This window comes from Nansenia antarctica (assembly GCF_963989245.1).
Source record: "Nansenia antarctica genome assembly, chromosome: 3".
Taxonomy (NCBI): domain Eukaryota; kingdom Metazoa; phylum Chordata; class Actinopteri; order Argentiniformes; family Microstomatidae; genus Nansenia; species Nansenia antarctica.
The window spans coordinates 49449306-49590907 of NC_137688.1; the positions used below are offsets into that span (position 1 = coordinate 49449306).

Here is a 141602-nt window from a genome sequence, read left to right on the forward strand (position 1 = left end):
GGCTACTTGATTTTGAGGTTATAGAAAGTTTAGGCTGTAAATTGTCAATCCCATCTGGCAACCCTGTGCGCTTTCAGCCTCGTCAAACTGCGTCATACAAACTTGTCATACAGCTTTTGTTTACATTGTCCGATAGCCTGGGGACCGAAAGCTTGCAATAAACATCGTTTTTTGCACATATTTGAGTGTGCAGATGCTGCTTTTTTGCACTCTATTTGATACTCTTCAGCTGCAGCACCCCAGCTAAGTCTGATCACGGATGAGCGATGGTATTTTCACTATACTGGGAATTAACATGTATTAACAATAATTAACCTTAACATGGTGACATGCATTCTTAGACATGACTACATCGTCATGATTACAAATATGCCACTTGAAATGCATGAAATCCAAGTTTATTTGTGTCTTACACACATGTTCACCTAGTATCCCTGTCCCCAAAAAGTCGAGGATCACAGGCCTGAATGACTACAGACCCGTTGCCCTGACCTCTGTAGTCATGAAGGTCTTTGAACGCCTCGTCCTTGCCCACCTGAAGTCCATCACAGACCCTCTCCTAGACCCCCTGCAGTTCGCGTATAGAGCCAACAGGTCCGTGGAGGACGCGGTCAACATGGCTCTACACCATGTCCTGGAACATCTGGACACGGCCGGGACCTACGCCAGAATCCTGTTTGTTGACTTCAGTTCGGCGTTCAACACTATCTTGCCACCCATACTGGAGTGTGGGCTCTCTGCACTGCAGGTGCCTGACTACACCTGCAGGTGGATCACAAACTTTCTGTCCAACAGGACCCAGCGGGTGAAGCTCGGGAAGTCCATCTCTGAGCTGAGGACCATCAGCACCGGTTCCCCGCAGGGCTGCATTCTGTCTCCCCTCCTGTTTTCCCTCTACACCAACTGCTGTACCTCCAGCCACCAGTCGGTCAAGCTCCTCAAGTTCGCGGACGATACCACCCTGGTAGGGCTCATCTCCAGGGGGGATGAATCTGCTTACAGGAGCGAGATTGACTTGGTGGTCTCCTGGTGCACCCGGAACAACCTAGAGCTGAATGCTCTTAAGACAGTGGAGCTGATAGGGGACTTCAGGAGGAACCCACCCCCTCCCTCTCCAATCATACTGGGAGGCACTCCAGTCACCACAGTAGAGTCATGCCGCTTCCTTGGGGTGACAGTCTCTCGGGACTTGAAGTGGGGGCCCAACATCGACGCCCTCACAAAAAAGGCCCAGAAGAGACTGTTTTTCCTGAGGCAGCTCAGGAAATTCCACCTTCCAAAGACCACGCTGGTGAACTTCTACACGGCCATCATTGAGTCCATCGTCACCTCCGCCATCATCATCTGGTTCCCCGCTGCAGCGGCCAAGGACAAGGCCAAGCTGCAGCGGGTGATACGCTCGGCGGAGAGGGTGATTGGCTGCCCTTTGCCCCCCCTTGAGGCCCTGTTTAAAAGTAGGGCTTTGGGGAGGGCCAGGAAGATCATGGCTGACCCCGCACACCCAGGACACGGTCTCTTCGCCCCGCTCCCCTCAGGCAGGAGGGTGCGGTCCCTAAAAACTGTGAAGGCCCGACATCCCCACAGCCATCCGGCTCCTAAATGCCGCTGCCCCCCCCCCCCCCCCCCCTGACCTGACCCCTATCTACCCTCCCTCCACCCCCACCCAGAGAGCTTTGGACTGTCTGGATATGAACACTTGATCTCTGCACTTTATATTTATATTAATTATGACTCTTGCACTTTGATGTTGGTTTGCACTGTCTTGTCCTGTCTTGCACCTGTCCTGCTGTAAACCGTGCTCCATTGTCCCAAACCAAATTCCTAACATGTTTACATGTCATGGCAATAAAGTCTTCTGATTCTGATTCTGATTCTATTTGACTGCTTGTAGCCCAATCACGAATGATCCCAGTATTGTAGCTTCAGACGGACAAGTTGGTTGTAGTGCTTGCCCACGATATGTTATTGCTCATATATATTTATTTTAATCATGTTATTTTACCAACTGTTAAGACAACAATATAGTAAGCTAGTTACTTGAGCTAGCTAAAGATGTTGGCCCCCCAAATCATTTTACAACGTGTTGTAATTATGTTACGATATTTCAGTCGAGTGAGTGAAGGTAAGCAACGTAGGGTGCGTTCGTAAAATCGCTCTGAGAGCGCTGGAGCGCACACTGGGTGCAACGTCATAAAGGGACCAGGTAATTTGATTGGACAAGAGGCATTCCATGAGTGCTGATCATATTTCCAGGGCGAATGTACGAACGCGGCTAGCGAACAGAAGACGCAAGACAGGCCCGGGGTGGCTAATCGGGAGGATCTGGAGTTTTCCCGGTGGGCCGGTCTGGGCCGGTGTTCAGTCATGGTAGTACTTGCAAGCCGATACCGTTCTGGGCGGCTGGGCCGGTACCATTCTGGGCCGATACCATAATAGGGTGACCAGATGTCCCGCTTTGCGCGGACACGGGGCCAGTGTCCATCTAAAAAAAGCAACAAAGCGCCGCAACCAAGCGCCTACATGTTCAGTTGCAGCAGAACGGCCAGATTCTATGGAACGTCTTCAGCCTATCAGGAAACAGCATTCATGTTTCCATGGCAACGGCCCCACGTGGATATAGGGAGCTGGCTGAATGTGCAAACCACCCACTGACTCAAAGGGCTCGTAAAGTGAAACTGTGTCAACAATATCTAGTTTTCGTATTTTTTCATAACACCAACTTGAAGTTTTAAAGTACCCACTCGATATAATAAACAACAGTTTAACGATCACTAAATACTTATAATTTCTGGATTGGATTCACTGTTTCGTTTGCCGTAGGCTACTGAACATACTGGTAAGGGACCACTTTACTTGTAAACATACTTTTGTTTTAGGACGTGTTCAAAATCAAGGACTGTGTGTTCATCTATTTATGTGTTTTTAGCATGTGCATGTTGTGTGATGTTCTAAAAACGTAGTTAGACGTTTGTAGCGATGTACCACTGTTAGCCGCTAGCTGTTAACAGCATTTGTTGCTGCACCAGAGTGATTTTTCTCCCAGTCTCTGTCTGAGGTGCACCAACATTCAAATACCCCAGTGAGCAATTTTACGTTGATTAGACGTCTAAGCAACGTCTAAGTAGACGTCTAGGCCAAATCGAGGTTAAATATCGGCCATTTTGGATATTTAAAAAACGTCTATGTTTAGACGTTGAAATGCCGAAACATAGACGTTGTTTCCCATTCTATGTTTCAACGGCATTTCAACGTCTAAACATAGACGTTGTTTCAATTTCCAATTTAGCCTAAATTTAGCTTAATTATAACCTAGACATTGAAACACCGGTGTTTAAACCTCTAGGCTAAAACAAAGCATAATGGAGGTGAAATTGAAACAACTGTTTCTATAGGCATTTCAACGGCAGACTATATAGCTGTTGAAATGCAGTTTAAACAGACGTTTCAATTTCCAATTTCACATCAATTTAGCTTTGTTATAGCCTAGACGTTTAAACACTTAGTATAAGTAGACAAATACAATTTTCATGAGTAATAAGTAAATTATGACAAGGAAATATGAATAGGAACATGTATTTATTTAGGGAAATAGTCAATACGAAATATAAATAAGGAAATAAGAATATTAAATATTAAATATTAACAATGAAATAGGAACATTACATACAACATAATAGTATTTATTAACAGTTAGGGAGACAACATTTAGGTTGGGTTATTCTTTCTGTAGCCAGCACTCCCGTTCTGCCGTCGGCCCGTTCTGCCTTGTCTAGCGTGTGCGGAGAACATAAACACAAGTCAGTTGCACAAAAACGTATCTAACAAACGAGCGCTTGCTATAAACAGTTAGTCTACCACGTAGGTAGATAGTCAGCGCTGGATAATCACATTTTCACCACCTACCTTGAAGAAGACTCCTCAATGTCTGTTTATAATATTTATTTGGACAAAGATGTCAACACCCTGTGGGTGAGAATACAGTGTATGAGTAAATACAATTACTATAACAAGACATACATAACAAGATATAAACAAACAAGAACGATTACTGTTCACCAAAATCGGATAACAAGATACATATAACTAATAACAGACTTACGTATAACAGGCAAACACGTCCTAACGAGAGAGGAGAAACAGCGTGTATCCTCGGACCACCTGGCATCCACAATGGCAGCCAACTTCTTCTCCTAACTCTAACCTCTTAACAGAGAGTACTAAACACATAACCCGATACTATCGCCCCCTAGCGGTCGGGAGTACACTCCACCCTGCATCCCCCCCAGACCGGGGAGCCACGAATCCACGTGGGTCCACGGGCTCAAACCCATCGGCCAGACTCAGCTTCATATCGCTTAGGTGGCCTCCTAGCACGGGCCGGCCGGGCGGGCCGCAGTGGCGACGGCGCAGGAAGAGGTGTAGCGGGAGCCACACCAGCGGGAACTAGGGGCGCGGGGAGAGACGACGCCCCGCCTGAAGGCCCTAGCAGAGAGGGGCCCAGAACAGCAACACGGGGCTCATCCGTCCCCAGCCGGGCGTCACCCTGGGGCACCACTGGACCAGAGGGGGTAGCTAGGGGCAGATAGTCCAGGGAGGGAGGAGGCAGGGGAGGCGGCGACGGCAGCCGCTGGGTACATGGGGCGACTGGCGTGTAGCCACGGAGGAACCGCCGGTTGCGCAGCGTCAGGCGTCCTGAGCCATCAACTCTCACCCGATACTGATCGTGGCCAAGCGACTCCACCACCACCCCAGACCTGTCCCACTTATTGGGGCTCGGGCCCTGCTGATTCTGGATAAACACCCTCTCACCGAGTGCCAGAGGGCGAAGTGGTCTTGAATGAACCCCCAGAGACTCGGTGGTACGGGACATCCGCGTACGAAGGGCATCCTCCTTCACAGCCCATGCCTGACGCCAGAGAGGACGGATATGCGGGTTCGAAAACTTCTCCAGCCTGTTAACGAAGGAGAGCGAACCTCGAAGGGGGTGACCGAAAATGATCTGTGCTGGTGAGAGGTTGCAGTCTGGGTCGGGTGTATTACGCAACTGTATCATCGCGCGCAAGAAGCGATCCTGGTCGAGACTGCCCGCCGGGCCACTGTTGGACATCAGAAGCCGCTTCGCAGTCTTAACAGCGACCTCCGCTCTCCCGTTAGACTGTGGGAAACTGACGGAGGACACACGATGCCTGATCTGCCATAGGCGGAGGAAGTCCTGAGTGTGGCTTGCCATAAATTCCGGGCCGCCATCGCTTGAAAGCTCCTCAGGCACCCCAAAGGTCCAAAAGAATGAGCGGAGGTGGCGAACAAGGCCAGCTGCGCCTCCAGCATCAGTCCCGGCCGCAGCGCCCAGGACCTCCACCCAGCCTGAGAGCCGATCCCCGACGACCAGGTAGTGGCGGCCCCCGTAATCAAAGAAGTCAGCAAACACTGCCTCGAACGGGGTGGACGGTGGCGGAGATGACAGAGGGGGCGTAGCTGCCTGTGATGGAGCATTGCGGTTGCAGTCCGCGCACCCGGTCCTGACAGTGCGGATATCCCCAGACATCCCAGGCCAGTAGACTATGGCCCGGGCGTGCTGCTCCATCGCCGAAACCCCCTGGTGGGCAGCATGAAGGTGTCGAAGGACTCTCTCGCGGAGGGATAGGGGAATCACGACGCGATCCTGATACAGCAAGACCCCGTCCTGCGCATAGATGGAGTCACAGACCGGCGACAAACTCACCACGGCAGGGTCATGCGCGTCCACTCCGTCCCCGTGCTCAATCATGTCCAGCAGGCGGCCGAGGCATGCGTCAGCCGCTGTCTCTTGCGCGAGGAGGGGCCAGGAGACGGCGCCGAGCTCCTGAGCATCGATGCAGATGGAAGCCATGAGTGCCAACTCGACAGTGTCAGGCACGCCTGGCGGTTCCAGGGAGAGGCCGCTAGCCGAGCCCGAGGGGGAAGGGTGCCTTGAGGCAGCGTCAGCGGCATGGTTGCTCACGCCAGGGAGGTAAACAGTCTCGAAACGCCATGGGAGGGTACGCTGTTTGAGCCTGAACAAGCGTGAGTTTGTGATCTCGTCGAGTGTGCGGTCCCCGAAGATCTTCACCAGGGGCTTGTGGTCGGTGACCACGACGAGATCGTCGCATCCCTGCGTGAAGTATCGTGCCTGCTCCAGACCCCAGGCCACGGCCAGGGCCTCCCCTTCGATAGCCGCATAACGCTGCTCCGCGGAGGACAGGAAGCGAGACCCAGCGAGTGTGATTCTCCAACCTCCCGGGCAGCAGTCCGGCACGCCCGAGGCACAGCTGCAATGCTGTTGGAGAAGGAAGTAGCCAATGCCTCGCCTGGACCAGTCGGGGCGGAGGCAGGTGCGCTTCTGCATGTCAAAGATCTCTACACCTTCGCGAATGGCCCCAATTATGGCATGCTTAGACGCCTGGAAGGCCTCCTCCAGCTCGGTTGACCATGCGAACTTGCAGCGTGGGCTGAGGAAGGGCTTGAAAGGAGCCATAGTATCGCGCAACTGGGCGTAGTTAGTCACTTGATTGACAAGGCCGAACCAGCTTCTGATATCTGTCGTGGAGACCGGGCTGGGGAAGTCCCGGATGGCGTCCAGGTATTTGGGAAGTGGCTCGATGGTAGCGTCCGACACCCTGAAGCCAGCGAAGTCCACGCTCCTCTGCGCAAACTGAAACTTGCCCGGGTTCAACACGACGCCTGACCGCCCGACACGTGTCAGGAAATCGATGGTCCTCCACCAGTGCTGCTCCAAGTCGGTGTCGTAGTGGACCGTGTCATCCACACACCGTTCCTTGCGTTCAAAGTCTGAGAGGATGGCGTCAAAACGGCGGTTGTAGCCATCACCCGACGAGAGGAAACCCTGTGGTGCCCTGGTGTAACACCACCGGCCAAAGGGAGTGATGAAAGTTGTCAGATGACGGTCAGACTCGCGCAGTGGCACACTGTGATAACCATTCCAAGCGTCCGTGACTGTCTTCCAGGTGCCCTTCGGGACACGACGTGCGAGGTGGAATGGGGACTCAGTGGCGAACGTCTCACGCTGGCAGAACTTATTGAGAGGGGAAAGGTCCACGGTCCTGCGGGGGGACCCGTCGTGCTTCCGGGTAACCACCATCCGGTGGCACCATGTAACCGGTTCGCCGTACGGCACACGCTCGATGACACCAAGGGCCTCGTCCCGGAGAAGGTCGTCGTGGACCTTCTGCTGCCAGTGGAGAGGCACACCGGCTGCGGTGTGGCACGCTTTCGGCGCGGCAGCAGGGTCCACATGCATCTCGACGGGCGGCCCCTCCATGCAAGGCAATGCCCGATGGGGGCACGTGTTAAATGTAGATGAGGCATACCTCTCAATTAGAGATGCTCCGATCAGGGGTTTTGGTGCCGATCACCGATCACCGATCACTGGAACCAGTGATCTGCCGATCCGATATCACCGATCACCGATCACAGCGTCGAAAATGGCAATTGAAGCTTTTTTGTTTTGTTTTCTTCTTTCCTAGCACCAGGGGAGCCACCCCTCCTAAATTTCGTTGTTTGGTACCTGTACTATAGCAATGACAATAAAGACAATTCATTCATTCATTCATTCTATTTATTGTGTAGCATTAATTATGTTTTTAATTATTCTTAACACCATTGATATTGTATATTAAGTATTCAAATGAAATTAGGAGATGAGAAAGTATCATGAATTGACAACCATCTGTTTTATTGAATTCACAACCACCTGTAGCTTACTTCAGGAACATACAAATCATAATAAATAAAATGTGAAAATAAAAATCATAATAAATAAAATGTACACTGTCACATCAAATGTGCACCATTCCACTCGAATGAGAGGAACTAGGGGCTCTTAGAGAACTTGGAGCTTATACTGTAGCTTTCCTGAGGAACAATAAACAATAAACATTTCCTGAGGAACAATAAACATACCCAAACTAAAGTGCAACATAAACAGGCTATAGCCAAATATAAAATAAATACTGTTTCCAGTCAGTTCCCGATGTATGTGTAGACAGCCAGTCAGTTCCCGATGTATGTGTAGACAGTGTTATATAATTCCGGCAGGCAAACATCAGTGAAATATTTTCGCCCCGGCAGCGTATAGCGTGGATCCAGGCAGGAAACAAGGCGTTTGAACCCGGCGTCTTCCACAACAGACAGGGGCTGCTGATCAAGGCATATGAATTCTATTACTTTCGCATTTATTTCCTTTCGTTTCTTGTGGTCGTTGCCGTATGGTTGCTGTCGTTGCAATGTCTCGGTAACAGTAAGCTGAGTGAGTGGTGTCGAACGTTCTTTCGACGACTCTTTCTCTCTGGCCTTAGTGCTCGCCATATTCCTTACTCGTACTCGTTATATTCCTTCGTGTGACAAGCCTTCAAATGCCGTATTATATTTGTTGTATTGAAAGACCTTGCGTGCGTTCCTCCCCGAGGTATTTCTTTTGAACAGGCATTACAAACGGCATATTTGTTGTCTCTTTCCGACACGGTGTAATATTTCCAGACTGGCGACGCCATTTTATAAACTGATCGGCCGGGTTTGATCGGCCGTTTGGAGAACTCCGATCAAAACCGATCAAGGCCATATCGGCCGATACCGATCAGCGCCGATCAGATCGGAGCATCACTACTCTCAATCAACCACCCCTTCATCCGGCTATTGTTCTCAGGCTTGCAAGAGAATGGCAGTGCCGCGGGGCGTGACGGAGGGACTGCACGCTGTGGACACGAGCACCTGGCGTCATGGGGGTCGCTCGGGCCGTTGCAGCCGCCGTTGGCGGACTTCAATGCATTAACAGACAAGGGCCGATCCGGCGAGGAAGGGGGGGCAGGATCGTGCGTGTCCCTGGGTCGCCCCGCACCACCTGTTGGGAAGTCCTTAGGCAGGAGGCTGAGGTTGAGCAGCGACTCATAGGAGAGGTACATTCCCCGGACCGAGCTGCTCACATACACCATTGAGCGGCAGGACGACACCTCGCCGCCGTTGGAGACCGCCGAGAGTGTAGCAAAGAATGCGCCATCAATGGCTATGGGGGAGCGATTTGCAGCCGAGAGGCTGAGGCTAACAGGGCGCAGGTCGTCACGCGAGAATCCGCAGGACAGGTACTCCTCTAACGACCAAATGTCCGACTGCGCACCTGTGTCTGCGATGGTGGACACCTCCACCATGTTCCCCGAGGGCCGACAGCTGGCGCCGCCCCCCTGACCCACCGGATTGTCAATCGAGACGGAGATCAGTGCCCGGGGGTGTTCCCTCAGCCTGGCCCGCCTCCATTCGCCCTTGGAGAAGATATGGTGCTCGAGTCTGAGTGGTGCCGTTGTGCGGCGCCGACGATGGTTCCCGTAGTGTCGATCTGGGCGCGCCTCAGACTGAATGACCGAGAGCTGGGAGATTGGCTCCGACTCCAGGGCGGCCTGCTGACCGTTAGACGGCGTCCGCAACCACACCTCGGATCCCATGGTAGCCTGCTGACCGTCAAATGGTGGCAGCCGCCGCTTGCGTCGACGGGCCTTGAAGCAGTCGACACAGAGCTGGTGAGGCCTGATGTTCCATCCGCGAGACCCCTCTGTAAAGACATGGAACGTATTCTGACACCCTGGGCACACGGCTCGTTTTGCCACATCAGCTGGACTCGGGGCCAAGGAGGGGCTCCGCTGTGGGCTTGGCTGTGGGTCCTTCCTCAAGCGCTGGAATGAGGAGACAGCCGACAGGGCGGATGATGGAAGGGCGTTACGAGCCATCTCCTTGCCCTCGACGAGCGCGACCACATCATTAACGGGCCTCAGAAGAATGTCAGGCGTCCCTAACGCCTCGCGGCGTATGTCCGGGTCGTAGATCCCATTAACAAGGACATCGCGGATGATGTGATCAGTGTAGCTCACACTCTTGCCACACTCGCAGACAGCCACGTAAGAGCACGTCTCCGCCTTTCCACGCACTCTGGCAGTAAAGGCGCGGAATGTCTCATCGCGTTCCTGGCGCAGCTGAAGCAGCTCTGTGCGCAGGACGCATGTGGCGACCGGGACAACGGCCAGCAAGCGCATAGCAGCAAGTAGTTCCTCTAGAGTCCCAGAGGCGACGTCCGGGTCCGCTTTCAACAGGCTGTCTCCAAGTTCGATCCCCGCGCACTGAAACAGCTGGAACGGGGCCTGGGCCGCTCCAATGCCCGACCCCGCCCGGAAGACCTCCCACCGCCGGACGAACACGTTCCACTCCTCCGTTGAGATGCCGGTGTCAACCCTAGGCCGCTCCATCCTCGGGCCTCGGGGAGCTGGGGTCTGAACCGCCGCACCTCGATGGAAATGTCCATGGTTTGTCAGCAAGACGATGGCGAGTGCTTCGGACACGTCTCTGGTCTCGAAGTCGCAGCCGGGGAAGGGGCATTCTACCTTCATGGTGTTGACATGAAGAAGACTCCTCAATGTCTGTTTATAATATTTATTTGGACAAAGATGTCAACACCCTGTGGGTGAGAATACAGTGTATGAGTAAATACAATTACTATAACAAGACATACATAACAAGATATAAACAAACAAGAACGATTACTGTTCACCAAAATCGGATAACAAGATACATATAACTAATAACAGACTTACGTATAACAGGCAAACACGTCCTAACGAGAGAGGAGAAACAGCGTGTATCCTCGGACCACCTGGCATCCACAATGGCAGCCAACTTCTTCTCCTAACTCTAACCTCTTAACAGAGAGTACTAAACACATAACCCGATACTATCGCCCCCTAGCGGTCGGGAGTACACTCCACCCTGCATACCTGAAATTCAACTGTCGAGTCTATATAATTATTTCTCTTTCGGTAACCAGGTAACCAACTCCTAGCGCACTTCACTTCTTCAAACTGTCTGCCCTTGTCTCTCTGCTCAACTCGACCGGTCGATTTTTGAATTTAAACGTCTCGCCGAACAACCAATGAAATAGACAGAACATCTGAAATGGGTGGGACTTCCATATGAAACAGCCAATCGTGTTGCATACACTTGTCATGTTTACTCGACGTCATATGACAGGGGGGACATTTATTTAATTTAATTTTACGATTTCAATGTATCTACCGGTATATATATATGACACTCTTATAAATTGAAAGTGACCAATTACAAACATTGAAATTAACAATATTGTATTCATTACATTGGCAACACTTCATGACTTCATGACTTCACTTCAGCGTCTTTGAGCCTCGGAAAAGCGCTATACAAATGTAATGAATTATTATTATTATTATTATTATTATTATTATGACCAATATGTGTCATGACAAGCACAGCCTTATTCAGTAAAGTCAGTAGGCTATTGTTGGACAAAATATTTGAAACAGACACTCAACTAAACATAATAAACCAACAAAGATAAGAAGGCTTTCTTAAGATATTATTTGAGGATATGATTTACTACTAACTGGGCGGTATTCCAGTCACTTTAGGTAAAAAGTTAGTTTATGTGCAGTTGTGTAGTTCAAACTCCTCTTCAACTTGAACGGAACTCTCCACATCATAGTCAAGTCTGCAGGAAGGGCCCTCAGATTTCGAGATACCCCTACCCGAGGTAGAACAAATGACAACAATGATTTTTCTTATCTTTAGGGTCTCCCATTAATGAAATTGATTGTTGTCACGTTTTATTTTGGGGGGAAATATGTTTTTTTGGTTGTTCTTTAGTTTTGTATTGGTCTAGTTGTTTTGACCTGTTATAGCCTCCTGAATTTTAATGCATTTAAGATAAGTAGAAAATATGTTTAGACACAGACCGCATTTAGCTGGGTTAAAGGACAGCGATGTATAGACGCAATTTAAACCACCTCTTCTGCATGAATAACTATGCTAGACTACATGGAATCTCAGACTAAATGACGGTCTGGTACATATTTTGACAATCTACAGGCGTTTAGGATATTAATTTAAACTCAACGTGCTGCTAGACTAAAACAGGTTTAGACACAGACCGCATTTATCTGTGTTAAAGGACAGCGACGTATAGACGCAATTTAAACCACCACTTCCGCATGAATAACTATGCTAGACTACATGGAATCTCAGACTAAATGACGGTCTGGTACATATTTTGACAATCTACAGGCGTTTAGGGTATTAATTTAAACTCAACGTGCTGCTAGACTAAAACAGGTTTAGACACAGACCGCATTTATCTGGGTTAAAGGACAGCGACGTATAGACGCAATTTAAACCACCACTTCCGCATGAATAACTATGCTAGACTACATGGAATCTCATACTACATGACGTCTGGGACGTATTCTGACAGTTTAGAGGGGTTTAATAACGGTTTTCATGCATTTAAGATAAGTAGAAAATATAGCCGCAATATAGCTGGTTTATATTGGTTTATATTGTAGACACGAGGTTGAAAAGACGTCTATTGCTCACTGGGACTTGTGTCGTCTTCAATTCGAATTTTCCAATTTCAATGTATGACACATCATTTGAAAGCTTACAATCTGTAGTTTCACTACAATATATAGAACACTGAAAAATTACTTGGGCAATTGGTTTATCCTTTGACCAGCTGGTATCACTGTCATTGTCTGAATGAGTGTAGAGTTAGACAGCTATGTCAATGCATTTGTGTTGCAAATGGGAGGCAAGTTAGCTAGCTAGATAGCCTACATACTCAATCATCTACAGGCCTAACACTGTCAGGCTACTTTTCTTTATTAATATACTAAATTGATACTGCACTTTGACTTCACTTTCTGCCCCTACAGATACTTTATTGTGAGGTTCACATTCAAATAAAAATATATTTGTTATAGAATTGTTACGTTTTTATCTGCATAGTCTATTATTGGATGCTACTGAATAAACCAAACAGAATAGGAAACAGAATGGAAATGCATAGCCTATATATTTTTTAAATTGGAGAGACATAGCTCTCAACTCGGCCATGGGGGGCGAATGCTACCAGGGGCACCTAAAGTTCGGCCCGGGCCCACATTGTCCCACACAAACATATAGTCAGGTTTGTTATATAATTTCGTGGGAATTTTTTGGGGATTTGCTAATCTATACATTTTTGGAAAGGGCATTGTATGAGGAATCAGAAAATATATGTTTCCATTTGCACAGATGTCTGAAAGGCGGCCATCTTGGCATTTAAGAAATGGCCGCCATAATACACACGTTTTGTAATATCTTGGCTTCTAAATAAGCTAGAACATTTTAACTGCTAAACCTACATTTTCAGGGTCAAGGAATCCAATGGTTGTAGTTACAAAGCTATTTTTTGTATTCTTTTTTTTTTTTATATCATCACATAAAAATGTGTAACTTATACTTTAAGAAATTGTCGTTTTTCTATTACTTCCATACGTGAGTCCACAGACCACAGTATGATCACGACAACCTCCTGCATTAGATAGTCTCGATGTTATGATTTAAACTTTTGTTGGCTTTTTGGGGGGATTTGCTAATCTATACATTGTTGGATGTTATGGCAACAGCCAGCAACCAGTAAGGCAATACAGAGGCAGGTAAATCTTTAGCCTAATGGCATATTTAATGATCTTCTTTCGGCGTATGGGTAGTTGTTTTCCTCTCCACTCCACCATGCTCAGGGCCGAGGGGCTACCCTTTTACCACCCCGAGACCTGGTTGAGGGGCTCACCCGGGCTATATTTCTGGACACCCCTCCAGAAGCCACGTCATCGTCTCGTCATCTAGTACCGACAGAACATGCATCCCGTTGGGTGGGTGGTACACCAGGCAATCCAGGATAACATGGTCTGCGGTTTGGTCCTCTGCGCCACACTCACACGACGCATTTGGGGCCAAGCCCCATCTGTGCATTGATGAGCGGAAACGCCCGATGCCGGTCCGGAGACGATTGAGCCTCACCCAGGATAGCCTTGGCAAGTCCATCCCGAGGGGCTCAGGGCCGGCGACTGGGATATGGTCGCGGAGTTTGGAGGTGTTTGCCTCCCACTCCGCGCGCCACATATAATCCGCCCATCCTGCCGCACTGATGTTAAGATCTCTGCATTGCTGCCTGAGATCCTGTGCGGCAGGCACAAATGGGTGTCTCGACTTGAGACGCCGGGAGGGCTCCGCTGTTATAGTGAGCCTATCGTGGAGCAGATGGTTATTAAGCTCCACGGCCCGGCAGGCGAGACGTGCTGTGGCTCCCATGCGGCAGAGGCCTGCGGGCTGGATGCCTGCTAGGGTGGGAAGGTTGTCCACGGGGGTAGGACGCAGGCATCCTGTCACAAACCGCAAGGCTTCGTTTATAGGCGAGTCGATGAGGCGGGTGTGGGCACTGCGACACCATACTGGGGCGCAGTATTCACTAGTTGAATAAAGGAGGGCTAGGGCTGCCGTGTGCAAGGTCTTTGCGCCGGCGCCCCAGCCTGAGCCAACCAGTCGCCTCATCAACGCCACACGAGCTGTTAACTTCTTGCGCAGTGACTCAAGGTGCCGGCGAAACGTGAGCGTCCTGTCCAATGTCACGCCGAGATAGATTGGCTCAGCGGAACATGGCAGGGGAGTTCCATCTAGGTATACTCTAAGCTCACATTTAGCCTCCCTGTTGTTAAGGTGGAAGGCAGCCGACACCGTCTTTGCCTCGCTAAGCTTCAATCTCCATTTCCGGAAGTATGCCACTAGTGTCTGCATGTCCTGGCTCAGAATCCCCTCCACAGACTGCCAATTTCCAGCAGAGTACACCACTGCGAGGTCGTCTGCGTAGGCGTACTTCCGCGAGAGTGTGTTGGGCAGGTCATAGGTGTAGATATTATAGAGGAGGGGGGCCAGGACCGATCCCTGAGGGACGCCGTTCTTAAGGCGTCGAAGCCTGCTTAGCTGTCCGCAACCGGTGGTAAGGGTAAAGCTGCGGTTACGGATGAGCTCCATGATCATTCTGACCATGTGCCTGTCCGGCAGCAGGCGGAGCAGCTTGCAGGTGAGGCCGCGATGCCATACGGTATCGTAGGCAGCCGTCAGGTCTATAAAGACGGCCCCGTCTCGAGGATCTTGAAGGGGATGCATAACAGAGAGATGGGACGGTAACTCTTAGGGTCCCCTTCAGGCTTATTCGGTTTAGGGATCGCAACAACTAGGGCTCTTCGCCAGATTTTGGGGATCTTGAGTTGGCGCAAACAGGAAGTGAGGAACGCTCTCAGGCAGGACTTCAAGGCGGGTGCGGCATGGAGAATAAGCTCCGTATATCATATTTAATGATAAAAATAGGGAATGAAACAAAATAAATGAATGGGAGGAATGTGGGGAGTGTATGGTGTGCTGGTTGTTCTGTTTGTGGGATGTGTATTTACTCTATGTGTAATGACAGGCGGGTTGTGTCTCTTGACTATGTATAAGCGTTTATGCTATGTGTGATGTGATATGTGAATGGCGAGTCCAATGCGTGCCAATGTGAGCTGGGCTGTTAGATTAGTTCATCATCATCACTTTCGTGCGTCACAGCTTGGGAATCGTCATCGTTCTGGCACTGGCTGCTGCACATGTCGGTACAGGCTAAGTTCTTAGCTCTGCATGAACATCTGCCAGAAGAACAGTCAGTTTTGCATTTGCATTGTACCATCTCAATGATGGACTTTGGGGCTGGGAGGACGTCTGTGGTTGTTGGTTTAAGCATGCCATCCTCATGTTTGGAGTACCAATTTTGCAGGGGATCCAATTAGCCTATGGATCCTGCAGAGCAATGGCTGCCTGTGCCCATATACTTTTTTTTTTTTTTTAAGAAGAAGAATACAAAAAATTGCTTTGTAACTCCAACCATTGGATTCATTGACCCTGAAAATGTAGGTTTAGCAGTTAAAATCAATGTTCTAGCTTATTTAGAAGCCAAGATATTACAAAACGTGTGTATTATGGCGGCCATTTTGTAAATGCCAAGATGGCCGCCTTTCAGACATCTGTGCAAATGGAAACATATATTTTCTGATTCCTCATACAATGCCCTTTCCAAAAATGTATAGATTAGCAAATCCCCAAAAAATTCCCACGAAAGTTTAAATTGAAACATAGTGAACCTGACTAATACTCCTTTTCCCACATTTGGTTTGTTGGGACCTGGTCCCCCTAGTGGTGGCCCATTGCTGCTATCACAGTAGAAGGCACAGGTGAGCTGTTGTACCAGTGTGGGAACAATGAAGCAAACCCATGACATAGCATCCTGTAAATGTAGAGAAGACTGTAGAGAACAGTGAGTCCGCTATTACAGACTAAAATACCAAGGTTGTAATTACATGATTGTAATATACTGTAATCGGTTGTGAACTAAAGTGGGCCGGTCTGAGGCATGAAACTCCAGAGTTGAAATGAGTCCCACTCCGGCCCTGGTCAGATGATCTGATATATAAACGGGTTCTTTTGGTAAACTGGACACATTTTGGGAATATATGTGGTTACTTTCTCGCCTGAAAACATATTAAAACTTCATAAAATGACATGTTAACACTTGTAAAGCCAAAATTACATATTTTAGCTAATGGAGGTTTGAAATGGAGGTTTAAATTCACAGCTCCCGGCGAAATGCATTCTGGGAGGTAGTATGCGTACTGTGTAAATGGTCGGCTGGTTTTCACATACTTATTATGAATTTAGTAGGCAGTATGCATGCAGTATATACTCATTGAGTATGCTAGTATGCAGTATGCTAGTATACAATTCCGAACACAGCCACAGACTTTTTGTGGAGAGAAATCGCCATTGAAATTCAATGGCGGAACTTTGAGAACAGAGTGAGCAGAAAACGTTTTTGAACTTTTTGTACACATTTTGCAAACTGCTCCCATGGCTACAATTGTATGTCTATATTCAGGGGTGCACATAACTTTTTGGGGCCAGTGCTCAGAGGAGCACCTAGGGATGCTGCTTGGTGCTCCCCGAGCTCGCGAGTCACGACCCGTCCCACAGGATGGATAAAAAAGGGATACATGGATATATTATTAGCAAAACGACATTTATTCATAAATAAAGATGAACGACCAAATTATTGTGTGCAAAACAAAAGAAACAAATGCAAAATCAAATGACTGCTCTTTAAGAATGAAAGTCTGTCCGACTCCTTTAAACACAATGAAATCAACTGACATCTCTTTAAGCACTAACTGAATGTCTGTTCTTTAAACACACTGAAATAAACTGACATCTCTTTAAGCACTAACTGAATGTCTGTTCTTTAAACACACTGATATAAACGGACATCTCTTTAAGCACTGCTCTGTTCTGTAAACACTGAAATCAACTTTCCCCCCCCCCCAAAAAAAAAAAAAACTGTTGGTGCGCAAGAGCGCCTTCATGCGGCTGATCTGCCGCGCAGCATGCATTTTGGCGACGCATGCGCACTGGCGCACCAGTTATGTGCACGGTGCACCACTGTCTATATTCACAATTTGTACATGGAAACGTAGAGCAACTCTTACTGTCACTTCAAATATCAACATATAAGCCCAAACATGAATCGTTTTTACGTTTCAGACGTTTGTTTGAGAGCTGGCCAAAGACAAAAGCAGGTCTGGTCAGAGCACGTTGCCGTAGCAACCACCAACTGTCACTTAACTCTTACAGGTGTCCCTCTGATCGACAGCAGCAGGTAGGGTAAGAACGAGAGAGGCGCACACGCACACGCACACACACACACACACACACACACACAACAACTTGGCCTCTGGGTCAGCTAGAGGAACGCGGTCTTCGCCGGGGGGTGCAGGGGAGTTAGCTAGCACTAGTTAGCTCGGCCCCTGGGTGAGCTAGAGAAACATGGTCTTCGCCGCGGGGGGGGGGGGCAAGCACACTTCACAATTTCCACAGGAATTGTCCCTGTCTAGTTATTATTATTATTATTATTATTATTATTATTATTATTATTATTATTATTATAATAAAAAAGATACTGTTTGTAAAACAGTGTAAACCAGTGGAGGCCTGGCCTCCCCAATAATTTGAGAGAAGAGAGAGAGATTTAAAAAAGCAATAATTATATTTATTTTATTTATTTATTTATTTAAAGCACCTACAGGCCAGAAACCCTATCCGTTTGTATTGAGGCCTCCCCCAGGAAAGTGGTTTCTCATAGAAGTCAATGTAATGCAATTTTTTTCATGGCAATATGTGATTGGCCAAATCACTGAAAATGGGTGGGCAAGGGAGGCCTGGCCTCACCATGCATTGAGTCCAGGACTGAAAGATTTACATTTTGTTCGTCCAATCACATGAAGCCATTTTGAGAATTCGCCAGTCACTTCAGTCAAAGAAACACTCGCCATAGTGGCTACGAGTGCTATCAACTTGTCCTTTGTAGAACACCCATGGCTATTATCCCTGAAAATAATAGCTCATTTGGCCAAATACTTTTGCTTAAAATGACCTCGGAAGTCGGCGAGATTCTGGCGCGATTTATACATCGAATAGGTAGACAACATTTAGGATTTATTGAACAGTTTTATTTATTTATTTTTAAATTTGTTTTTCAGATTTTATCCCTTTTTCACCCAATTTGGTATCCAATTGAACCCAACCTAGCATCCAATTATCCCCTGCCTATTGCGTAGGATCCGCCGCACGACCCCGTGGCCGGCAGCCCCAGAGGAGACCGCCAGGCAGACTAGCTGTCTGGCTCCTCGAGCCCAGCACCGTTATTCCGGCACCCCGGGGGCGCTGTTGCGCGACGGATCCTTGTCCGGAAATAGTCCTATTCATAGCTTTCATGTGACGTCACAGCATAGTGGAAACGCCCACCTGACGGGCAAAAGGCACTTTTTGCGGGCAAAACCCACGGGCAAAACCCACTTTTTGCGGGTTAATAACTTTGATTTCCCGTGGGTTAGGAAAATAATTCCAACGTGTCCGGATAGAGTAGAAGACAGGGAATCCAACACTATTTGAATGGAGTCGATCCTCCACTCCTATCACCGTGGACACAGCAAGGAGCGAATTCCCGGATATAAATATTCCCTCGCCTCGCTGACAGCGGGAGTTGGGAGTTTCGTCCAGTAGCCGGTGAACGCCCGGTTGATCGAGTTTCATATTAAAAGTATATCTTCTCGGGGTGTCAGCGCGGTGGTTAAGGGATCAAAATGACCGTATACTGATGGTGAATTTAGCAATAAAAGTCTTATGTTTGTACCACCTCCATAACCGGTGTTATTCACGGGAAAAGCCGGTCAAGGAGGCACCCTTTGCAGGTCAATAACTTTGATTCTCCGGGGGTTAGGAAAATAATTCCAACGTGTCCGGATAGAGTAGAAGACAGGGAATCCAACACTATTTGAATGGAGTCGATCCTCCACTCCTATCACCGTGGACACAGCAAGGAGCGAATTCCCGGATATAAATATTCCCTCGCCTCGCTGACAGCGGGAGTTGGGAGTTTCGTCCAGCAGCCGGTGAATGCCCGGTTGATCGAGTTTCATATTAAAAGTATATCTTCTCGGGGTGTCAGCGCGGTGGTTAAGGGCTCAAAATGACCGTATACTGATGGTGAATTTAGCAATAATAGTCTTATGTTTGTACCACCTCCATAACCGGTGTTATTCACGGGAAAAGCCGGTCAAGGAGGCACCCTTTGCAGGTCAATAACTTTGATTCTCCGGGGGTTATGATAATAATTCCAACGTGTCCGGATAGAGTAGAAGACAGGGAATCCAACACTATTTGAATGGTGTCAATCCTCCACTCCTATCACCGTCGTGTATCTTGATAGTTCTTCATGGGTGAGGTGGTCTAAATAGTAGGCAGCCATGTTGAGCGATGTTGCTATGATACTTTTTGCCCGTCAGGTTGGTGGTTGCTAGGGAAGAAACCACGTGACTGAAAGCTATGAATACCGCCCTCTGGAGCGGCCGCTCAATATGCCGCTCCCTGTGTGCCTCGGCCATAGGACACTAGTGGCTAGTGCTTAGACCGCTACGCCACCGCGGGGCGCTACGCCACCGCGGGGCGCCAACAGTTTTATTTTTAATGTAGTCGATTTCGTTTTATTACTAGTCAATTTAATATTCTTCAATTTTTTCCAAGCGGAAAAAAATTGGCCTCCTCAATTCTGGAAGTCACCAGTCTCCACTGGTGTAAACATGGTAAAAAGCTTGCAAGAACAACCCATATTATGTCTTGTGTGGTAGTAGGGCATATGAAGTACTCATTCAGAACATGACAAGTCTCTTGCATTTCTCGGCTGTGATTAAATCAAGAAGTCGTTACAAGCATAAACCTCTGCCTCTCTAATGAAGTATGAGATGGATAATTGAGGAGCAGAGCTCAACAAAGGCCGGTGGAGTCCCTTTAACAGAGCTGTCATCACCTTAGCTTCTGCTCCTCTGTTCAACCTCTCCTGTGATTGCTCCAATCACTCTCACCCTGTATTTCACCTGTCGCTTTTGTCTCTTTTGTGTCTCACATTTCTCAGCTGTGATTAAATCCGGATGTCATTACAAGCGTAAACGTTCCTCTGCCTCACTAATGAAGTATGAGATGGATAATTGAGGAGCAGAGCTCAACAAAGGCCTGTGGAGTTCATCCTCTCCGCCTTTAACAGAGCTGTCATCACCTTAGCTTCTGGACCTCTGTCCAACCTCTCCTGTGATTGCTCTACTCACTCTCACCTCGTATTTCACCTTCACTCCCTCCGGCCCCAGAATTACTGTCTGTCGCCAATTTTCTCACCTAGACTTGCCCCCCCCCCCCCCCCACACACACACACACACACACACACACACACACACACACACACACACACACACACAAACACCATTTTCATCCCTTCACAATCAATTATCACACATTTCCATCCCTTTTCTCACTTTCTTTCACTCTTTTTTCTCCTCCTTTCTTCTTCCCCCGCGGCCGGCTGTAAGTGCACTCTTTGCTATATTTATATCGCTATTGAATAATTAAAGCCCTGAGACAGAAGATAATTTTCAGTTTTCTCTCTCTCTTACTGCTACAGTCCCATGCATGTACAATATGATCAGATGTGTCTCATACTCTGTGTGTGTGTGTGTGTGTGTGCGCGTGCGTGTCTGCGTCCAATCGCCACCCTCACACTATATCTGGTACTTCCCATGAAATGGAAATTAGTATCTATTGTTCTCCGCGACTCTCTACCTCATCTCATTGATATTCATTATATACAGAGCAGACCCACCACATAGATTGCTTCATGTGTCATAATTTCAATTCTGTGTGTTCGCTCAGCATATTACAATAAAATCCCACCTGCATATAAAGCCTTGGCACATAAAACCCAAGCACCCAGGGACTGTTGTAAAAGTCGATCATACCATTATATCAATGCTATAAGACTTTTCAGGGTGAACTGGAAAACCAATATTTGTATGAGTGTTACGCAACAGTAAAGTCAGCTTGTGTACAAAGACCTGGGAGAGGACATGATCTGTAATTTAAAAGTCATGGCAAATATACCTTCTGCTTCAGAGGCACACACACACGTACATGCAAGCACACTGAACTTGTACTGTATTTACAGTACAAAGCAAATAAACTGAACATATTAAATAAAAGTTTAATCGTTTTAACAGCATCATATTCCATAAATTACCATTTACATGATTAATAAGTTATCACATGATCAGAATTATTACACATCAACTGCACTTAACACACATCCCATATGAACAGGAAAAAAAACTTGCACTGTTGAGCTGTAAAATGAAAATGATTTTTTTTCCCCCATAAAGACTCCACACACTGATACAGTAGCTGATCAGTGCACTCAGTGTGGTTCTGAGGTCATTGGCAAAGTCACAATTTGACCATTGATCCCAATTCAGCATCTCCCAGGGGGTGGAGGGGTGGGGTGGGGGAATGTGGGAGGGAACAAAAGTGTTATTGAAAAGGTAAAGAGGGGGTCAGGCCGATAAAACAGAGGACCAAGTGAAAGGGGCAAGGAAAGGGTGAAATACAGTAAATTCAACAGAAAAACAGCCAGGCAACTTCAGAAGAACAGCCTTGTGCAAACACACTTAAGTACAGTTTTTGGCACACGTTAATATAAACAAAAACATTATTTAAAGTATGTACAGTGAACACCATTGCTTTACTCTCTCCTCCTCCACTATGTCCCCATCCATCCCTGTCTCCCCCACACCGTGGTGCCGTGGCCACCTGTCAGTGTCATGTGGTGAGAATAAGATATCTTTCAACAGTAACAAAATCAAAAAGACTACGAAATAAATTCCTATATTCCCATTAAGTAAAAATAATCTTGCCCTCTTAAGATGAACAGGTGTTGCACTTGGTGACGAAAATAATTTAGAAATGTTAAATACATTAAAAAGGCAAGTTAGGGATTAAACAAATACTGTCAGATAGTGTCTGTTAAAACTGGCAAAGCATTTCAATCTAAAACAATTAAAAAGAACTTCACTTGAGAGCTCAAAATAAGCACAAATAATAAATAAACCCTCCCCAAACAAAAACATGACTAATGAAAATACAGTTTCAGGATTCACAATGTCAACCGTTGAAATACACCCCCTTGATTTTATGAAGAATGTGACTCAGTGAATCTTACATTTTGGGAGCCAAAGGCACTTAAAAAGAAAAAAAGAAAAAAAGGAAATATCTTATGACCAAAAGTCTTTATGACTTCTGCAATACTAGTAGAGTTAGACCATTTCATTTACGTGTAACAGATTCAGATGAAAAAATACATATGTTAATTGTTCTTTTTAAAATGTCAAACACAAACATTTAATGGAAGTGCGAGGTGTTAGGGTTCAATGTGAGCGTGTCACAGAGGACAGCTTTTTCTGACGCCTGAGGGTTGTTAGCCTTCCGATGTGCGAACACTTCTAGAACATTCTTTAACAAACATGAAAAAGGTCTAGCTTCTCATCTTACGGTAATACTTACGGTAATAAAAGCATATTTCAATATTACAATTCTGTGTAGAATTTCTTCTCTAGAGAACACTAATGCCTGCATTAACGTTTCTGGTTTATTCTGTAGACAAGTGCAAACCAACATTCTATGAGTCCATTGCATTGGTCAATAAAACACAAAGCATTCAAAAAAAGATGTTCAGGGACATCAGACTAAACTAGCATTAATAAAATAAAGCTTTGCTTCTTGACCTTCACCCGCATAAATAACATTAAATGGTCAGTAGTGTAAGCGATCATCTTTTGTTATGCCTCCGTTTCTGGTAACAGCGATTAACAGCGATTAGAATTGTTTATCTGTCTCTCTTACCGTGCTGAACTATAAACGGGATCAGAGCATGAAAGAACTACAAGTCCCAGGGGAAGCCAGCGAATCCCCTTATGTTTCCTCTCTCGGTATTCATTCATGTACATGGTGTGCCAGCCACCCTCCCCCCTCCTATTCTCAACTGCAGTGTCACAATGATACAATGTCAATCAGTGCCAGTGTTGTACATTAGAAAACCTCTAACAGCTCCCCCCCTACAATCTCCATGCTTAATGCCCTCCTCTCTCTCTCTCTCTCTCTCTCTCTCTCTCTCTCTCTCTCTCTCTCTCTCTCTCTCTCTCTCTCTCTCTCTCTCTCTCTCTCTCTCTCTCTCTCTCTCTCTCTCTCTCTCTCTCTCTCTCTCTCTCTCTCTCTCTCTCTCTCTCTCTCTCTCTCTCTCTCTCTCTCTCTCTCTCTCTCTCTCTCTCTCTCTCTCAGCCTCCCATCACTCAACACACACACACACACACACACACACACACACACACGCGCACACGCGCACACCGGCACACCCAGGCCATTTTCTCTCTGCATGGTCTCACAAACTCACACTCCTGTGGTGCTGCTTGACAAAGCTCTCCTGTCTCTCCTTCCCCACCGCCCCCCTCTCCCCGTCCGTCCTATCCTGCCTGGGGGCCTTGCCCAGCTCCCTGACCGCCGCCCCCCTCTCCTCTGCTCTGGCAGCCTTGTCCCCCCTGTTCTCGGCTCTCAGGGCCCGCTCCCTCTCCCACTCCTCCCCGACCAGGCTGCTCACGTCACTCAGGTCCCTGAGGTGCTCCACCGAGTCGCACTTCTCCAGGTCCGAGGCGATGGTCTGCAGGCTAATGACGGACAGGGAGTCTGACCCCGCCTGCTCGGCGTCCGCCCCCTCCCTGTGGCCCCAGCCCGACTCCCTATGCCTCTCCACCCACCTCCTGGTCTTCTCCCCCTCCGCCCAGTCCTTCTCCAGACCCGCTTCTCCACCTCCGACTCCCCCTCCTCCCCCTCCCCTTCCTCCTCCTCCCCCTCCGCAGGCCCCGACCTGAACCCCGACAGCAGCTTTGATCTCCGCCTCCGCCCCCACCGGGGAGCTCCGCCCCCCGCATGCCACGGGCCGCGCCCTGGTGGCTCGGACACGCCCCCTCTGGGCGTGGATCTGCTCGCTGATTTGCTCCAGGTTGCGCAGGGCGACGGAGTAGCGCGTCTTGACTTTAGCCACCCGCTCCTCCAGCAGCACCACCTTGGCCTTGTGGTCCTGGCAGAAACACACACACACACACACAAGGTTAACGACAGGATAACAACAACACCAGTGTTACCCAAACGTTGTGAGTTAGTTAGTTATTTAGGGTTAGGGTTAGGATTAGCACTCTATTGTTGTCATGGACTTTTGAACAGCGTGGCGCTGGATTTCATTATCAGAACCCGACACACATTCAAAACGCTGAATTCACTGAAGACAATGTCGTTGGTGATCAAAAATAGCTAGTCTATCATTACTAAATATTTACTAATTCGCCTCGAAATGTTTACATCGCGGCGCCGCCAAGTTCACAGCACGGTGCGGAGCCACTCTTCCAGTACATTCTTTGGGGGAGAACGCTGGGCCATGACAGGATCATCTCACACCAGAGAGAGAACATCAATTCACGAGTCCTTACTTACTTCCAGTATGTGGTTGAACTGTGCCTTGAGCTCGAAGTATGGCTTGGACTTGACGATGACCCTCTTGAGGGCTTTCTGCAGGGTTTGGACCCGCGCCTCGGCCTCTTGACACAGCTGCGTGACGCGCTGGTGTTCCCGCTCGCTCCTCAGACGCTCCTCCTCCGCCTCGTTCACCTGGCAACGAGACACGCCCCCCCCCGCTGTCAGCACACAGCCTCTATATCACCTGTCCTCCAATAGAGGCCCGGCACCGCAAAGTCACCTCCAACATAACTCCCGGGTGCCTTCGTACATTCATCATTCTCCTTAAAGAGAAATTAAGTCAGAAGGAGGGACACTTCATTTCACATGTGTGTCGCTCCCATCTTGACTCTCTGAGGACAAACTAAGCGTGATCAGCACAACTGAATTACCAACTGTTAGGTTGAACGGTTGCATGCTTTTCTTGATGACGATAATGCGTTGGAAATATGTATAGAAGATGAATAGCCTCCCCTGTCGCCGAATGATGAATACATTCAACGTGCACGGTTGGTTACTAAAACACAAGAGACCCTGTGTTGTTGTGGATTGCGTGCGGAGGGAGACAACGATTGATCTGTAAGGGCGAGTACAGTACACATACTAATCGTCATTGATTAGCGACAGGGAACGCCTGTCCCCAGTGGTGCAGAGTTCTCCGACTACATACCAAACACCTGGTGTGGATCACACTGAAGAGATCTATACCGCAGACTGATGATGACTTCATACTAGTGCTGTCCCAAACGACTATTTTTCTAACGATTAATCTAGCGATTATTTTATCGATTATTCGATTAGTCTAACGACTAATTTATCGGTAAGTCTAACGATAATTTTTGTACTGTAAAAAAAAAAAAATATATATATAATTTGGCTCCACCTCACTGCTATGTTTAGCCAACTTGAATGCCAACATGGCCATTTAGAAGTCTGTCCATCACCACAACACATAGCTAGCTAACGTTACTCTCGCTGCTATGTTATGATTAGCTAAATTGATGCTAACGTAGCATGCGAGCTACGAGCTAGATAACGTACAGTAGGTGCTCGCACCACAATGACAATAGGCTACCGTAGCTAGCCAGCTACATAGCTAACGTTACTAACACCAGAAGACAAGACATACGAACTGTGGTGAGCTACATTGCTTGTGTAACATTAGCTAGTAGCTATCCATTTTTCACTCATACACTTAATTGTCTCGCCTGGTAAAATAAAGGTTTAAAAAAAAACAAAAAAAAAACGCCATTTTGTTTATTTACGACTAACCGACGCATATTACGCTAACCGACGTATTGACGTAGTCGATGACGTCGACGACGTCGAATAATCGTAACAGCCCTACTTCATACACTCATATTTGAATTAGTACCCATTCGAATTGAAACTACAGTTGGGGAGTTGGGAGTTCTCACACTACCGCCGTCAATCTTAGCTGGAGCTTTTCACTATGGGTTCCAGGGTTGGGGCCCATTTGAATTTCAATTCACCCAGTGCAGAAAATTCCATTTCATGATTTGACAAATCATCATTAGTACCTCACTGACCTTCTCTGTCAACACACCCCTTCCCGGAACCTGCGGTCCCTAGGAATGGGCCTACTCTCCACCCCCCGCACCAACCTACGGACCTTCGGGGGCAGAGCTTTCAGTGTGGCAGCTCCCACCCTCTGGAACTCTCGCCCCACAGTGATTCGCCCCTGATGTGATGCCCCTACCCTGGACACTTTCAAATCAGCCCTCAAAACCCACTTGTTCTCCAAGGCCTTTGGCCCCTAGTCACTCTCGTTGTCTTTGTTTCTTTGCTTTGTTTTTCTGTTCTGTCTGTCTGACTGTCTGTCTATGAATTCTGTTAAGCGTCCTTGGGTTTGAGAAAGGCGCTATATAAATCTAAGCTATTATTATTATTATCATGGGGAAAATTGATAACTGCGCCGTTTTTTTATTAATTGAAATTCAATTCACTTTGTACACTGAGTGAATTGAAAAATGGAAATGACCTACAATGGTCTGGCGCCCCCCTCCTTACGTTACCTTGGAGGTGGCGTGGTTCAGCATCTCCTGCCAGGTGGGGTCCAGGGTGTTCCTGTCGGCCAGCAGCCCCTGCTCCGCCACGTACACCATCTCCCTGGCGGCCGTGTGCATGGACACAGCTCTCTCGTACCTCAACGCAGCCTTCTGGGTCTCCTGCTGCGCCTACACAAAACACACACACCGCAGCAACCAATCACAACTTGATAAAAGACAACACAACCAATGATATATAACATTCAACAGACCCCTCAACCAATCGCTGGGTGAATAGGACTTGACTTGACATGGCATCATAAGGCAAATGGAACGGTTCATGGTAAGGAACTGTCCACCTACTCTGTGGTGTGCTGGTTCCGGGCTGAATCAAGTGCACCTTCTAAATCTAGAGTCAGGCGAAGACACTCCCGAAAACACTACCAAGAGAGGCCCATCGCAAGGCATAAAGCAGACGGCAGCAACAACCAATCATAGAGAGGTGAAGCCTTAAAACAGCAGGCCGTATTCCAGTCGTGCTGTGAGAGTGAATGATGTCAAAGCCGGTGGGGGGGGGGGGTTGTCTAGGTTTGTTTGGGAGAAGGGAAGGCTGAAGGGAAGGAAGGGAGGAAGGCAGTTAATAGACAAGGTGACTCAGAATCACAGGGGAAGATACAGTCAACGGCCAACAAGGCCAGCTTGAGAGACAGCAGCAGCAGCAGCAGCAGCAGGAGGGGCCGGCTGGATGCACAAGGTCGCCCAAAGTTTAAGGTCGAGTGGTAAAAGATTGATGACTGCTTCAGTTTGAGTGTCGTTATAATTTTTGTGTGACACAGCTCCTGGACAGTCTCGCTCAATAACAGTCAGTCGTGTTGCTGCGACTGTTTTGTGGGCAGAATAATAAGTCAAGTAGACAGAGGCTTTGTTTCTCCTCTCGATAAGACGAGGATGTGAATGATACTCCCTGCTCGAGAAATAGACAAGACTGATTAGGTTTTTTTCCCTCCTTTTCTCATCTGCATTTTCATAACATCGGTCGTGATGGTGTTAATCAGGTCAAGTTTCCAATCCATTATTTGCTTAATTGTTTTCAATCACCACCACTACGCTTATCCCAATGATTTTCATTAGTTCAATTACAGTTTGAGATTACCCTTCACAATGTTGATTAAACATGACTGGCACTCGTGCCCTGTTTCATCACAGGTTAGATAGTAAACGTAATCAATTATGATTCATTAGGTCGCTATCATTGTGTCCCGGCACAATCACTACAGTCTTAGGGAAGACTTGTCTAATCTCTCCTGTATTAGTTATGGAAAAATAGGTTGAAAGATTATGTCAGACTCTAAATGGGATGCTTTCACACGAGAGACATCTTGAAAACCCTTGGATAAATACACACACTTAAATACACACCCAGACACCCACACAGACACACAGACACACACCTCTTTGGCCAGTCTACGGGCCTCATAGTAAGGCCTGGCTTTTTCGATGCAGGTACCGAGCTGGGAGCCCTGGGCGTTGAGCTTCCTGGCCGAGTCTGTGAGGATCCTCCTGTAGCTAGACCTGGCTTCCTGAAGGAAAAAAACCAAGAGTGCATTTAACCAGACAACTCTATAATAAAACACTATCACAAAACACACAAACATACAGTATTTCACAAAAACGGCATCATTCCAATAACAACATCAACAACCGAGCAATGATGTTTGCAAAATAGACCTTGAGGCAAGGAATGTCATTATGCGTGAGTGACTATTGACACAGTATGTCGAGAAGGGTCTCCTACTCATGCGCATATATATTATATCACTGACAGTCACCGTGCAACAGTAGAGATGTGAATGAGACCTCATGTCATTCTGTTTTTTTTATAGCCTCAAGAAAGAGCTTGTATAAGTGAGGTGAGCAGGCCTATCAATCAAACAGACACAGTAATGGGTGATGCATGACACAGGCGTCCTGGTCCGTGCCGAAGAGCTCACTCACGTCCAGCTGCAGCTCCAGCTTGTTGATCTCATCGCTCGCCTGGTTCAGGTGCTCCAGTTCCTCCTGAGAAGAGAGAGCAGGATTAATAGACAATCTATGAAGGCAATTTACTGTGTGGAAAAACTGTTTTTTCATGGCAGATGTGGGTTACACAACCCAATTATGTACAGTAAGCCACTGTGATTTGGTACAATTTTGATGAATGTTTACAATAACAGTAACTTTGAGAAACGCTGCAAGGGTTAGCCTATTTGTATGCACTTTGTAATAAAAACAACAAGCAAAGGAAACCTTTACAAATCAAATCAAATGGGATACAATCAAATATTAGACGCACCTGAATTCTTGGATCCAATTCTTCTTCATATTTGCAATCATCCCCTTTATTGTCCTTCTTTTTCTCAGTAGCTCTATCATCAACACAGTCTGCTTTCATCTTGTTTACGGTCTTTTCGTGCCCTCCATCATCCCCGTCCCCTCCTCTTCCTTTCAGGATGCTCTCCGTATCCTCAGCCTCCTCTCCGGGAGTCTCCTCGCGCAAATCTACCGGTTCGGGACCTCCAGAACCAGACGGACTTTCACGCGAGCTCCCAGGCTCCATTTGCGGCCTAGTGGGGTAGTTAGTATCTTCGGGCTATTTAGGTTGTGCTGTGCTGCGAGAGATGTGTCTATGGCGAATATTTGTGTGCGCGCCACATGTCAAGAACCCACATTTGCAAACATAATCATCCTACTGGGTTCTGCAGCAGTTCAAGCCATTGAAAGTAACGACAGCTAGCCAGCTAGCTCGCTGGACATGCCAGCCTAGAAAGTCATGTAAACACAGCTAGTTAGCTACGGCAGGTACCGTCACACACGCCGTCATGTTGTCATGTTTGATCCTGTAGCATTTATCGACAACCCGCTCGTCTACCCTGGTATCTGTGGCTAGCGTGGTCAATCGGTCCTCTTCAGCTTCTCCTCTGTTCCATCTACATTTGCATACGTTAACAGGTTCTTTAGGTGCTGAATTGGAATTTAATACAATTCTACTGATGCAATCACAGGATGTGTCAAACTTAATTTATACATGGTTTCATTGATAGAATGTGATTGTTCATGGTTGGAGAAAAAAAACATCCAAATGATTACTGGGACAGTGATGGCATTTGTATACCACAAAGACCGTTAATGCATAATATAACTTCCACCTTTTATTTCAAATGCATGGCTCTTTATTATGCAATTAAATATATAAACAATATTCCAAGCACAGTTTGATAGCAATTTTGGCTAAACAAAAATACTATTTTCTTTCTTGAAATAATAGTATTCGCCCACCAACCCGAAAGGAGAGGACATGGACAAAAATACAATAATACACAAATCTCTTGCTTTATCCATTTCTCTCCTGCCACCAGTCATTGTGCTGCTGTGTCAAAGTCAACATCCAGCACAGTCCCCTGCTTTCTTGTTTCAAGGATCACCATCGCCTTTAGAGGTATTGTCCTTTCATCTTCATCCCTTTTCTCTCTGTCAGGTCCCCTCCTTTTAAGTGTGATTCTTCTGTCGTTTCCAGAACCTCTTGACTTCACTGTGTCCCTCTGGTGAAACCACCATGACCCTGTGTGGAGCGTTCTGCCACACCAGACACCCCAGGCCCTGCAGAACAGAAAGGTTGCGTGATTAAACAGTAGTCTGTTGCTGGAGCAGTCAAAGAACATTTAGATGACAGAATAGATTAAATGAGGAAAAGGTCATACAAGCAGTATGATGCAGCACATAGCTACATACAGTATAATGTAACAGGCCTTAGGGGATATTAGGATTAATGGAATGTCAGTATTTGAAAAGGTCATAGTTAACAGGCCATGGGGGCTTGTGGTGGGGCTAGGTGGCAGAATCAAGGGAAATTCTTTTGTGAGTTAATTTAGTTTTCACGGTTCACAGCTGAATAATTAATTATTTCATTGGTTAGTACATGAGAGAGGATAAGAAACAAAATGTCTTACCTGCGCTCTGTCCCGCAGCACCTCGAAATCAGCCTGGGAGAGGAACTGGTTATACAGCACACCTTAGAAAGAGAGAAAGAGATTGATACAGAGAATGGTAGCAGAAACAGACGGCTGAGAAACGAGGTGAAAGTGCAGCAGACGTCAATACTCATCCACTCTATTACAGTTTACAACATAGCGGAGAGCAGGGGTTACAACTCAGCCATATTGACAGAGTGCCCTCAACAGAGAGAGGGCGTCCATGTCACTCATAACCTTCAGGGGGGGGAAAATGACACCCAAAGAAATCAATCAGCTTCACAACTCCTCAAGGAGCAGAGGTTCCTGAAACAACTACCTCAACAGACTCAACAGAAAATCCAGGTCAGGCTTAATTTCAAAGCCCTAAGAAATTGATTAGGAATTCCAATCCTATGTTTATCTCAGAGCTAAAGGGAGGGAGAGGAAAATTACTACAGTACTGTAGCTGCCATAGAGAGTCATTAGAATATGATTGAACCACTATTTAAGTGAGAGGGACCGCTTTACACACGCCTGCACATGTGCACACGCACACGCACCCACCCACACACCCACACACACACACCCACCCACACACACACACACACACACACACACACACACACACACACACACACACCCCTTCCCCCCCCCCACACCCATACACACACACTCACACCCACACCCACACACACACACAACCTCACCCTCACCCTCAGAGAATTGCAGACGATCTCTCTCCAGCTCCCATAGTCTGATTTGGTCTGTGATGGTGGAGGGCAGCACTGGGGTCTGGGAGACAGAGGAGTGGGTGGAGTCAGTCTGGGTATTAATGCTGAAGAACATCACTGATCAGCCTCCAGTGAGGGGGAAGGCCAGACACAGGTTAGTCTGTTATTACTATAATTAACTGTGCGTGCAAAGGAGGATAGGGGGAGAGAGGAAGAGTGGGAGTGAGATATTAAGTATAAAAAGAAGGAGCAGCAGTCTTTATATTTGGAGGTACCTGTTTGAGCATGACAGGATGCGCTCTGGTCCTTAAAAAGTGGAGAATCTGTCGAGCAAAGACATGCAAAGATATCATTTATCATTATACGTAAAAAGAACAACATTTCATGTATAACAATGATGACACATTGGTTACATAATCTAAAGTTTGAGCTGCTATTACATTCTGCTATTACATTCTACGCTGTTCTACATAGTAACTACCTGTGATGCCATACCTGTGATGCCGTGATGCCATTGGCAATAGCTTGCTGGACAGATTCCCTGGTGACCTGGGCCACCACCACGTTGGGGAACCGATACAAACTCTCACTAAACAGAGCCACCAGAGCGATCTGCAGCTCAGAGCCTGGGAAGGAGACAGATGAAGGAGTTAAGAGAAGTTATTCAGTACCATCTGGTAGAGTAGCATACTTAAAATGTACTGCAGCAAGTAAATACTACATTATTACACCATTTTAGCAGACACTTTTATCAAAAGCGCAGCTTACAATTAGAGATGACAGGGCCAGTCTCCCTGGAGTAACCTAGGGCTAAGTGCCTTACTTGAAAGGCACACTACAATAGAGACAATGTAACTACCTCAATGGGAAAAACACCATTATCGCTTGACAATTTAAGAGAGGAAATATGTCACTCTATGGCTAGCCCACACACTGACAAGAGTACACACACTTGCATTGGCACATACTTGTAAAGGCATAGAACTGCTCCAACCTCAAACGTTTGAGAGAGGTTGGTTCATATTGACAGAGAATAAACATCCAGAGCATATGTGACGGCAGCTGGTGAAAGCGGGAACAAGTCGGCAACCAAATGTATTCTGAAAAATGTAACTCACCGAATCCATTGCATTGCAATATTTTGGCTTGACTAGCGAGTCATGTCGTTGATTTTCAACAACATTAAAGTAAAACAATGTGTTTTGAATCAATGCTTTAAAAAGGTTTTAAAATGCTTTAAAAAGGTGATTTGAAATAAATTAAGTCACCACTCACAAATGAGCTTACATTTTCCAGCCCAATTTATTTTCATTTTTCAGAATAAAAGTCTGAACTTTTGGTCGGCTGCCAACTTGTTCACTCTTTCACCAGCTGCCGTCACATATACAGTACTTGTTCACAACACCGTCAGCAGCACACACTTGTATAGGCATAGAGGCGGTAGTTGGTCTCCACCACGATGAAGCCTGAGTCTCCGGTCCCCGGGGCGGCTCCCAGCGCGGTGGAGGCAGAGTTGGCGGTGACGCCTGCAGCCAGGGTGATGGCCAGTCTAGTGGGGTAGTATCTTCGGGACTTCCTCTGGGGAAATGAGAGGGGAGGGTTACCGTGGTGATAAGGACAACGACCATGTCCAGATACATCCCCTAGCTCTTAGGTAATAATAATAATAATAATTACATTTTTATTATATTTATAATTATAATTATTATTATATTTTGTAAAGCACTTTTCTCAGAATTCCAAAACACTTTAAATTCATGGAATGAATTCAGAAGACAATCAAAAAGCAATAAAAAAACAAAAAGCACAGACCCAAAAGAAGTCAAGCACTGATTGACACAAGCAAATGGTAGGTAGTACTGTAAGATCCTCCATGCCTTCTGCAAGGTAGGAGTCTCACTAGTGTTGCTTCTACCTATCAAATCCTCCCAGACATGGGGGCTGTGAGGGGTTGTTTCTGGACAGGGCCCAACAAGATGTGATATAAAAAATGTATGTTCAGTCCAATTTGTTCATGACACCTCTGATTCTCACCTTCCTCTGGAAGACGAGGCCAAATTCTCTGAGGTGCTGCAGGAAGGTGAGCAGTGACTCACTCATCCCCTCCACCGAGTAATCCTGCAGAACAGGACACACACCATCACTTAGAGGCAACAACGTCGGAGGGATGTTTAGTAGTTTATTATTCCATACTGACAGTAAGAGATTTGTCTCTTTTGGTGAAACAACACAACAGTAATCCTTGGGATTAATCAAACAACTGTGAAAGTGGAGCGCCAGCTAGCATTTGATCAGAGCTGAGTCACTCACCCTGCCAAGTGTGGAGAAACTGAGCTGGAATAAGAATGACAAGATCTCCACCAGGTCCATTCCTCGAGTCTGGAAGATGAGAGAGAGAGAGAGAGAGAGAGAGAGGGCAAACAAGCGTCACACTGGGCAGCATTGCATGGACTCAGAATATCACATTACAGATACAAACTGTGCCCTGCATAAGTAATGGACCTAGTAATATTTCTTTCTTCTTTTGGCTATATACTCAAAAGCTTTGGATTTGGAATCAACTCTTATATTTGACAGCATTTGTTTACATACTGGTTTCACCATTTAGAAAAGATAACAGCTTTTATGCCTAGTCCCCCTTTTTCAGGGTACCATAAGTAATGGGACAGATTCATATAATGTCCGAATTAAGCGTTCATGTTAAGTATTGGGTCGACAAATAACTAGGCCCATATAACTGTGTGTCTGACTGTACCTGTGCAGTGTTGAGATACTGTAGTGTGAAATACCACAGCTGTGAGGCTGTGTCCAGGAGAAGGAACTGGAAACCCGCTGAGGTGATACAGGGCGCCTCTCCAGGCTCACTGGGAGAGGGAGAGATGAAGGATGATGAGGTACATCAGAAAATAAGTGATTTCCATTCTGTATTGTGAATACACTTGAAGTCGAACACTTTGTGTTCATTTACAACGTTGAGGGTTGCAGTTCACTTCCACTAAAGAGTACTGTGCAACACTGGAACCGTTTGCCGAAACCGTTTATTATTATTATTTCTATATATATATATATATATATATATATATAAAAATGTATTTATTTAAAAAAACAGTTTTTTGTAATGACACAGGAGAAACAGTATGGGTACTGTTCAGTACAACTCACAATGTATTTCTTTTTACGTTGATTATCTTCCACTATTTCCAACGACCCTAAGTCTCCGACAATAGGCTACTGTAATAATAACCATACAGTCCTGACGTTTACAGAGTGAAAACTATGAGACAATTGCAGACATTTGTGGTTAAAAAAAATAATTATATATATATACTGTATATATATATATTATTATTATTATTTATTTTTTTAATACTGAAGTAGAGACAGGTTAATTAAAACATTCCAGCTTTTGGAGTAGGGCAGCAGGTTGAATTTGGTCCACCACTGTAGGCTTGTTGAGTGCTTCGACTTTGATGTCATTGACACTTCAACTTGTGATTTTCAGCTACATTTGTTGCCTACCACTGATAGTATGGTAATTTTATTTGTCAGGAATTATTATCCATTCCAATATTCACAGTGAAATCCTCAGACGAGGACCTTTACATCTTATCCCCACCCATCATTGCCAGGGACCTGCCCTACGGCTCTATGCTAACTCACACTTTGCTGAATGACATTATCGCTCTGGTGGCTCTTGAACTTAACGGCCATAAAGCCCTGAGACTTTATCTGTGTGTGTGTGTGTGTGTGTGTGTGTGTGTGTGTGTGTGTGTGTGTGTGTGAGAGTACATGCGCAGTGTGCAAGCTCTCTCTGCACACACACAGAGCTTGTGTGCGTGCGTGTCCTCGTATGTGTGCGTGTGTGTGTGTGTGTAGCATTTAGTTGACCCGGGTCCCTCAGTGGTCAAGTCCAGTACCTTCTCATGAGGCCTGCCTGTATGAGCAGCTGGGCCAAGTCCTGGCTGACAGCTGCACTGGGAGAGCCCACCATGAAGTGCAGAATGACCTCCCAGCGTTCCAGGGCATAGCGGTCCAAACTCTCCACGTCCCGAGCATGTCTGTCAGGACCCAGACTATTGCTGTCGTCTGCCCATGCCTTACCACTGACACAGGAAGGAGAGAGAGAGAGAGAGAGAGAGAGAGAGAGAGAGAGAGAGAGAGAGCATCAGCAAATTGCAACACATCCATAATGGATTGATATAGTTTTGTGTTCAAGCAAGACGTTTTTGATAGATCGGCATAAGACTCCCCGTAGCAACTTCCCCTCCCTTCTGTTCTGCCATTCCCCACGTCAATATACCTGTGTGCATCATGTATATGTTTTTATTTATATTTATAAATATTTCTATATTATTTATGTCTAGTGTTTTGTTAATGCGTGTTGTTTTTATATGATATATAGTGTGTTGAGACCTTGGTGATAATGCACTTTAAAACTAAATCAACTTGAAACTTAATCTTCCCACATGTGTAGAGCTGCAGGTACGCATTAGAAGATTGGCATGTGGTCTTTGACTTTCAATAAGAGGGGTTGAAGAGGGACTTGACTTACCCGCCTAGGAGTGCTATCCTTAGGTTGTCTTTGAATATTGGGTTCAAAACGTTCCCCTGCAGACCCCCCTGGAGCTGCCGACTGTGCCACAGTCTGAGGCCAGACAGCACAGAAACACATTCATCGTGGTCTCTGAGAACGAAAGAGAGAGCGAGAAGGCAATGAAAACATGACAAGTGGGAGTCATGGTTACCAACTGTAACTGCGTGTGTGATGGACGCCTTACTTCTGACTGTCCTTTTTCACCCATAGAGCCACCGCTGCCTGTGGAAGGGGTTGGTCAAGGAACAACATTCGCATCACATAATTCTTCGCCAACGGCGGGAGCTCCCTGTCAAGAGGAAACACAAGACAAGCAGATAATATGACTGGCTAATTGATTTTGCATCTGAAGCCTGTGTCTTACATACATAATCTGACACAGTATTTCTACATGTCTTATTGTACTGAAAACATGGGACAGGCATGACTTGCACAAGTCCTACAGCCTACTGTTGTGTCCACACATGTAATGGGGTAATTGGGATTGATTGATTGAAAACTTTATTAGAAGATTTGCAGAAGTAGGTACATGAAAGTACATAGTACATACAAGGTCAACTAACAGGATAAAAACCCAAGAAAGCCACTGGCTTATTTCAATTAGGGTCCTTGATACTCTGGGTTTGATTGCTTGTTACTATGGTGATGCATGTATGATCGATTGCTCTGTGATTGTGATGTGAAGCCTAAGTGATGTGCCTATTTGGCTCGTTTCAAAACATTGTTCTACCTGTAGACAGCCAGACATGTGGCAGGATGGTTGTACAATCTGTCCAATATCTCAGGACTCAACTCTTTCAGGTATTCATGGAGGTTCTTGCATTGTAACTGCACGCGAAGTTTCATCTTCAGGGAGAAAGGGAAATCAGCAAATCATCCACACATAACTATGTGGGTAATAAGACTATAGTAACTAAAAACATAAAATTAGGACTTTTCTGGACAGCCAAGCCTAGTAGAGGGTGGTACAAATAGCTTTCCTTCGCTGCTAGCTAGCCACAATGTTGGGAGAGAGAGAGAGAGCTTACACACGAGCATGGGTTTTACACGAGTACATTATCTGACACATTCGATAATCATGTTTTACCTTTGGGCCGGGTGTCAGAAATCTCAAAAAATATTCCTGAAATACATATATTCAAAAACATTCAGCATCTTCTTTCTTCATCAAGTTTACAAAGGGGAACGAGTAGAAGCCATGTTGTCTGATCACGTGACCTATTGGACGTCCACAAGGGGGTGCCTTCTGATTGGACCAAGTTGCTGCACTCAACAACTCATAGGAAATAGATATTCTAGTAAAAAAAAAAGTACAAAAACAACAGCCTACTATGTATTGTTCATTGATAAGCAAAGATTACAATTTGCAAACATGAAGGAGGTAATTGAAGCAAATCCACTATTTTATCTCAATTGTCTTATCTAAAATCTTTAATTACAAATCACATATACATGGAAATCTCTGCAGTGAAACATCAGACATCAGCATTCAAACCTCATTCAAAAAGAAACAAATCCAATAGAACACTTTGCACCCTCCAGCGACTATGTCTCATTACAGCTAATGATGTGTAGTGGCCAGAATAACAATTGTGTTTTCATCAATACAATCTTAAAATTTGCATTACAATGTTCCCTTATGTCTAGAACAACTGCGGACAAGAGAGACATTTTAAATGAAGGAAGACACAACATGTACAATTAAGGAGGTCCAGGGACGTGGGGAGCATCTGGGAACTCAATCCATCTCCATATTTCTCCTCAGGAGTCCTCTTTCTCTTGATATCTGCAAGACCCAACAATCATATCATGAGCAAAGAATCCATTAATGAATCCATAGAAGTTAGTCACAAACTAAAGCATCGGTATAAACAATTTCTTGTATGTTAAAAGATTAAAAACACATTGATAATGTGGTATTGGGAAACAGACGGATAAATGAGTTGAAGATGGTTACAGTTGAAATGCTGTTGCCTGTGGTAGGTATAGTGTAGGTATGATGTACATGTTGAAGGGTTTTCTGATGATGAAATAGTGTTACAGTGAGCTATAACAGGTGTTGTGAACATTTAGTCTGTTACCTGCAGTGTATACAGGTGAAGAAGACGGTCTGTCCTTCATCTGCAGATCTCATTTGTCTGGTGTGATAAACCATCCCCTCTTTATTACAGCGAGAGCAACGTCTATCAATCTGGAATTAAAGAGATTATAAACACATTGTTAAGTATCATTCCATCCCATCATTATTATTCCATCAGGGGGGGAGCATGGATTACACAAGAAACATATGGGTTGAGGCAAAGGCTGTCTTACCACAGGGCCCTTGAGTTCTGAATCCTCTTCATCCTCCACAGCACCAGCAGTCTGTTCTAGAGGATTAAAGATCACTGTGGAAGTGATCACTTGACCCAAGAATTCTGAAAAGATGGAACACATTTGGAGACATAAGTTGGAGGTCAGGTGATCAAGAAGAGGTCATTTTGTGGTGAGCCAATGCATAACTGAGTGAACTGAAGTAGCAACAAAGTTGTGATGACTGTTTCAAAATGGTTGCCTCCATTTATTTCCCTTTACATATGGATCATGACAGTCTATATTAGATATGTGTTTCAATTACAAATCGTTACCCTGGACAGGGATGCTGAAAGAACAGCGGGGACAGATAACAGTGTCCAGCACTCCAGGGAGAGGCAGCACGTTCCCACACTCGGGACAGAAATTGGGATTTCCACTGAAACACGACATCACTGAAAAAAATAGAAACACGTTTTCCATACCCACAAAAACAAGCAAACATATATCTGGTTATTAAACACTAGCTATTACGTTAGTCCATATTTGTTAGCTGTCACTTGTTCACTTCAACACGTGTTGTTGGAACAACATGATTTGGATAACAAAACGAGGAAACGGCATGTTTGTGTCGCGATATGACTTTCAGCACTTACCTTCTGTTCATAAATGTTAGTAAAGGACAAAATCTTAGAAATGTATTTCCTCCTGTCCTGAGTTATTATTATTATGAGTGAACTGCTTTCAGGCATAGAACGGTTACAGTTTGGGGTCTTCTATGCAAATCGCCGGGTCGCAAGTTGATGACGCAATCATAGTACGATAGCTTAGCTAGCTTCAAGTCAAACAAACGCAGTGTGTTGCTCCCATCAATTCAAAGGTAAAACGTGCTCCTTTACTCACCAGAGAAATGGAACCTACGTTTCTGTATTATTATGCGTATAGTATGTACTTTTAATTTGTCATTTGTGAGTGCCATGTTACATATCGTGTGATGGAAACTACTTTGTCAAGCTAAAAGTAGTTTTGCGTGGCCATCCTTCCCAACCTGGGCGTCCGAGGCTAAGGGTGCGTTCGTAAATTCGCTCTGGAAATCTGATCAGCACTCATGCAATGCCTCTTGTCCAATCAAATGACTTGGTCCCTTTATGACGTTGACCCTAGTGTGCCCTCCGGCGCTCTCAGAGCGAATTTACGAATGCACCCTAAGGTAAAAGTGACCGTTGGTTAGAGCTCACTCTCACTACAAAGGCCAGGTAACCAAAGGCTAGCTGTCACTTATCAAATTGACTATCAGTTGTTTTATACACGGTTATGAATAGATATGATCCCAGCACATTTACTTTAATCCCCCAATTTGAGATTCAAATGTAAATATTTACGTTATTTGTTAATTGTTTATCAAACCATGGCATGCGGCAGCGTCACATTTAACCGTTATTGTACACGCACGATGGGCAGACAGTTATTACACGCCCATGCATGTATATTTCCAATGTTGCTGTATTGGAAGTATTGTTCTGCACTGAACACACTATAGGTTGATAAAAAAACGGACGATTCATGATTCCTTCTGTTCCTGTTTCACTGTACATACTTTGTGTTTTGTCCCCCGCCCCCACCTGTGGTGTATGTCCCCACCTGTTTTACCCGCTGTACATACCTTATGTTTTGTTGTATTGTTCTTCCCATGTTGGATGTATGTTTATCGTGTAGATAGTACTAGTTATTTGTCTGTATTATCTTGTAGATAATACTAGTTTTTTGTCTGTCTTACATGTAACGATGAATTGAGAATCAAGGACCCCAATTGAAATAAGCCAGTGGCTTTCTTGGGTTTTTATCCTGTTAGTTGACCTTGTATGTAATATGTACTTTCATGTACCTACTTCTGCAAATCTTCTAATAAAGTTTTCAATCAATCAATCAATACCTCCCTGCTAGGATGTCCGAGACTGACGTGGATAATGAGCTCCTGGATTACGAGGAGGATGAGGTGGAAGCAGCAGGACTGGTTGACGTGGGCGGCGGAGGAGATGTCATGTCCACAAGGAAGGAGGGTGTGAAGGGATCCTATGTGTCCATCCACTCCTCCGGGTTCAGAGACTTCCTCCTGAAGCCGGAGCTTCTCAGGGCCATTGTGGACTGTGGCTTTGAGCATCCCTCTGAGGGTGAGTAGTAGGCCCAATCCCATTTTTACCCCTTCCCCTTGTTTTCGAGTGCCACTCGCTTTTCGGCTTGCCCCTCGGAAACAAAGTTACAAGGGGTAGTGGTTGAAATCTTCCCCAATGAAATAGGACAACCCTTCAAGGCACCGATAGTGTCATAGAAAAGCATAGACGCTCACGTTTCATTCACAACTTCACGAGTTCACGCTATCAATCGATCAAACAAGTCATCAAATAAAAAAGAACAATGCTTCATTACCAGGCCAGTTCATGACAGAATGTCGGAGCTCTGTAGGCTAGTAACCCGAGGGCCATGCATCCCTTCCACTTCACCCTACCCCTCCATCCTAACAACTATCCAGACACCCTACCCCTACATGTGAAGACGCAAAACTGAGGGGTAGGAGCAAGGGGTGAAATGGGATAATTGTAGCAGCAGCAGCAGCAGCTGTTAATGGTCCTTCAAAGGGACATTTTCCCTTCCCTCCACAATTTTCATACATAATCAATATTTGTGTTATTTTTTAGTTATTACAGTAAGTAGGTCGTTAGGCAGTCGTAATGGTTTGATGTGTATTGTATTTATCTTGCAGTTCAGCATGAGTGCATCCCCCAGGCCATCTTGGGTATGGATGTGCTGTGCCAGGCCAAGTCTGGTATGGGGAAGACAGCTGTGTTTGTCTTAGCTACCCTACAGCAGCTGGAGCCAGTCACTGGACAGGTACCGTCATATTCCTCTATATGTCACAGATTTGTTTTATTGGGATGCTTTTATTGTTTCACGTCAAGTTTATATACACAATAGACCTTACATAATTTCATAAAGTGAAGTTCTCATCAGGATCTTCAAGTCCGCTTCTGAAACTTTTAAGAGCTACTCAAGTTGAGCTAGAGGTTGACTAGCAAGTGTGAAGTAGCCTGCATACTGTTTGTATGCAGAACATTTACTCTACATACCTCTCTCCATACAGGTGTCAGTGCTGGTGATGTGCCACACCCGAGAGCTGGCATTCCAGATCAGCAAGGAGTATGAGAGGTTCTCAAAGTACATGCCCACTGTCAAGGTACTTACCCTTATCCCGCTTAAATCCTGACCATACTGTAACTGTAATAGACCTGTAATAACTGTAATAGAGTTGTAGTTACTGTGTAATAGACCTGTAGTAACTGTGTAATAGACCTGTAGTAACTGTAATAGACCTGTAGTAACTGTGTAGTAGACCTGTAGTAACTGTGTATAATAGACCTGTAGTAACTGTGTAATAGACTTGTAGTAACTGTGTAATAGACTTGTAGTAACTGTGTGATAGACCTGTAGTAACTGTGTAATAAACTTGAAGTAACTGTGCCATGCCTCATGACCTCCCTCCCACCAGGTGGCAGTGTTCTTTGGCGGCATGCCTATAAAGAAAGACGAGGAGGTGCTGAAGAGGGAGAGCCCCCACGTGGTGGTCGGGACCCCGGGACGGATCCTGGCCCTGATCCGCAACAAGACCCTCAACCTGCGCCACATCAAACACTTCATCCTGGACGAGTGTGACAAGATGCTGGAGCAGCTCGGTGAGTACGCAGACCCATAAACTATTCATCGATTGACTCGTCATCAATGCGACGGCTTGATTATGGCCGATCTGGCTTTCAGTGAGCTCTAGCGAGTGAATTGTTATTTGGCAATCCCCCCCAACTCGACCTTTCTCTCTTTCAGACATGCGTCGAGACGTTCAGGAAATATTCCGCATGACCCCGCATGAGAAGCAGGTCATGATGTTCAGCGCCACCCTCAGCAAAGAGATCCGTCCTGTCTGCAGAATGTTCATGCAAGATGTAATTACGCCTCTCCTCCTCCTCCGTCCACGCTTCCTGTTCCTCCCTCCATACCTCCTCTCCTCCCCCTGCTCCACTCTGCCAGGTGGAGTGGGTGGGGGTGGGAGTGGGAGTGGAGTCACCCTATGGCCTCCTCCCTGAGTCTAAAATACGAGAGAGAGTCGCTCTATACTCAAAACAAACCCATCTCGATGTGGGGAAATGTCAGCCTACTGCACTAACAGTGGCATACTAAGGCTCCTAGATATACGTGAAGGCCCTTAAACTTTGGCCCCCGCTTAATATACTAAGACCTTGCAGCGCTGTACTCACTGGCTTTAATATGCTGTCATGTTGGTGGAAAATGGTCCAGTGTGTTCAGACTGAATACAAATCGGACCTCACTGACTACACTGAAAAACCAAAGCAGTTCTTTTATTTCTTTTATTTTTTTATTTTTATCGATGCCTTTGTTCAAAAGCAGTCAAACAATCTCATAACCTAAACGAGCAAAAACACTTATGCAGTCATAATGGATAACCTTCCACCTTCTATTTATTAAGAAAACTGCTTTCCCATCTTGGCAGGAGTACCTAATCTTTGCTCCAAGTTGCCTATAAAACCCCAGCTCACTGCCCTGTTAATCCAGAAGGTTCTCCCAGGAGCTGTAACCACTCATTTGACAAACTGACGGAAATCTCCTAGGAGAGAAAAGCTAATTAAGATAATGTAAAAAAAAAAAAAAGGAAGGGAGAAAAGTAAAAAAAAAAAAAAAAAGGGAAAAAAGGGAGAACCCCCAAAAAGTTCAAACAAATAAAACGTCCAGCCAGAGAGAGAGAAGAAAGACTGACAGCCCGGCTCTGGAGAATGAAAGAAGCAGTTGCTAGCTGGCTCACTGGGCCTGTGTAGTTAATTACTTTCCCAACAAAGTGGAGAGAACAGTGAAATTGCCTCAGCCCGTTGAGTCTAGCCAGAATGGCCCTATTACCTCTTTGTCAGCCAGTCTGTTAAATGCAGTCTAGGTAACTGCCTTGAGATAGATAGACGATTAACCCAGTAGGGACATCAGCCTCCGTCTCACAGTGGGAAATAGTCACAAGGGAGAATTGTCCTCTTAACTGCATCCCCATGCCTCGGATGTGCCTTTAATAAATTGAAGGGAAAAAAAACGGAGCCTTCCTTAAACACAGACAGGGGCCGGTAACGCAAGGCAGAATGCGCGGGTGTGAGGAAATGAGAAAGAGAGGGATGGTAGGGAGGTGTATAATGCGGAAGATCGGAGCGGGAGGGATGAGATGTTGATGAAGCTGGAGGCTACAGTATAGAAAAGAGGAGAGATGCGCGCGGGGTGAAGTGGAGATGATGTACACAGAACTTCTTTAAAGTTTCTTGTTGGAGTGAAAGATTACATGATACTCAAGGTAGAAGAGCACTGCAATAGAATGAAAAATAGATTAAAATATATATTGCTCAGCCCCGCGGTGGCGTAGCGGTCTAAGCACTAGCCACTAGTGCAAGCTGCCCACCGGGGACTGGGATCGAATCCCGGTCTCGCCAGACCCGGATATGGCCGAGGCACACAGGGAGCGGCATATTGAGCGGCCGCTCCAGAGGGCGGTATAGGACGGTATAGGACTATTTCCGGACAAGGATCCGTCGCGCAACAGCGCCCCCGGGGTGCCGGAATAACGGTGCTGGGCTCGAGGAGCCAGTCAGCTAGTCTGCCTGGCGATCTCCTCTGGGGCTGCCGGCCACGGGGTCGTGCGGCGGATCCTACGCAATAGGCAGGGGATAATTGGGTTGGGTTCAATTGGATACCAAATTGGGTGAAAAAGGGATAAAATCTGAAAAACAAATACAATATATATATATATATATATATATATATATATATATATATATATATATATATATATATATATATATATTGCTCAAAGAAAAGATACAAGGACAGTCTAGAACCCTTTCCCTGTAAAAACACCAATTTAACTGCCCTATCCATAGTACAGCCTGTGCTTATTGTAATATCTGGAATAGCACATAAATAGAACATAAAAAAAAAAAATCACATACCAAGAATAGGATACCAACCAAGCACATTATTTTAGACACAGTTATACCTAAACACACACACACACACACACACACACACAGCATCCAAGCCACACAAACAATCATACTGTAGGCACAACTCACTGAACACACACACACACACACACACACACACACACACACACACACATTGACAACAGCAGCGTCTTCAAACCCACACAGTTAAAGGAAGAGATGGAGAACGTAGGACAGACAATCTGACTGACTGACTGACCGGACTAGGAGTGAGTGAGTGAGTGACATACACTCACTGAACACTTTATTAGGAACAGCTGTATACCTTCTCATTCATGCAGTTATCTTAATGGTGTGGGGAATGTTTTTTTAGAACACTTTGGGATGTGGTAAAACGGGAAGGTTCACAGCTTGAAAGTGCACTTGAAAGATCTGCAGGAATTGCGTTTATGCAATCATGTCATCATGGACCACAATCTCAAAGGAATGTTTCCAATATTGTGTGGAATGAATGCCACCGAGAATTGAGGCTGTTTTGAGAGCAGTGGGAGGCCCCGTTAGTATAGTGTTCCTAATAAAGTGCTCAGTGAGTGTATGTATGAAATGACTGGGAGTGAGAGATGACGGTAGAGAGCAGCTACGGGGTGTCTGAGTGCTTGGAGGAGAGAAAGAAGCCGTGGGAACAGTACAGGGCTAGGGTCAGACATCTCTCCTCTTGGAGGACAGAACATTGTGCGCGGTACCAGATTTAGATCCAGGGAGTCGGTCAGGAAACTATTTTAGTTTACAATTCTAAAGTAACCTTCTAAAGGTAAGTGCCTTTCTCCAAATTTGGCGACAGAAGTGGGCTGTTCTCTGTACCGGCGACCGTTCTCTTGAGGACAGTTTTTGACCTTTCTCTTTGGGATGTGATTTTTTTACTCCTACTCCTACTTGTCTGTGTATGAAAGTGGAGCTCCAAGTTGAAGGTCAGTTGATACAGAGATCGATTCGAGTATGATCCATCATGGACCTAATGATGATGTGATTAGATTCGGCCCATATGTTGTGGTAATAATAGAACAGACTGAGTTGCCCCTGATTGGTCATAGCCCATATTATTACAGAGACACTGTTCACTCATTGTTTTAATTAGGCACAGCTGCGAGAGAGACAGATAGTAATAGATTAATATGCGTGTGTCAGTCGGTGTGTGTGTGTGTGTTTGTTTGTTTTGGGGTTGGGTGGATGGATGGATGGGTGGGGGCGGGCAGGAAGGGGGTGGTAGAAAGGTAGTATCGATCTAACTTTAATTGGAGCAGCCATAGTAATTAGAATGAAGGATTGACTTTGGTCTTGAAGCTTTTTTGTTGTAAATCAACCCTAAAGCGCTAGAAGTTTCTGCCTCAAGTTTCTCAATGATTTCATTACTATGGCTTTCCATTATGTGATTGATTGAATTGTTTCCTGGTCGTTCTGTGGTTATTGATAGTGAGCCCTGTCTCTAGATTCATATAAATCCATGTTTAATGAGTATGTGATTAACTAGATGGAGTTAGGAGTGTGTGTGTGTGTGTGTGTGTGTGTGTGTGTGTGTGTGTGTGAGAGAGTGTGTGAGTGAGAGAGAGAATTCCACCATCTTGTGTGTCTGGCGGGAGGGGAGGGTTTCCATCTAACTCCCCCACCCCTTCTCTCCCCCAAACCCTTCTCTTTCTATTCAATTTCATCTATTTTCATTTCTGTCCTCCTCCCTCCCACCTATTTTCTCCTGCTAATCTCTCTACTTACTGAACCTCAATCACTGTCCCATGGGAACTGCCCCCTCTATACATTCCCTGTCCTCTCCGCAATTTGACTCTCACTACGGCCCCATGTTCATACACCCCATACTCCCCACTCCCCATCGCCCCAACCTGCCATCACCCCCCCCAAACCGCCCCCCCCCTCTCCTCCCCGTCCATTTCATCTTTCTATTTAACACCCCTCACTCCTTCTATTCTTCCACCTATCTCCCCTCACCCTCTCCAACCCCCTTGCCTGCTCCAGCCAATGGAGATCTTTGTGGACGACGAGACCAAGCTGACGCTGCACGGGCTGCAGCAGTACTACGTCAAGCTGAAGGACAACGAGAAGAACAGGAAGCTCTTTGATCTTCTGGATGTGTTGGAGTTCAACCAGGTACCGTACCAGGTCACCCACTTCCATCGTGGCAACTTCGCAGGAAGTTTTGGAAAATAAAAATGACAGGAAAACAAAAGTGTTGAGTCGTCAAGTTTCGGCACGTCTGCAGGCCAATTATAAGCGGGCGCCCTTTGTGCCATCGTATATCCTGGTCTTCCACAGGGCTATTGTCTGGCCAAACATGACAGGAAATTCCGAAAAAATTATTGCAAAACCTGAAAACAACTGTAGTGCTGACTCATCAGGTTTTTGCAGCAGGCAGTTCTTGGGTCGCTGTGTCCAGGTGGGGAAAGTGATCTTTGTGACACTGTATATCATGGTGGCAACTATCTGGCCTTTGGCTGGGAAATCGTAAAAAAAACATGAAATGCTGACTCGACAAGTATACAAGTCTGCCATCAATTAAGTAGTCAACAAATGTTCCTATGTGTCTGTTGTCCTGCTGTGTCTAGGTGGTGATCTGTGTCTGTTGTCCTCCTGAGTCTAGGTGGTGATCTATGTGTCTGTTGTCCTCCTGAGTCTAGGTGGTGATCTATGTGTCTGTTGTCCTGCTGTGTCTAGGTGGTGATCTATGTGTCTGTTGTCCTCCTGTGTCTAGGTGGTGATCTATGTGTCTGTTGTCCTGCTGTGTCTAGGTGGTGATCTGTGTGTCTGTTGTCCTCCTGTGTCTAGGTGGGGATCTATGTGTCTGTTGTCCTCCTGTGTCTAGGTGGTGATCCATGTGTCTGTTGTCCTCCTGTGTCTAGGTGGTGATCTATGTGTCTGTTGTCCTGCTGTGTCTAGGTGGTGATCTATGTGTCTGTTGTCCTCCTGTGTCTAGGTGGTGATCTATGTGTCTGTTGTCCTCCTGTGTCTAGGTGGTGATCTATGTGTCTGTTGTTGTCCTCCTGTGTCTAGGTGGTGATCTATGTGTCTGTTGTCCTCCTGTGTCTAGGTGGTGATCTATGTGTCTGTTGTCCTCCTGTGTTTAGGTGGTGATCTTTGTGAAGTCTGTGCAGCGTTGTATGGCTCTGGCCCAGCTGCTGGTAGAGCAGAACTTCCCTGCCATTGCCATCCACCGTGGGATGTCTCAGGAGGAGCGGTATGACTACTGTGTGTGTGTGCGTGTGCGTGTGCGTGTGCGTGTGCGCGTGCGTGTATTGGTCAGTTCCGTCGGCGCACCGTTTTGCACAGTGATACTCTATTATATGCTCAGCTGCTTTATCTGGCTGATAACGATCCTGCTAGTAATTTCACCCTCTCTTCCCTCCCCTCCTCCTCCCAGACTCTCTCGCTACCAGCAGTTCAAAGACTTCCAGAGGAGGATCCTGGTGGCCACCAACCTGTTTGGCCGAGGGATGGACATCGAGCGGGTCAACATCGCCTTCAACTACGACATGCCTGAGAACTCTGACACCTACCTGCACAGAGTAAGTCCTGTACAAACCTCCTGCCCTGCTTTTTCTCATGAGTCATAAGCAGGGGTGCACATAACTAGGGGTGTAACGGATCACGGAAATTCCGTGATCCGATCGGATCGCCCTCCGCGGTTCGGAACGCATGTGTACCGCGGATCAATTGCAAAATGTTAACAAGTAATAATATTACTTAATATTAGTTCATATCTCTTGTAAATCACAATGTAGAGTTGCCATGAAAAGATAGACGCGACAGTTGCGTGCTTTGGTTTACTCTAAAGCGCAATGATAGGTTGATAATGCGAAAGAAAAATAGTCTGTTGTTTGCTCACTACACGTGAAGCTGGGAATCCACAACAACAAGGCTGCGTTCGTAAATCCGCTCTGGAATCTGATCAGCGTTCAAGGAACGCCTCTTGTCCAATCAAATTACTTGGTCGCTTTATGACGTCGGACCCAGTGTGCGCTCCGGCGCTCTCAAAGCGAATTTACGAACGCGGCCCAGGTGTATCATGGCGAGCTCGTTACGTTGTTCGGCGGAGAAGAACTCAAAATGCGTCCCTCGTCATTTAAATCCCATGTACTGGAGCACTTTGGCTTCTCTGTCAACTATGACGGGAGGCATGAAAAAGGCAGCTCGACAACCTCTGATAATGTAGGCATTTTTTTCATACCATGTTCAAAATAAGGGTTCACTTTATTATTTAGTTAAAAGTGGCATAAAACATGTTTATTTGTCTGCTTTAAAGAGCCCATTGACTCACTGCTGCAACCAGGCGCCTCCTCCCTCTCTCCTATCATTTAAATTGAGTGTATTTCAGTATAATTATGTAATGTTTGAGTGTAGAATATGTTATATATATTATATATATATATGTATATATATGTATGTATATATATATATATATTACCAGTTTTGACATCTTGAATGTTGTTGGTTTTTGTCACATAGTAAAAGTGGTGTTTTTACAGAATTCAAGGAAAAAGCAGTTTTTATAAAAACAAAAATGTTTTGTGTTGGTCCGAAAAATGATCCGATCCGTGACTCAAAAACCGTGACACGATCCGATCCGTGAGTTAGGTGATCCGTTACACCCCTACACATAACTGGTGCGCCAGTGCGCATGCGTCGCCAAAATGCATGCTGCGCGGAAGATCAGCCGCATGAAGGCGCTTTTGTGCACCCAACAGCTGGGTCCAAGAAGCAAGCCCCACTAAGTAACTATTTGCCGTCCCCTCAGCCGAAGGCCCGACGAGTAATCCATCACAACAGTCGACCGACGACGACCACGGCGACTCCCCTCACGAAAACATTCGGAAAGTATGTATCGTAACTCGTAGCCTACTTTCATTCCGCGTATCGCATGGTTATCACGCCGACACGTGAAAATTCAGTCCCGAACGACTCGTCGCTAAAAGGAAAAACAACACCAAGGGACTTCACGTTTCTTTTCTCTGAAGCTTTCAAACGTTCAGACGTTTGTTTTACAGCTTCATTATCGCACCTAGACCCCTGACCCAGGGAATATGGTTGGGAATTCTATTAGAAAAAAGGAAAAAAATTACTTTGTTGCACAATCAAAATAATGAGCTATTTAAAGTGATAGCCTACAACATCCTCTACCATGGTTGAAATTGAGGACAGTGATAATTTACAGCAGTCAAGAGAGCAGTGATGATGATGATTAAGCTTGTAGCATTAATAAATGCTTAGGCTGTAACTTTTTGTTGAAAGGTTGATTTCAGTGTTTACAGAACAGAGCAGTGCTTAAAGAGATGTCCGTTTATTTCAGTGTGTTTAAAGAACAGACATTCAGTTAGTAGGGGTGTAACGATACATCTATTCACATCGATACATCGATTCATTGACTAACGATCTGATTACATCGACGCAATGTAAAAACATCGATCTATATCGTCATCTTAAAGATACACCTTTATTTTGAAATGGCACATTCTGCGTGACTGTCACCATTTCCGTGCAGCGCGCGACTAGCAGACACTCTCTGCTCGGTTGGGAAAACTCAACATGTTGACTGACGCTGGCTGCGTTCGTCAAACACGCTCTGGAAATCTGATCAGCACTCGCGGAATGCCTCTTGTCCAATCAAATGACTTGACGTTGAACCCAGTGTTGCGCTCCGGCGCTCTCAGAGCGAGTTGACGAACGCAGCCCACATGTTACTGCCGCTGTCAGCCAGTCAAACGCGGACTCCCAAACCCCACCTCTCCTCTCCTCTCTGCTCTGAGCTGTCCTTCCAAACCCACGTTGCGCTAGCCTGCCTAGCTTAGTTAGCTAACGTTAGCTACAATAACTTTGCGAATAAAACAAACAACAAGCACCGTGTGTTCCTCACAGCCCACCACAGGGACACACATCTACCTCCACGTCCACTGGGCTGCTACAGGCCAACTAGCCGCACAGACACACATATTCACAACACTGCATGCTAACAGAAGTTAAGCTAAAGCAGCTAACGTGTGTTTTTTGGGGGGGCATGGTAGGGTCGGGGAGGGGATACAACTTATACACACAAACAAACACACACACACGCACACAACATGATATCGCGTCATATCGTCATATCGATCTTGAATCGAAATCGTATCGTGACTGACATTGTGATATTGTCAAACATTGTATCGTCATACAAACAAATCGATATAATATCGTATCGTGATGAAGCTGGTGATTTACACCCCTATCAGTTAGTGCTTAAAGAGATGTCAGTTGATTTCATTGTGTTTAAAGGAGTCTGACAGACTTTCATGCTTAAAGAGCAGTCATTTGATTTTGCATTTGTTTATTTTGTTTTGCACACAATCATTTGTTCGTTCATCTTTATTTATGAATAAATGTCGTTTTGCTAATATAAGTTATCCATGTATCACTTTTTCATCCATCCTGTGGGATGGGTCGTGACTCGCGAGCTCGGGGAGCACCAAGCAGCATCCCTAGGTGCTCCTCTGAGCACTGGCCCCAAAAAGTTATGTGCACCCCTGGTCATAAGGCTGCTTTGTCAACATTGGAGTTCAACATTCATTGGCCATTTGTAATACATTTTTATTTGACCTTTATAAAATAAATTGATATATTGATCAATTGTATAAATACATTGGAATACCATGTCACCTATTTTTAAAAACGTACATAATAATAATAATAATAATAATAATAATAATAATAATAATAATAATATTAATAATATTTGATTTGCCATGCAATCAACTTGTCAATACATTTTGGGAATTTGGTATTTTTTGCTCGAGGCACAGGGTTAACCATAGTCGGCACCCCTGGAGCTATAGGGGGTTAAGTGCCTTGCTCAAGGGCACATGCAGCTCCCTCCTGAGGCGGGGGTCGAACCAGCGACCTTGTGATTGCTAGCCGGCCTAATAATAAGCTTGAATAATAATAACAGTAAGGTTTGTCTGTCCCCAGGTTGCCAGGGCGGGCAGGTTTGGCACCAAAGGTCTGGCCGTCACCTTTGTGTCTGACGAGCACGACGCCCGCACCCTTAACGATGTGCAGGACCGGTTTGAAGTCAACATCAGCGAGCTGCCCGATGAAATCGACATCTCAACTTACAGTAAGTGCTTTTCATTAGGCCTTTGTTATAATCAGGGGTGAAATCAGTGGTCCTAATTGGAGACCTACCACTTATCAGAAAACAAACTGTCAGTTGAGAATGTACAGTATATTTCAGTAGACAATTACATGAATGCAGCTTGAATTATTCTTCCAACATGTTGGTGAAACTTTCTCTCTCACCAGTTGAACCGACCCGGTAAAGAAAACGAGATGGATTATTCTGCAGAATTTAACACACAGTTATGGTGAATTAAACTGTATAAAATCCGACATATCTAATACCAATATTTTGCTAGTTCTGTTATTTTGCTCATTGAATAATACATGAGTGCCATTGTGATATAGTGCCCCCTGTGGATAGAAAGAAGGAAGTTTCTAAACATTGTCATTTGTGCAATGATGTTTGTATTATTTTGTTGTTTATCTTGACTAAGTAGCAGTCACTGAATATTCAAGTTATATTTGACATGGTTGTCATTTGAATTGTGAATGCTGCATTTTATAGCTATGAAAATAATTGACCTGTTCTAAGTGTTATTGTAGGTTCTAGTACTGAGGGAAAGACAAGGGATTGTTTGAAGGATTTCTTTAGAGATGTACAATAGATATAAACACAAACTCACCCTCTGTCAAGTGCTTGCTGTGCATTAATAAATATTTGTTGACTCAATCTGTCTATTACTTCCCCATTCATGACTTAGATACAGTTTTTGACAGTGTGTTTATGAAACAGGAAGTAAGACAGGATGTCAGCTGGATATGAACAGTGTGAAAGGCAGTGGGAGAGATAAGAGTATTACATGGGTCATCATGAGCACAAAAATGTGAAAAATGGCTAGAAAGAATGGATGAGTTAAGGCCCTGTTTGAATAGTCAACACATCCTTCCTTGCTTGATGAAACCCCTGACCTGACATGACTTGATTGGTGAAAGCAATACTGTGAAAAGCATGCTTTGACCAGTCCAATCATGCCAGATCAATGATCATGTCAAGGAAGGGAGGTGTTAACGATGCATTCTCAATAGTCAAGCAGGGCCTCTGGCTCCAAGATCCATTGATGGTAACATCAAAACTGCTCAAGAGAAGCTGACAAACTCAGAAGATATAGAGACTGAGACCCCATGGATGTATGTGGACAGATATCAAAATAGTCAGTTTTATTTGCAACGTATTAAAGTTATAAACACATCAGGCAGTGGTTTTACACATTACCATGAGTCAATCAATCTTCTTGACAATCTCCCAAGAACTTAATACAGTACAATGATTACCTTTTATCCATGACTCATTGACCTACATCAATCTTTTAATTTGAAAAAAAAAATTGAAATAAAAAAACAAACATATATAACACTTGTTATTATTGGTTTTTTAACAAACCGTCATGGAATGACAACCTGACCCATATTTGAATAATAGGGCCATCATGGTATACATCAACAGAATGCCACATACAATGTGTTAAACTGGTGCTCTGTCAGGTAATGTTTGAGTCTCAGATCATTTATAGCAAGGATTGTATAAACCCTTTAGATACATTTAAAAATCCTAAAATAGCCTTTCTCAAAATTATCTTAAATGTTCTTTCATTTTAATTTAGGAATAAATCAAATTCTAGATATATCATTTCATGAATAATATCAATATAACAAAATCATTTGACCGTGTCATTTATTCACTTTGAGTGAATGGAATACTACAAGTTCTTTAAGACCTCTGTAAGGAGGATGGACAAAGACAAAATCCCGATCGGTGTAGTCAAACTTGGGCTGTGGGTAAAATGTTTAAGACAACAAACTGTAAACCTTCTGAGACCAGCTCCAGCATGAGAACAACCAAGCACTAAAATGGTTCCTTCTGTGGGACTGAGTGGTTTTGTCTCTATGGTTTAACTCCATGGGCCCTGCCTTCGTCACCGCATTAAGCTTGTCACTCATGAAACACAGGTGTGACCTACTCTCCTTCACTGTTTCCTATACATCCTTCCGTTAACCCACCAAACCAGTTTGTATTGTTATGCTCGGGTTCCTTCATCAACCCTTTATGTCTACAGTATAGATTCTTTGGTTTGAGAGGGTGTGTCCTCTCGAGTCTTCAGTCTCCTGCCCCTCTTCAATACCACCATTCATACCGTGTTCTGTTAAAACCTTCCTCAGCTCCAGCTGGTGTCATAGTGTGTCCATCCTTCAGGTGGGGCCAAAAATACCCTGCGTCCGCGTGACAAGAAGCTGACCACGCCCCTGTAACCCGAGCGAGGAACCCCCGATTTCAAGTCATCCATCACTCCTAAGTTACGGGCCACGATCTTGAAATTGTCCCGGCTGGAATATTGCACTCGGAACGGACCCGTTCCTCTTAAACGGCCCCCATGCTGGAGGTCCTCGATCTTAACGAGTGGGGCACCGTAAACCTCCTTCACAAAGTTCTCATTGTATTTCTCCCTAACTAAATAAGACAAATCCTGTTTGGTGAAAGGCACAAATTCAGTGTTGAGTTTAATGTAGCGCAGGTACTGGTCGAAAAACTGTCCCAAACTGACACCCTTGCGGCCGAAGGTTATAGTCCTGGAGATCTCCGGTCGGATGCAGGAGCGATCCTTTCGCTGGTCCGGTGAACGCATCCAGTCGTCCCAGAATGCAGCAGGCCATTTGGGCTCCAGCTCCGCCCACATGTCCTTCAGAAGCATCCAGCCCAGCCCGGGGAAGAAGTCTGTTCTGTACAGGAGGTCGGCCTTGCCTGGGTCCACCAGGCCATCTCTGCCGTTGTCGTTCCAGGCAGACACACACCACAGGGTCGGGTCAGAGCGCAGGATAGGGTACAAGGCGCGGAAGTACTCAAAGAAATCTGGGGCCACCTGGATGGGAGAGAAAATGGTGATATGAGACACAGCTTAGAGGAGAACGTATTAGTTAGTAGCATTGTTTAGAGCAATGAACTGTGTTAGGATAGGACTATATTTCAGTGAACTGCATTTGCTTTGTGTCTCTACAGAATAAAAAAGACAAACTTGAGCAAAGCTGCTAAATACCCATAGATGCCTCAAAGAATGAGAAGATGTTAACTGCTCTTAATGTCAACCACTTGGGAATGTCTAAACACAACATTTCCAGGGAAATTCATCACTCTCACTCCCAACATGTTTGATTTACAGAGCAAAGTCTATCCAGAAGAGATGGCAGTTACTCATAGCAACAAGTGTTGTTTGGGATTTCATGTCTGGGTTGCCGAAGCAGTTTCCTGGCCATTGGTTCACCCAGCTGGCTACTTCACTGGGTCTGATTTGATGGGAGACAGACAGGAGCTTAGTGGTTCCTCGCACTCACTCTTCTAGTTAGTTGCCAACATGGTTAATCCACTAATCAGTTAAACGTGCTAATCTGAGAGTGCAAACCAAGGATTACAGCCGTCCGCTGAACGAGACACAGGGTTAACATACACTCTCCCTCGCGGTCTCCTTTACTGGCTTCGGCCTACACTACAGGCCAGTTGAGTTATGGCAGTTTGATAGGACAGATGTTTATAAGTGTACCTTGCAACAACTCTGTGTAGTACTGGGCCTCAGCACACACTGAAAGATCCCAAGTATGTATCTGGTAGCTGTAGGCCTGTATCCCACTAGACTGGGGATTACAGCGGTGGAACAGGCTACAGTAGTTCTGAGCCAACGTTTTTTTTTTTACACAGAGAGGCTATAAAAAATGAAATACCCATTGGAATGGAAAGGACAATGTTTTCAGTTATGCCATGGACATACTGTTCAAATGTGGAACATTACACGATCATCTCTGGTCATCATTATCGCGAGTTTGAATATCGGCCAGAAGTAATTACACCTTCCCTATTAAAGCCTCATTTACATTTCAATCTTTGGAAAGTGCTGAGTAAGCGGGGAATACATATTTTGCCACTGCGTGGGGTTCTGTTTAAGACGAGCTGCAAGCACTTAAGGTTTTGTTGAGGGCACTGGGGTTGTTTGTGCCATTATAAACTATGCCAACTGGTGCTGGAGTGTATCTTCAACCTTGAAACTGAAAATCAGTGTTTAATGTTCACTACTAGTGATGCTCCGATCTGATCGGCGCCGATCGGTATCGGCCGATATGGCCTTGATCGGTTTTGATCGGAGTTCTCAAAACGGCCGATCAAACACGACCGATCAGTTTACAAAATGGCGTCGCCAGTCTGGAAATATTACACAGTGTCGGAAAGAGACAACAAATATGCCGTTTGTAATGTCTGCTCAAAAGAAATACCTCGCGGAGGGACGCACGCAAGGTCTTTCAATACCACGAATATCATACGGCATTTGCTGCGTTCGTCGATTCGCTCAGAGAGCGCCGAAGCGCACACTGGGCTCGACGTCATAAAGGGACCGAGTGCTTTGATTGGACGAGAGGCGTTCCACGAGTGCTGGTCAGAGTTCCAGCGCGACTTCACGAGCGTAGTGTAGGTAGTGGTTCGTCGATTCGCTCAGAGAGCGCCGAAGCGCACACTGGGCTCGACGTCATAAAGGGACCGAGTGCTTTGATTGGACGAGAGGCGTTCCACGAGTGCTGGTCAGAGTTCCAGCGCGACTTCACGAGCGTAGTGTAGGTAGTGTTCAGCGACGTCATGTGACCCCGCGAGCAGGAAGTCACTTGGCCCATAGCAACAACTATTAGCGCGTGAGTTTTAGGTCTTCCTCTGTGCACCTTGCACAAGTGTAGATAGCGAGCGACTTTTCAGCATAGCAGGACATATTTTAGATGATAAGAGGAACAGGCTGAGTGCCAAAAACGCTGAGATGCTTGTATTTCTCAAGGCTAATCTGCCAGTGATGCTGCTTAATCAGAAGTAAGGTTTGAGTCTGAAATCTCCTTAGGTGCAATGTTTTGTTTTTTTGTTTTATTGATTATTGCTGACTTGCTGTCTTATCTCCTCCTAAATATGACTTGAAACTGACTGACTTGAAACAGTATTTTATATTTGGCTATAGCCTGTTTATGTTGCAGTTTAGTTTGGGTATGTTTATTGTTCCTCAGGAAAGCTACAGTATAAGCAAGTTCTCTAAGAGCCCCTAGTTCCTCTCATTCGAGTGGAATGTTGCACATTTGATGTGACAGTGTACATTTTATTTATTATGATTTTTATTTTCACATTTTATTTGTTTTTCCTGAAGTAAGCTACAGGTGGTTGTGAATTCAATAAAACAGATGGTCGTCAATTCATGATACTTTCTCATCTCCTAATTTCATTTGAATACTTAATATACAATGTCAATGGTGTTAAGAATAATTAAAAACATAAATAATGCTACACAATAAATAGAATGCTTCAATTGCCATTTTCGACGCTGTGATCGGTGATCGGTGATATCGGATCGGCAGATCACTGATTCCAGTGATCGGTGATCGGTGATCGGCACCAAAAACCCTGATCGGAGCATCTCTATTCACTACATTACCTGTACTTGAGGAAAAAAAGGCTTTCTTCCTCTTGTGGAAGGTTTTACTTACGATGACTCATTAGTTGGTAATGACTCACATATGGTTGATTCAGTTAGACCAATGTACTTATTGTAAGTTATTTTGGATAAAAGCATCTGCTACATGATTTAAAATGTAAATGTAATTCCTCAGTACTGTATACTGGACCTTTAGACAATCTAGTGATACTTGTATCAATGCCAACATTATCTGGACAGGTTTTACACATTATTATTATGTATACATATTATTGTTATGAATTACAGTTACTGACACTAGTGAGACACACACGTACACACACACACACAAACGTACACACGCACACAAACTTACCTCCAAGTCATCTTCCACAATGACCACAGTGGAGTGTGAGAGGGTGTTGAACACCTGGTTGAGGGCCCAGCGGTAGTGTCTGGCAATTTTGTAGTAGCCCTGGAACTTCCTGTGCTGTGGCTGCACTGGGATGTCTCCCAGGTCTGGTTGGCGGATGTGGGTCACCTGACTGCCATATGAGCCAATCACGCGGGCTGTCTCAGCATGGCCGCAGTCCTGGCTCACGATGATTGGGTGGAGTTCAGCAGAGGGGCGATATTGTATCAATTTGTCAAGACATCTTTTCACGGTTACTCTGTCACAAGCAATAACCAAGATGGGAATGACAACTTGAGGGCTGGCAACGGTAACCTCCGACGGGTTGTTGCCAGTAGTGAGTTCTTTTATATCATTGTCCAGTTTATTGTCTAGTTTAGGGTCCGGAACGGGTGTAACAATCAATTTCTGTGTAACTCTAAGTTGGCTTTGGTCCTTGTTGTCTAAACTGTCTTTTGGAAGTAATGGAGGCAACTGAGGTGGCTGTTTCAGGTCCTCCTCCGCTTTCTTGTCTTCTTTCGCACCACCTGTTTCTCTTTTTCCAACCTCTTTTCGGCGTTCCCATAGCGACCTGTGACTCTGGATCTGCTTGAGGAGTTTCTTCTGGGTCTCAAGTTCAGACTCAACCTCCTCGGCCAATCGGATCACTTCTCCGGCTAGATTAGCCCCACCCCCGTTTCCATTTGCCAGTCCCCACTCTTCCTTACCCCCTGGTTCAGCACCTCCACCCTCTCCGATCCGACCAATAGGAGGCCGCCCCCGGAGGAAAAGGAGAAGCAAGGCATTCCAAACGACAAATAGGAAAGCTCCACACAAGATAAGGGAACCTTTCTTGCGAACCATGGCCCAATGACACCAGAAGAGGGAATAAAGTGAGGAATAGTGACTCCAGCTGGGGACAATGTGTTGATTCAAGACAGTTCCCACAGGGTCCCAATCACAGAGATAAAACAAAGGGGGAGATGTCCAATAAGAGAGGTCTGATCACATCCTTACTGTTCTGAAATATAGCTAGGTGCTCATCCTATCATAGAGTGTTTTGAATACATGATAGGGTGACATTGAACCAGAGACATACATAGGGGGAAATGTATTCACTTAATGTTTCGCATGGATGCCCTGTCTTTGTATTTGGTTGCCAAAATGACAGCTGAGGCAGGAAGAAATGTAGAAAAGCAGAAATGTTAACTAAGGGGGAGATGGGAGTATCGATAAGTTAACAATACGAGAACTAGGATAACTTCAGGGTAGAGGGGGTCAGAGTCCTTGGTGTTATCCTTCTGCCATCATCCTAAAAGAGAAAGAGAGAGAGAGAGAAAAGGAAAGGTCTAATGAGTTTAGACCAGCACATTTCATTGAAAATGATTTCAATGTTTGCTGTTGGGGAAACAAAGGTTAAATCAATTAGTTCTACATGACCGCAAAAAGTATTCGCTGACAGATTATTGTTGCCTTTTTTTGTTGTTGCTTAAACCACGAATCCTGTGCTTGTTAGATTATGCGTGAAAGGTCTGGTGGACCAAGGTGTCAAACTTGGCCTTCATTAAACAAAATTAAAGTGTGTCGAAAACGGACTGCGCGTCACCATTGACTTTAGTTCGCATCAATCATCTTCCACAGCACTTCCCCCTCCAGTGGTTGCACACCACACGTTTCTCATTCGGAGCTACACCTCACAGCCGAGTGTTTCGCCGAAATCAAATAATAACAAATTACTTTACTCAGTAAATTCACCAATTCAGTCCAGGTTTGAGTCGTCGTTATCCCAGGCGTATGTGCACTGTGCACACTAGCCTCTGAATTGTTTTGATATAAAAGGATAACTTTGATTTTATAAGAGTCTTAGTTTTATGAAATCAAAGCTGAGAATTTCTACTTTAACCTTGTAGTAATTTGATTGATTTCAAATCAAAACTTAGCATAGAAGACAAACTGCTTCCTCTTTCCAATACCTATGGAGAACACTGTAGTACTGATACTGAGCTCAGCACCAGGGGACAGTCACCAAGTGTCTGCGTGTGTGCATGTACAACATTTAGAATGTTCCAACCCGCCACTTAACTATGATCTTCAAGGTGTCATTCCAATACAACATAATTATAAACGTTAGTTTTTATGATACTAATTTAGGGATGACACAAAGGACCAAAGGTCTAAGGAATTCTTTCTTATGCGTAGTAGGCCGAACGACTAGTTTCACCAGTCACTACTGCTTCACTCAGTATAATCCATCCAGATTAACCTGTTCATTGTTTTGATCTTTCTATACCTGTCTTCTCATCTATTCATCCTCTTATCTATCTATCTATCTATCTATCTAACATTCTATCCATCCATCCATCAACAAAGCAAACCATCTATACTGTTATACACTACCATAACAAGACTCACATTCTTTCAACTACCCAGCAGATCTATTTATTGAAACATCTTTAAACCTTTTCCCCTACCAAAATAAGACTTTGCAAGGCCACAGTTTCTTCTGGAACTTATTTTGTAGTTAGTGGGCTTGCTTCAGTTTCACACTTATCTCACTACCCCCCCCATCCATTCCCCTGATCTAGAGTCCAACCGCCATGGAAGTCATCTAAATGGAAGAATAAGATATTACTAAGATATAGCCTAGGTTTAGGCTCAACTGGTAGAACTGTTATGGGCTAAACATGTGATAAATAGGCTACCTCAATTGATCTTTTGAAATACTCAAAGCAAAGGAGATGGAAAATGTTAAATGTTTTTTTCAAGCTTATAGAGCAAGTCAGCTTGGAATCTAGCCTACTACTTTTGCAATGGCTGGATACGGTGGAACATTTAGCTACTTTCTCAACAACAGAAAATGTGCTGAAATGACAAAGTCCAAGTCCCTAAAACAACTCCCCCAGAGTAAACACAGGGGCATAAATGCATGGTCAAACATCGGCCAGTCATCGTAGTACAAAGTATGAGGTCCTCCTGACCCTGTCCTAATCAGCATATTGAAATTCTCTTCAGGAATAGTTTCCTGTCAGGCAAAGCAGGGATCTGCTGTCTATATGGAGAGAATGTACAAATTGTAGGAATAAGAAGCGAAGAGATGAAAGAGAGAGGGAGGGGAAGGTTAAACATTGAAGTTGACAGTTAAGATATTGTAACTGACAGAAGAAGAAAGAAGAAGAAGAAAGGTAGTGATTACGTAAGAGTGTGAGAAGAAGGTCACTGTATCCTCTAACTAGAGATTTTCACCAGGAGGGGTGTCTAAACCAATTACAGGTGATAAATATAGGCTAACAATAATCTTGTAAGCATGGTTGTCAGAATACTAATTAGCCTGCTCACTATCTGCTTAGAGAAAAGGTTCTGACCAGTATTGTTCTGCTGTCACAGTTTATCAACTCACTGTATTCCAATATGCACAAGGTATTAAAATGTGCCAAACCAGCCTAACCGATACTTTCAACTGTGAAGAAATTATGGATAGGACTAATTGTTACAGGCCGACTGCATTTTAAACTAAGTGCTCAAAAATAAATCTATGGATTTATAGCCTAGATATCTACAAGGGTTGGGCGATATCCCTATTTTCGTAGTCACAATATTACTTTGGAAAATATCACGATATATGATAATACTGTACTATCATTGCTGAAGTATGATGGAGACATGCTAGTATGAGCATACATGACTGAACTGTAGAACGTGTGTACAGGTGGTGTTGTAAATAGTCTGGTGAAACAGCACTTTTACAGACTACTGTCAATAAGAGAACAACATCACAATATGCTCCAAAGATTATGATATGCTCAAAGTATCACAATATTTGAACATTTGTAATATCTGGCTCTAAACTCTAAAATCTACAGTCTTAGATGTTGCCTTGACTTTTATATTCATTTACTTATACTCACTGCAATACTGTATACTGTCATAAGCATTGTTTACGTAATCATGTCTTTTGCACTGGTTAGATGCCAAACTGTGTTTCGTTGTCTTAGTACTTGTACTCTAATAAAGTTTAATCTAATATAATCTCTTCCCAATAAATCAGTGCAAATGGAACACCAAAATGCAGTCTAGACAAAACTTGCTGACACACACAAAGGGTTAAAATGACATTAGGAACACATGGTTTTAGTTCACACACTCACAGCCAGGGAAAGACTGCAACACAGGAAAGTTTTATGACAGAGAGAGGGAAGAAAGCTGTTCATCAGAGGGAGGAAAAGGGAAAGAAGAAAAGAGGGTAGAAGTTTTAGAGTATGAGGGGAAAACACAGCAGAGTGGAAGACAGAGGAATCAAAGCTAGAATGAATCAAAAGGCCTACTTGACAACACAGCGAGAAAGACAAATACAATAATCATTTAACAAAATGAGCAAGAACCATTCTACAGTACCTGAACACAGCAGATTTCCCAGTCCTTGCCTTTCAACACCACTGTTTAAAAGCAAGAGCAGAATGAGAAAGAAAAGGGGAGGGAGAACAGAAAGAGTGGGAGGGATTTGTTGCTTCTCTCTCTCTCTCTCTCTCTCTCTCTCTCTCTCTCTCTCTCTCTCTCTCTCTCTCTCTCTCTCTCTCTCTCTCTCTCTCTCTCTCTCTCTCTCTCTCTCTCTCGGGCGCGCACACACACACACACACACACACACACACACACACACACACACACACACACAGCCAGTTGAAACCCCATATCCCCCTGTAACCCCTCTGCCTCCCTCCTCTCAGTGCGTGTAAGTACCTGGTAGGATAATTCACATGAAACAGGGGGTCGAAGTTCAACAAAAGACTTGATATGATGAAACTAAACAAAAATGCCGCCAGAGAAGAAAAACACTGAAGAAAAGAACTGAATAGAGCCAACAATGTTTCATTGTGTGCCAACTGGCTACTTTGTTTTTGGCAGCCAGACATTGTAACAAACCTGCCAGGATCTCGGAAAAATTCCTAAATGTCTGTGGTTTGTACTACAGCTTTAGACGGCAGCAGGCAGCTTTAGTCGACCAGCGAGCGACTGTAATTTTGGTGATGGCAGTGTATGAGGCGATTGCATGGGACGGCATGATCAGATCCTTATAGATAGCATGGGACAGCATGATCAGATCTTTATAGATAGCATGGGACAGCATGATCAGATCTTTATAGATAGCATGGGACAGCATGATCAGATCCTTATAGATAGCATGGGACAGCATGATCAGATCCTTATAGATAGCATGGGACAGCATGATCAGATCCTTATAGATAGCATGAAGCCTCAGTTCAGTATAACAGACTGGGTCTGCTGCACATGACACACAATTGATGTAGCTATATAGCTAACACCAGCTAACTAGAAACCCACATCAGCAATCTGATTATTATTATTATATCCTTGTATAATATAATATAAATATTGCAATATCTCGTCATATTAATACGACACATTAATACGACAAAACTGCCCCACATGGCTAAACAGAAATCCAATGTCAGCTCTAAACACACGTAAACGTTATCTTGCCAGCACTGCCCTAATAATGCACATGTTAAATCTATTTGATCTCACCTTTTTTATTTTCCACTGCAGGACGTTTCGTGCAGTCTGGAAATACAGTTTCTATGTTGATGATTCTCAGAGAGACCGTCTAATAGTCTCACTTGTTGTATTTCTTTCCCTCTCTGCCCCTCACCGGTGTCAGTAGCTCACTGTATGTCCACCCCTCGCTCCCATTTCACCCCTCACTACCTTGGATCCGCCATTTAGATGGGTTCAATTCTTTGTATCGTCATGGGCATTCTCAGAGATGAATTTGCGCTAAACATCACCCTTTCACCACTGTTCTGCACCAATTCCCCTCCAGCCAGTGTCTGTGTATCACTGCCTGTTACACTAACGGTATTTTTCATTTGACACCGCTGAATGTACTGTATACTCCACTTCCGGGTTGAGGCATTAAGCAAGCCCCGCCCCTAACCCCCGCTCACCCTCCACGATTTACCCTAGCAACAAAGTTCCTTGACAACCGTCGTGAGGCGGTGGCGCAGAGAAATTGGCAATAGCGAAAATGTCTAGTTGATAATCAGCAGCTGATCAAAATGTGTGCAGCTGAACTAACCCATATGGGTTCATTGATTGAGTTGACGTGTTGACTACATGAAACCTTTAAATGTCACTTGGTGAACACTCCCTGTTGCTGAAGCTTACCAATACCTTGAATGTGGCCCTTCAAGTCTTCTTCCTTCCATCAGCACTGATAGTAGGCTACATTATTGTAGGATGCAAGCAACTTCCCCCTGTGCTTTCAGGTTGGTGCAGATTAAAATACGAAACAAGGAGAGGGAGCCCAAGACCCACCAATACGATCACTTACAGAATGTATTAATATATCTAGGAATGAAATCTTATGAACACTTACACAAAATATGGTTTATGAATAATTTATTTGACATCTATGCAATGTGAAGCTTGTTTGGGTTACTGTATGTAGATATAGGACTGTTCTAGAGCAAAATGAGTTCAATGGCAAATAGTGGTCCATTCACTAGATCAATTCCAGATAGGCTACCGAGCTGAAACCCGGCAATGAATCAATCGCAGGGCGAGGTCATCAAGTTGCTGTTATTTTCTGTCCTTTAGTTGTAGCTGATCTCAATGTCCCTGTAATGTCAACAGCTGGTCCTCAATGTTCTTCAACTCCTGCTCCAAGGCTGAGATCTAAATAGTCAATCCGAGAAAGAGAGAGACAGAGACACACAATCAAAAGTGTGAGTGCTCCCAAAAGACCAACTTCATCAGTGCTTCCACAATGGCCTGCTATTTCTCCAGTTTATGTCAAAAACAGTTCACCACAAGATACAAGCAATTAATTGTGTGGTCATTGTAATGCATGGAATGGAATAAGGATTGGTATCAAACATTCGATAGCGTTCCTCATTCTATTCGAAGCATTCCTCATTCCATGCCTCCACTGCATGCCACTCATGCCAGAGCTCATTCTGTTGTATTGGCCACTGCTCTGTTTATCGGTCTGTGATAAATACTCCAGTAAGGTGGCTGGTGGAGGTAGAAATTGCAGGATGGGCTCATTGTAATGGATGGGATGGAATGATACCATTCCTCAATCCATTCCATCCATTACAATGAGCCCGTCCTCCAATTTCTACCTCCTCCAGCCTTCCTACTAGAGTAGCATGACTGGCCCGTCCGATTTCTACTTCCACCAGCCTCCCCTGACACTCTAGACTCGAGCCTGCTCTCTTCCTTTTTCCTCCCCCAGTCTTCATTTCTCACCTTGTTCTGTGTCTCCAGCCTCACATGTTCTGGAACTTTCTCTTCATAGTCCAGTACTCTGGTTCGAGAGAGAGACTGTTCAAGCTTAGAGAGGAGCCTCTCTTTGCGTTGGAAAAGCCGGAGGTTCTGTTTGTCCACATTCATTCCGCCCTTGACGAGTAAATCAAGCCAGAACAGAAACATGTAAGACAACAACAGCTTCCTGTGATGCCATATTGCTCTACAGACTACCAACAATGCATAACAACTATATAACTAATAAACTATATAAAAAATAAAAATAAAAATAAAAAACTACAAAAAGTAGTAAACTATAAACTATAAAAAGTAATGAAACGATAATACATAGTTAATGCGGTGTGTGATGTGTAGGCCTGTAACAATTCCACATTTTGCTGTACAATTAATTGTCTCAGAAATAACTGCAATTAACAATATAATTGTTTCACTGTTATGTGAACCAGATAATGTAACACAGACACAGTAACCTAGTAAGTAAACCATGCCTCCTTATTATCATAAAACGTATTGAACACGTATCCTCATCAATAAAAAAGGTACTGTGTCTCATCTAGTTATGTGTAGTTATGTGTTTTTAGCATGTTCATGTTCTATCAGCATGTTGTGATGCGCTTAACATGCAGAGCAGCTATCTAGCTAAAGCAATGTTCTTTGTTGTTAGCCAGCTAGCTAGCTGGTGTGTTGGAGCAGTCAAGATTGCCATTAGACAACTATTTCATAATTGTTACAGGCCTAGTGATGTGTATACCTGTGTGAAAGTATGTGCTCAAATCAGGGATGCCGTTTACCTGAACATTGAGGTGTAATTGACAAGAGTGGTCTACCACACCCACAGCACTGCCTTTAGGGGGAGGGGGAGCGGACGGGAAGGAGGGGGAGCCATGGCTCTCCTGAGGGCAGTAGAGGTGGAGGTTGGAAATGCGGCCCAGGGCCAGAACAGCCGAGGCAAAGTGGTGGAGGGTCTGCGCCTGGCTGGGTGAACACACTGCCCACACTGCAACACATGGGCTTAGATCACATTTTCTCACTAGTGAAAATCCTCAGCTATATTACACACTCCTACAGTATACATACACAGGTCACATGTCAAAATTGTAAATTGTTTCAGATCTCTAAACTGTGTGTGATAACTTGTGTGTGAGATGTTTGGAGTGATTCATGCTTTGCTGAATTCTGCTTAGAGACAAAGTCGAGTCACTCCAAGTTCAGGCAAATGACTTACTGTCAGGCTTCTCCTTAGTCATGCCACACCGGGCCCGGAGGGACCTGGCCACTCTGACCACTTCCTGTACCAGAGTAAAACCTGCTTCCTCTTGGGGGAAGTGCCAGTGTGCCTGACAGCACAGAAGAGTCACAATCAGAGGTAAAAAACAATTCAAGGAAGGAGGTACAATACAGAGACAAAGGATGGGACTAAACCAACAACCAGTGTGTCTGTCTGCACCCACTGTCATTCCACAAGTCCACAATGAGACTGTAGAGCAGGGTTTCCGTTAGAAAAATTTGCCGTCGGACATCGTGTCCGGGAAGAATTCGATTTACCGGACAAACGTGATATATTCCGGTCATCATATTAAAATATAATAATAATTTAAAAAATCAAAATCATATTTTTTTTTCTTCCAAATCTAATATAGCTGTTTGTCGCGGTGATTACTGTTGTGTAGCGGCCTATATATGCCATTTAATGTCTATTTCTCATCCGATACGATTAGATGCGAGCTATATAATATATAATAATATAACATGATTTGACGCATGCGCGCTATGCCATGCGTCAAATCCAGCGCTGAACGGGCGCCTCACTGGGAACTGAACAGACAGCATCGATCAATGAACGGACTCCACATTACGTTAACTGAAGTTTGTTAAATTGTTTGGGATTAATGTGAGTTTTCTATTTTCTCTTTCCAGTTTTACCCTTTTTTTAAAATCAATAAAACAACGTCATTTCTATAACCAGGGGGGTGTTCCATCGACGTCGCTGGAGGAAAGTCTGGGCTTGTTTTGACAAGTCTCGCCAGATCTATCAAGATATGCCTGGATCTTTTTAAGAGTCTCGCGGGACTTGGCGAAGTAGGCCTAGGTTTTCCTTTGGCGACGTTGATGGAACACCCCCCAGGTCTCGCTGGTTGGGAAGGCATTTCGTTTAGCTGCCTGTCAAATCATACTTAGGGGATAGCCCTGTAAGCTCATACGGGTCTGTATGTCGTCCTGAAGACCGGCTGTTAGATCATATCGCTGAAGTTTGTCTCCATCTTAGTGTAAATGTTGTCCGTTTCGTTTGTTATCCTTGTTATTGTGCGATAAAGTTAAGGCTTTCCGCTTCGGGCCATCATTTTCAGCTGGGCACCGGACACACACACACTCGTGCACGCGCGGCACTGCCCGAGAGAGAAGGACCCGCCCCCTTTGGTTAGCCTATAGGCTGGCTGGAGGGGGCGGGTCCTTCTCTCTCGGGCAGTGTTGTGTGTGTGTGTGTGTGTGTTTGGTGCTCAGCTGAGAATGGTGGCCCGAAGCCAATTTGAATACAAAATGTGAACTTTAGCGAATTGTATTCAAATTGTGCTTAGAGGGAATTATTTTCACCGGACATTTTGTCCGACGAGTTTTCAATTTGTCGGACTTAAACAAATTTTACCGGACAAAGTCCGGGAATTACCGGTTAACGGAAACCCTGCTGTAGAGATAGTCAGTCTATATAGATAGGTCCCGAGTCAGGTTTTAGAGTGGTGTGTGTGTGTGTGTGTATGTGTATGCATTTGTGTGTGTGTGTCACACTGTATCAGTCCCTTACCATTTGGCAGGACTGTGGGTAGGGCTGCACACACAAGCTGCCCACCGTGGCCTTATCCCCACTACCTCTGAGTGGGTAGAGCCTCTGCCACAGCTCCTCTGTGAGGAAGGGCATGAAGGGGGAGAGGAGGGCCAGAGAGACGGACACACAGTGATAGAGTACGCTCCTGGCCACCTGCCTTTGGCGCTCACTGTGCTCTGTGCTGATCTGGCCCTCTGCCCCGCCGTCCTGCTGGCTCAGCACTGGCTTGATGCACTCCTACACCACAGAGAGAGACAGAGCCAGCGACAGAGAGAGAGAGAGAGAGAGAGAGAGAGAGAGAGAGAGAGAGAGAGAGAGAAAAAGAGACCAGGGGGAGGGACAGACAGAGAGAGATATAGAGAGAGAGAGATAGAGAGAGTGAGAGAAAAAGAGACCGGGGGGAGGGACAGACAGAGAGAGAGAGGGGGGGGGGGAGAGAGGAGAAAACAAAGAGAGAAAGAGAGACAGAGACAGAAAGAGCAAGAGCCAGACATGGGAGCGATTAGTTGTCTAATGGGCTGATAAAACACTGTTTTAGAGTCTTCCTTTCATGTTTTGATAGTAGATCTGTGAACTCAGATTCGTGGACGCCTTTCGCAGCACCAGGCAGGGGCAGTGAGGGGTCCTCACCAGGTAGGTGTCACAGAGGCTGTGCACCCAGAAAGAGTGCAGAGCGGAGGTGACAGAGTGGAGCTCGTAGGTTCCAAAGGCCTGCTCACACTGTAGGACTGTGCTGTAGAGTCGAGAGCACACCCACCGGTCCATGCTGCTCAGAGGAGAGGTCTGGAGAGAGAGGGACAGAGAGAGAGGGAGAGAGAGAGAGGAAAGAGAGAGAGAGAGAGAGAGAGAGAGAGAGAGGAAAGAGAGAGAGAGAGAGAGAGAGAGAGAGAGAGAGAGAGAGAGAGAGAGAGAGAGAGTGTGTGAGTTACTCTACTACCTCATTTATTTCTGAGTGGGCAATAATTACATTATGGATTTCCAGCTAATATGCCATTTACATTTACGGCATTTAGCAGATGCCTTTATCCAAAGCGACTTACAATAAATACATTTGTAAGTGAATCGATTATCCATCAGTCATTTTTAGCCTGAACTGAATAGTGAGAGAACAGATCAGTTGAAATTGAACGGGTAAATAAAATGGGTAAATAAAATGAATATTCATGTGTGTTGTAGGTATTACAGTACATCTCTGATCCATTACCTGGGCCAGTGTTCCCAGTTCAGCGCCTCTGTCCCCCAGTACTCCCAGTGTGAAGCGCACTGTCTGCCACATCTTATTACAGAAGTGCCTACAGCTCAACACCTGGGACGCAGAGAGACTGATGTCCTCTCCTGAGGGACAGACAGACAAAATAAATTATACCGACATACTGTAAGACACTGATATGCAGCATAAGTACTCATCTTTGAATAATTGATACCATGTGCTGTAGCTACTTTCACTGTCGGAGTTGAACCACTAGGGACTGTCGAAGCTAACTGCCAACTAAGTAAAACCACACAAGCGTGAAATAGAGTTTGACAAAATAGACTCTCTTCCTCAGATAAAGGGCTGCGGAGTGATGGATCCACTCACCCTGCGCCTTGTAAGAACAGAGGGCGAAGCGGAGAGCGTCCGTTCCGCACTCCGGGATCCCCTTAGGGAAGTCTTTCCTCTGGAGGGAGACATGAGGAAGAGAGATGGAAGAATGAACGTGCTCGCTCAGAGGGAACTACCACAAAATACGGATGGGATGGAGAGGGGGGGAGGGGGGGGGGGGGCGGCGGTAGCGGTGGTGGTCAGAGGACTGACCTGCGCTTCCATGGCAACTGTGCTTTCTCTCGGGTCAAGGTTTCCCTCCTTCACCTTCTCTTGGAGCCTCTGGAGGGGACAGACAAAAGAGAGGGAGGGAGAGAAAGAGAAAGAGAGAGAGAGAGAGAGAGAGAGAGAAAAAGTTGGTGCTGTGGCATTTTGCTTTTTTAATCTGACTAAGTAAACACTAAGAGAGGTAGAGTATCTCCACAGGGCTGTTTGCCAAGCAAAGTTCACTGCCGCATGGCGTCTTCCCCTCTCTGTTGTTTTTACAGCCGGAAAAAAGATGATTAATTCCACGGCAGTAGTCAGTGTCCTTCCAGCACCCGGAGGATTTAGTGTCCTAATCTACCATGTGATAAATTAGCGGTACTCATAAAAAGTAATATATCTACCCCAGCTGGGCCTGTCACAGTACCTCCAGAGAGATGCCAGAAATGACGTCTAAAGGGTCGATGACATTTCCCAGAGATTTACTCATCTTCCTGCCATGTTTATCTCTCACCAGAGAATGCAGGAGCACCTGAGAGAGAGATAAGAAAGAAAGAGAGAGAGAGAGATAAGAGAGAGAGAGATAAGAGAGAGAGAGAAAAAAAAAAGAGAAAGAGAGCAAGAGAGAGAGAGAGAGAGGGGGGGGGGGGGGGTACGGGGTGACTCTTGGGATTCTTGTGATTCATAGTTTGAACCAGACACTTTTCATGTTTTGACATATTACCTGCTTGAAGGGCAACTGTCCTGTCAGCTCTGTGCCAAGCATCACCATCCTGGCCACCCAGAAGAAGATGAGGTCACTTCCTGTCTCCAGAATGGTGTTGGGGTAGAACTGCTGCAGCTCACTTGTCTGTGGGCACATATTTACATATATATACAGTATATAAGAGTAAAAGTAATCTTATGGAATACTTCTTGGCATAGTTTCAGTTATAGAGCTCGGAGCTAGACGTTGTTTGTTTAGAACGACGACATCTGGAGGAGAGGCTAAGTTACCTGCTGTGGCCAGCCCAACATGGCAAAGGGGAAGAGCCCAGAGGAGAACCAGGTGTCCAGCACATCAGGGTCTGGGAGAGAGGGAAAGCAAATGCGAGTGAAATAAAAGCAAATAAAACATGAATGTCAAGTGTGCTCGCGGGAATGGACGGTCATTCGAGTTCAGGCTTCAAAGGGATCTTATTTTTGCCGTAAAAAAAATGTTGGTACTCATAGAGAGATCTGTATGTGATTTAGTTGCTGTGTCAAGTCTTTCCAGCAGTTTCTGGAAACTAACCAATTTCATTCATTTATCTTATGGTCCTAAATGTGACAGGGATGAATGGAGGTGAGTCACCCTGAGTCAGCGTGATGCTGTGAGACATCACTCCATATTTCACAGCTGCTCGCCGCCTGGCCTCCTCCTCACTCCTGCCCCACACCCAGCGCTCCTGAGGAGGAATACACACACACAATAAACACACACCACTGGTTACATTACAGTAATAAGACACTCAAACTGCCAGTTAAATTCTTCATTGAGATGAATTGAGATACTGTACATACAAGCATTTCACTGAGCGATTGTTCAGTTTGTTGTAATAAGGAAGAGTGCAGCGTTTTCAGAGATGTCTCTCTCTCTATACGTTTGATGAGGGGAATGACTTCCAGTGGTAGAAAAAATATATATAATAATACTTATATAGCGCTTTTCTAGACACTCAAAGACGCTTTACAAACTGAAAAGATTGAGTAGTAATAATAAAAAGAAACAAAAAAGAAATAAAAGATAGTATAGGGGCCTAATTAAGGTAGTGCTGGGGACACATGGGAAGGGGAGGGGGAGAGAGTTAACTGGTGAAAGCCAGCTTGAAGAGGTGGGTTTTGAGGGCCTGTTTAAATGTTGGGAGGGTGTTGGCCTGTCTGATGTGGTTGGGGAGGGCGTTCCAGAGGGACGGGGCTGCGTCCCAATAAGACACTCAAAATGCCAGGATTGGAGGTGTGGTATTTCATGTGAGAAACGTAACCCCCGATTAAATTCTTCATTGAGATGAATTGAGATACTGTACAAGCATTTCCACTGAGCGATTGTTCAGTTTGTGGTAATAAGGAAGAGTGCAGCGTTTTCAGAGATTTCTCTCTCTCTCTCTCTCTCTCTCTCTCTCTCTCTATGTTTGATGAGGGGAATGACTTCCAGTGGTAGAAAAATGGTAAATGTGGTAGCGATGCTGACCAAAGATAAGACCCACCTCCTGTGACTTATCTGAATCTGGGAGAGCCACTCGATAGGCTGGGATCTGATGACCCCACCACAGCTGTCTGGAAATGCACCAATCACTAACGTGGACGAAACAAACAGACACACATTGTTGAAATCGCATAAGTCATTACAAGGAGTCTTTTATGACATCGCCGTAGTGGAATAAAGGGATTAAGAGCGACAGTTGGGCTGCTTTCCCAAAACACAGGGGCCTGGTGCTTCTTAGCACCGACGTCAGGGCAGCAGGAAAAAACACAAGCAAACACAACAAACACAAGTGTGTCGCTTGAAACCCGTTTGATGCCATTGTAAAAAAAAAAATCTGGAATGCAGAAAAAGACAGCCTCTAATACCTGATGTTGGATAGCCAGTTCTTCCATGTTTTGGTGTAGAAGCGGGGTATGATCTCCAACTCTCCATCATCCACAGCCTGGGGGGTGGGGTGGGGGGGGGCGGGGCGGGGAGTCAATGACATTCCATACACGCCGTTCACATGCTCAATGACCCAGAGACAGACTGACCTACATACTGTATAACGTTCAACAATGAGAAACTCAAATTACCTGGACTGCTCTTTTGGCCATTTCTTCACAACGAACAAACCACTGTTTCTTCAACAATGGTTCGATTACATCCCCAGAGCGACTAAGGACAGAGGGAAGAGAGGAAGAACAACAAGAAACATTCCGTTACTAGTTTCGGACAAAAGAGCTTCACCATAGTGGCTGGGTGTGGCCTTCACTATCTGGTGTCAGGATGTCAAGGTTGGATGGGGAGAGAGGCATTTTAGGCATTGGTTGTTATTGAGTTCATATTGGGTGAACTGATCCAATTGTATATTGTATATATGACATCACTGGTACCCAGAAGGCACTTCATGAACGATGATGTAACCTACATCTCATGGGACAATCAATCCCAAATTAACCAATTTCTGGTGGAGAATTATCTCAATCTCTTAAAAAAAAGAAAAAAAGACTCGTCTTGGTCTATAATTATGAATGTGTGGATTTGTTTGATTTGTTTAGATTTTTACACTGACAACAAAAGTTTACAGTACTCTGAAATTATATTAAATTATTTGACAAGTAAGTAAGAGGAATCTTTTTTTTTTTCTTGCCAGGTTCTGGGCTTCATTTTATATGGACCCATTACACAATGAATGTCAAGAGAGAAAACACACTCTATGCATAAATGTAGAGATAGAAATGGTTTGACTGAATTTGTCTCCCTCTACCTGCAGACAGGTAAGGACATGGCATGATCCTGCTTCCCTCTGAACAGCTTCCTCTCAATAAGTGCGTCTATCACTCGTTCCCTGGCGTCAAAACGCTTCACTCCCTAGAAAGAGGAATATGAGAGAGAACAATAGACAGAGCACAAAGACCAGTCATGTCGGACATGTAGTACCACAAGAATAATATCAGCCCAAAGACAACAACTGCTTTTATAAAATGTCATGTACCTCCAACCATTGGCCACAAAGAGGGGTCATTGTTCCATCTCCTCCAATCACAGTGAGGCGAGGAAGAGCGTGTCTCTGAGAGAGCAGGAAGTCAGCGTGATCATGAGCTGGAGTCACTTTAACAGCCCCTATGAAAGACAGACAGAGATCGAGATGGAAAACCTATAACGAAGGAACATCTTGCAGGGAGTGATTCTAGGTTTGATGTTGATTACATCACACTAAAAACATGACTGGCTTTTATAGGATGTATCTGACTACACAAAACGTTTTATCATTCTCCAATATCACTAAACGTGCCAATCCAGTGAGAGCAATAACAATGACAATCAACCTACCTGTGCCAAGCTCCATATCCACCATAGTGTCAGTGACGATGGGTATGAGTCTGTCAGAGAAGGGATGTCTGCAATGTTTGCCATGAACTGCCTGGAGAAAAAGAAATGAGGAAATTAAAATATGAGTGACAGTGGCCTGGGGTGATCCAGTGGCCTAGCACCGTGGTCTACAGTGCACACATATGCCCATGTCGACATGGGTTCAAATCCGACCCATGCCCTGCTGACATGCCCTCTTCTCCTTACTTTCCTGTCTATCTTCACTAACTCTATCCAATAAAAATAAAAATATGAGTGGGACTGCCCCACTCAGAAAAAAAGAACCTTTAAAAAATGTGAGTGACAGCCAAAAGACATCCTCTAAACCCCACTAATGATCTGAAACATGCTAGGGGGTACTATGTAAATTAGGATATGTCTCGACTCCTGTATGTTTATAGCCCCCTTTTATTTATTTAAAAAAAAATCTTTATTTGTACAGGGGAGACACACTGAGAATAAGGCCTGTTTTGCAGATGCACTCTGTCCACAATAACAAAACAATACATACAAAATACAACACAGTTAAATACAGAAATCAATACATATACATATAAAACCACAACATATTAGGAGAAACAATCACATCCTCCACCAAGGAGGTACTCCTTGCGGTGTTGCACTCTGAAGTCCTCTATATTGAAATCTAACCCAGGGGGCAATACAATGACGTGAGCAACCTAGGCTACTTGGTAAAGATTGACTTTCTCAGTGGGACATGTGGGGCTTAAACAAACATATTTCTATCATATTTGACAACATAGAAAGCTCACTATAGAAAGCCTCCTTTTGCAAATCAAACATACACTGAAGCAAGAATCAGAAAAATAAAACTGCACATGTAAGGGTATAGGTATAGGGTATGTAAGGGTTCATAATAATCTTTTGTTTTTTGGGGGGTGAGTAATGGTTTGGGATTGGTGTAATATTGAGCCCTCTTATTGGCTGTAATATCCAGTCCTCTGATTGGCTCTAATATCCAACCCTTTGATTGGCTGTAATATTCAGCCTCTCTGATTGACTGTTAAATACATCACTCTGATTGACTGTTAAATACTAGTATTGAGATTGTTTCTGTGCCACAGTCAGTATGATGCCAATCCACTGATTAAAGTGAATGCCTGCCTGTTTAATTGGTTGGAACTCAGTGATTGAAATTAAAAAGTGTGCCTATACTTACATTACAAGCTTACAGTATATGGGATTGAAGGTCATTGCACATCTGTGAATGACTTGTGTGAGTGGATTTATGTGTGTGTGTGTGTGTGTGTGTGTGTGTGTGTGTGTGTGTGTGTGTGTGTGTGTGTGTGTGTGTGTGTGCGCATGTGTGTGTGTGTGTGTGTGTGTGCATGCATGTGTGTGTGTGTGTGTGTGTGTGTGTGTGTGTGTGTGTGTGTGTGTGTGTGTGTGTGTGTGCATCTTCACTATACCAACCTGATATCGAGGATCATCAGGATGCACAGCAACGGCTACATCTCCCAGCATGGTCTCAGGACGTGTGGTGGACACCGTCACCTCTCCATCTGACAGACAGAGAGTCAGTGACCATGAAAGACAGGAGACATCAATTATCACAGGGAGGACCGGACATAGAATAGGGGTCGAATGACAGGCCAGCCACAATCACTCACCCTGGCCTTCGATAGGGTACGCGAAGGTAACCATGGTCCCAAACTCCACCATCTTCTGGTACCCGGGAACCAACACCATGGTCCGCCCAGAGAGCTGCTTGGAGTCAACCTACAAGACGACATCAAAACACGAAATATAAGTTGACCTGATTTAATATCTCATGTCGATAAATGAAAGCAAAATCCCATTCGACTCCAGAGCACAGGTGAGCGCAGGGGGGTCACTGCACTGTTTGTGGCACGTAGCAAAAATTATGCTGTTGCCAACCGACAGGAGGGAGGTCACCTGCTGAGTAGGTAGAGAGCATCCTCACCTCTATATCAGAGATGGCCGACTCCAGAGCACAGCTCCAGTTAACCAAACCCTCAGAACGGTAGATCAAACCAGAGTCACACAATCTCACAAAGGCCTCGGTCACCGCCCTGCTGTAGCCCTGAACTCACACACACACACACACACACACACACACATATACACACACACACACACACACACAAATAGAGGAGTGAGCAGGTGATATTGCTGTATATATAATATCAGAATATCAACATACTATCTCATTCTAGATGTTACTCAAATGATCACAACATGTTACCGGGTCCATGGTGAAGCAGGCTCTGCTCCAGTCCAGTGATGCCCCAAGTGTCCTCAGTTGATGATAGATCTCATCTCCCTTGCTAGAGCACACAGGCACATACAACACAATGTGATCATCTCATGTAATCTCACAAAGGTGTATATGACTTCTGTCATGACAGAGGAAAGAGGGGGGGAGAGAGAGAGAGAGAGAGAGAGAAAAAGAAAGAAAGAAAACTCACTCCTTCTTCCAGTTCCACACCTCCTGTAGAAACTCCTCCCGGCTTAGGTCCTGTCTGCGTTTCCCTCGTTCCCTGAACAACCTCCTCTCCACCACAGTCTGAGAGAGACACCGGAGAGTTGACATGGCCTTCTAATCATTCCCAGCTTCCCATCACGCTATGACGTGGCGTTTTTGCAAATTGCAAACTATGACAATGGTGCTGCATCATCACTTTTATGGGAAATTTGAAATATGTGAATGAGAATATGGGTAGTCAGGTCAGGAAGAGAACCATACCTGTGTAGCGATGCCAGCATGGTCACAACCAGGTACCCAAAGCACCTTATAGCCCTGCATCCTCCGCCTGGCAGATAGATAGATAGATAGATAGATAGATAGATAGATAGATAGATAGATAGATAGATAGATAGATAGATAGATAGATAGATAGATAGATAGACAGATAGATACTTGCATCAAGTTTCGTCAACCAAGTCCGTTCCACTATCATTACATGTTTAAGTTCAGTCAATTGTCAAATGAGTGGCACCATCTTGTGTGGTGAATCTTTTCAGATTACCAGCAAACAAAACACATTTGTATCCATGACATTCCATATTAGTTAATAAAGAAAAATCATTACCAGCGAGCCAAAGCATCCTCTATGGCTACTGTAAGAGCATGGCCAAGGTGTAGATTGCCGGTCACATTTGGTGGAGGGATACACAGGGAGAAGGAATGATTCACTGCATGTGGCAGCCTGTCCTTTAGAACAGACAGAAGCATAAACACACAACGCATACAAGCATTACATAATTATTACATCGTAATTACACTTATTACTGTACGTCATGGTTATCAAATAATTTGGGGAAACTATGGGTTACATTACGGAGTGGCTTGTAGTGTTTTATTCTCTTACATGGTGCTCTGGGGTGAAAAATCCCTCTTTCTCCCACCACTGGTACCAGCTGGACTCCACATATTCCGGACTGTAGGAGGAAGGGAAGGGCAGGGTGGTGTCTACCAAGGATATGGAGAGAGGGAATATGTCCTTTAGAGAGGGAACCGCAATGGAGTAGGCTAATGCTGAACAAGACTGATGTCTAGGGTCATTCAAAATGGGGACATACTGTATACCAAAATGACGGTAATAGGGTCCAAGTCTGGAAAATACATTACCTTTCTTCTCCCCAGGAGGTGTGGAAGCACTGTACGCTATCCTCTCTTTCTCACTCCATTTCATTCCTTCATCTTCAACATTCTATAAAGGCCATGGATGAAACTGGTCAACTGGCATATTGAAAGTGTAGGAAATAGGTCAGCAAAGACATATGGGGTAGCCTATTTTACAACCAGTCCATTGACATTGAGTCATTGCCACCTACATTTTGTTGACTGCTCAGTATGGCCTTCTCCCTCTCTCGCTTCCTCCTCTGTTTCTCTGTTTGGGTCCGAAGAGAGGTTGTTTGAGGCGAGGGGGAAGAAGGCGGTTTCACTGCATTGTTGGAACAGAGCCTGCACGGCCAAGTCTCCCATATTCTGTGTACCCTTCTCTCTGCTACCCTCACAGAGAGGGCACAGGTGGGCCTCCACATCTTCTGCAAAACATATAAAGAGGCTGCAGGCTGAATGTGAAGGAGAGGTAGAGAGATGTTGAATTGGCAGTTATGAAAAAGTTATAAGTGTCATTGACAATCACTGAAAGCCAGTGATGTCTCATTAATGTATCAATGTCACTATCACTGATTTCCTTCTTTGCAACTGTAAAATGCATTTTCAGATCTATTGAAATTAATCTAACAGACAGCTAGACACAATAGAACAGTCTATTATCACATAAATACATGTCCGAAAGAGATATAGGCATTTACTCTCTTACAGTAAGTTCTATATCATGTAGAAGAGTGTAAATACCTTCAATTATGTGCTCGTGTGTGCAGACATGTTAGCTGCGACCTCTCAACTACGACCTATTCAATGTGTGTTCCGTTTCTTTTTAAAAAGGTTCTGTGTTACGTTATCATACGATAGCGTTATGCCTACTTCAGAAGTGATAATCTGAACTACCTAGAGGTGTGATGCTAATAATAATAATAATGTATACTCCTTGAGCGACGCAAAACAGGATGGTACAGTACAGTTTTGCAAGCAATGTTTCTCATCGGATTGTTTTGTTCCACGTGCGACGGGAAGTGGTCCGTCTCATAATTATTTCCCCAAATAGCTTCTCGTCGAGTCGTGAGGGTCTGTTTTGCAGTGTACAGATTTGATTAATTCGAACAGACGAGACTACATAGATTCAAGAAAACAAGTGGTTGGTGTACCTCAAATAACGTTAGGCAGTTGACATTTCCCCTGTTGACAGTTGATTAAAGAACATAATGGCAGCTAACATCAGGATGGCGGAGGTCCCAGGTACTTCCAGTGAGACGATAACAGAGACCGTTCAAGCCGACACACCGCCACCGCCCCAGCAGGTATGATTACGCGTTAGAATGAAAATATGAAGGAAGAAATTGTTTGCTCTCGATTCTCGTAAGGCCACACCTATACTACAGCAGAAAGCAACTGCCACAGACGCTCATCTAGCCAAGTAGCCTAATTAAACAGCTTGCTAGCTTGCCAATTCATGTTGGTTATTTATGGGGAGATTGTTTGCTTGCTTGATGATCTACTTGTCCATTTATAATGTTAGTTAACTGTGTTTCAGCTGTACCAGCTTAACCGATTACTAAACGTAATGTTGATTTGAAAACTACAGTATATCACCCCATAGTACAAGTGCTTATATGTGGAGAGATGGATAACCCAAAGGTCCCTGGCTATATATATTCCAGGAGGGACGCAGCCTGACCATAAAGCTGAGGAAGAGGAAGACGGATAAGAAGGTGGAGTGGTCCAGTGACACAGTGGACAATGAACATTTGGGAAGGAGATCATCCAAGTGTGAGTGTCGATGCCACGCCTTTCTGTCTGTGTAAATGCACTCCCCAGTGTGGTGTTTGCATGCTGGAGTTTGTATTATTGTCCATCCTCCCAACTGAATATTGTGTCCTGACACTCCCATAGGTTGCTGTGTTTATGAGAAGCCCAAACAGTTTGGAGAGTCCTCCTCTGAAAGTGAAGGAGATGACGAGGAAGGCTGTGGAAGTGCACACTGCATTCTGGGACATGGGGGACATGGGAGTGATAGGCACGGACCGAGAGGAGGAGGAGGAGGAGGAGGAGGTGGTGGGACCACGGTGCCCCCGAGCTCTGGAGGATCACACGCCCACTAATAATAATGAGTGTCCAGGATGTGGTGTTGAGGGGGGTTCTGATTATGACAATGACACATTACGATATTTCACTCACTCTCATGAAGTTCAGTCACTGCATCACTAGGAGGAAAAGGAAGAGCTATAAAAAGATTGGGAGAGGCACTGAAAAAGGCACAGTCTATATTTTATGCCTATTTGTTAGTAGAGTAGCAGAGTTGGGAGTTCATTGTATAAAATACAATAATTTTACTTTTTGTTTCATAAAGATTACTTTTCCTTATTTATTTGTTCATCTTAATACTTGGTTTTACTTAATTATCCTACAGCATCATATAACCAGGGACTAGGGTACCAGTTTGTTTCTACTTGTCAAACAAGACTTTGGTGAGGTGATGCTCTGACTAGAAAGCAGAAATAGCCTGTCTCCCTACCTCTGCCTAAAGGTTATGAAAAAAAGCATGTTAGTACAGCTACTATTGTAAATTTGGATGGTTTTATAATTTTAATTTTTAATTTTGCCATTTAGCAGACGCTTTTAATCCAAAACGACTTACAATTACGAATTACAGGGACATTCCCCCTGGAGTAACTGAGGGCTAAGTGCCTTACTCAAGGACACACTAGTAGTGGTGTGGTTTCAGGCGGGATTTGAACTCACAACCTTCCGATCACAAGTCCAACTCACTATCCACTAGACCACCACTACCCCCCGTTATAAAAGCCCCCATTAACACGTTAACAACAAAGTTTAATTTGTTTTATGAAAACAAGCATGTGAACTTTTCAACAGTTTCAATAACAGCAATTATTATGATGGGTACAGTAATTAGGGTAGCCTATACTGTTTCAAGGAAAAGGAGATAGCTTAGCTGGTCAAGTTTCGCTTAACATTGCTTTAGTGGTTACTTATCACTTTTTGGTTGATAAGTGCAGTGGAAGTTTCTTGATACAGTATCCTCTGCATGTTTTACAGACAATCCTCAAACTCAAAAGTGTTGTGTTTTGGCACCCCTAAACAGAATAGAATTATTATGGGTATGTTGGAGGATGTCAAATGTTTTTTTCAAAATTATCTTTCAGGGTTCCCAGTCAGACATCAGACATTGTATGAAAAGTTCAAAGGATTTTTTTTTTTTTTACAAGGTTAAATTTGAGACCGTGGAGAAGGAAAGAGGCTGCTATGTCACAAAGAATCAGAAAAGGCTCAAACATCATGCTGGTGCAACAGGACATTGTCCTTGTTGGTGTCAACGTTTCATTCATTCTTCAACCCTGAGTCAGGAAGCACCAGGACAACATTGGCATTCATGTCAGCTGCATGCTGGTTTCCAAAAGTTGCCAATTGAAATAAAATGCTTAAGAGAAGCCCATGGTTATTGTGCTGAATCTGCTGTGATCTTCAGAGATGTGTTCTACTGAAAGGCGATAGCTAAATGCTGTTTATTTGGTATTGGGTACATTCCGTACTACACTGGAATTGTACATATGAATTCGCAATAAATAGAAATTGACGTACAGTAGGCCTAGTTCCGATCAGGCTGTTATGGGTGTGGGTGCAGTATTTGTATGGAGATGTTGCATGATGATGAATTGCTGGTAGCTTGGGCTGTGTGTCTCAACTATGACCAAACTTCGATGTCTTAAGATTTCATTCTCTGTAGTTCCAAACAACACCATATTACTCAAACTGTGTTTGATATGTGACAAAATACTGTTTTACAGACTACACAAAGTCCCACCATCTGACACCATTTTCTATTACATCATTTCACACATATGTACAATGTTCCTGTACTGGTAATGCACCTTTCTGTACATAAATAAAATCATATGAGAGCAGATTTAATGTGAATTAAAAAAGGTTTGAACTGTGCTGAAGTTAATTTGTCTGTACTTCGTGTGTCACTTGAGTTGGATCAACATATATGCCATGCGACGTTAGTCCATGTTCTGTGGTCCAACAAGCATTATGTTTGATCGTATGAAACATGAACAGTAGAATGAATGAAATTATATATATATATTAATTTTTTTGTCATAAATTACCCATACCCTATGAGATCATTAGACACACTGCATTTACTCAGATTATAGTAGAACATTGTTGTACATAAAAAGCACTTGCCTACATGAATGTGTTTAAGTCAGCACCAGGCCCAAGTCTGGACGTTATCTCATTAGCCCTATTCAGATGCTTCAGGTTTCCATGTACAGTATATCAAAGTCTTCAACAACTGGGTGAACCGATGAAGATGGTTGTGGGGTGCCATGGCAACAGCAGTAAAAATAAGTTAAATTATCAGGCCATGTTCAGAGACCTGCTTTGCTGGCATCAGCAGGGTTATTCCTGGCCTACTGTCCTGACATAGACTTCTCAGGTTGAAGAGAACGAAAGTATAGTACAAAATCAATATAGTTGACCTACTTGGTGATGTGTCGTCAATAACAAACCTAAAAACTGCCAAAAAGGATCTCCTTTTCTTACACGCATGCACTTTAAATAAATCCCAGACACGCTGTAAAGTCTAGAAATAAAAAATGCCACAGCTTTATTTAACCAGTGGAACTATTTCAGGCTCAGTGTACAGTGATGGGTTCAGAACAGTCACAAATCTAACAGGACAGTTTCAGGTCTCAGCCCCTTCCCACCACATGTATACTTTCTCCTTCCCCATGACCCTTATGAGACACGATCACACCACTGATATGGCGCTTTCTCATCTGATCTTTTTGCAGCATTGTCAGAGTCAGATCTTAGTGTCATTTCAACAGTGATCCAGCACTTGTCTGGGGCATTGCCCTTTCTCATTACAAAAACATTTTTCTTATCAATACATGGAGAAACCATGGAATACAAACTTGACAAACACACATAAGGAGATAAAGGCAAATAGGAACTGTACACGCTTTCACTGTTGAAGGTCCCATTATAGTTATACAATAGGTGTAGTAGGCCTAAACCGTATGTGTGAAGGCTGCATGTTTTGCTACAATATAAAAATATCTAAAAAGGGGTCAATTTGAGAAATGTTCTTAAAAGCTTCAATGCAGGGGCACTATCCAACCACAATCCTTCACATGCATAGATCAAGTGCCTCATGAATTGCTGAAGAACACCTTGCAGGTAAACTATAATCTAATTGAGGTTCACTGTTGTGTATATGGGAGTGTGCAAAACTTGCTAGTGGGTTTAGTTTGTGATCTGGTTTTTGAGGCTGTGCATTTTAAAACAGAATAACAATACTGCAGAAATGTACACATTATATAATGCTCTTAACAATATAATAAACATGGAGAAAGACGGTTATAATATACTTAAGTACATGTCAAATTAGACTACTAGACATGCAGTATGATGGCACAGAAAAGGTACACAAAAAGGCAAAAACAGAATCCTATTTGTTTCCCAAAAAGAACATAGAAAGATTCTGCATATCGTAGTGTATTGCCTAGTGTATAGTACATTTTCAGAAAAAATAGAAGTCAAAAGGTGCTGGTATCTTAAATGGATCTTCAAAAACTCTGAACAAACATCATACCCCATAAAACCAGCACAACTAAATACAATGGATATTTAGTCATGTCTTTTTTGCTTCCATAATGAAACCCCATCTTTTTTCATTGTTTGTAACTGATTGTAGTCTCCAATAAATGTTATTTGAGACAGAAAGATGGAGGGAAGCAGGATAAATTAACAAACAAGCAAAACAGCCCAACTGTGCTGAAATATCAAAAGTGTAATCATCAACGTGACCTAAGTTTGTAGCGGATGTGCTTTGCCGTGGCTCCATTGATAGTGATAGTCGTTTGTAAGCTTCAAGTTCTCCCTGGGTTCAACGTGGTTCATGTGATTTTGTCTTTGCATTGGTAGGCTTACTTAACTTAGTTCTCCTGTGGAAAAATAGGGAAATGAACAGTTAGTAATACACTTACATTTCTAGGTCAAACTTTACACTAAGTTGCCTCTATACCTGTGTAGTAACTCACGTTACAAAACTGGTGTGATAGATCATAGAACATGTCAAATGTAAATGTAGAACAAGAGATATTACTTTGTAAATGCATAGTAAGAGTTGAGCAGTTTGTGTTACACAAGAGAAATAAGGAGTGTTAGGACACATAATGTTGACAGCATGACTCAGGTGAACACTTGTGCAGAGACTAAACTTTCACTTTAGTCTAAATGCAAGCTGTTTCTTATGGTTGTTATACATCCCTTCAGGCACATTAAATTGGTCCATTCAAACGTTCTCCCCACAGCAGTGCGCTCTGTGTTTGTGAGGACACAACATTCCTTTAGAGCCCTAGATATGTCATTAGTTCAAGCTGGTTTCACACCACTTGGAGAAGATTGCAGCTCCTTTTCTCTGGTTGCTTGTTAAAAATAGCTCCAAGCATGAGGCTGGGTTGATGCAGATGGGATAGAAGACGTGTCGTTCCACACTCACTCCCTCGTGAGTAAAGTGCTCAGTGAGTACACAGATAAAGGCACCAAACCAGTCAGGAGTAACGAAGGAAACATATAAAACAGAAGGAGGTTGGGAGGGGGAATAGAGAAAACTTACCGAAATATTAACTTTTATTCAAGGCAGGCACAATCTTTCGTATGGTGTCAGGTGCCTCTCTTCACGTTCCCCATGGTCTTTCATCTCCTCATCCTTCACCAAATCCTCCTCTTCTTTTTCCCCCTTTTCTTCCTCCGGCTCATCTCCCTCTCCCTCTCCTAGGATCACACTCTGGCGGACACTGACAGAGATGACAATCGCTTGCACAATGCCGTACACCAGAGCAAACTCCGGGAGATACTCCTGGATCACCCAGAGCAATCCTGCCATTCCAACAGTAGAGACCAAGAACATTGCCATTCCATGTAACCAAAGCTTTAGCGCGCCTTGGACCCCCAAAACCTCTAGAATCAACTTAGTAGGGGGGGACACCGTCCACAGGAAGCCCACCACAAGCAGGTCAAACAAGTGGCGGAGGAAGTTGAAGCAGATCTCATAGTGCTCCGGCACAATGTCCCCCTTCCAGGAGCGCGCAAAGAAACGGAAAGGCGATGACTGCTGGGAGGTTGGAGGCGTTGGAGAAGGTGGAGGGGTTCCATAGTCAGAATACTCCCCGTCCTGGTCAGAGTCCCATCCTCCCTGATTCCAACCGACACATTTCCTTTGCTTGAGCCCACCAGTCCCACTTGCTTTCGGCCAGAGAGAGTACGAGGACGGCACAATGTTATTCCACCATCTGGAGGCACGCTCTGCTTTGGCCTCAGTCTCCTGCTTCCCTGCGCAAAGATCTTCAATTTCCATGGGTTGGATTTTCTCCTCTGCCTCCCAGTACTCTTCTATCTGTTTTGTTTGGTCACTTTCCTTTTTCTGTCCTCCCCAAACCCAGGTTGTTAACCCTCTCAAGCCCCAGCTGCCTCTCATCTGCCCCTCCTCCGTAACAGGTTTGTCCCTCATGGCTGTATCTGACACTGCCTTGCTGGCCCAAGGTCGGTATGACAGGGCTGGACGCACCCACCCCCAAACCCGTCCCACTACAGCTGTCATGTATGCTCCCTTCGCCTGCCGCCTCCCTTAATTCTGTTAGGACTTCACACAGAAGGAGTTATTGTGGGATTAACTTGAATTGGTGTTGATTGTTTACAGCTGTACTGTAGGGTATCTACAAGTTTTGGCAGATTATGTTTTAAATATGATGAATAGACAAATCAAGTCAGACCTCACTGATTATTGCTATATCACAAGGAATGGGGGGGGGGGGGGGGGCACCTCACATCGACACACCTTTAGGGTGTTGTCACGAAAACAACCTAACCCTACCCACAAACCAACTACTAACAAGAACTCAATACTAACGCCCAAAGGGAAGATCCCTAAGTGAGATACTACATGCCTGACGACGAGATTCACCATTAACCTTCCTTTAACCGAAGCTCAATTAAAGGTTTCATATAAATAATTAGCTATATTTCAACAGACACAACCAAACTAGAACAAACATAAACTGGCTGACAATTTATAATACTTATCATTTATGGGCAGCTAACTTTAGTTACATGGTGAAAGCAGCGATGCCTGTGGCTGATCTCGTTTAGTGTTTCCTGAGTTCCTCGGATTGACAATAGTGATACCCCTTGTTTAACTGTGAGGACGGTCCCTCTTCCACTTCTTGGTCTACCTGTTAGGGTAGAAATAACGTCAGCAACGCCACAAACAAACATAGCAATGATAGCTAGCTGACTAGCCACAGCTGCTAACCTTGCCACACACATCACCTGGGCTGCGTTCGTAAATTCGCCCTGGAAATCTGATCAGCACTGATGGAATGCCTCTTGTCCAATCAAATTACCCGGTCCCTTTATGACGTTTAACCCAGTGTGCGCTCCGGCGTTCTAGGCGAATTTACGAACGCACCCGTAGGCAGCTAAACTGCTAGCGAACGTTAGCACTTCTATCAAGCAAGCAATTCCCTTATCTCTACGCTTAATACTTTATTATACACGTTTGATAAGAGGGTGACGCTAACATACGTATGCGGGTAGCTGACAGCGAACATAGCCAGGCTTGGCGCCCAGACTAACGCAGAAGTGAACTCACCGTGCAGGTTTGACAGTTGTGCTAGCAGCTAGTCAACCAACCTTAGCTCCAGCGTTCACTCTGTCCACGTACGTGCCGTTTTCTCAGCAGCCATCCACTGATATAGCTCCGACGTTTACGTGGCAAAAGCGTGAATTTACGCTCACTTTCAGACGCTATTTTACGGTTAGGTATACACGCTGTTCATCGATTCCAAAAACCGACCTCCACTCCCATTGCTGGTCACAAGTGAGTCAAACTATTGTTTCGGTGTGCAAGCATAAACTTGCACCTGACAGACGGAAACAGCCAAGATACTTCCGAGATCAGGAGAAAGGATGATACATTTGGAAAAGATGCGTTTATGTAAGCACGGCCATACGGCGACCGCAAGTAACCGACTAAGATAATTGTTTTGATGTGGTGGCAGCAAATCACTCCCACGCTCCTGGTTAAGTCAGAATGGCAGTTCGCAGGCCAAAGCTAATAAATGCCTTTATGCTACCAGGCACATGACAGCTTACTCATGCTGAATGGATAAACTCAGAAACATACCAAGGATGACAATTATATCTTTATTTTTTTTAAATACATCAAGCACAGTGACAATGGTTGATTGCACACACTTGAAACAATGGCAGGCACAAATCTGATGAGTCTGGTCACGTGGACAGGTTTATTTGGTCAGACTGGCACCTCCATCAAGTCTAGTCTTCAATAGGACAGCAATTTGATCAAAATCAAAATGTAGAATTCCAGTCGCCAAGAAAACTTCAATGCCATTTCTCCAGGAAATCCAGTCAGGACGCATGTAGGACAATCCTGAAATAAATAAAAACATGGTTAGCAGCAACCCAGAGACATGCCACTATTGGAACAGCTCAGCAATGTGGTCAGTGCACTGTGAAATAACCTCATGGTAAATCAGAGACTCTAGTCTAGTAAATCATCACTCCACAAGAACATCGCAGTACTGGACATTTTGCAATGAAAGATACTTACCAAGTGTTTCCTGTGTCACTCCTGCACCACAGCTCCTCTTAGTCCTAGAAAAGCAAAGTCACACTATAAACCACAACCAGGTAAAACCCACCAATGTTTAGACACAGTTCATGTGTAGTCAGTGCACTGTGAAAGAACTTCATGGTAAATCAGAGACTCTAGTCTAGTAATTCATCACCACACACCACTGCAACCTCTTGGATAAACATTCTGCACTAATCAGTTGATACCTTTTCATGCCTGGCTGTATGCTGCAGTCTGGAAATCCTTCAACAAGTCAAACCTTAAAAGAAAAACAAAAAATACATTAGTGAGTAGTAATTTCCCCCAGCATAAATGGATATTAAGAGTAAACAGGGCCATTAATTTAGTTACTCTTGACTTATTTTTACGCCAGTGTCTCAGTGCGCTGCGAGAGAGGTCTGCATTTTATATCAGTAGAACCGAAAATCGCATTCATCATCGACAACTGTACGGGGCCATCATTTCTAGACCACTACTGTTCTGAGAATTTCATTAATTAATATTTAATAAGTAATGCTTAGCATAGGGCCATCTTCAACAATGAGGCTGTAATCTCTAATCTACCAAGCATGGCAATGAAGCACAGAAAGAACTTCATGCTTTACTCAGACTAGTCTATGAAATCATTGCATACACCAGAACAGCCAAATTATTCTAAAAGGTGACTGAGTGACATGTACGGTAATAGCTTACCAAATATTGGGAAATTCAAGACCAAGAATCTCCTGCCCCTTAACCTAGAAAAGAACGACTTGAGTTAGCATCAAGTGGAATTTGTGGTTTTTGCATTGCGATGAAAGCCAGTATGCATTTTCAGTGCACTGTGAAATAACTTCATGTTTTATCAGAGACTCTAGTCTATGGATTCATCATTAATGCACACATTCCACTACTGCTGTTTAACTTGATTTGGCATATTCCTTACCCTCAAAACACCATATGGACTCAGTCAATACAGTCCACCAGTTTGATCCGATCAAGACCATTTTCCTAAAAAGACAGGCCAAAGCTCAGTTAGTGTCACTCAATACATTTAAGTCACATGCTTCAAGAAAGGAGTCAGTGTGGGTTCATTGCACTGTGAAATAGCTTAATGGGAAATCTTAGTGCATACAGCAATGTCCCCCAGCAGATAGATTAAGAGTAAACAGGGCCATTCATTTAGTTAATCTTAACATTCATTACACCAGTGTCTCAGTGCGCTGCGAGAGAAGTCTTCATTTTATATCAGTAGAACCAAATCGCATTCATCATCGACAACTGTATGGGGCCATAATTTCTAGACCACTACTGTTCTGAGAATTTTTGTAATATTTAATAAGTAATACTTACCATGGGGCCATCTTCTACAATGAGGCTGTAATCCCAGACTTCATTGCTCGGAATCTCCTGCCCCTTAACCTAGAAAAGAACGACTTGAGTTAGCATCAAGTGGAATTTGTGGTTTTTGCATTGAGATGAAAGCCAGTATGCATTTTCAGTGCACTGTGAAATAACTTCATGTTTTATCAGAGACTCTAGTCTATGGATTCATCATTAATGCACACATTCCACTACTGCTGTTTAACTTGATTTGGCATATTCCTTACCCTCAAAACACCATATGGACTCAACAGTCCACTAGTTTGATCCGATCAAGACCATTTTCCTAAAAAGACAGGCCAAAGCTCAGTTAGTGGATAAAAACACGGTTAGCAGCAACCCAGAGACATGCCACTATTGGAACAGCTCAGCTATGTGGTCAGTGCACTGTGAAATAACCTCATGGTAAATCAGAGACTCTAGTCTAGTAAATCATCACTCCACAAGAACATTGCAGTACTGGACATTTTGCAATGAAAGATACTTACCAAGTGTTTCCTGTGTCACTCCTGCACCACAGCTCCTCTTAGTCCTAGAAAAGCAAAGTCGCACTATAAACCACAACCAGGTAAAACCCACCAATGTTTAGACACAGTTCATGTGTAGTCAGTGCACTGTGAAAGAACTTCATGGTAAATCAGAGACTCTAGTCTAGTAATTCATCACCACACACCACTGCAACCTCTTGGATAAACATTCTGCACTTATCAGTTGATACCTTTTCATGCCTGGCTGTATGCTGCAGTCTGGAAATCCTTCAACAAGTCAAACCTTAAAAGAAAAACAAAAAATACATTAGTGAGTAGTCATTTCCCCCAGCATAAATGGATATTAAGAGTAAACAGGGCCATTAATTTAGTTACTCGTGACTTATTTTTACGCCAGTGTCTCAGTGCGCTGCGAGAGAGGTCTGCATTTTATATCAGTAGAACCGAAAATCGCATTCATCATAGACAACTGTATTATAAATATATATAGTATAGAAATCATCATTTCTAGACCACTACTGTTGTGAGAATTTTTTTAAATATTTAATAATGCTTACCATGGGGCCATCTTCTACAATGAGGCTGTAATCCCAGACTTCATTGCTCGGAATCTCCTGCCCCTTAACCTAGAAAAGAACGACGTGAGACTGTTAGCAACAAGTGGAATTTGTGGGTTTTGCATTGAGACGAAAGCCAGTATGCATTTTCAGTGCACTGTGAAATAACTTCATATTTTATCAGAGACTCTAGTCTATGGATTCATCATTAATGCACACATTCCACTACTGCTGTTTAACTTGATTTTGCATATTCCTTACCCTCAAAACACCATATGGACTCAACAGTCCACTAGTTTGATCCGATCAAGACCATTTTCCTAAAAAGACAGGCCAAAGCTCAGTTAGTGTCACTCAATACATTTAAGTCACATGCTTCAAGAAAGGAGTCAGTGTGGGTTCATTGCACTGTGAAATAGCTTAATGGGAAATCTTAGTGTATACAGCAATGTCCCCCAGCAGATAGATTAAGAGTAAACAGGGCCATTCATTTAGTTAATCTTAACATTCATTACACCAGTGTCTCAGTGCGCTGCGAGAGAAGTCTTCATTTTATATCAGTAGAACCAAATCGCATTCATCATCGACAACTGTATGGGGCCATAATTTCTAGACCACTACTGTTCTGAGAATTTTTGTAATATTTAATAAGTAATACTTACCATGGGGCCATCTTTTACAATGAGGCTGTAATCCCAGACTTCATTGCTCGGAATCTCCTGCCCCTTTATCTAGAAAAGAACGACTTGAGTTAGCATCAAGTGGAATTTGTGGTTTTTGCATTGCGATGAAAGCCAGTATGCATTTTCAGTGCACTGTGAAATAACTTCATGTTTTATCAGAGACTCTAGTCTATGGATTAATCATTAATGCACACATTCCACTACTGCTGTTTAACTTGATTTGCATATTCCTTACCCTCAAAAACACCATATGGACTCCATCAACAGTCCACTAGTTTGATCCGATCAAGACCATTTTCCTAAAAAGACAGGCCAAAGCTCAGTTAGTGTCACTCAATACATTTAAGTCACATGCTTCAAGAAAGGAGTGTCAGTGTGGGTTCATTGCACTGTGAAAGATTTAGACACCTCTCGGTTTGCCTTGGCTCTACACGTGCTGTGCATGCGTGGAGATCCGTGACTTTCTTTTCTAAGGAGTGGCTCAATTTACCTCGCCAACGAACTTCAGCCACGTCACTGTCGGCCAGGCCAACTTCGTAGATGCCGTCACTGTTTACAGTGTGATTTGTGATTGCAGGGTTTTCATTCTTTTTTTGGTCCATCTTTAGCTACCATTCCGTCTTCACCGTCACAGGCTCCAGAGCGAGACGTTGTTACAGAGGCCTAGAAGAAGCGCGTGCAGGGCTTTTATAGGGTTGGGTCCTTACTGCGCCATGGCTAGCAAACATACTGCCTGTCTGTGTTGTCAGGGCAATCTATCAATTCTTGATCATAATAGTCGGAAATCAAACCTAATTTAAATAATTTCACAGTAACTTACTCGATATTTTTCCAATGTTTAATAAGTCACACTCAGCCAGAATGACAGTAAAAACGGATTGTCAAGCTTAACGTATGGCCACTAGGTGGCGTAGTTGACCCAAAACACGGTTACAAACCACACCCTCTGTCTCCTCCACAGTTGGATGATTCTCACGTCACTGAGGTCAGCTGCAAGAAGTGAAGATGGCGACTGCCTACGAGAGGTTCAATTTGTAAGTATAGTTTTTCACTATTAATGAATTGGCAAGATAATCGTCGGTAAACTAAAAACACGTAGATGTTTTTGGCAACAGAAATGTATTGCGAACACATGTAATAATCTTGTTATGCCTGTCAAAGGTCGTCAGACTGAGTTTGCTAGCTAGCCCTGCTAGGTCTGACTGATCCCGATGCAACAACCCATACCTGGCTAGTGTGTCAGCTTGTCAAACCACTTTGTCACATTGTTTTTGAATGACCTGTCATGCCAGACACGTGTGTTATGTTCTTACAACTAGCTATGAACATAAAAAGTCCGTCATAAGAATAAGCATATGACAGGCTTTAACTTTTCTCTGTACAACCAAAATGTAATGCTGTCTGTATGAGGGTAGGTGTGACGCGCAGGTCGAGCTAAACGTGTAACCATTGAGCAACATTGGGGTGGAGGAATATTGAATTCCTGACTGAGTTGTCATTGTAGTTTCAGTTAAACACAGTTGATGGCAGTAAGCTTGCTGGCGTGCTTGTCCTCACTAAGGAAGTGAGAGTGAAGATAATAATAATACAGTACAGTAATAATGGCGCTCTTGATCATACACCTGAGAAAGCAGAGAGCACATCAAAAGCTCTACCAGCAAATAGGAATAAGACCCAGTACTTTTCTTTGCTACTTTCAAATATTATAGGTCTTTGAATGATCATACCAAGGCCTGGTCTTCTACATGGGGTTGTCAAAAGCTATGCCAGTAGACCTATCAGGTTGACCCTGGCTTGGCTTTCCTGCTGTGACAGGACAATGTTGTGACATTAATCCCCAAACAATGGACCCTTTGTGTTGTCGCTACTTCACCTCTCTTGAAGCTGCTGCGTTGTGTGGCCGATGAGGCCGCTTTTTTTTCTGGTGCAGGATTTTCCAGCTCTTGGAGTGAGCTTGTAACCAAGTCGAGCGTCATACTGCAGGAACGTGTAGCTACTAGAGCCACACCTGCGATACACAATACAGTGCATTGCTCAGCAGCTTTTGCTGTTTCAGTTTTAAATGCTCTCTCAACTTGTCTGGCCTTTGATGAGTTTGTGTGCTGCTCCTAGTTGTTGGAAGTGCTGCAGATCTCTTTCACTGTCTTGCTGAAGGAATGTTACCACTGTTCCTGCAGATTAGATGTTGATGCTGGGCCAAATTTTTTGGTAAACTGCTATAGCTCAATGTTAATCATAGTGTTTCTACCTTTTCATAAACATCAAGATCATTATCACATGTCTGTCATGTGCTGCATGATAGATGGCAGACAGCCTTTGTGCACAACAGTACATTGCATCTGATTGACACTCCCCAGGCACACTACCGCCGAGAAGTTCTACATCGAGGCCTGTGATGATGGCGCTGATGCTGTCCTGGCCATCGATAGGGTATCCACAGAGATGACCCTCACAGGTAAGACCCCTATAACAGTGGAATTACTGGAGTGACAAGTAGCCTACATTACGCTAGCAAAGGTAACTGCATGACAATGGAGCGGGAGGTTTGTGTCATTTGTGGAATGGGGGCTTGGGGCCAACACTGACTGCTCAACTCCATACTAAGCCTTTACAAGGCAACATATGAACACACAGGTGTAGGGGCAACTTAATGTGGGCAGGGTAGTGTTCTGTGGTCTGGGTTTGATATCTTACCCACTTAGGCTACCTCTTAACTGTCCCTCTTAAAGACCTCTTCAACCCCACTAACCCCCTGTACAGTTTCTCCACTGTAAATAAATTAATTTAAAAACGAAATCTTCCTTCTTCTAGCATTATGACTGCCAATGGCCCCTGGTCCTGGCATAGATTTATTTTTCTTATGATGACTGATGGATAGATGATTCACTGACTTAGACAAATGTATTTGTTGTGAGTCGCTTTGAATAAAGGCGTCTGCTAAATGCCCAAAATGTTTGTAATGTAATGTCACCCCTCTATGGAAGGAAACTAAGAGACACTGCCATTACACACTGAGTTGGGGTCGCTTCAATTCTTGACAGTTCTTAGAATGTTCTTCTTAGAATGTTCCATTGCAATTTAGATAGAACTGACCTCTGGCTCTTACTTTAAGCGTTATGGAATGAGAAGCCGTGGTATATCGTGGATATCGGCACAGCTAGCGGTGTGGTTAGGTGCTGTTACACCCCCTAGCTGTGCGATATCCACGATACACCACGGCTTCGAGTTCCATAATGCTTTTTTAATGCTTTTTTTTACCACACTTAGACAAACTTTTAATTAATGTATTTTAATGGAACTATGTTTTATTGTAAGTGTATTTGAATGAATGAATGAATGAATGGTCTTTATTGTCATTGATATAGTACAGGTACCAAACAACGACATTTGGGAGAGGGGGCTGCCCTGGTGCTAGGAAAAAAAAAACACAACTAAAAACAAGAAGGGAAAAGAGCTGGTTTACATAAATAAAGGCTATGTACACTACCCACTATACTATACTATACAAATAAAACACTGTGCTGTACTCTATGCTATGCTATACCTATTCTAACATTTCCTATTCTCTGAACCTTATGTACCCTAGGGTTGTCATATTGCACATAGTGTTATTGCACATTCATTTAAAGTGTCGCAGTTTGCAGGTTTGAAATGTACACAGTTGTGTTTCAGTATTACACTTGATTTCAATCTAGTAGCTGCCATCAATTTGTCTAGATTGTCCAGGGCCTAGAACCTAGGTCTTTGCTGTGTTCAGGGCCTGAATGGCCCTGGGGTAGAAGCTGAGCTTCAGTCTGTTTGTCCTTGCGAACATGGTCCTGAACCGCCTGTTCGAGGGCAGCCGAGCAAAGTGTTCGTACCCAGGGTGGGATGGGTCTCTGGAGATCTTGGAGGCCTTCCTGAGGCAGCGTGTGTTGTACAGCTCTTCCAGAGAGGGGAGGGGGGCGCCGGTGATCTTCTGGGCCGATCTCACGACTCTCTGTAGCGCATTCCTCTCTGCGGCTGTGCAGCTGGAGAACCAGATGCAGATGCAGTAGGTGAGGATGCTCTCCACTGCGCAGCGGTAGAAGGTCACCAGCATCTCCTGTCCGATGTGGTCTTTCCTGAGGACTCTCAGGAAGTAGAGCCGCTGTTGTGCCTTCTTGATGATGGCTGCTGTGTTGATCTTCCAGGACAGGTCATCCTGTATGTGCACCCCCAGGAATCGGAGGGTTGAGACTCTCTCCACGCTCCCTCCATCAACGAGCAGGGGCTGGACCTGGTTCAGCAGCAGGTTGTTAACCTTGCACAGCTTGCTCAGCTGCTCTACCTCATCCCTGTACGCCGCCTCGTCCCCCCCCGAGATGCAGCCCACCACGATGGTGTCGTCTGCAAACTTTACGATGGAGTTGCTGGGGTGGACGGGGGTGAAGTCGTAGGTGTAGAGGTTGTAGAGGATGGGGCTTAGCACGCAGCCCTGGGGGGACCCAGTGCTGAGTCTGAGGGCTGTGGAGGTGTGGGAGCCCACCCGCACCCTCTGGGGGCGGTCAGACAGGAAGTCCTTGATCCATGCACATATAGAGTGTGATAGTCCCAGGTCTAGTAGTTTGGTCACTAGCCTGTCTGGAAGGATGGTGTTGAAGGCAGAGCTGAAGTTCACAAAGAGCAGTCTCGCGTAGCTGTTTCCCCTCTCCAGGTGGGATAGAGTGGAGTGGAGAGTCGTCGCGATGGCGTCCTCTGTGGACCTGGGGGCTCTGTAGGCGAACTGGTATGGATCCAGGTTGGGCGGGAGGCGTGTGACTATGTGGGCCCGGACTAGTTTCTCGAAGCACTTCATGATGATTGGTGTGAGTGCCACCGGGCGGTAGTCGTTTAGGCAGCTCACCGTGCTTTTCTTCGGGACTGGGATGATAGTTGAGGTTTTCAGGCAGGGTGGGATGGTTTGTTTGGTTTGGTGGGATGGTTGGGATATTTGTTAATAAACAGTTGTTTATCGGTGGTTTATTGGTTTGGTGGGATGGTTGGGATATTTGTTAATAAACTGTTGTTTATCGGTTGTTAAGCAACGGTAATAATGTAACTTCGATAAGGGTAATATATACAAACGCTGAGTAATATGAAAAGATGTGTCAACAATCAACATTCCATTTAGCCGTGCGTATATCATGTATATCAGCATGGCTGGAACGCAAACTGACCAATAGAGACATGGACCGGATCTCTCTGTTGTATAACATCGCTTTAATGGTCTATGATGGAGTGCCTGCCTTATTACTGGGGCAGGGAGGTTATATACCTAAAGGAGTTCTTGAAACACAGAAGTTCTGAATACTTGATGAGCCTTTAAAGACCAGAACTACAAAGGGTCCTGACATATGCCTAATGACCTGCACTTAATGAAGGCCTGTAAGAAGAAGACTGTACTCATGGACATCTATTGTAGTAGCCTAATATGTGTTTTATGGAGTTGCAATTATGGAATATTGTTCCTTATTTCTGCAGGGAAGAAAGATGTCCCTCCATCAGCAGTCACCAGGCCCATCTGTGGCATCATGGGCACCGTTCGTCTGGTGGCAGGTACAGTACACGATCTGACACTGCTCAGCAGCGGGCGCCATCTTGGCTCTGACTGTAGAACCAACGTGTCCCTGTGGCTGCATATGAAAAGGACACGGCCATCTGTCAATCACGGTTTCTCACCTCACAGGAATGTACCTGGTTGTTATTACCAAGAAGAGGAACGTCGGCAGCCTGCTTGGCCATGCTGTGTGGAAGGCCGTCGATTTCGACGTGATCTCCTACAAAAAGACCGTGCTTCACCTCACAGAGACTCAGGTGACAAACATTCTCTATTACACTATCCACATTCCAACAGACTGTCCTGAACCCATTCTGCATTCTCTATGAATCAAGCCCCTTGTGAATACTTCATGGACATGACTTTGCATTGTATTAATACTACTCAGAAGTCTCAGCGGCCACAGCGATGAGCAGTGACAATACTGTAGATTTGAGCTACTGTAAAGACCACAATGCTATCTTATTTCAGCTAAGCAGGCCATGTACATTATTAATCATGGCTGCTATTCCTGTAGCACTAAGTGAAAGACCAGCCTTGGCTTGTGAGTCACTGTAACTGCCTCTGGGGAGTTGAAGGAGACACACCATAGAGCAGCAGTCTGCAATCTCACCAGCATACTTTTTTTGTTTAATATTTCGAATTCAGTTGGCACGTCTTCGTTTTCACCTTTTGAAAATATTCTAGAAGATTCTAGAAGCTAAGTATATCAACACACATACAGTAGCTATAAGCTGTAAGGATTTCATGTCTTTAGCTAGCAGTCCTGCACGCAGAGCCCCTTACCGAAGAGCAGAGAGAGAGAGAGAGAGAGAGAGAGAGAGAGAGAGAGAGAGAGAGAGAGAGAGAGAGAGAGAGAGAGAGAGAGAGAGAGAGAGAGAGAGAGAGAGAGAGAGAGAGAGAGAGAGAGAGAGAGAGAGAGAGAGAGAGAGAGAGAAGGATGAGGAGGATAGACCGCCACGTCTGCATTGGCAACAAACAGGAAAAATAAAATGCTGACAGGACAGGATGGATTCAGGGGAAAAAACAGCATCTGCAGCAGCCGTAGAAGACGTTGAAGAGGGGTGGGGAGGTGTGGAGTCATGTCAAGCCCTCTCTCTCTCTCCCTGGCTCCCAGAGCTAACTGGCTTAGCATCCAGATCCTATTAGCCTCACTGAGATGTGGAGAGGCCGCAAAGCCTGGTATTGGTTGCTAGCTTAATAATAAGACATGAGAAAGCAATGTGTTCTCCCACTCAACTGCGAAGCTTTGCTTGTTTTCTTCCTCATGAGAGTGAACGGAATGGGGGTGACGTAGACAAGGGTGAGAACGAGGAGGCCCTCTCACACTGAAGGGTATTGTAATACAAGATGAGGTCATTAGGACAGTCACTAACGGTAGCCACAACCAGGGCCTCTTCATGACAGATAATTGTCAGATTAGAGTCAGTCTGACACATGGAGAGGAGGGTGATTTTGCGGAGGTTTAAAATACCAGGTTTCAGACAAAAATGGAAATGAGTCAGTCATTTAAAACACAGTTGTTTAGCTTTCTTTTTGTCGTATTCATCGGTTCATGCCTACTTGAGCCTTGTACCTTTTCAACAAGGTTCAGTATCTAGATAATAATAATACTAATAATACTAATAATAATAACTTTTATTTGTATAGCGCTTTTCCTGCAAACGTTGCAGCTCAAAGTGCTCCAATCATTATATAATCATAATTTAATTATTTGTGTAAATGTCTTTTATTAGGATAACCCCTTGAGATGCATCATCTCGTTATCGAGAGGGTCCTAACATAATAATAATACAATCAAAACAACAGAAATAATATTAAGATCATATTTATTATTAATTATTTAGTCATTTAAAGGCAATATTAAAACGATGGGGTTTTAGTCATGACTTGAAAATATTTACTGAAGTTGCATCCCTAATGTAAACTAGCAGGGCATTCCACAATTTGGGTACATAAAATGAGAATGCAGCCTCACCAAATCTATGATGTATCAGATGTGTCTCCCTCTGTTTTACAACCTCTCAACACACGCACGTCCCACACTGTGACTCCACAATGCGCCGTCATGATTTTACCCATTTTGCTTGTGCCAGCTAAAACCTATTTCCTCCTCCGCCAGTCGCAAGACAACAAGACCTTCCTGTCCATGATCAACAATGTGCTGACCACAGACGGCTTCTACTTCTGCACCGACTATGACCTGACCCACACACTGCAGAGGCTGTCCAACACCAGCCCCGACTTCCAGGAGATGAGCCTGCTGGAGAGGGTGAGAGAGGAGAGGAGGGGAGAGGGAAAGGTGGAAGGTCAGAGCAGGTCTCTACACCTCTCTAAGAAACTCTGGACTGGTCTACTGTACCTAGCCATCTCAAAAGAGGCTGAGCTAGCTCCATTAGATGATATCCCCTCATCTATATTGGAGTAGTGTCAGATTAGCAGTACTGGTGTTTGGTCTCCTGCCATTCATGTAAACCACACGCCTCACCTAGTGTGGGCACCACGCGTGCACAGTGCACACACTCACTCACTCACTCACTCACTCACTCACTCACTCACTCACTCACTCACTCACTCACACACACACACACACACACACACACACACACACACACACACACACACACACACACACACACACACACACACACACACACACACACACACACACACACACACACACTCACTCACTCTCACACTGGCGTCATGGGTTTCTACCTGTTTGATGCCACTGTGAACAGAATGGACAGAAGTTGTTCACTTTCTCGTCCACTCAAAACCAGTCTCACTGGTTTGGTGGTGATAAACACATGGCTTTGGAATGGAACAGACTGGTGGAGTGAAGATGATTTACAGAAGTAGATGATGGATAGGTTAGACGAATGGTTGGTTGGTAGATTGAAGCACTGATTGATTGATTGATTGATTGATTGATTGATTGATTGAGTAACTGATTGATACTCCTGTTTTTAGGCTGATCAGCGGTTTGTGTGGAATGGGAACCTCTTGAGAGAATTTGTTGCACAGCCAGAGGTGAGCATTATTCCTAAATTAAACAACACGGCATTACCAGCAAAAGAAAACAACATCTGTTTGACTAGATGTCTACTGCACTGGCATGTTGTTTCTTACTATAATGTGTACTGTAACATGCTTTAAAGAGGCTGTTTACTTCCTCACAGCTCCACAAGTTTGCACTCCCCGTTGTCCATGGATGTATCCTTGTCATGGTCCTGCTGTGCTCCCACTGGCAGACGTAATGCCCTTGTTCTCCTGACGGGCCCAATATATAAATGAATGAATGAATCTTTATTTCGAACATGATTTAAAAATTAAAAAATTAATAACTAATAACGAAAAGTACAGGTATCACTGTTCGAAAGGGAGTAGAATGAAGCCTAAGCTTATCATGTCCTACCCCTATATATTTATTTGTTGTAAGTTGCTTTGGATAAAGGCGTCTGCTAAATGCCAAAAAATGTAATGTAAATGTAGAACCTTGTATGTCCTATGGGTTGATGCTCTCTAGTCTCTACAGTGACGAGTGTGTTCTGTGAAGTCCTTAACACGGTCCTGACACAGTCATTGTGATGAAGCCGTGCCGCATTAACGGAAAAATCTTTGAGTGGATCCTGATCTCCAGGAGGAGCTGCTTCCGGGCCGGGGTGAGGTACTATGTCAGAGGTGAGCAAGACCCACTGTGACTGTCTGCAGCAGAGCATTTACACGTCAATACAGATCACGGAGACTGCCAGTGGTCCCGGGCCTGAGCTAGATTACTCTTCCTGCTACGACTGGTGGATTGATGATTCACTTGCTTAGTCAAATGTATTGATTGTAAGTCGCTTTGGAATAAGGCGTCTGCTAAATGCCAAAAATGTAAATGTAAAAAAAATGTAGATCGACGAGTTGGTGGTTTGTGTCGGAGCTCTGGGTGTGTTGTAACGGCCTTCGTGGACATGCTGACGGACGTTTCTGCTTTTGTTGCGTTTCGTCAGGCATTGATTCAGAAGGCCACGCTGCGAACTTTGTGGAGACGGAGCAGATTGTTCTGTACAACGGAGGACGGGCTTCGTTTGTGCAGGCAAGTTTTGAATTATCGATCTACGTACGCTTGCAGTGCCAAAGATTCTCCCGCTTTTCCCCTTTACTGTGTCCCCTATGACTACTGCCCCCCTTGTACTGTTTCTCTGTCTTCCAGTGTCTATATATTAAATAAAAAATTTAAAAAAATCCTTCACTGACGTAGAGCTTAGTAACTACTAATATATAATATAAATATTTATACATACCCTAGGGTGGTCACTGAGACTGCCAATGGCCCCGGGCCTGAGCTAGATTACTCTTCCTGCTACGGCTGGTGGATTGATGATTCACTGGCTTAGTCAAATGTATTGATTGTAAGTCGCTTTGGAATAAGGCGTCTGCTAAATGCCAAAAATGCAAAAGTGAAGATTCTGATTCCCTCAGTCGGTGCAGTTTTATAACTGATAACCCTTTGTATCCTTTTCCCTTCACAGACACGAGGCTCCATGCCCTTTTTCTGGTCTCAGAGGCCCAACCTCAAATATAAGCCCAAGCCACAGATCAGCAAAACCACCAATCACGTAAGGCCTTTCACAATCTGCTGTCCATGTCTCTTTATCATTGCATGTTGTTGATAACCCAATTGAAGTGGTCTGGCAAAAAACAACCGATGGATCTTCCAACTGATTCTTCTCAAACTGTTTTAGATGGACGGCTTTCAGAGACATTTTGACTCCCAGGTCCTCATCTATGGGAAGCAGACTATTCTGAACCTGGTAAACCCCCATATCTTTTTCCAAGCCTCATAGTGTCTGAAAAATCTCACTATTGTAAGGGAAGGATGAGAAAGAGAGATAGAGAGGAGATTGTCTTCTACACTATGATGTGTTTTTCACTTTCAGGTGAACCAGAAGGGGTCAGAGAAGCCTCTGGAACAGGCCTTTGCCAAGATGGTGACCGGCATGGAGAACGGCATGATCAAGTAAGGGGCGACCCTCCCTTGTACACATTCACCCCTCTGCCCCTTATCTGTAAGATTGAAACCTGTCATTGTGTCACTTACACATCAACACTGTTACTGATGTCTTCAGGTATGTAGCGTTTGACTTCCACAAGGAGTGCAGCCGGATGAGATGGGACCGTCTCCAGATCTTAGTGGACACCGTGTCTGAGACGCAAGACGACTACAGGTATTCCATTTGGACAGCTTATGGATGATAACCATACTTGAATGCAAGCACACAAAGCAAAACACTGTGAAAGTCCAGTCTCTAGTAAAAGGGTAGTCAGATGAACAAAGATGAAACAGACATGATATTCTACCCCCCCATGCATGCTATCTCTGGCAACATCTCTCTGATCCACATCCACAGGGGGCAAACAGTCAATGACTACTCTACAATGCAGCCATTGTCTCTGGTTTGGCCTGTTCAGCCATGTTCAACCCAACCTTGTCTCACGACCTTGTGTTCTGTCTGCAGCTACTTCATGGTGGACACGGAGGGGAAGGTGGTGGCGCAGCAGAAAGGCATGTTCCGCAGTAACTGCATGGACTGCCTGGACCGGACCAACGTCATACAGAGCCTCCTGGCCCGCCGCTCCCTACAGTCCCAGCTACAGGTCTGTGGAAGGATCCCTCTACTCCTTATTAAAACACACTCGGATGGACTACGTTGTTTCACATCAATGTGACACGAGCTGGTGCAACCCGGGAACAAGTCGGCATCAGGCATTTTTCTGAATAAGAAACCAATCACATTTTGATTGGTTGGCGACTTGTTCCCGGTTTCCCACCAGCTGCTGTCACATACGCTTGATTGATCTTATTGACAGTTGGAAAGGAGAGCTAAACTAACTAAAAACAAATGACCTGACCTGGGTTGCACCAATTTGGCGTAAGTCATTACTACCGTATTTTCCGGACTATAAGGCGCACCCGAGTATAAGTCGCAGCAGTCAAAAAATGGGTCATGAAGAGGAAACAACCACATATAAGTCGCACTGGACTATAAGTCGCATTTATTTACCGTAGAAATGTATTTCTCAAAAACATTCAGTTATTCAATTACACAATAGCACACAGAACAACAGGCTCAGGCTGAATGCCGCTGAATACCGGTGTCCGGTATGTGATGAATAAAAAAATTAAAATAAAGAATAAATAACAATATTAACACATTAATAAAGAACATACCTGGGAGGCTGAATAGGCTAAATTGGTTGTAAAGTCGCTATGGAATAAGGCCTATGCTAAATGCCCAAAAATGTAATGTGTCCGGTATGTTAACGTACCGTAACACAACAGTTATTCAACCACCGTACATATTATAGCACACAGAACAACAGGCTCAATAGGTGTCCGGTATGTTAACGTAACACAACAGTTATTCAACCACCGTACATATTATAGCACACAGAACAACAGGCTCAATAGGTGTCCGGTATGTTAACGTAACACAACAGTTATTCAACCACCGTACATATTATAGCACACAGAACAACAGGCTCAATAGGTGTCCGGTATGTTAACGTAACACATTAATGAATAAAGATGAACACATTAATAAAGAACATAGGCCTACCTGGGAGGCTGAATAGGCGAAAACGGACATAACAAGCCAGCGAGTCCAACAAGCAAAGTCATTGATATTAATCTCCTTGGCCACTGCCAGGGCGTGGAGACGTAACTGCACTGTTGACAAGCCTCTCCCGGCAGCACGTTGTTCAAGCACCCATCTGTGGACTCGTTCCTCCATCTCTGGCCATCTAGCTTTCAGCCCGCGATTCGCTTTCTTCGTTTTCTTCATGGCAGTGAGAGTAACCTCTGCTTTTCGCCAGTCCCTCACAAGTTTCTCACTCACTCCAAACTTTCTTTCTGTTGCTCGATTACTGTTTTCGGCTGCATATTTTACAAGTTGCAGTTTGTAATCTGCAGAATAGGATTTTCTTTTTGACTCCATTTTGTTTGTGTCATCAGCTGTCTTTTTCAGTGGTAGGCCTACTCGTTGTCACACACCTAGAGCGCCCTCTCGTGGTTGTAGACGGTAATGTTTACTCCTTGGTTCATGTCAGTCAGAGATTACCGTATGTCAGTTCATGTCAGTCAGAGATTATGAATTATTGATATATAAGTCGCACCTGACTATAAGTCGCAGGACCAGCCAAAGTATGAAAAAAACCGCGACTTATAGTCCGGAAAATACGGTAATGGTGCTTTTCCACTACAGGGCCAGCCCGGGTCAGCACGGCTCGCTTCGGCACGCTTTTGAACAGTTCTGGATACGCGACGTTTTCCACTATACACAAGAGACCAGGAACGAGTAGGAGGAGTAGGAGATAGTAGGCGGAGTTACGCGTCATAACAGTGTCTTAAGATTCCCCCCGCTATACAGATCAGCAGGGGGAAATGCGATAAGAATATTGTCAAAATGCAGCACTATCGTGCACAGATCAGCCTTACAACATGTAATGTTAAGTGCCTGTAACTTGCCGCTTTCAGTTCTAGTAGACTAGTTTAGATCTCGCAACCAGGGAAATGCCGACACAATTCTATTTTTATTTCTCCTGACATGTTGAGCACTGTGCTTTTTTTGTTGGTGAACTACCGTAATAAGCCTAAAAAAGTTCAACTGTTCAAAAAGTGCAACTTCTCTGCTTTCAGAAACTGTTTGAATTTTTTAGATTGGGCATATAGTTCATGAATTACGCTAGTTCATGAAAGACGCGAATCTACCGGCATTTGACTGCCGCTGGACTGAGGAACACCATAGGCACAGCACATCGCCATAATAGCGAATTTTTTTGTTATGCTTCTTGTAAATAAAAGTTCTATGATGCATTGAAATGACATTAAACTAAGATAATACGATGGTCAGCATAATTTTTCGAATCTTTATTAATAAGCTATTACAGAAACAGTAGTGACATTTTCCTAGAGCGAAATCTGTTGTGGTATTTAAAGATGGCGGTTAGCGAAGAAATCTATGAACATGGGATGACGATTTCCATTGACCAATCAACAGTGTGCAGCGTCACACGTCACACGCAGCCTGGCAAAAAAGTACCCGTGCCATTTCTGGTACCCATCCCGAACAAGAACTTCTTGTTTGGCACGGGTACGAGAAATGGCACGGTCATAGCTAGTAAATACTTAGTAATGCGCAAGTTGTTACTAAAAAGACATTGGGCCCTATTATGCACTTCTTAACTTGCCATCTTAAGTCTTAATTAAGACGCACCGCCAGGTTAAGACCTACCGCCACCCTTATTATGCGCTTCATACGCGCTACTGCTATTATGCAGGTGTCGATAGGCGCCCACACATAAGACGTAATACTCCCGTGCATATATTACTCATTGTGGGAGTGTTCATATGTTAATGAAGTGCACTAGGTGCCGCTGCTATTATGCGATCTGACTTTGCTCCTAGCGCTAAGAAGTGGTTTGAAAAGTTCTTAAGTTTAGACTTCATGCACGTTTTGAAACACGAGCGCGCCTCCGCGGTTTGCGCATGCATGTGGGCACACATGAACACGCACGTGGCTCCACGGCAAGACGTCAATTACGGTCACAGTATAAATGCTTTATTTCAGAAGGGAGAGGCCAGCGCTGTACAGTATGTTGCCTCCGCATACTGTGCACATACAGTACGAGCATGCCGTGCGTAATATAATGACATCAACATCTGTCATTCCTGCAGTCTTCCAGCGACCCCTCTGTAATACTTCTCAACTCACAAGCGGAGGTATTGCCGTGTTTATTCAGAAAATAATGATTGCTGTGTTTATTCTTTTTTTTATTTTTTTTATTTTTTATTTTTTTTAATGATTTTATCCCTTTTTCACCCAATTTGGTAGCCAATTGAACCCAACCTAGCATCCAATTATCCCCTGCCTATTGCGAAGGATCCGCCGCACGACCCCGTGGCCGGCAGTCCCAGAAGAGGCCGCCAGGCAGACTAGCTGACTGGCTCCTCGAGCCCAGCACCTGTTATTCCGGCACCCCGGGGGCGCTGTGCTGTGTTTATTCTTAATACTATATCACACAAGGTTGTTCCATGTTGCCAGGTGACTGTCTCCCTTCCGTCTCCCTGTCTGCAGTTGAACTTAAACCAGCTGACCTGTTCTTTCCTTTAACGAATTTGAGTATAAGGTTCCCTTGCACAGAAAACGAGTAAGCTCGAGATAAGATTGCGAACTGACGAGCCTTGACCTCATGCACGAGCGTGTTACTTTCTTCTGCAGAGAAGCGCGCTGACCTCCTTCTTAGGACTTCCATAATAGCATAGCGCTAATGACTCAACGCAGCCGGTTCTTAAAGGGAATGGCACCTGGCACGCTGATTGGGTTGATTGAGAAGACGCCCAAAACACACCCATGACTAATTTCTTTGCTTAGCGCCGGGTTTTAGGCGCCCACTACCGCACGCATAATAGCAAAGTGGCCTTGACCACGCCTCCACGTCTTAAGTTTAGATCTACCGCCTCGTCTTATTGCTTAAGACTTATGAAGTGCTTAATAGGGCCCATTGTCACATAAAACATAGAAGAAGAACATTATAGCCAATCAGCGAGCAAAGCAAAACCCTCCGTTTTTAAATCCTCAATTTTGGCCGCCATTGGCTAAAAGCTGTAATTTGGCTCTACAAGTGTTAATATGTCATTTTATGACGTTTTAATATGTTTTCAGGCGAGAAAGTAACCATATATATTCACAAAATGTGTCCAGTTTATCAAAATAACCCGTTTATATATCTGATCTGACGTTTTTTCCCCACTTCTGTGGGAAACTTCGCTAGCAACACGAGTAGAGCTTACCGTCGTTACCTCAGCGGAGATAAAGTAAGGTATCTTAGCAACGTAATGTTGCTAGCGAAGTTACACCACCCTAGGGTATGTATAAATATTTATATTATATATTAGTAGTTACTAAGCTCTACGTCATAACTAGTGTGCTTGGTGCAACCCATTCAAGTTTAGTAGTGACTAAATCTTGATTTAGTAAATACTTACGCTATAACTAGGGTTAGTTTGTACTTAGCAAGAAGTGGTGCAACCCAGGGTTTCCGTTAGAGAAAATTGCCGCCGGACATCATGTCCGGGAAGATTTCGATTTACCGGACAAACGTGATACATTCCGGTCACCATATTAAAATATAATTAAAAAAAATTATTAAAAAAAATCATCTTTTTTTCCCCCAAATCTAATATAGCTGTTTGTCGCGGTGATTACTGTTGTGTAGCGGCCTATATATGCCATTTAATGTCTATTTCTCATCCGATACGATTAGATGCGAGCTATATAATATATAATAATATAACATGATTCGCATGCGCGCTATGCCATTATGTCCAGCGCTGAACGGGCGCATCGATCAATGAACGGACTCCACATTACGTTAACTGAAGTTTGTTAAATTGTTTGGGATTAATGTGAGTTTTCTATTTTCTCTTTCCAGTTTTACCCTTTTTTAATCAATAAAACAACGTCATTTCTATAACCATATATCTCCGCAACTTGCAATGCGCATTAGCCGTGTTGTAACGGTTTTCCTCGTTGACTTGGTTGTCCGGGGTGCCAGTCAGGGCGAGGCCTGACAATTTTAGTTAGTGTGGGGTTGTTTTAGTCAGTCTTTAGTCAAGTTAAACCTTTACAAGCGCTACATGCATCAAAACATGAACCCTTTTTTGTTATACACATGTGAATAGGTTATTGTAATATTATAGCATTTTGCACAACAGACGAAAATTAGTACACAAAGGACATGTGTTGCAATTCAGGTGCACTGTATTGTCACGAATAAACAAAGAACTCTCAAAAAATCAACTCAAATATGCAACCAGCGTTAACTTGGGAGTGTCCAGTTCACAAACTCCGATAGGCTTAGTGGTGTCGGGTTACCCGCGCTGCTTTAGATGAGCAGCTCCTGCTCTCTCCCCAGCTCCGGTGCAAGCGTATGACATTCCCAACGGCCTTGTATCCAACTGTATCCTTACGGGGCATTGTATCCAAAGGAATCATTACGTTTCATCCAGCTCTTCGCGGTCCGAGTAGGCTAAAACATTTACCGAGACGCAGACAGCAGACGCGACCTGCGGCACAAACACGAACGGACGGAATAATCCACTTCCTGGTTTGTTTGAATCATCCCGCTCTCAGCACTCGGTGAGAGACACCTTATCATTTCGCGTCGTCTGTAGAGAACGGGGATTGGATGATTTACGATTGGATACCGGCAGCGTGTGACGTGTGACAGCGTGTGAAAAAATCGTGGAAGTGACAGTCGGCGGCGGAGACATGGCAGATGTGTGACCTTGCCCTCCCCAAGGCGACTTCGGTCCGCAGTTTTAATTCGGTTACAGGCACACTGGAGAATACGGGGATTTTTTAAAATAGAAGGAATCAGAATGTGAACTTTAGCGAATTGTATTCAAATTGTGCTTAGAGGGAATTATTTTCACCGGACATTTATGTCCGACGAGTTTTCAATTTGTCGGACTTCAACAAATTTTACCGGACAAAGACCGGTAATTGCCGGTTAACGGAAACCCTGGTGCAACCGACTCCTGGTAGCAGCTGCCCCCTAGTTTTCTTAACCCTATTTCCTTCTACCCTAGCAAATGACTCACAAACTGTGTTTATTTGGTGATTAATCACAGAGGATGGGGGTCCTACACGTCGGCCAGAGGATTGAGGAGCAGGCCGATTTCGAGAAGATCTACAAGAACGGTAACTGCTCTTCCTCCTCCATGACACCCACAGCCATTTTGAATGTCATGTGAAGATGCTCTCCGTGCTCCCCCTCTCCGACACTGCTCTCTGACACTGGTTTTCTCTCCTGCCAGCTTGGGCCGACAACGCTAACGCCTGCGCCAAGCAGTACGCAGGTACGGGAGCCCTGAAGACCGACTTCACAAGGTACAGTAGAGGATGCGTCACGGATGCGTGTATCCCACTAAAGTCAAGTCTAGTCTAGTCTCTGATGTAGCTTCAGAGCTTTGTCAGACTTACAGCACGTCGATGGGGATGAGGTTGGTCAGTGAGGTGAATCTCAAATGGATGTCATTGATGTGGAATTGATGGTATGATCTGCTTGACGACTGTCGGATTGCTGTCTGGATCACTCGGCCTCATATTTGATATAAACTGACAGTTAATGTAATCACCTCCTCTCCCTCAGGACAGGGAAGAGGACCCAGTGGGGCTTGGTGATGGACGGCTGGAACTCCATGGTCCGCTACTACAAAAACAACTTCTCAGATGGCTTCAGACAAGTATGTTTAAATACTTCTACTAATGAAAGTAGAATTTCATGATAGATTTGAGGTCAATGCATTAATTAATACTCCAAAATTGTCTTGGTACATTTTCACAAAGAAAGTGTAGTAGTGTATATATACACTCACTGAGCGCTTTATTAGGAATGCACATGGTCAGCAACAATACTCAAATAGACTGCGACATTCAAGCGATGATTGATTTGGTATTGACGGGCCCAAAGTGTGCCACGTAAACATTCCGCACAGCATTATACCACGTCCACCAGCTTGGACTATTGACACGCAAGGCAGGTTGGGTCCATGGAAGGTGTATAAAAGTGTTATAGTATTTGGTGAGTGTATCATGGTTCCCACAAAGAGAAATCAAGGTCTTAAACATTTTTGAAAATAGACATGGGTCATTGAAAGTGCTTGAATTCATCTCTCTCTCTCTCTCTCTCTCTCTCTCTCTCTCTCTCTCTCTCTCTCTCTCTCTCTCTCTCTAAAAAAAAATATATATATTAAAAAATGTTTTACTTAGCTCTAGTTCTAACTTAACTAGTTCTGTCTCAAACTATGCCGTGTTGGGTCCTTTGAGGGATTTGAGTCTTGAAAGTCCCTGAAAGTCCTTGAAAGGTGCTTGAAAGTGCTTGAATTTGATGTTTCAGAAGGTGTGGGAACCCTGTTGTATATATGGATATGTTTTAGAGAGACTTGTCACATGATACATGTTTGTTGGTATGATTGTGTTTGTTCCTCATCTCTAGGACTCCATTGACCTGTTCCTTGGTAACTATGCTGTGGATGAACCAGATGGCCCTACTCCCCTACGTGGCCAGAAAGACTGGAAGTTCCTTACGGTCAGTCCCCTCTGCTCTCAATAGCACTGTATTATGGAGAATAGAGCTGGAGGACATTTAAGGGTGGAGAGGGCCTTTTAGGGTGGAGAGGGCCTTTTAGGGTGTTGAGGATGTTTTGGGGTTGAGAGGGCCTTTTAGGGTGGTGAGGATGTTTTGGGGTTGAGAGGACATGTTATGATGCATTCTCTGATCTACTGGTCAGGCCCTCCCTCTCCAATTGATGCTGAATTTTGCCATCTCCTTTAAGGGAGCCTTCCATCATTACTATTCAGTGGCGACGTTTCAGATGGCGCTAAATTAATAATCAGAAGGTCTGGGAGTTTTTCTCCCAGCAAAATGTGGCCTTCTGTAAACACATTTAATGCAATTCTACATAGTATTCAGCAACATTTTAATCAGCAGTTTGCTTCCTACCGAACCATAACACTGGTATATATAAATATTTCCCTTGAGTGAGCAGAGTCTGTGTAAATCAAGCCCCTGAACACGTTTATTGCGAGAGCGCACGGAAGGTTGGCTGTTGGATGTCTGAGATGACAGAGACGCATCATTAATTGTATTTGGACTGTACATTACGTCCTGTGATTTAAAAACTATGAATGGTAATTGTGCAGAGAAATATTTATGAGCTCCCGTTTATCATCCATAAAAGAAGTGCTCTGCTGCTCACAGGCTTGCAGTGGTGGCTATCATCCGCTACAGTACCCACTTCTTATCTTCATAAAACGGAACATTTACCTCTCGATCACATATCAACTAGCAACTCTTTTGTAAATTAGCCAACGCTCATCTCAGCTTACATGAAACGTAGTTCCACTTGGGCTGAGGAACTGACGCACTTCCCTAGACCAACAGAGAACTGTCTGCCTGAGAGGTATGAGGAGAACCATTTTAAGGCAGTGTCTGTAATCCCTACACAGTATCTAAGGCGGTTTATTAAAATGGTATGATCAAATTGTAAACACACGACCCTCCATTGTACCCAATAAAAAGAGATTTTCCACCAAGAGGAAAATCTCAAAATCTCAATCTCAAATCTCCCACCCTCAAGACCACCAGGACCAAGCTCTGGACCTGGGGTGATGGGGCCTTTTCACCCGCAGTCCCGTCCCTCTGGAACGCCCTCCCCAACCACATCAGACAGGCCAACACTCTGCCAACATTTAAACAGGCCCTCAAAACCCACCTCTTATTACTATTATTATTATTATTATTATTATTATTATTATTATTATAAGAGATTCATGTTTTTATCTGTCTTTTTCTCGCAGCTTCCCATCGTCATGGTGGTAGCGTTCTCCATGTGCATCATCTGTCTCCTCATGGCTGGTAAGAGACGTCTTCCACCTTCTGGTATCCCACTTTGTGAAGGAAGAGGTCATTAGCTCTTACCCTATCAACAGGCCTGTGTCCTAGCTATTTGTCTCTGACGAGTGTGTGTGTGTGTGTGTGTGTGTGTGTGTGTGTGTGTGTCATCCCCCCCCCCCTCCCTCTCTCAGGTGACACGTGGACTGAGACCCTGGCGTACGTGCTCTTTTGGGGAGTGGCGAGCGCCATCACCGCTGCCGTCATCATCTTCAACGGGCGAGACTTTGTGGACGCCCCCAAGCTGGTTCAGAAGGAGAAGATGGACTGAATGTGTGTGTGTGGAAAGCAGTTGGGGCCAGCAGACTTGTATACCTCACCATCTTCATCCTCCTCCTCCTCCTCCTCCTCCTGTTCTTCCTCTTCTTCCCAGCTGCTCCAGGCTTGGACTCTGTACTGACCTGCTCTCCACACTCTACCGCTAGAGTTTCTATGAGGCTTTCTATTACAGAGCTCCTGTTTGATTATCCAGTAAAACACAAGTCTGCTCTCGCAACAGTCTCCTGTACAAGACCCACTCTCCTTATTTACTGCTCTCAACCGTCTCTTGCCAGACCCACACTCCTCCCTTACTTACCTACCTTTTCTTTTCCAGATTCCTTAGTTACTGATGTGTACAGAGTTTCTAATAGCTTTTTCATTTGTTTTGGATTGAGGTGGGGAGGGTTGGTGTGCGTGTGTGGTCAACCTTGGCAGTTGTTTGGCCAACTAAAGGCATACGGTTTATCACAGAGGTTACAGACAAACCTTTGATGGCACTTTAGTGAATTACAGCAGAATTGTACAATTTCCATGAGCGAAAATAGATACAAGAGATGACCCTGCAGCCATACAGCTTGTACCTTACTGAAGGGTTCCTTCTCTCGGTTTACTGTTATTGTAATGCAATTATGTCACTTCAACTTATGGAATCCGCAGGGAAAAGGAATGGCACATGTGCATAATAGAATTAATTTGTGACACATGGTTCTGATAGTATATGATTGGCTGATGTTTTGGTTGTCCTCTTGAATGTAACAAGCCTTACTAAATTGCTAACTGTGATAAAAGATATATAAGATTTAACATATTAGTTAATCCAGGAGAAGATGGGGGTGGGAAATAGTATGTCTTCCTAAGAACTTAATCATGCATAGTATTTATTATGATTCTATTTAGGTAAGGGCTTCTTACTTATCCTACCATCTTATTTTTGCACTTTGAGTGAACATGAAATGAGTTGCACATAGTACTGTATGTGATGTGAGTGGTGCAGTGGAGGCTAGTGGAGGATTGGCTTATTGTAATGCATGGAATGGAATGAGGAGCCTGTCCTCTGATTTCTACCTCCACCAGCCTCCCCTGGAGTGGTGGTGTGAGAAAATAAGGTTTCCATTTGATCAGGACCAATGAGGTCCACGATTGTAGTCTCTCTCCCATTGATCTATCCTCTGGTGGGCATTTTTGAACTGTCACAATGTCTTCTTAGTCTATTCCAGTTTACCTCTCACAGCATTTTGAAGTGTTGTGTTTCAGATACAGAATCTTCATCCACACATAAACCTCTGCCTTACAAGCTTGCCCCTCAATGAAAAAAGGGGATGATTGAAATAATACTACTATCATGCATTTGACTTAAAGTCTTGCACTGGTTTTCAGGGTGGTTTCAGACTTACTTTGTTAGATTACGTACACCGTTATGTTGCAATGCCTTTTTGTGTCTGCTTTCCAACTCTTGATTTCACATTCCAAGTAAGTTAGGCTGTGCTCTTTGCATGTGCCGTTTTGACCACTCGACAAATATTCTGGTATTTTTCATAAGGCAAGGCAAGGCAAGGCAAGGCAAGGCAATTTTGCATCTTAATTACACAAGAGATGAAGAGATTGTACTGTATTGCTATTGTTTATTTTGATCAAGAAAAATATTATAGAATTAAGTTGAAAGGTTAGCTTAGCTATAACATAATTTGGTGGTAACACAAATTCTACCTAGACAGTGGTAATTATTTATAGAGGTGCAATCCATGACCAACTCATGCTTGTCTCCTGTGCTACCATTATCCCTGTGTATGTTTGACTTATACATTGTGCACTTGAAAGGGTGAAATGTGTACCATAAACATATCCTTGCAGTTACATTCTGTATATTTTACAATGAGATTTGTATTTTGAGCACGTATTTGCAGAATCTATAATTGTAAGAAGAAACTGATTTTATCTGGCTGGGAGACCATTTCTAAATGGCCATGTTTACTGATCTTTCATGGCAGTCCACTGCATTTTAATGGTTTGATTTGCCTGGTGATGAATATGTTGATAAGGGGATGTATAATCTTGGGTTTGTGTTTTGAAGTATTACCCTCAAAATATTAGATTTATTTTTGGAATAATTATGTGTTAGATTTAATTCTCAGTATTTTACTTTTCTTTTTCAATCATTCCCTCTTGATGGTATGCGAAGATATGTCCTCAAGAACAATATGAACATATGGGTACAACAACAATGGATGCATTCCAGATGTGTTTAGAACAGTTAGGCTGTGTAGATGATGTGATTTCTATCATATTGATGTGATTCTTGAGACATTAAGCTCTTCTTCTGGTGAATATCTGATAATCTACACAGCCTGTCTATTTGAAAAACTGTCTGCCAGTGTGTAGAAGCTCAACATTCCCCCTACATGATTATTTCTAAGCTGTGAAGATTCTGACCAGTACTATGCGTGGTTTATACTTCCATAGCTGTTATTTTAATAATCAGACCTCATCATTATTTTGGTTTGCCCATTATTGTTGGTGCAGTGTGATTTTAGAACATGTAATAAGATTCAAGAATGTAATGAGATCATTTAATGAGTGGTATAACTAGAGATGATGGGACTTATAGATTTGGGCCAACCTACACAGCTGTGTATAATTTAGAGAGCAGCCGCAATGTTGGTATGGCTCCGTGAATTATTAAAATTCTATCATGCAATGGCTTTATGGTTACGAATTGTTTATTTCACCGTCAATAAACTGTAATGAAAATGGCAAAACAATTTGACTGACTTAATTTGTATCAGTTGATTAGACAGGTTTCGTAGAGACACGGTTGCATCTGGTCGCAGTTGTAGGGAGCATGCCTATGTTCCCCGGGTCCTATGTTCCCCGGGTCCTATGTTCCCCGGGTTCTATGTTCCCCGGTTCCCCACTTCCGAAAAAGGGTTCTATGTTCCCCGCTTCCGAAAAAGGGTTCTATGTTCCCCGATTCCGAAAAAGGGTCCTATGTTCCCCGCCTGCCGTTGTGTCAAGCGACCCCATGTGTCGTTATGTGGTACTGCATGAGAGTTTGACTCTTTTTTTTTCTTCTTTTTTTTTTTTCTTTTTTTTTTGGGTCTTAAGATGACTTGGAAATAATGAAGAACACAATGAATGTCATAGTATTGTCTCAGCATTTTATATAACTCCCTAGATAGATCATTTTCGGGATGGAATTGAAAATCTTATATTCCTAAAAGAACACCAGTGATATATATATATACACATTATTAAATATTTTTTCTATATTTTTGTCAAATGAAATCAAATAAATACAGTAGAGATATCAATCCAAAATATAGGCTTTTATTGCAACCAACAAAAAAAAAAAAACTATGTTTGTGCAAACATGGTGTTTGTTTCCAAGACCAAGCATCAAAATGCCAGGGCGGCGTCAGGCACAGCAACAAACAGCAACAAACATAATAACAATAACAATATTTAGGCCAATAACAATAGCATAATAATAACAATAACAATAATAATAATAAGAAGAAGAACAAAATTAGGCCAATAACAATAATAATAATAATAACAAAATTAGGCCAATAATAATAATAACAATAACAAAAGTAGGCCAATAATAATAATAATAACAAAATTAGGCCAATAACAATAATAATAATAATAATAACAAAATTAGGCCAATAACAATAATAATAATAATAATAATAATAATAACAATAACAAAAGTAGGCCAATAACAATAATAATAATAATAATAACAATAACAAAATTAGGCCAATAACAATAATAATAATAATAATAATAACAACAACATAGGCCAAAGTGCTATCAAAATAAATGTGGAAAAAATCTAAAAGATCTAGCCCATACGGACGCTACGGCTGACAGCCCTCCAGTACGAAGCCAGATCTCTGAGGCCCTGCATATACTGTCCTTTCAGCCTCAGTAGACGGGCCTCCAACTCCCTCCACTTCCGCCTCCTTGTTGGGGGAGCGTGGCCTCTGTCTGCCATCCCCAGCTTATCCTCTGCAAGTGTTTGCTGATCCTTCAGGTGCCGAAGGAATATCCAAAGTGAAGGATGGCGCACTTGGACAGCATCGTTTAGAGTACGATGATAAGCTAGAACAAAAATACAGAATTATAACTTATTAGCCTATTAATGGCCTATTAATGTGCAAACTGGTTCTACATCTGCAAGCTGATCTACTAAAGGTGTGCAGTGAGGATTGTTGATTTTTCCAATGTAGAAGATAGCGGGCCTTATTTGAAGTATAGCCGAAAACAAGTATATCTCAACTTCCCCTGTGTGTGAACTTCAATTAGTATTTGTTATTTGGGATCTTAGTAAATCAGGCCCTAAATGTTATTAGTTTGGCATGAACATTTTGACATTGAACATTTTCCCCTCTGTGTCTCCTCCTTTCACAATTTTAAATCCTTTCTTAATCCTTTCTCAATCACGGTGCCCGCCCATGATTGGACTGATGTTATGTCCATCATCATTAGCGCGCCTGTACCTGGCAACGTCACGGTGCCCGCCCATGATTGGACTGATGTTACGTCCATCATCATTAGCGCGCCTGTACGTGGCAACTCGTCCACCTGTTTAAAGAGCCCTCCTGTCCTGTGCTGTGTTTGATGTTTCGTTAATTTTTGTTTCGGCTCATAGTTAAACCTATACTCGATATACGCACAGGCCCAGAGGTGATAGGATAAGAATGAATTAACCCATAATTAGCAGACTATTATATTAACAATATAAAATAATTAACTTAATACTTCAGATTTAGTTATTAGATGAAATTATAATTTTTTTGTTCAGATCTGTCATTGTTACACTTACATTCAACATGGTTATTGGTCCTTTGCTCCATGTTTCTTTCGAACACATTCCACATCGCTGGTGGGAAGACCGCTCCAGGATGGACATAATGTGTTACGAACATACGCGAGGAAGTCTTGTAACTCAGGGTGGTTCCCCAGGGCACGCCTGGTGTTTCTGTGGTTGAGGAGAAGATCAAAATTGATCTGGACCAGAGGCAGAGGCAGGTGTCCTAAGGCCATCACCTTGAGATGAGATGAGATGAGATGAGAGATGAGATAACGTTTATTGCCATTTATGCATACACATTAAGCATACACATATAGGAATTTGATTTGGCGTTACAGTAAGAGCATTTCTAAATGCAATGCAAACAAAACAACACAGGACAAACAGCAGTGCAGACAGAACACAACACACCTTGCGGATGACTGCTGCCAGTGGATGGTCATGACGGAATGGACCAGCCAATCCAAGTGCCTGTACCCTCTTCCACAAGGCTTGGTTGAAATGGAAGTAGCATCCTCCGATTCTGGCTTGTGGCAACTCCGTTTCAAGAGCAGTTTTCAGCGCTTGCTCAAAGTCACAGATGACTTTACGCGGACGCCAACTGTGGTGGGTGATTCTCCTGACTGATGTTTTGACACACTGGAACACTTGTCGGTAGTGTCCAATTGTACGTTGCTCCATGAGGACATGTACAAGGGGGACAACGAAGCCATGAATGTCCGAGTATAGTAAATACTTGGTTGTATGGGCGTGGGCACGACTTGAATGTAGCATCCATGTATAATGTCCTGCAGTGTCGCAGCTTTCTCAGGTTGTCCTCTGTGGAAAACACTGCTATGCCCCACTCACTGTCTTGGTGCAGGAGGAAGTGGTCTCTGCCCCATGTCTCAGCCCATGGACCGTCGATCCTTACATCATCAACGGTAGCTGGGATGGGAGGGATTACTGCAGCTCTGGCTCTGGCCATAACAGACCTAACTGAGGAGAATCTTTGAGGAGGTCGCCCCCGACCTCCACCCTGGATCGGACGGCCCCGCTGTAGACCTACGCACTCAGCATTGTAAATGCGTTTGATTGGTACTGTGGGTTCTCTCACCACCTCTCCAGTAATCACTTGGCGAAATTGCGCATTGTTCACCATTTGTGTATCGGGGGCATGTACATGTTCGTAGACCTCCCGAACTTCTATGTTGGGATTGACGACCTCTACATCAAAGATGTTGGTAACCAGAACTGTCCGGCAGTCTTCTCTCCAACACCGCCACCGAATATTCTGTAAGTTTGTGCGGTGTTTGTGGTACCTAAAATTATCCAGAACTAATATTTTACCCCCTCGGTCTCCAGTCATTATTTGAGCCATTGTCACTACGCATGTGTTACGAACATACCGGTATGTGAGGAAGTCTTGTAACTCAAGCTCAATTACAATTGAGCTTAAAACAATTGATAGGGGGTGTTACGCCCCCTGGTGACTCGGAGTAGAAGGGCGCAACAGAGACACACTAAATATCAGAGTGCAACATTGTCCCCTGAAACATACAAGTATATTATATCAATGTGTTTCTATGCAGTATCAATAGCATCTAATTTAGATTTTTTATTTTAGTTGTTTATCTAAAGAAAATAATATTTTAAAATAATGAATTATCTAAAACAATAAATTAAAAACAATCTAAATGATATGCTACATTTAGCATATCATGCTACAATGATATGTACATTTCAAGCCTGCAAACTGCGACACTTTAAATGAATGTGCAATAACACTATGTGCAATATGACAACCCTAGGGTACATAAGGTTGCAGAGAATAGGAAATGTTAGAATAGGTATAGCATAGCATAGAGTACAGCACAGTGTTTTATTTGTACAGTATAGTATAGTGGATAGTGTACATAGCCTTTATTTATGTAAACCAGCTCCTTTCCCTTCTTGTTTTTTTTTTCTTGTTTTTTCTTTCCTAGCACCAGGGGAGCCCCCCCTCCCAAATTTCGTTGTTTGGTACCTGTACTATATCAATGACAATAAAGACCATTCATTCATTCATTCATATTATCAATAGCATACCCCTTTTATAATTAGCATACTGAATTTCATTCTCAGATTTGATATAAAGACTATCAGAGTTGGGTCATTTGTGAAGACAACCCCAACCCAACTCAACCCAACCCTACTTGGTGAAGACAGGAACCACAGGCAACCGGTGAAAATCACAGGCATATGGGCTACCATGTCAGGTAAAATAGTCTTACTGAAAGACCTTGTATAAAAAATATTGATGGGAATCTATAGCCTACCTTAATACTTGATGTCTTTTATTTTCAGAGAATCCACAGCTCCTGTTTGAAGGGACCGTGTTCCTGCCACTCCACAGAGAAGATCCCCTGACAGGCTGTGAAGAGTACAAGGAGGGAGCAAAGCTTCTCTTCCCACCCTCAGCCATCACTGACACCCTCCTGTTCCTACATCATAAATGTTTTGGGGAACCACGCCAACTTGTTGGGATAGGTATGAATTCAACTGCCACCAATGGGCAATACTGTGAAATTGTTGATAAAAGAGTAGTCCACAACATCAGGAACACATGCTACCTGAAGAATAGGTTTCTCCACTCTCATATGGAGTAACTCTCCCATGTCACACTGTGATGGTGGTCATTGTAGTCTGTCTGGGATGGAGGATGTCAGTGTAGTCTCTTTCAGAAGGACAGTTTAGTCTCTGTGTGGTGGAGGGGAATGTTGGGGGAGTTGTTACACAACACATTCTTGTTTATTTATTTATTTGTATTTTAGGGGGACATAACAGGCGCACCCCTGCGCTATCAGAACGAGCTACCCCAATGTCACGTCGGAATTCGACGTTTGGATGCAAATGTCACGTCGGAATTCGACATTTGGATGCGATCTCACGTCAGAATTCGACGTTTGTTAAAGTCAAAATATAATTTATCTTCCACACATTTATTTCGATTTTTTTCAAATCCGCCATATGATACAGACAACTCAAGGCACTCTTGAAGAACCCAAGCCCTCCAAAATAGAAGACCTTATCAATAAGGAGGTTCAAAGTTCTAAATGTATTTCTCAAGTTTATTTATCTCTGCTTGAATGCTTGTCTACAAGTACAGATGCTACGAGGTGTAAATGGGAAAAGGATTTAGACATGGATATAAGTAAAGAGGACTGGTCTTTCTTTTGTCTTAAATGAATGAATGAATGAATGAATGAATAGTCTTTATTGTCATTGCTATAGTACAGGTACCAAACAACGAAATTTAGGAGGGGTGGCTCCCCCGGTGCTAGGAAAGAAAAAAAAACACAAGAAGGGAAGGAGCTGGTTTACATAAATAAATAAAGGCTATGTACCAGGGACGTGCCGTCCATATAAGCAGGGTAAGCAGTGCTTACCCAACGAAAAAAGAAAAAAGGAAAATATTAAAATAAAAGTGCATGTAACCGTTTGTTTTCATTAAAAGAGTCGTATTTTAGGTCCCAGGGCAGCAGGAGTCATTCATTTTGACGTTGCATTTTTAGCGCCACCTGTAGGAGTAAAGCACTCCCTACTCTGCTTTGCATATAAGCACTCCGCTCTCTGCTTTCCCTTGCGTACATTCGAATGCGTGAAAATGTATTTTTTATTTTTTCCCGATGCCTCAACCCGCTGTTTAATGTGACCAGGGTAAGCATGCTTACAGCCAATCAGAGTAGGTCTTTCATTCCGATAAGAGCTACTGATTGGCTCTTATCACTTTCAAGTTCACTTAACATTTCACCTCTCGCCCGGCAGAATAGCTTATGCCAGCTAGCTCAAACGATCTAAATAATAATAATCAATAAGGATAACTTGCTTGATTTTGTGAATATGGACATTACTGTCAGCGACCTAAAGGGATTTAGTAGACTGGACTGGACTGGAAAAACACAACTACTGGCTAAAGGCCGCCCGGCCGCTCGCTCACCGATGTTCACACTGACCCAGAAAGGGAGAGTCGCCAGCGGCTACAGCAAGCCTGGTATGAGCGGTTTATATGATGTATATGATTCGCGAGGCTGGTGGCGATCTGTGCTTGTTTATATGGTTTGAGTACTTTGAGAGGGAGGGTCTGTGATGTGATGTCAAGTGCCTGTGTGACAAAGTGTGAAAAGAAAGTGTGTTGTGTGTATGGAGGATGGAAACGGTGTGTGTCTGTGCTGTGCGTGTGTGCGTGTGCGATGTTGAAACTGGACTTGTAGATTTCAGTAGGTTGGCTACTTGAAAAGATCTTTGAACAATGAGCACCCCTGATATAGTCGAAACTGGCAACTGTTTTTTTTGTTTTTGGTAATCTGATCACAAAGTGACACTACAGTTTATTAGCGGGTTCTAGGGCATCAAAATTGCATTTCCTTGAAACTGCGTTCACTGATAGCGTGTATGTGTAATTACGTGTATTTCTATATCTTATGCTTACCCAATCTAAAAGCTCACGGCACGTGCCTGCTATGTACACTATCCACTATACTATACTGTACAGATAGACGACTAGGGTTGTCATATTGCACATAGTGTTATTGCACATTCATTTGAAGTGTCGCAGTTTGCAGGCTAGAAATGTACATATTTGTGCCTCAGCACTACACCTGATTTTTTTCAGTCCAGCAGCTGCCATCAATCCGTCCAGACTGTCCAGGGCCCAGAACCTAGGTCTTTGCTGTGTTCAGGGCCTGGATGGCCCTGGGGTAGAAGCTGTTCTTCAGTCTGTTTGTCCTTGCGGCCATGGTCCTGTACCGCCTTTTCGAGGGCAGCCGGGTAAAGTGTTCGTACCCAGGGTGGGTTGGGTCTCTGGAGATCTTGGAGGCCTTCCTGAGACAGTGTGTGTTGTACAGCTCTTCCAGAGAGGGGAGGGGGGCGCCGGTGATCTTCTGGGCTGTTCTCACGACTCTCTGTAGCGCATTTCTCTCCGCGGTTGTGCAGCTGGAGAACCAGTTGCAGATGCCGTAGGTGAGGATGCTCTCCACTGCGTCGCGGTAGAAGGCCACCAGTATCTCCTGCTTGTTGTGTTCCTTCCTGAGGACTCTCAGGATGTAGAGCCGCTGTTGTGCCTTCTTGATGGTGGCTGTTGTGTTGTTCTTCCAGGACAGGTCATCCTGTATGTGCACCACCAGGAATCGGAGGGTTGAGACTCTCTCCACGCTCTCTCCGTCGATGAGCAGGGGCTAAAGTTAAAGTTCATAAATGTTCTTACAATATGAGGCACAAACTCCTTCTTTTTAACATTTTGCATAGAACTTATTATACACCTGCAAAACTTTATAAAATGAATAATGAAATGTCCTTTTTGTGCTGGCGCTGCAAAAAACAGAAAGGGGAGTTTTACCATATGTTTTGGTCATGTAATTTGTTGTTAACATTTTGGAACTTTGTAATTGACACGATAGCATTATGTTTAAATATTCACATTGCAAAATCATCTCGCTTGTGTCTTTTAGGCACAATCAATATGGATCCTTGGAATGAATTTCAAAAAATATATATTGATCTTGCTTTGATTGCTGCAAAGAAGTGTATTGCAATCCATTGGAAATCCGATTACTCTCCTACAATATCACATTGGTTAAATGAAATCTCTAGCTACATTCCATTAGATAAAATATACTATAATATAAGACATAAGAGTCAGGACTTTGTAAAAATATGGCAACCACATATAGATTTTATGGCAAGAAGGGCAGCTTCAGGTACTATTGTTTGATGGACAGTGTTTCTTGTAGGGATGCACGGTGATGTGAATTGCTGTTAATATCATAGCGCATCCCTAATGAATGTATTATTGTGTGTGTGTGTGTGTGTGTGTGTGTGTGTGTGTGTCTGTCTGTGTGTGTGTATGTAGGCATGTGTGTTTTGTCTTATTATTATTATCTTTTTGTTGTGTTGTCGTTGGGCGTTGCCGCACAATGGTGGGTGGGGGGGGGGGGGGGGGGGTGGATACATGGGGGTGGGGAAACAAGAAAAAATGTGTTCAATTATATTGTAAAAATGTTTGAATCTTTGGAAACATAATAAAAAAAAATATATATAAATTGATATAGAGTTAGTAGATTTGTGACAACCCCCCAGTGTGTCTGAATTGGAGTCCTAGTATACTGTACTTCCAAATGGTTTAGCATGGGGGGTCAGGTTCAGTACTAGATTTGGGCCGAGGTCCAATAGTGTCCTACCTACAAAAGGTTTTGTACATATAATCATTTTGTTCATATAATAATGTTGTACACATAATAATTTTGTTCCTATGTATAATAGTTCCTGCAATTTCCTGTAAATGTCTTTATCAATGAGTAAATGTCTTTATCAATTAGTAATCCACAGTATGATTATGTATTTGTGTATGTTGTTTAAAAAAAATAAACTCTCATGCAGTACTACATAACGACACCTGGGGTGGGGAACATACGGAAGCGGGGAACATAGAACCCTTTTTTTTTGCTAAGAAATCGGGGAACATAGGACCCGGGGAACATAGGGATGACCCCCAGTTGTACACCTGGATCAGAATGATCTTGATTCTTTTTTTGCTATCCAGGATCAGATCTATCTGGCTGATTTTGAGTCGTATAGGGGAGATCAGCCAGCTCGATCTGATCCTGGATAGCAAAAAAAAAGAATCGGAATCATTCTGATCCAGATGAAACGTTTTGAACAACCGGATCCCGAAGATGGTCCTCATATGTAAGGGGGGGACTTTTGTTTTGAAAGTCTGACGCGGTGGACTTCCTGTTGCTTCAGATGCACATTCTGCTTGTGTCTGCTACTGGGATTCACCTTTTCGATTGTGAGGAAATAAAGCTATAGAAACTCCGACAACTTCAAGTGTACAACATGAGTACACTCTGGATGGGAAACGTGAGTTACTTGATGAATTTCAGACGACCAGACCGTCATACTATTGTACTGTTCAACATGTTGCTGCTGGCTAACTAAGCTAAGCTAGCCGATGCTAAGTAGTTGGCTAATGACTGACTAACATTGCTGGGCTGCATTGGGAGTTTAGATAACTAAACTTGACCTAAACCGACATGGTTAGTTAGTCCTCTAGTAGTAGATATCAAATAGAAGGAGTTGCTAACAACTGACCTAGAGCTAGATTGCTTTGACAAGTTTTGACACACGTCTCTGCTTTATAGCTGGGGTAGGGCCAGTACATCTAATACTATTGATCTGGGCTGCGTTCGTAAATTTGCTCTGAGAGCGCTGGAACGCACACTGGGTTCAACGTCACAAAGGGACCAAGTAATTTGACTGGACAAGAGGCATTCCATGAGTGCTGATCAGATTTTCACAGCGTATTTACGAACGTAGTTACTCACCACCATAGTTTGTTTTGGTAGTTGGAGCCTTACATGGACGAGAAGTTCATCACCCGAGCCTTCGGGACTATGGGGGAACTGGTAGTGAGTGTGCGGATCATCCGCAACAAGATGACCGGGTGAGTATTATTGATATTGAATGAAAAGGCTCTTGAAATTATTATATATGTGTGTAAAAGTAACATTTGTTCTCTTGCAGAAAGCTAACTCACACCAGTATGCTTATTCATACCATGCATGACATGTTGAGTGGAATATCCTTCATCTCCAACTTGTCTTGGTCTTTATGTCAACATGTTTTAAATACTGTCATGTCATCTTCTCTGTTAACCTCCCAGGGGTGGAGCTGGATACTGCTTTGTGGAGCTGACGGATGAGGCCACAGCTGAGAGATGTCTGCGGAAAGTCAACGGAAAGGCACTTCCAGGGGCCACACCTGTAAATACCCTTTTCATCCAATGCTACCTTGATGTGCTTTGATTCTAGATTACTGTAGTGTAGGGCTGGGACGACGTGTCGACGTAATCAACTACGTCAATACGTCGACTTGTGTAATGTGCGTCGGTGCGTCGCAAATAAACAACATGGCTGCGACCAGTGGAAACATGGAGGAGGCTACTCGCTAATGTTACACAAGCAATGTAGCTCACCACAGTTTGTATTAGGGATGTCCCGATCCGATATTGATATCGCATATCGCCGCGATATCGGTCCTGAATGCTGGATCGCAGATCGCACCAGAAAAAAAATAGGCACCGATCTGGGGATCGCGATCCGGCGTGTCACTCACGTCATGACAACAGTAGTAGTCAGTGGTCATGATGCTAGCTGGTGAAATCATAAACCATTTGCTTACGTAATTTTTCGTTTGTTTACATAGTCTGAAACTACAGATGGTAAGCTTTCAAATGATGCGTCATACATTGAAATCGGAAAAGAATTCAAGACAACACAAGTATTTGAATGTTTGTTTGTATCAGTGTTTTGCTCAAGAATGGTGACTGCTAAAAACGCTGCTAGCGGCTAACGTTTCGTGCTAAAACGAAAGTATTGTAACGTCCCCACTTGGACAGTGGTTAAAATAATGACAGATAGTTTCTCTCATGTAATCTGTGCGTTTAATTGTAAACTATCTCATACACAACTTTCTTAGTTCACCGGAGCTCTCTCTCCCAACGGTCTCATCAACACACACAGCACCCGCCCCCCCCCCCTTTTTTTTCTGGGACTGGTTTCTGGTCTCACCAGCAGCGTCACTAGGCTACACTTTTAAAAAGGGTGCTATAATTGATTTGCCATTTGTAAGAGAAGATAAATAGAATAAAAACATGAAGGCACTCAAACTAGAAATCAGACAGTAACTCTTTTTTTTTTTTACAATGCTGAATGCTGCAGTTTAAATTGTTTTAACTTTAAACCAGTTGGTCACTGAGTACTGCAGAGTACTGTTTTTGTTGCTTGAATAAAGGCTGGCAGTCTTTAATAGCCAACTGTTGTTGTGGACTATATACTGGGGAAGTATTTGCTATTATTCAGGAGTAAAACAATAAATACAAATATCGGATTGATATCGGTATCGCAGATACCTAAAGAATGGGATCGGGACATCCCTAGTTTGTATGTCTTGTCTTCTGGTGATAGTAACGTTAGCTATGTAGATGTAGACTTCTAAATGGCCAGGGTTTTTCCTGCATAGAGAATTATGAGGCGGCCGCCTCCAGCTCTCGACAAACTGAAGGTCGTATTTTCTACAAGCGTTTCTGTCATTTCTAACTGCAATTGCGGCACTGCGCCGACGTGGTGGTGGAGGCGCTGTTTCGCAAATAAGTTAGCTTTCGTTTTTGCTAGCGAAATAGCTGATAGTTGATGTTGACTGCTCAAGGAGAATACATATTTGAAAGTACAGAATGCCTGAGAGCCTTATATTGCATTATATTACATTATATTTTGAATGGTCATCTGGTGCCTGAATATTGTGTTTTCCTTTACATAAATAATGACATTTCCACCATAAATTGATGCAGAAAGGGCACAAATTGGTGCATATCAATTCACCAGAATGCAAGAAATTAAGTATTTGATGTTTAAGGACCCCCAGACAGCCCTGCTTCATGGGTCCCCCCCAATGTCAAACACCACTGGTACCACCTCCGCCTCATTTTGAGCCAGGAAAAACCCTGATGGCCATGTTGGCATTCAAGTTGGCTAAACATAGCAGTGAGTCTGCCCTGTCTGGGGCTGTTTGACAGAGGCAGTTACAGTAGTAGCAGTGTTTCCTCCAGGATTTTTCACATTAGTGGCGGAGCGGCTATCTGTCGCGCGCACTGGCGCTCAAAACAAAGACGAAGTTTCACCAAAAACTACAGGGTGGCAACAATTATAATTTCTTAAATAGCGGTTAAGTCATTAAAGCCGAGCAGGTGATTTTATATAGAAGGTTGTAGTGACCGTTCGTTAGCGAGCAAAGTATTCATAATTCACGGCGTTCCAGCCTTGTATAAAGCATTGTTATATGTTTATGTTTACTACATCACCCATGCTGCTTAGCGGGTGATATGACGTGATATAAGTGGGACGGAGATGAATGAATGTTGTTGTTGTCAGTACGCATCAGGGATGGACGGTTTCCAATTATTGAAACCGAAAAACCGTCAAAGACTAAAACCGGGGTTTTCCGGTTAACCGGCAAAAATAAAAAAAGGAATAAAAAAAATCAAAATCAAAACAAAAAGGGCGCCAATTTCAAATAATTGAGCCCTACTGCTACAATACACTCATGTCGAACACCATTAAAACACCGTAAGCACAGTCGCAACACATTTAGGCTACTTAGTTTCACAAATATAAGTGGAAAGGCAGACTTTTGTAAGCTACACCATACATGAAAACACATGAACACTTAACACACCAGCTCCGCTGATCCAGGGTGCACGCCTGCACGGAAGATCATCTCTTGGAACAGCGTCTTCATTAAATGAACTGCTTTCTCAATATCTTGGTTCTTAGACAAAGTTTCAGCTGCTGCTCAATGTATTTAAATATTTGAATACTGCTCAATAATCACTGAAATATTAGACTTAGAATTATGCAGTGAACATACTTAAAGCTTTTCATAAAAACCACATGCCGCGAGACTGACTCGTCCTGAACTGTCGTAAGTCAATCAACAAAGAATGCCCCATCAAAATAAAAGTTCCCATGGTAGAGCTGTCAAAATAGAGCTTTCAAAATAAATGTACTAATACAGATAGAGATAAATACAGAACTACCTTTGCGTCACTAAGTGACCGTGTATCTTCTGAGACATGCGTTCTGTCATCACTTTCAGTAGCGCCTTCACACACAGTGGCGCTGTGCACAAACACTCTTGATCCGTATAGCTCTTGTTTTATTATATTGTGGTTTAGTAAATACTGCACTTGGAGTTACATTCAATGCATGATTTGTGCTATAGAACATAAATAAAGTTTGATTGATTGATTGATATCAAATCAAATCACATTTTATTTCTATAGCGCATTTCTCACAAAAGTGACCCAATGCGCTTTACAGAGAGCAGCGAAAATGATCTTATTAAATGTAAGCGAGTAATTGTAAAAAACCTTTCCTATCTACCAATAACTGAAGGCAACTATCTTTCCCATAGAGTGATTCGTTACCCTTAAATATAATCCCAATTAGATATTAATCCTCAGTTATTCTTCACAACTGACCAAACCTCTCACTCATTGCGCGGCAGATTCAGACTGTATCATTGTTATTTTCACACACAACAAACATGTGACATGTTCCAGTTTTATTCTTTGAACAACATAGAATATACAATAGAATAGAAAACGTTCGCGCTCGTTCACGCTAGCCATTGTTTTTTTTCTCCTCACTCTCTGCTCTGAAGAGAAGCTGTCACGTGACCCGTCTTTTTAGACATGTCATTTATTTGACAAGTTATAACAAAGTTATAGTGTTTACAAAATCACTTTTATAGCATCTTCAACCACACACTCTTGTACACACTCTAGGCATGTATTATATAGCAATCTATGATATTTTGATAAAATGTAAAAAATAAAATAAAAAATAAAATAAATAAAAAATCCGGTTTCAGACGGTTTTGATAAAAAACCGTTTCTATTTTTATAAACCCCGGTTTAAACCGTCCATCCCTAGTACGCATGCAGAGAGTGAGAATAAAGCGCACATGATTGATTTTCTACCGGCAAAACGACTAGATCGTCCTGTTATTGCCGTCACTCCTACAAGGTGATCAAATACCAATATATCCTACAGCTGCAGCGGAAAATGCGGAACGCGCATTACACACACACACACACACATTCGGACCAATCACAAAACTGTTTTGAAAGCGCGTCGCCTCGCTATCTGATTCAGTCTCGATTGCAGTGCGAACACAAACGACGAGGTTAATTGCAACATTGTAACATATTGTAACTAACTACGCCCTAAATCGTAACGAAATGTAGGTCTGGAAGCGGCCTAAATCTAGCTTCAATCTGCTTTTTTTCTGTTCTCCGGTCATAATAACTCGATGCCTTTCTGCGCAGCCTGAATCAAAGTGGACTGTCTGAATCAGTTAGTGGCGGAGGAAATTCTTTCGTGGCGGCCCGCCACCAATAAATGCATATAGAGGAAACACTGGTAGTAGTAGTAGCAGGTCGCCGAATTAAAGGTGTGTGTGTTAAATTGCGGGCCCACAGACAGCCCCCATACATCAGCTGATCATTTAAAGGGGCGGCCGTCTGAGTAATGTGCATGTCACACACTGCTTTGTTTTATAAGAGCAGCAGCTATTACCCAGAGTGCTTTATAAAGACACTGTTAAACAGAGAGAGACAATACAGCCATTATTTTGGGGGAAATTAAGTGATACATTAATCGAACAGTAAAACAAATAATCGGTAGACTAATCGGTAAATTAGTCGTTAGAGTAATCGACTAACCGAAAAAATAATCGCTAGATTAATCGTTAGAAAAATAGTCGTTTTGGACAGCCCTACTGTAGTGTAGTACTGCATAGACTGTAGGGGTGCAACGGTTCAGTTGGCCCACGGTTCGGTACGGTTCGGTATTTTGGGTCACGGTTTTCGGTACGGTTCGGTTCAGAAACAAATGCTACTATTTATTTACAAACTGTTACTTTACTTTATTTTGCTTATACATAATATGGAACTTTAACATACACATGTATATGTTATGTATATAATGTATATATCATTGTATATAAACAAAAAACACTTTCAAATGTCCAAAAATAAATAAACACTTTCGAAAGTAAAAGTGCACTTTAGCCTTGACAGCTGGTAGCCCGTATACAAACAGGAGGAAAACAAATTCACACTCCAAAAGTAACACTTTCCACATAGCGTTCCAACATGTCATGTGTTGTATTCCAACGAGTTGCGACATCGTGGATTAATTTGTGTTTTGGTAAGTCTAACATATCTTGTTTAATTGTCAGAATATGGTGGGCTGTGGTGCTTTTGTGGAAGAAAGTGACTGCATGTCTGATCTTACCCAGGAGGCGGGACACCGGGGTTATTGCCACTGCCTTCTTGGCGGCGAGATTTACGACGTGCGCAAAGCAGCGGATCTGTGGCCCCAGTCCACCAGCTTCATGGATCGCATTTACGATATTTGCTGCGTTGTCTGTTGTTACGGGAATTGTTATGTTTGGCCTCTCCAACTTCCACTCAGTCACTGCATTTGTTAGTTCCTCTGCCAGGTGCGCGCTGGTATGGCTTTCGTATAGTGGACGAGTTTGCAGTACTGCGCTCTTCATCTCACAATCCGGTGACATGTAGTGGACCGTGACAGTGAGGTAACTCTCCGTTGCCCGGGAGGTACAACCCTCCGTAGTCAGTGCAAAGCTCTGTGTTTTTGCCAAATCGTCTTCAATGCCTCTGCGCGTTGTTTGGTAAATACCGGGGATTATTTTGGTGCTGAATGATGTACGGGAGGGGACACTGTAACGGGGCTCGAGAGTTTTTATCAGATTTCGAAAACCCAAATCTCCAACCACCGAAAAGGGCTGCAAATCCTTTGCAATGAACATCCCCACTGCATTGGTTATTTTTTTGTGTTTCTCTGAAGTGGTAGTGTACGTCTGTCCGAACGCATCAGAGAGAGACTGCTGTCTGCTCACTGACGCTACCTGACTGGCTTTCCTGCTCCCAGTCAGTGTTTTCGTTGAGTGGTAGCGGCGAATATGCTGGTTCATGTTAGAGGTGCAACCATTTGCATATGGCACACGCTTTAAGCAGAGCTTGCAGACAGTAATATTTCTGTCCACTGTTTCCCCCCCCTTATTGTCGTATTCAACGGGAAAAGCTAAATGACCCCACACCGCAGACTTGTAGGAATCCGGGGCTTCCTCAAACTGTTGCGGCGCTCTCAGAGCTAATTTACGAACGCAGCCAAATCGCAGCATAAACCGAAAACCGTCACGGTTCACTAGTGAATTGAGCCGTGGAACGCAAACCGTACCGTCCGTAAAAAAACCGAGAACCGTTGCACCCCTAATAGACTGACTCCTGCTAGAGTCAATTTTAATGCAATTTGAAAAGCTCTTCAATTGCTCTAAATTATGCATAGCTCAATATTCGCATTGTGACGAATTGAGACATACACTCACTGAACACTTTATTAGGAACATCTGTACACCTTCGTTGTCCATTCGGGTGGTGTAATGGTGTGTGGAATATTTTCTTGGCACACGTTGGGTTAATACCAATCAATCATCGCTTGAATGCCACAGCCTATTTGAGTATTGTTGTTGACCATGTACTTCATGTACTTCACATGTACTTCATGGCCACAATGTACCCATCTTCTAATTAGGGATGCTCCGATCTGGATTTTTGGGGCCGATACCGATCACCGATTTTTTTCCTCAAGATCAACCGATACCGATACCGATACCGATTTTTTTTTTAATACATAACTGTAGGCCTACTGACTGGATAGCCTACATATTTTTTGCTTTTTAGACAAAAGTTTTGATCCATTAGGCACCAAGCAAACGCAGACCCATTTTTATGGCATAGTAAAAGTCTGGCCTATCACCCAGTTAGGGCCTGAAGCCCAAGTCAGTGATATGGCTGTATAAAAGACATCATAAACGTGGCCTTCGTGGTTTACATACTGTTACGTCCTCCTATGTTTTCTGTTCAGTTATCTGTCTTCCCCAGGGGAAAAAAAAAAAAAAAAAAAAAAAGATCGGTTTTTGCGATCGGCCATTTTTGCCGATCACCGATCGAGTCATTTGGAGTGAAATCGGCCGATTTAAATCGGTGGCCGATAAATCGGAGCATCCCTACTTCTAATGGCTACTTCCAGCATGATAATGCGCCATGTCACAAAGCAATGTCGTCTCAAACTGGTTTCATGAACATGACCATGAGTTCAATATTCTTCAGTGGCCTTCCCAGTCACCGGATCTGAATCCAATAGAACACCTTTCGGATGTGGTAGAGATTCACAGCTTGAAAATGCACCTGAAAACTCTGTGGTGAATTCCGTGATGCAATCATGTCATCATGGACCAGAATCTCAAAGGAATGTTTCCAACATCTTGTGGAATCAGTGCCACAAAGAATTGTGGTTATTAGTATAGTGTTCCTAATAAAGTGTTCTGTGAATGTACATCGGAATTGCTATAAGTAAGCCTTTGTTTGTTCTTCACAGCCCAGAAGGTTCAAGTTAAATCGGGCCACCTTTGGGAAGCAAGGAGAAAGCAGGTAGGTTACATTCTGTCGTCTGGTATATCAAGGATTACGAGTCTATCTATGAGAGATTTCATATGGGTGCATTGCAATGAACACAGATCTTCCTTTCTCTCTCTGCTCCAGTCCACTCTACTCTCTATTCGTCGGCGACCTCACACCAGAGGTTGATGATGGCATGCTGTATGAGTTCTTCTACAATCGTTATCCATCTTGTCGTGGGGGGAAGGTGGTGCTGGATAGCGAAGGCAACTCAAAGTGAGTATGTGATTTGATTTTGCCATGATTCAATAACATGTGACTTGTGTCAATGACGAGTCAATATAGGAGTAATTGTCAGTGTAAAATACTTGAGTGCTTTCCTCCCAGGGGCTGTGGGTTTGTCCAGTTCCCAGACGTGAGGCTCCAGAAGCGGGCGTTGGAAGAGTGTCAGGGAGCAGTGGGCCTTGGAGCCAAACCTCTACGACTAAGTCTAGCTGCTAACAAGTACGTTTTTCCATACTGGCAAATCTTTTCCCAAATGCTCTAAACCAGAACAGTGTCCAAATAAACAGAGATTTGACTGATATTTATCACCTGTCCCTTAATGACCAATATACTTCCTCTCTCTTCTGTCTATCAGAAATAGGCACTCTCAGTCAGACAGCAGGGCATGGCAGCAGAACTCAGGAGGCGGCTACAGACACAACCAGTACCACCAGAACCAGCCATATTCGGGTTACTACTCAAATTGGGGCTACGACCAGAATGGAGGCGACTATGGCTACAACTACAACCAGTACGACTACACGCAGCAAACCGCACAGGTAATCATCATTATCTGCCGCTTTGCTGGGAACAAATAACCTTGCTTCTTAATCTTTATTTGTGATGTCATAAACTAACTCTTCATTTAACACTTTTTCAGGAAAATTTTACTGAGGATGACGGCCTGGAAGGTTTGTGTTCTTTCTGCTCATCAGTTCACCCTGATATTGTGTGGCCAATATGCAGAGAGGTTTGATAGAGACTCACAGCCCGAGCAGAACTCACGACTGTACGTATGTGGGGTCCAAGTCTTCCCTATGATGGCTGCCAAGGAGATTCACTCCTACAGGCTGAAGTGGTCCTACAGGTGGTCTTAATGTTGTCCGATTCCCCATACCTCGTCGTGTGAACCTCAAGTCCTATATTTTCCATACGACACAGAAATAATTTTCCAATCGCAACATATACAACTTTAATCTTCCATTTAAGAATAATACCTACAATATATCGGCTTTGAGGTAGAGTCTGCGTCTAATGATCGCAAGGTTGGCAGATCGGCGGTTCGACCTCGACTGGCCACATGTAGAAGTGTCCCTGGGCAAAACACTGAACCCCAAATTGCTCCCAATGAGCGGGCCGGCGCCTTGCATGGTAGCTTGCCGCCATTGGTGTGTGTGAATGTTCCCAAACATTCTGTCCAGTTGTGAGGTCTACTTGGGCTGAGAGACAGATAGCGATGTTGTCCTGCAGTTAAAAAAACAACAACTAATTCTTAGAAGCAGGGATGAAGTAATCACTGCCTTTCCCTTTTGTCACAGATCCGAACCCACAGATGGATGTTGTTGAGGCCAACAGGAAGTTCATGGAACACAGTGAGGAACTGTATGATGCGTTAATTGATTGTCACTGGCAACCCTTGGAGGTCTCCTCAGAACAGGCCGTAAATACCAAGAGTAGCCTGCCAGAACCTGTGTACTGTTGAGACACCAGAACCTGTGTACTGTTGAGACACCAGAACCTGTGTACTGGTGAGACACCAGATGGAATGGCTATGCCCGGCACCCACTTTTTTCTTCTTTAAAAAAAAAATGTCTTTGCCTCCCCCTCTTGTGTTTTCTTGCCTTGTGTTCTGCAGACTTTTCAATATGAGATGTTGAATACTGTGAATATCAGTTCATAAGATTTCTTATTCAGCATCTTCATCTTCATAACATGCATCTTCATAAAAAGATGTACACCCCGGTCCATCCTGTAAGATAGTATTGTTTCCTGATTTTATTTGTTAGGCATTGTTAGAACACAAATGCAATGTTTTTTTGTTTACTATGTTTTTGACTGAGGAATAATTGGCTGTGTAACATACACACAGCCTTTTGTGTTGGCATACACACATGTGTAAAGAGTGAATAAACATTGCCAATAATATGTTGCCAACTCCTCTGTGATGACAACTAAAGTGGAGCGTCTTTTACCATTCTGTCTTTCTGGTCTGTTATGAGAAATCTTAGTCTCGCCTTTGTCTACTAGTCAATCAGCGGGACCACATGAGAGTCACAAGTTACTCCAGTGACTGAGGGTTAGGCATAGGCTTCTGCAGCAGCCAGAGGGGCTTCATTTAAATGAGTTCCATGCTGGACAGTATTTGAGGCATTCTAAAGCATAATTAAAGCTACCTGTTTGTGCTTGTATCATGTGTATGGTTTCTGGGACTGTCATTTTGTGATCTTTGCTACCAAAGTGGAGATAGATGTTAAATTCCCTTATGCTAATCCAGATACTAGTTTTTGTTACATATGTAAGTTTTATTTTTTTAACAATAAAATGATGCTGCCCTTGTACCTAGACATATTTTTATTGAATATCCAGTTCATCCTCTGTCCAAGGGTGCGTTCGTAAACTCGCTCTGAGAGCGCCGGAGCGCACACTTGGTTCAACGCCATAAAGGGACCAACTAATTTGATTGGAGAAGAGGCATTCCATGAGTGCTGATCAGATTTCCAGAGCGAATTTTCGAACGCAGCTCAAACTTTACGGTTTAACGCGATGACGTCATATGACAGTTGTGGAAAGGGTTGGCTTCTCGACGGAAGAACAAAGTGAAGAAAAGCGGTTTTCTAACGGAACAGCCGACTAAACAAGTAAGACTATGCTGTTATGAATTAATAGTTAGCTACACGTGAATGTGTATTAACCGTAAAAATAAAAAAACTTGTATTTTGTTGACAGGGCAGTAGTAGCTTCCTTGCTGTATCTTGTCTGTGTCGATGCTAGCTAGCTAGCTGACGTCGTTAGCCCCACCATGGAAAGGCCCCGGCGGGCAACAACAACCCTAACTTTATCAGATTAGTGCAGTACATTTTAGAGGTGTATACATAGCTCCCTAGATTGCTAATACCATTAGATTGCTGGCCTTAATAATCTCACTGTCAAACATGAACGTTAGCAAATTGTCAGGCAAAGCCAGCTAGCCAGCAGCTACCGGGCGGTGCTGACAGAGGAGCCCAACCCTTCGGCTCAGTGAGGCTGTGAGCAACAGACCGTATTTCTCCAATTATCTACAGGAGGACATGATGAGGGGGAGTTGCAAAAAGGAGTTTTGTTGAGTCACCTATCTAGTGTGTCAGTCCAACTATTGCTAGTTGACATACACATTTATCACACTCATACACTCAAAGCTAACTTCCCTGTCTTATGGAGCTGTTACTTTGCAACTAGTGGGCACCATTTGCTAGGGCTCACCCATGTTTTGGTCTCATGACTGTTAGACAGTCTTAATTGATGGTGGTCTGTATTTACCTTATCTCTGAGCTTGCTGTGATGTCTGTCTCTTTCATAACCCCTAAAAACCCTGTCTCCTTTTTCAGAGTTTTCGCCACCCACCTGCACACACACCCCGTACATCTGCCTCTCAGCCCTGAACTGTCTTTTCAACCTAAGGCCTAAGAGAGCACACCGGCAGCAATGTCTTACGGCAAAGTAGACAGCCATCGCACCCTGCCACGGGACTTCAAACACCCTCATCCAGACATGCAGCAACAACATCCAGAAGATCACACAGAACAGTGAGTAGTGTGTGTGAGAGAGAGAGAGAGAGAGAGAGAGAGAGAGAGAGAGAGAGAGAGAGAGAGAGAGTGAGAGAGAGAGAGAGAGAGAGAGAGAGAGAGAGAGAGAGAGAGAGGAGAGAGAGAGAGGAGAGAGAGAGAGAGAGAGAGAGAGAGAGAGAGAGAGAGAGAGAGAGAGAGAGAGAGAGAGAGAGAGAGAGAGAGAGAGAGAGAGAGAGAGAGAGAGAGAGAGAGAGAGAGAGAGAGAGAGAGAGAGAGAGAGAGAGCGCGCGCGCCGCGCGTGGTTGACACAAATCAGTGGTTTACTAAGTACAGGGTTCCAGGGTCCCTGGTCTTAAAAAGCTTAAGTCTTTTTAAGTCTAAAATCCACCAATCCAATCCATAAGCCAAATCTTAGTTATTCGGTCCCAAAATTAGGTGCTAGGTCTTAAAAATGAGATCCTGCAAGGAAATCAGTCTGACCACATCTATTTATGAATGAATGAATGAATGAATGAATCACGCAGAAATGAATCAAGCTGGAACCCAAAAAATGCCAATTTGCTTCCTTTTTTGTCTGTATGGCAGTGAAATCCCTAATGTCATCACCTCGAGGATGACAAAAAGCTATCATACGGTGTCGCGAATAGGTCTAAAATTCTATTCAAAGAGGTCTAAAAAGATCTTCAATTTGACTTGTTGAAACTTGTAGGAACCCTGTAAGTAAGCTTGATAACATGAACGAGTGTTAACGGAAGTTTCCTCCTGTCAAAGCTGCCCAGATAAAGAGCATTGTGAACCAGCTGGGGACGAGGCAGGACACCAGCGAACTGCAGGACCGTCTGTAAGTACTGTATTCTCTTCCCACTGCTTATTTCTGCACGCTCTCTTTGCTTGTACATATATAGGCCTCTTGTAGATCTGTGTGTGTGTGTGTGTGTGTGTGTGTGTGTGTGTGTGTGTGTGTGTGTGTGTTCATTGAATCTGTGTTGATAATCTTATCTCCTTCACTTTGGATGTGCCCATGTTCCTATAGGCAGCAGACACAGCACTATACCAAACCAGCTGGCTAAGGAGACCAACAAACACCTAAAAGACCTTGGCTCTGTCCCTCTAGCTTTATCGCCCTCAGAGCAAGTGAGTATTTGCATGCATTTGTGTGTGTGTGTGTGTGTGTGCGTCCTTGGTAGTAACAAAGGGAGTATCCAGGTCATGAGGTTTTTTTGTTTGAATGACCCATTTAATCTTGTGTTTAATTCCACAGAGGCAGCAGAAGATCCAGAAGGATCGGCTGATGAATGATTTCTCAGCTGCGCTCAACAACTTCCAGGCAGTCCAGCGCCGGGCAGCAGAGAAGGAGAAGGAGTCTGTGGCTAGAGCAAGAGCCGGCTCTCGCCTCTCAGTAAGGGTTTCAAAAACACTAAATAGACAGGGTTCCGTGCTGGTCTTAAAAAGCCTTTAAGTCTAGAATCCAGAATCCAATTTATAAGGCCTAAAAAGGTGTCAAATTGCAGTTATCCGGTCAAAAAATTACGTGCTAGGTCTTAAAAATGTTATCCTGCAAGGAAATCAGTCCGACCACATCTATTTACGCGGATATTAATCAAGTTGGAACCAAAAATATGCCAATTCGCTTCCTTTTTTGTCTGTATGGCAGTGAAAACCCTAATTTCATCACCTTGATGATGACAAAAAGCTATCACACGGTGTTGCGAATAGGTCTAAAATTCTACCCAAAGAGGTCTAAAAAGGGTCTTAAAAGGTCTTAAATTTGACTTGTTGAAATGTGTAGGAACCCTGATAAGAGAATTAATGGAATTATGTTAGGTTTGTCATTGACAAATTTTGCCTGTCAAACTTCTTTTTGTTGACTAGTGGAGAGCTACAATGAACATTCAAACACACCTCCAAACACGTTTTATTTTGACTGATTTATTTGGTTTCTGTCTTTCAGGCAGAAGATGGTGCCAATGATGAACAGCTTGTGTCTTTTGATAAGTATGTTCACTCCTCTCTCAAGGAAGCTGTCTTATCTACAGATATCTGAACCTGTTTCCTGAAGGACCGTTGTGTTTTTTCTGTATCTCTTTTTGTAGCCAAGATGATTGGGGTCAGACAACCTTACAGACAGAGGAAGCCATTACAGAAGAGGACCTTGAGCTGATCAAAGAGAGGGAGACCAACATCAGACAGCTGGAGGTCAGACTCTCTCTCTCTCTCTCTCTCTCTCTCTCTCTCTCTCTGTCCATCTGTGGCTGCTCATATCTTAGAGCACAAGTGTCAAACTCAAGGCCCACAGGCCGAATGCGGCCTTTTATGCAGCCCGCGAGAGCTTGCAAAGGATATAATTTGCTTATAATACTATAATAATAATAAAGTCTATGCCGCTTTAACGCTTTAAGTACGGTGTCCATAAGCTACATTTCCCAGCCAGGACCGGCCGCCGGCATAAGCGGTTGCTTACGGCCACAACCGCTAGAGGGGGCTACACTTTTGTCACGTCGATTTAGCTAAAGCTAACATCCATCAATCAAAATTTCCACTTCCAGCATCATTGAAATCATTTCAATGAAAAAAAGCAATGTCAGCTTGTCAAGAAACACTATCGCAGACCGAGTTAGGGAGCTAGCAAGAAATCTGACGACACAGCTGGCTGAAGAAGCACGCAGTTATCTGGCGTTTTCATTAGCTGTTGACGAAAGCACTGACAATACTGTGCCATACCGTACAGAAGTAAGGTGTCTGAGTAGGAGCACAGTCCTCAAGAGATTTTTGGATCAGAGCACATTTATTTGTTGTACCATAGTTCTGCCCCTCTCAACTGCGACCACAAGGTTAAACAAAGTTAATGTTTGTGTGATGGTATTACTCACTTGAAAATAACACAGAGAAATGTGAGTGTGTGTGCCCACATACAGTATTTTTGTGCATATGTACATGCATATATATTGACACACAAGCATGTGTTTTTGTTACCGAACACGTTTAAAAAAATAAAATAAAAAATGTGTACAATAGTTGTACACTTGAATGTCTGCTTGCCATTATTTTTCCTAGACTTCAGCTTTCAGAGCTAGTTATTAATTAAGTTATTACTAAAACCAATAATGATTGAATGCAGAGGCAATTATGTAATATGATAAAGAATAGATACATTTATATAGTCTTACAGTTACAACCGGCCCTTTGAGGGCAACCGTAATGCTGATGTGGCCCGGAATGAAATTGAGTTTGACACCCCTGTCTTAGAGGCTCGTCTACACCACATCAGTATTGCCACAAGGGCTTTGTGCACTATGAGTTTTGATCATTAAAAAGCACAGCATTGACCGGTCCCTCAGTTACTTCACACCAATGTGTGCCCCCTGTTAACACAATCTAATTTGATACACTGCTTGGGGAGCAGACTAATGGTTAAGTTCACCACATGGCAAAAAGTATTTTTTTTAAAACAGCAACAACATGTTTTTCTCATTTAATGATCTTGTTATTTCAGTCGGACATCTTGGATGTGAACCAGATATTCAAGGACTTGGCAGTGATGATCCATGATCAGGGAGAGATGATCGGTATGTCTTGTTAATGATGTAGTATGCTGTGGCACTCAAATCCAATTACTTAAGTAATAATTACCCTGAAGCACGGTTTGAAAAGCTATTAAAAAAAAAAAAAAAGCTATTTCCAAAGCTATTATTTGCTTTCCTCTATGCGCAAGTAGTGGCTCATTTGGTGAAACCTGTTAAACAGACACGATGCAGTGATCCACTGAACAGGGGTGCCTAAAAGTCTTTGTTGTTCCAACAGATAGCATAGAGGCGAATGTGGAGAGTGCTGAGGTCCATGTAGATAGAGGGGCGGAACAGCTCCAGAGAGCAGCCTACTATCAGGTAAGACTCACACTCACATCACATCATTGTTGTGGTTACCTGAATGCTTGTTTAGTCATTCTGGGCACTTGTTTTTTTTGCTCCTTGCTGTGTCAGTGAGGTCACAGCACCTAAAGAACAGATGCTGGACATAAAACAAACGCTAGGATAATGCTCTCACAGTTTTTTTGTTTTTTCTTTATCAGACGCACAAACAAAACAACATTTTTGATCCCAGCCGGATCTTTAATAGGTCCCAGCTTTGGGAATATAATGTTTGAATGTGTATAATGTTAGAATGTGCATATTTTTCATTCATCAATAACCGTCACCAACCTTGCCATCTGTGCTCTGCTCTCCTTCAGCAAAAGTCCCGTAAGAAGATGTGCATCCTGGCCATGGTCATGTCCGTCGTGTTGGTCATACTGGGCCTCATCATCTGGCAGGTGTCGAAATGAAGACGGACAACCTGCTTTTCCTTTTCACTTCACTATTTATTTCATTTCTCCTCCCCCCCCCCTCCTCCTCCTCCCAACCTGGCTGAAACACTTGGTCTTGGTCCCCTGAGCCGCTTTAGGAGGGGATGTTCACTGATGACGCAGTCGGTGGCACGGCGCTGGAGCAAAGGGATGGGTTTGGGATGTAACGTGACATTCCCACCTGAGCTCGAGCTAGCTTCCTGTCTTCTCTAACCTGAGACACAGAAATTGTATTTATATTCAAATGAAGTAAAGTATGGATTGGGTGGTAGAGTGGATTAATATAAAGAGATTCTTTGATCCGATTCATTTTATTTCTTGTGATATTTTACTGCACTAACACTAACTGTCATTGTATTTCCAAAAACAAAATATTGTTGTTATTCCTATTAATATCTGTGATGAATAATGTTGAAAGAACGGGGCACCAATATGGAAAAACACACATAACTTACTGTTGAGATGTAAATTCATCTCTGGGTTTTTAGGGGTGTAAATGATTTTTGTAACCTGTACATTTTTGGCACCTCATGGTGAAAACAGTTTAGTGCCACACTCCATGGAAGTTCTACATGGTAGTCCTTATGTTGCTCAGCTGATGCCTGAGGTTATGATAGTTGTGTACATGATAGCAAATCTTTATGGACATAATAAACGATATTAACACTGTTGCAAGAGCTAACCGCTTGCAGTAGTATTATGGGATGCACCTTGTTCTCACGGTTTCTTGCCTTCAAAACATAGCAGAAGTGTGGCCTATGTAGTAGACGGTGGTGGCTTGATATGATGGTCATAGTTGTACATGTGCTGTAAAACTAAAGTTTTAACTGGTATTACCATTATGATTTAAACCTTTGTATATATTACAAAATCTTGAATTGTAAACCATTATTATGACTATTCCAGGTAAGAAAAAAATATCTGTAAAAAAATGCAACCACAGTTTTAAAAAGAGAAAAAGTTATTGTCAACCTGTTTTTTTATTGATTTCTATTACTTCTATCTGTATGCATAAATAAAAACGTCTTAAACATGGGTGCTGTTAATTCTGTTTATAATATAACACACATTTTATTTTATTTTTTACAAATAAACAGCACACAACTCATGAATGGCAATGAGTACAGTACAGTCTTGTTAATGTGACATGAAGACACAAGCTACAGATGGGTTAATGTATTGAGTTTAGTGCTGTCCTGTTCCTCACAAAACAACCTGACTAAGAATACTTTGCTTTTTGATACATTTCCCCACTAGTAATACCACTTGGGGTTCGTAGCGTAATAACATGGTCTAGAAATTGTGGCATACCGTTACACACCAGCAGGCGGCAGTGCAGCTCTGACTACCAATTGTGGAGTGGCAATAAGATCGTAGCTATGCAAACTGATCTCAAACATTTTGATTTGGTTTAGACGCACTGACTTCATCCACTGCTCTGTCTGGATGATTATAAACATTGGGATAGAGACAGGCGCCATAGTTTAATGTTTAAACTAATGGAGAGATTCTCTGTGTTTCATACCTGGTGCATGGGTAGCATAGTGGAGCCTTGTTACAGGTGTGGTGAATGAGGAGATGATTATAGGCGGACCTACACGACACGTCTCGATAACCTGTTCTATTGATATGGTCAGCATTACTTGGGAACTGCATGCCATTCAATTGCCTGTCTCAGTTGCCTCATTTCCATTGTGACTGTATGAACTTGCAGCTGTGCAAAAGAATCCCGGGCACTCTCTCGTGAAAAAAATGTTTATTTTAGCGGCCATTGCATAGCAAAGGACATACATACATCACAGGCCTTCTTAAGGGTACACAGGTGCACGACAATGACAGGTAAAGTGAATGACCAGAAAGGAAGCAGGAGTGGACACTATTAACCAAGGGTTAAACAAAGATTAATACCCCAAATAATAAAGAGATAGTATTAATAATAATCATAATAATAATAATAATTAGTGTCTTGTGTGACTTCAATATCATGCAGAGAACCCAACCTGTACAAAAGGGTGATGTAGTTTCGCTAAACAGGGTACCTCTTGATACACATGGATCCACATGTGCTGTAGTTGGCCAGTAGGTATTATAGGGCAACTACCTGGCATCAGGAATAGCCTCTTCATTGACGACTGTCAACAGTATGCACACTCACTGTAGAGCTCTTGGATCCAGTCCTCCAGAGTAGGAAAAGATCCCCAGGCTTCATTTATTTCATTTCGAAAAGCCCGTGGACACGGACCAAGTCTTTGATACCCGTTCTATTCATGTGCATCTGCTTTTACTGGCTTTAGAACCTCCAGCTGAGCTGTCATACAGCCTTTATTCATCATCTGGCATTCTAATTCCCTGTGATTGGTCCAGAGAACACCAGGCTCTTGAACAAAGGCCTTAAAAAGAGAGCGGTGCATAAACCATCTGTGCCGATCAACCCCTTTACTAAGGTGGCAGTAGGCATACTCACAAACCACATGGCAACGTCTCTCAGTCGTCCAATGATTGACAGAGAGAATAGTGTTGAGAGTGGAAAATGGGATGGTACACTTTAGGCTGCTCATCTGTAGCATCAGGCCAAATCCGCATTCCCCCCCTCCCCCTCCCCCTCAGACATTCACACTTGCACAGTGTACGAGGTCCAGTGTTATGTAACAGCTCCACTGTGTTGTGGTGCTGGCGTCCTTCACCAATCAATGGAGGCCCAAAGCCAGACTTCAACCCTTTACATCCAGGTCTCTCTCCACAAATTCTGTGAGCATGCGCAGACCGGTCCTTCGTCAAGTCATCAGAATGAGATGTCTAAGAGGAAGTATGTCAATGGCTGAAACATGTAAGACCCAATTTCAGAGTCTACCCCCTGTCTAACCCAAAGAGTCTACCCCCTGTCTAACCCAAAGCCATTTAGTGTGAGCTGGATTGGAGGCCCTCTTCAATCCGTTGTGGTGTGTATGTGAGGCCTACTGCTGTGAACGATGCTTGGTTTCCTCTAATTAGGACAGGGTCCTATTACTCTCCCCCCCTGGCCCACATCCCCTTTTTTCTCGAGGAAGGTGTGTGAACGGCCGAGGGGAAACAGCCGGGGCGTTGCCATCGTACTCAGTGGTATTGCTGCATTATGTCACATCCTGGTCTGGGAGTCATTTAGCTCTCTGTGGAGGTGTCACATCATGTTTTTACACCCGCTGTTGTCAGAGGTGTCATTTTGATGCACGTCATTTTTTATTGCAGTGACGAATTGCAACCCTGCAACCCTGGAACCCTGCGGTTTTTATGCGTCCTCAACTGACGATAAGCAACCATATCTCATGGTCAAGGGTAGGGTCGTTACCCATCGCAAACATGCAGCACAATGAAATTAAGAACTTTTATTGGTGTGTTTTGTAAAGCTAAAAC

The 141602-nt window shown here is 43.9% G+C and overlaps 11 protein-coding genes and 1 long non-coding RNA gene across 20 annotated transcripts; 5 read left to right on the forward strand and 7 right to left on the reverse strand.

Annotated features, from left to right (window-relative positions):
• Window positions 1-23755: 23755 nt before the first annotated feature.
• Window positions 23756-29490, reverse strand: sh3bp5lb (SH3-binding domain protein 5-like, b; the record flags this gene model as incomplete). The annotated part of the gene is made up of 6 exons (XM_080525092.1): window positions 29224-29490; window positions 28887-28949; window positions 28343-28471; window positions 26919-27080; window positions 24862-25035; window positions 23756-24451 (listed from the first exon to the last, which is right to left on the reverse strand). The coding sequence occupies exons 1-6, from the start codon at window positions 29485-29487 to the stop codon at window positions 23756-23758; spliced, it is 1488 nt and encodes a 495-aa protein (XP_080381218.1). The 5' UTR covers window positions 29488-29490.
• Window positions 29491-30088: 598 nt separating this feature from the next.
• Window positions 30089-37419, reverse strand: gtf2h4 (general transcription factor IIH, polypeptide 4). The gene is made up of 14 exons (XM_080525430.1): window positions 37293-37419; window positions 36936-37051; window positions 36390-36494; window positions 36164-36295; window positions 35529-35714; window positions 34367-34475; window positions 33922-33990; window positions 33646-33729; window positions 33033-33189; window positions 32107-32237; window positions 31887-31934; window positions 31594-31672; window positions 30878-30939; window positions 30089-30527 (listed from the first exon to the last, which is right to left on the reverse strand). Exons 2-14 carry the CDS (start codon window positions 37049-37051, stop codon window positions 30417-30419), a joined length of 1389 nt encoding a protein of 462 aa, XP_080381556.1. The 5' UTR covers window positions 37293-37419; the 3' UTR covers window positions 30089-30416.
• A 207-nt stretch (window positions 37420-37626) lies between these two features.
• On the reverse strand, window positions 37627-39528 carry polr1h (RNA polymerase I subunit H). 2 transcript variants are annotated; one of them, XM_080527720.1, is made up of 5 exons: window positions 39401-39528; window positions 38833-38952; window positions 38519-38622; window positions 38287-38396; window positions 37627-37991 (listed from the first exon to the last, which is right to left on the reverse strand). In XM_080527720.1, the coding sequence occupies exons 1-5, from the start codon at window positions 39474-39476 to the stop codon at window positions 37967-37969; spliced, it is 435 nt and encodes a 144-aa protein (XP_080383846.1). In that variant the 5' UTR covers window positions 39477-39528; the 3' UTR covers window positions 37627-37966. The 2 variants fall into 2 exon arrangements, with proteins under 2 accessions (XP_080383846.1, XP_080383847.1); XM_080527721.1 differs by lacking the exon at window positions 39401-39528 and adding an exon at window positions 39154-39268.
• ddx39b (DEAD (Asp-Glu-Ala-Asp) box polypeptide 39B) lies at window positions 39330-52348 on the forward strand. Its single transcript, XM_080527719.1, has 11 exons — window positions 39330-39377; window positions 40442-40668; window positions 41259-41386; window positions 41637-41729; window positions 42042-42225; window positions 42371-42489; window positions 46561-46692; window positions 47667-47776; window positions 47960-48104; window positions 51535-51682; window positions 51868-52348. Exons 2-11 carry the CDS (start codon window positions 40443-40445, stop codon window positions 51882-51884), a joined length of 1302 nt encoding a protein of 433 aa, XP_080383845.1. The 5' UTR covers window positions 39330-39377; window position 40442; the 3' UTR covers window positions 51885-52348.
• A 469-nt stretch (window positions 52349-52817) lies between these two features.
• On the reverse strand, window positions 52818-63143 carry mgat1b (alpha-1,3-mannosyl-glycoprotein 2-beta-N-acetylglucosaminyltransferase b). Of its 2 annotated transcripts, none has more exons than XM_080526531.1 (3): window positions 63040-63143; window positions 57484-58810; window positions 52818-54539 (listed from the first exon to the last, which is right to left on the reverse strand). In XM_080526531.1, exons 2-3 carry the CDS (start codon window positions 58360-58362, stop codon window positions 53838-53840), a joined length of 1581 nt encoding a protein of 526 aa, XP_080382657.1. In that variant the 5' UTR covers window positions 58363-58810; window positions 63040-63143; the 3' UTR covers window positions 52818-53837. The 2 variants fall into 2 exon arrangements, with proteins under 2 accessions (XP_080382657.1, XP_080382656.1); XM_080526530.1 differs by lacking the exon at window positions 63040-63143 and adding an exon at window positions 61891-61934.
• Window positions 63144-63937: 794 nt separating this feature from the next.
• On the reverse strand, window positions 63938-77951 carry vars2 (valyl-tRNA synthetase 2, mitochondrial). Its single transcript, XM_080525167.1, has 30 exons — window positions 77816-77951; window positions 77287-77499; window positions 77081-77162; window positions 76821-76921; window positions 76542-76663; window positions 76196-76262; window positions 75918-76015; window positions 75695-75776; window positions 75413-75532; window positions 75099-75207; window positions 74902-74990; window positions 73429-73519; window positions 73091-73218; window positions 72863-72966; window positions 72189-72270; window positions 71979-72055; window positions 71615-71702; window positions 70723-70816; window positions 70386-70456; window positions 70114-70239; window positions 69817-69921; window positions 69399-69467; window positions 69183-69261; window positions 68808-68938; window positions 68234-68386; window positions 67583-67840; window positions 66008-66119; window positions 65574-65779; window positions 64765-64914; window positions 63938-64188 (listed from the first exon to the last, which is right to left on the reverse strand). Exons 2-30 carry the CDS (start codon window positions 77494-77496, stop codon window positions 64123-64125), a joined length of 3270 nt encoding a protein of 1089 aa, XP_080381293.1. The 5' UTR covers window positions 77497-77499; window positions 77816-77951; the 3' UTR covers window positions 63938-64122.
• Window positions 77952-78153: 202 nt separating this feature from the next.
• On the forward strand, window positions 78154-80992 carry ppp1r11 (protein phosphatase 1, regulatory (inhibitor) subunit 11). Its single transcript, XM_080525588.1, has 3 exons — window positions 78154-78378; window positions 78739-78847; window positions 78971-80992. The coding sequence occupies exons 1-3, from the start codon at window positions 78283-78285 to the stop codon at window positions 79177-79179; spliced, it is 414 nt and encodes a 137-aa protein (XP_080381714.1). The 5' UTR covers window positions 78154-78282; the 3' UTR covers window positions 79180-80992.
• Window positions 80993-82800: 1808 nt separating this feature from the next.
• On the reverse strand, window positions 82801-84891 carry cUnh6orf47 (chromosome Un C6orf47 homolog). Its single transcript, XM_080525218.1, has 2 exons — window positions 83727-84891; window positions 82801-83052 (listed from the first exon to the last, which is right to left on the reverse strand). Exon 1 carries the CDS (start codon window positions 84708-84710, stop codon window positions 83745-83747), a length of 966 nt encoding a protein of 321 aa, XP_080381344.1. The 5' UTR covers window positions 84711-84891; the 3' UTR covers window positions 82801-83052; window positions 83727-83744.
• Window positions 84892-86306: 1415 nt separating this feature from the next.
• On the reverse strand, window positions 86307-90493 carry LOC308152838. Of its 7 annotated transcripts, XR_013937348.1 has the most exons (13): window positions 90346-90493; window positions 90091-90154; window positions 89835-89903; window positions 89434-89492; window positions 89173-89241; window positions 88846-88898; window positions 88616-88659; window positions 88355-88413; window positions 88098-88166; window positions 87459-87755; window positions 86972-87024; window positions 86742-86785; window positions 86307-86561 (listed from the first exon to the last, which is right to left on the reverse strand). It is a non-coding gene; the product is annotated as an uncharacterized lncRNA (long non-coding RNA). The 7 variants fall into 7 exon arrangements; XR_013937349.1 differs by having other exon boundaries at window positions 88098-88413; XR_013937350.1 differs by having other exon boundaries at window positions 88616-88898.
• A 364-nt stretch (window positions 90494-90857) lies between these two features.
• On the forward strand, window positions 90858-112874 carry sacm1la (SAC1 like phosphatidylinositide phosphatase a). Its single transcript, XM_080525055.1, has 20 exons — window positions 90858-90889; window positions 92213-92310; window positions 95337-95411; window positions 95542-95669; window positions 97535-97684; window positions 98386-98445; window positions 98595-98628; window positions 98995-99096; window positions 99411-99496; window positions 99933-100019; window positions 100146-100214; window positions 100341-100420; window positions 100530-100628; window positions 100920-101058; window positions 107096-107165; window positions 107282-107354; window positions 107617-107710; window positions 108463-108555; window positions 109827-109884; window positions 110055-112874. The coding sequence occupies exons 1-20, from the start codon at window positions 90861-90863 to the stop codon at window positions 110189-110191; spliced, it is 1761 nt and encodes a 586-aa protein (XP_080381181.1). The 5' UTR covers window positions 90858-90860; the 3' UTR covers window positions 110192-112874.
• Window positions 112875-121734: 8860 nt separating this feature from the next.
• LOC308152747 (tRNA selenocysteine 1-associated protein 1-like) lies at window positions 121735-132653 on the forward strand. Its single transcript, XM_080525808.1, has 9 exons — window positions 121735-121876; window positions 122362-122459; window positions 122679-122778; window positions 130042-130094; window positions 130206-130337; window positions 130449-130565; window positions 130702-130885; window positions 130987-131017; window positions 131645-132653. Exons 1-9 carry the CDS (start codon window positions 121853-121855, stop codon window positions 131806-131808), a joined length of 903 nt encoding a protein of 300 aa, XP_080381934.1. The 5' UTR covers window positions 121735-121852; the 3' UTR covers window positions 131809-132653.
• Window positions 132654-132885: 232 nt separating this feature from the next.
• Window positions 132886-139178, forward strand: stx12 (syntaxin 12). Its single transcript, XM_080527759.1, is given in 12 exon segments — window positions 132886-132964; window positions 133691-133835; window positions 133837-133888; window positions 134642-134711; window positions 134904-134925; window positions 134927-135004; window positions 135132-135269; window positions 135822-135865; window positions 135964-136066; window positions 137364-137436; window positions 137672-137754; window positions 138099-139178. Coding segments are annotated over 11 exon segments (804 nt in total). The 5' UTR covers window positions 132886-132964; window positions 133691-133787; the 3' UTR covers window positions 138192-139178.
• The last annotated feature ends 2424 nt before the right edge of the window (window positions 139179-141602 follow it).

What these genes read in the sequence shown, in the direction of transcription:
- gtf2h4 (XM_080525430.1), bottom strand. Translation starts at nt 37,051, where the DNA reads ATGAAACTTCGCGTGCAGTTACAATGCAAGAACCTCCATGAATACCTG. An exon ending in GCCTCGTCTTCCAGAGGAAG is followed by an intron (nt 33,190 to 33,645) that starts GTGAGAATCAGA and finishes TCATTTCCCCAG; the next exon opens with AGGAAGTCCCGAAGATACTA. An exon ending in ATGGCATCACGGCATCACAG is followed by an intron (nt 31,935 to 32,106) that starts GTATGGCATCAC and finishes TTTGCTCGACAG; the next exon opens with ATTCTCCACTTTTTAAGGAC.
- polr1h (XM_080527720.1), bottom strand. Translation starts at nt 39,476, where the DNA reads ATGGCACTCACAAATGACAAATTAAAAGTACATACTATACGCATAATA. An exon ending in CAGAACTCAAGGGCCCTGTG is followed by an intron (nt 38,397 to 38,518) that starts GTAAGACAGCCT and finishes CTTTAATTCCAG; the next exon opens with ATTGATAGACGTTGCTCTCG. An exon ending in TTCACCTGTATACACTGCAG is followed by an intron (nt 37,992 to 38,286) that starts GTAACAGACTAA and finishes TGGGTCTTGCAG; the next exon opens with ATATCAAGAGAAAGAGGACT.
- ddx39b (XM_080527719.1), top strand. Translation starts at nt 40,443, where the DNA reads ATGTCCGAGACTGACGTGGATAATGAGCTCCTGGATTACGAGGAGGAT. An exon ending in AGTACATGCCCACTGTCAAG is followed by an intron (nt 41,730 to 42,041) that starts GTACTTACCCTT and finishes CCCTCCCACCAG; the next exon opens with GTGGCAGTGTTCTTTGGCGG. An exon ending in GCAGAATGTTCATGCAAGAT is followed by an intron (nt 42,490 to 46,560) that starts GTAATTACGCCT and finishes TGCCTGCTCCAG; the next exon opens with CCAATGGAGATCTTTGTGGA.
- mgat1b (XM_080526531.1), bottom strand. Translation starts at nt 58,362, where the DNA reads ATGGTTCGCAAGAAAGGTTCCCTTATCTTGTGTGGAGCTTTCCTATTT. An exon ending in TTGTGGAAGATGACTTGGAG is followed by an intron (nt 54,540 to 57,483) that starts GTAAGTTTGTGT and finishes TCTCCCATCCAG; the next exon opens with GTGGCCCCAGATTTCTTTGA.
- vars2 (XM_080525167.1), bottom strand. Translation starts at nt 77,496, where the DNA reads ATGTGGAGGCCCACCTGTGCCCTCTCTGTGAGGGTAGCAGAGAGAAGG. An exon ending in ACCTCCTGGGGAGAAGAAAG is followed by an intron (nt 76,922 to 77,080) that starts GTAATGTATTTT and finishes TATCCTTGGTAG; the next exon opens with ACACCACCCTGCCCTTCCCT. An exon ending in GCCTCTGTGACACCTACCTG is followed by an intron (nt 67,841 to 68,233) that starts GTGAGGACCCCT and finishes TCTGTGGTGTAG; the next exon opens with GAGTGCATCAAGCCAGTGCT.
- ppp1r11 (XM_080525588.1), top strand. Translation starts at nt 78,283, where the DNA reads ATGGCAGCTAACATCAGGATGGCGGAGGTCCCAGGTACTTCCAGTGAG. An exon ending in CACCGCCACCGCCCCAGCAG is followed by an intron (nt 78,379 to 78,738) that starts GTATGATTACGC and finishes TATATATTCCAG; the next exon opens with GAGGGACGCAGCCTGACCAT. An exon ending in GGGAAGGAGATCATCCAAGT is followed by an intron (nt 78,848 to 78,970) that starts GTGAGTGTCGAT and finishes ACACTCCCATAG; the next exon opens with GTTGCTGTGTTTATGAGAAG.
- cUnh6orf47 (XM_080525218.1), bottom strand. Translation starts at nt 84,710, where the DNA reads ATGACAGCTGTAGTGGGACGGGTTTGGGGGTGGGTGCGTCCAGCCCTG.
- sacm1la (XM_080525055.1), top strand. Translation starts at nt 90,861, where the DNA reads ATGGCGACTGCCTACGAGAGGTTCAATTT. An exon ending in TTCACCTCACAGAGACTCAG is followed by an intron (nt 95,670 to 97,534) that starts GTGACAAACATT and finishes CTCCTCCGCCAG; the next exon opens with TCGCAAGACAACAAGACCTT. An exon ending in TCTCAGATGGCTTCAGACAA is followed by an intron (nt 107,711 to 108,462) that starts GTATGTTTAAAT and finishes CCTCATCTCTAG; the next exon opens with GACTCCATTGACCTGTTCCT.
- LOC308152747 (XM_080525808.1), top strand. Translation starts at nt 121,853, where the DNA reads ATGAGTACACTCTGGATGGGAAAC. An exon ending in GATAGCGAAGGCAACTCAAA is followed by an intron (nt 130,338 to 130,448) that starts GTGAGTATGTGA and finishes CTTTCCTCCCAG; the next exon opens with GGGCTGTGGGTTTGTCCAGT. An exon ending in CTAAGTCTAGCTGCTAACAA is followed by an intron (nt 130,566 to 130,701) that starts GTACGTTTTTCC and finishes TCTGTCTATCAG; the next exon opens with AAATAGGCACTCTCAGTCAG.